The 144,179-nt window shown below is 41.3% G+C and overlaps 3 long non-coding RNA genes across 3 annotated transcripts; 2 read left to right on the plus strand and 1 right to left on the minus strand.

The window, feature by feature from the left end:
- Positions 1–47,881: 47,881 nt before the first annotated feature.
- Positions 47,882–98,794, plus strand: LOC142829609 (uncharacterized). Its single transcript, XR_012904183.1, has 3 exons — positions 47,882–48,146; positions 91,065–93,775; positions 95,144–98,794. It is a non-coding gene; the product is annotated as an uncharacterized LOC142829609 (long non-coding RNA).
- LOC142829610 (uncharacterized) lies at positions 66,643–100,375 on the minus strand. Its single transcript, XR_012904184.1, has 4 exons — positions 100,196–100,375; positions 98,781–98,867; positions 68,706–68,757; positions 66,643–67,240 (listed from the first exon to the last, which is right to left on the minus strand). It is a non-coding gene; the product is annotated as an uncharacterized LOC142829610 (long non-coding RNA).
- LOC142829611 (uncharacterized) lies at positions 98,880–114,297 on the plus strand. The gene is made up of 4 exons (XR_012904185.1): positions 98,880–99,490; positions 103,853–103,941; positions 105,482–105,684; positions 112,154–114,297. It is a non-coding gene; the product is annotated as an uncharacterized LOC142829611 (long non-coding RNA).
- Positions 114,298–144,179: the final 29,882 nt, after the last annotated feature.

Raw genomic sequence — 144,179 nt, forward strand, 5'->3', positions numbered from 1 at the left:
TGAACTTCTGATAGATGATTGCATACATTAAATAAATCTGTATTATTGACATGAGAGAAAATGAGTTATTTTATGATTCAATTGAGGCATGTTATTATTATTCATCATGATGAAAGAGAAATAAATCACAGTTTCATTTCTTCATCTTTACCATTCTATATAGGATATATACAATTGTTTTATTGTTATAATTCTTCACTATCCCATATGCTTTCTAAAATAATTGTTCTTCTAAAGAAAATAGATCTGAAGAGATCTGCCACCAAAATGAAATGAGACAGACTGTAGCCATTTGGTTTTATTCATTCTAATAATCTTGTAGCTTTTTGCTTTTAAGACTTACATGACTTCTCTCTGTTTACAGGGCTTCAAAGAGTCTCTTGTTTTCAGCCCTTCTTAAGGCCCTGTCTATATGAGACAGAAGATCAACGCTGCTGTAGTCGATCTTCTGGGATTCGATTTAGCAGGTCTAGTGAAGACCTATTAAATTGAACTCAGAGTGCATCCTCCCTGGGCACTGGTACTCCTGCTCCTCATGAGGAGAAAGGGAAGCCAATGAGAGCGTTTGCTCCCATCAACTTCCTGCTATGTGGATATTGATTTAAGATATGTCGACTCCGGCTACGTATTTAACATAGCTGGAATTGCTTATCTTAAGTCGACCTTCTGCTCTAATGTAGACCAGGCATAAGGGTTCTCGTGATATATGTCTACTGCTACAATCATCTTTCATACTTTTGACTAGTAACTTGTTAACCTCCATTTTTATTCAAATGTATATGGCTATGTGGTAAATGTGGTGATTGTTTAAAGAAAAAAAGCTTGCAGCTTCTTAACTTATAGACAGTTTTATATTCAATTACAAACTTGTACTTAAAGACTCATCACCAAGAGCGCAATCCTATGACTATTATTTGTGTGAATAATCCTTACTCAGAAAAGTAATATTATTGATTTTAATGGGATTACCCAAGTGAATTATTTTCTGGAGTAAGACTTATAGGATACCTGTTCCTGTGTTTGACCAGATCCGTCTATGGTATAAATTAGAGTCGTTCCATTGAGTTCTGTGGAACTATGTATATTTACACCAACACAGGATTTGGTTCACTCAGTATAGTTTTTTAAACTATGCACAAAATATTGTATAACTCCAGTTATCTGAATTTACTCTATCCAAAAAGAGTTGTTGTTCACCATTTAGTCCCGTGTTAGTTAATAGCACTTCCACTTATCTCTGGGGCATTTCAGATAAGTAAGAGGGTACTTTATATGAATTTCACTTTTAAATTGCAGTTTTTAAATATCATAACATTTAAACTAAATGAATTTCCACTCCGTCCTAACATTAGAGTAAAGCCCTGCTTGCCTTACACATAACTGTAGTCTCATTTATTTCAGTGGAATTATTCATGTTAATAAACAAAACAGTAGCTGGCTAAAATGAATACTGTAGTGTCTCAGGTATATCCTTGCCCTGTTACATATGAATATACCTAATGCAGAGGAAAATCATCAGTGTGTTCAGTTAAGCAGATGAACAATGTGGTGAATGAAAATACTGATGCTAATCATAATTCTTAGCCTGTTGGGACATAGACAGATTACTTTAAATAGATGTACTTATTTAAAAATGCAAAAGATTTTGTTTTGGAGATGGAGAAAGAAAGAAAAACACTGTGACTTTAAGAAACAGAGAGACAGATAGTGCTTGCTGCAGAGCTGTTCTTGGCTGATTATACCTTCTAATGATGCCAGCAGTATAAGAAGTTCACCATTTTTATATGTTTTTAATTTTCCAGTATCTTTGCCCTATTTCAAGTGACCATCTGGTGAAAAAGGGAATTATAGTATTTCACGTGTTCTGAGCTTTAGCAGAATTTGAACTGAAATTTAAAAAAAAATTGTCATTTTCCTGCTCTCAGTTAGCTGAGTATAAATGAAAAGTAACTCGATTAAATTGTGTGGCACTATTCCTAATGTACAATGATTTAAGTGATAATAGAGATTGGTGCATGATGTCTTGCTTCTGCTTAATTCATATTCACAGTCACAGTAGAAATATTTCATAAAGGTGCAGGAGTTCTGCATGGGATATCATTTTTGTTTTGAACTCTCTCTAATATATGAATACCTCTATTTTGCTATAAGTCAAAAGGAGGCTTACTCAGAAATACTTATTTGATTACAAACCACCTGACCTATATTACATAAAAAGTATGGGGGGAAATGGAATGTTATGTATTTTCTAACAAAATGACACCACATATGTTTACTTTTTTCTCCTTTGTAAACAATAGCAAGTATTCTCTAAAAGTTGAAAGAAAAGCACTTTTTCCAGGAAAACCAGCCCCCATTGCCTTCCCATTTTCCCAGTTTCAGTGGCTATGGGAAATAAATAGGAGCCTCTAGCAATGGAATAGCTTTTGAAACTGGCAGAGATGCCCTGTGACAGTTGGTAGAGCAATAGTAGAGCAGGGGAGAGATTTTGCTGACTCTCTTACCCTCCAGGATGTTCACAGCTTTCCAGTGGAAGGGATATCGCCTCAGGAAAATTGAACTTAAACATAGTGGGTGTAATCTTGTCCTTGTTTAAATTAGTGGCCAGGATTTCACCATGTTGATCAGTGACGTAGTGGAATTGTATTCACTCTGTTTGCTTTGTTGTGTTGTATGTGATTCTACTGTTCTGTGCTGTAGTAACTCAATGTATGTGCATGCCTCAGTTTCCCTGGGCACTGCAACACTATTTGGATGAGGAGGGGAAGGTTGGGCATGACTCCCTGTGGAAGTATGTGCAGTCTCTCATATTCTGAGGACCAGATGACAACCGATAACATCTTTGGCCCAGGAAGAGATATAAAGTGGTAGGCAGGGTGACTCCAGGCTGGGGACGAGGGCCTGGTGGAATCAGTCAGTCTTGGCAGGCTTAGGATGAGAGAGGTGGTTTGAAGCAGAAGAGGGGAACAGGGCCCATGGCTTCTTCTTCCCAAGATGGATGGTATTGACTGCTCCTCTTTCCTGTGTTAACAACAAACCTGTTCGGCACTTTGCCCCTGTGAATCAATAAACCTTCTGTCCTACTTGCTGGCTGAGAGTCACATCTGGTTACGGATGGGGGTGCAGGGCCTAGCAGCTCTCCCACATTCAGTGGCATGATCCAGTCATCAAAGACTTCTGGTGTGAACGTGTGTGTGTGTGCACATGTGGGATCCTACTTTAGTGTATGGCCCCCATAAAAGCTTCTATAACATCCCCTTCCCAGCCATCAGTAAGGAGTCCCAGTGCATTTCTAGCAGCAGTTCCAGAATCTGTCATTTTTGAACTACTGTATTGCTAAATATAACAATATTATTACAAAACAACATAATTTCCTAATTTTAGTGGCAAAAGCAATATATGAAATATATCCAAGTGACATATCCTTGGCTGCTGGCACAGATGTTAGCAGCTGGGATAAATCTTTAGGCTTGTACTCTCTGGCCCCAAGATAGAACAGTCACTAATAAAGCTAAGAAAATCATTTCACCTCCTTTCACCTTAGATTTTCATTAAACCGCATCCCAGGGATCCAGGGAATGTGGATCTGTATCTTCTAAGCCTTCCTAAAGTATTTATAAATTATATTTTCAATACATTATGTATCATAGAATCTGAGCTGCGTGGTCATATAAAGATTTTATTAGCACTCATTTGGAGTGATCTCATACCTGGCAAAGTCATGTGGTGATCCCAGATTCATGCCAATAAAATTTCATGCCGTACCAAACCCAGGATGACCATTTCTCTCATGGAGAGAGGTACATCTAAATCTAAGCTATTATAAAAGAAGAGGTGTCTGTCACAGAGAACATTTGAGAATACACTGGAAGACTTGAGAAGTTTCTGGAAAATGCCAGAATGAGTGAGATGACTGACATGATAGGCCTTGGTCACGCCCCTTCCAGCAGAGGGGAGCTTCTGCCACGCAGGTGAGTGTGGAGCCAAGATTAGATTTGAGGGGGCACAGGCCAGCTCAGACCCTCTGCTGGATGGGTGGGAAAGGTGGGAGCAGGGTCACGAGGCAGAAGCGGGGCCGCAAGAGCTTGGCGCTGCCAATGGCAGAGGCAGATGGGTGGCCAAAGGAGTGAGGGGCCATAGAGCTGTAGCTCTGGCAATGGGCATTGAGCTGGGAGCGAGTGTGGGCCTGGCAGTGTCACTGGGAGCCACATCACCTTGACCTAGGTGAGGCACACACATGGATGGAGCCCCTGAAGGGCAGGGTAGGCTGTGGCTGGTGGGGCACGTGGCTGCCAGATAGATCAGGGGTGTGGCTGGGCACGGCGAGTGCCCATGTCCTTGTGTCACTGCCCATCTGAGCCAGGCACAGCCGTCCTCTCCTGCTGCTTCATGCGGCCTTGGTGAGTCCCCTCTTCTTGTGCCTTTTTGGGGTGGCTTCATCTTCAGTCTTCTCCTCCTCTGGTGCTGGTTCACCAGCTGTTGGGCTGGAGTTGGAGGGACAGAGTGCCTCTCTTCTTTTGCTTCTTCTTGGTCACCGACTCTGCATGATGTAGGCTCCCGACAGTTGTTCAATGAGAATTATTGCCCCAGGGCCTGGCAGTTCTAAAGGGCCCAAGGTTGATAGCTGCTGCTAGTATTTATAAAATTCACAGTTGTGACTAAGGTGCTAAGCTCAGTACCACACATATTTGTCTTTCTAAATTCTGGAATTACCAAGGAGGCTATGGAAAATGGTTTTGTAGTAAGATGCCATACCACAAGAAAAATAATGGCCTTCTTCTGATTGCATGATGGGAGGATGGAAACTTGAAGGGGATCTAATTTGCCTAACAAAGATTAGATTTCATTATTATCAACCCAAAAAATAGAGCAGATGCTTTTATTACTGTGTATGCAGAACAAAGGAAAAGTAGTGACTGATAAAATATGTATTGGAATATAGGTTCCTCAGTCACTTACATGGTTTTTACCTTAGTTTTTCTTACTCTTCACTCATGCATTTTTCCTCTGAATATTTTGATATATCCTGAATTACCTTTAGCTTTAAAAAAAGACTATTCAGTGAGCTTGATCTGCTTATTTGTGATTTAACCACGTATTTTATTGCAGACATGGCTGCTCTTTCAGCATCCCCTTCAAAGGGTAAAAGATGCTGATCTGAGAGAGTTGTTTTTACATGAAGAAGAAGAGAGGATTAGATCAGAAACTGTTTAGGGGAGTCAGCTGAAATGACAAGATAATTTTCTGTTGATGTTCTGTTCACTTCCATGTGTGATTGTATCTTCTGTTTATCCTAGTTTTCCCTTTTGTTCTGTGGAGAGTTGGGCTCTTTTCTCCTTTTTTTCACTTGCAGGTATTATGTGTGATTTTTCTACCAGTGTAATCTTTCTCATATTTTCTCTGTGCATGAACCAATCTGTGTGAGGAATTATTTTCTGATTAATGGCTTATAGAATACTAATGATGGATTTATACATTAAATTTCATCCAACATCACCAGTTCAATGCAACCAATCTTTGGAATAAGGACAGAAGTCAGGCTACTACTTCAAAACAGTGACAGGAATTTTTAATGTTTGTGAAGAGAAAGCAGGAATCTTAAAATCCCTACACAGTAGACTGCATGGTAGTCATTGTACCTTGGTATAATGATGGTCTGAAGGGCTGAATCAGCCAAAAACTTCTGAGACTATGGTGCCAAGGAGTCTAAGGATGTTACACCAAGCTGCCCCCTTCCTGCTTTTCATTTTCTTTTTTATATAGAGCCTCTTTTAGTTGTACTTACATTTTCCTATCTTTTCCTGCCAATGGTTTTGGCCGACTTCTAGACGATTTTATAGCCAGAGTGATTATATATTTGCTTACTTGTGAATTTGCCGTCTCTGTTTTGATTTCAGTTAAATGATCTGTCTGCCTGATGTTTAGGTCCCTTCTGGTTTCTGCAAAAAGATCTTAAAAAATGAATGCACATAGTGGTTTGTGTATTATGGGTGAAAGTTGTTCCTTAAAACATTATTTGAGTTTTGATTTTTGTCATAAAATACTCTTTTCCCAAAAATATGCAAAAACAATTACTTTCGTTTGACCCATCCTAAACAGTAACACTGTATATATATATATATATATATATATATATATATATATATGTAAAAGACAGGGAAAAAAAGTTACACTGGCCAGCCAACAGCTAAAAAAACTCAGAACTGGACATCAAGAACTCAAAAATAAAGAAAAGGCTTTGTTTGATATGGTCTCAGCATTGCACATAGATAAACCCCCAGATTTCACACCTACCATTCATAGGATTTGTCTAATCTCGTAGATTTAGAGATAGCTAGGACTTTTAGTGAGCAGATGCTAGCACTGGAGGGAAGTTTATGGCAGATCAGCTGGGACTAAAAGGGTTTGTAGGAAAAATGGATGTCACAAAGTGAGAATCAGGATATCACACAATGAAACTGGAAAATTTACTTTTGCTTTAAACATGCCAATATAGCAGACAAGAAGAATATTTCATTTTTTTAATTGCAAATTATTATGTTGTTAAAGGCAGGTGGGGTATAGAAGTGTATTTAAAAATCATTAAAATGCATTTAAAATTAGGACCTGGAACCCAAGATCTTTTTGTATATACTCCCAGGGATGAAGCAATGCTAGACAGGGCTAGCGATTATTGTCAAATTGACCCTCATATAGAACTTAACATATCATGGATGAAATAAATGTAATGGATCAAATTGTGCTCTCTGTTCTGTGATTAGTGCTCTATTGTATGATACAAATATTCTGGGTATCAGTCTGTGCTTCTCCATAGACTTCCAGCATAGCCTTGTGTAAGTGGAAGCCACTTAAGCCCACAAAGGAATTTAAGTGCTTCAATGCCTAATTTTTAGGAAATCATTAGGAACAACAGTGTGAGAATCAGGCACCTAGGCTCCCTGAAATATGAAAAGGAAGAGATAGGCACCTAGGAGTATGATCTACAAAGCCAATATATGAGGCTGTGAGCTACCTAAGCATGCCAATATGAGATAGTGATGAGGGTGTGTATCCTAAGCTCTGCCCCTCTCAGGAAGTTCAGAACCTCAAGGTACAGCTAGAGTACACCTGTTTGTCGGAAAAAGCTACGCAAAGCGCACTCCGTATTTTGCGTAGCTTTTTCCGAACTTTTGTTGGAAGAGGCTTTTCCGACATTTGACCGGTCTACACTGGGCCAAATGTCAGAAAAAAAACCCTCTTCCGAAAGTCCCCTTCTTCCTTGTAGAACAAGAAATACAGGGGCTTCCAAAAGAGCGTGTTTGCTCTTCCACCAAAAAAAAAAAAAAAAAAAAAAAAAAAGCGTAAACGCGTTCCCTGGATGCGGTGGAGTTTTTTTGGGATACCGCCCGCAAACCCCCCACAGTTTAGCTGTACCATAAGTCTGCACTGCAGAGAGGTGTCTAGCACTGTGTATGGTCCACAGCTAGGAAGCCTTCTCCTAAAATCAGGAGCCTGAGGCAACTAAGTTAGGGTATGTCTACACTACCCCGCTAGTTCGAACTAGCGGGGTAATGTATGCATACCAAATGTGCAAATGAAGCCCGGGATTTGAATTTCCCAGGCTTCATTTGCATAAGCCGGCCGGCGCCATTTTTAAATGCCGGCTTGTTCGAACCCCGTGCCGCGTGGCTACCAGCTGCACGGGCTAGATAGTTTGAACTAGCATGCCATTCCGAACTATCTGTACGCCTCGTGGAATGAGGTGTACAGATAGTTCGGAATGGTTTGCTAGTTCGAACTATCTAGCCCGTGCCGCGCGGCCGGCTTATGCAAATGAAGCCCGGGAAATTCAAATCCCAGGCTTCATTTGCACGTTCGGTATGCATACATTACCCCGCTAGTTCGAACTAGCGGGGTAGTGTAGACATACCCTTATTTCTTGTGAGAACAAGTTAGACACCTGCCTCATACCACTGAAACAGCTAGCAGAGAAGATGGTAGGGGTGACAGAGGCCCTGCCTTCTTTAAACCTTTTAACTCAGTGGTTATTGTATTACCCATTGCCCTGGGAAGTTAGACATGAGATTGTGCACAGAGTTTCATAGCAGGGAACATGTTCAGAGTCAGAAAGTTAGGAACCAAGAGAACTTCTACTTTAAGTACCAAGGAAGTTTAGGCACCTACAGGGCGAGGTGGCTATCAAATAAGGGTTTTGGATACTGCAGTGGTAAACCTGCGACTTAGGAGCCTAAACATATATATGGATCTGGGCCTTAAGTGGTTTGTGCCTCAATTTCCCATTTGTAAAATGGCAATAATAGCATGCCCCTACCTCACATGGGTGTTGTATGGATAAAATACAGTAAAAAATTGTGAGGTGCTCAGATAATACAATAAAGACACAATAAGCATCTTAAATATAAACTGATGTAAATCATTTGGCATATGTGGAATCAGACAGGCCACAGTAAATGAGAAGAGAACTGGGTCCAATATCTATTTTTATGCCATGCTATATTGCAGCACTAAGGCCTTGACCCTGAAGTCTATATTTGGTTCTTAATGTCCCAAATTCCTAATGGCTTTAGTACAAGCTTTGCCTACATAAAGGCAGGGATTTATTCACTGAGGTACCTTTTAAACAAGAGAATGGGCATGGGATTACTGAAAATCATTTTTTAATTGTATCCAATAACTTAATTTAGTTCTGTCCATCACGGAAACCAACACTCAGACTATTTCCTCCAAATGCAATTATGGAAACCAAGAAAATATTCTAAATTATAATGCAAGGGAGTGCAGTATAAAGGTATCACTAACAAAGGGCTTGATCCTACTCTCACTGAAATCAATAGCAAAATGCACAATGATTTCAATGGCAAAGAATCAGACTAAATTAAATAACAGAAATGGGTTTTCCACAAATCTCTAAGCTAAATCAGTTACTGAAGATTTGACCTGGAAGACAGATCTGTCTTGAAACAAGGTGATTAGTTCTGAAACTGAGACACCTAACTGGTAAAGAAAAAAACTTACTTGCCTCACTAGCTCAGTCCTGCATGTTTTTACATATGGCACCCAATAATGCAAGCTGTAGAATTCCTTCCACAAGTCATTGAGCAACCTCAGGTATGAATATTAATGGAATCAAAGAGCACTAGGAATTTGTAAGATTAGGATCCATGTGATTAAGGATCAAACCTTTCATTAGGCATTGCAATTTGCAAAATATAAACCTGATAAAGTTTCAACCCTCTAGTAAGTGAAAGGACTTTTTAGGGAACGTCATCAGCCTATGCATATTCCTGAAATTAAAAGTCATTATTATTTCTTACTACTTATATTGTCCTCATTGGATTCAGACAATATGTATATATAATAAGTGGACTTTGCTTTTGAATATCAAACGAGGGCCTTTTTATCTTGTCAACCTATTCTCAATATAAGTTGTCTGACACCAAGTGGATTGCAATCGGACAAGCTTGTAAAGGACGATGACAAGATTCTCTTCAAGAAATAAAAATACATTTTAAAATGTTAAATCTCTTGCTTTTTCCAAGTTGAATCTACATCCCCTCATAGAGTTGGCAGGAGCACGGCCATTGTTTTGCAATTAAAATGAACAGTTTCATATTCAAAATGAAAACCTCTGTTTTTCCTTGATCTGACAAGTTATTGGCAATACACTACTCTGAGGGAACAGACACTTTTTATGTTTCCTATGACCTATCTTCCCCTTTGTTCTTAGAGACTGAAATGGGGTTCACTCTCCTTTCGTGAGTCTTCCGTTGGCCAAGTGCATGTGCCTGAACTCTCTCACTATTTCTTCTTGCTAGAGGGTTGAAACTTTATCAGTTTTATATTTTACAAATTGCAATGCCTAATGAAAGGTTTGATCCTTACTCACGTGAAGCCTAATCTTACAAATTCCTAGTGCTCTTTGATCCCATTAATATTCATACCTGAGGTTGCTCAATGACTTGTGGGAGGAATTCTACAGCTTGCATTATTGGGTAAAAACGTGCAGGACTGAGCTAACAAACAGTCTAACCAATAGTGAGATTAAAGTTTTTAAAAGATACGTTTATAGGAATGGAGCAGACCCCAGATCCTCTTCCTCTGGTGGCTGCTCACTCAGCTGCTCCAGGGATTTCTGTACTGTTTTTTTCTGGGGCAGGATATGGCAGGGCCACAAAGTCTCCAGCAGGGAGTCTCAGGGCTTAGTCCATCCTGTCACAGAGACTGTTAGCATTTTACAGTGATAAACAGTATTATCCGGAAATAGTGTTAATAATAATAGTGTTAATAATTGTGTGCCATATTTTTCCAATATGCACCACCAAAGTATGAATCCCCGTCACTGGGTTTAGTACAAAACATATATGTCTCTCTGAGTTTTCCTTGTTCCAGGAGGCTATGGATAATGTCAGGGCAGTAAGCTAACATGCTAAGAGGAAAATATTGACTTGATATGGCAGGTTGCAAAAGGAAACAGAACAACTCCAACCTAGAGAGCAGGAGAACTGCCCCAAAATGGAGAGTTCACATAAATAAGCATAACTGCCAAGGTCTAAGTGGCAACTGGAGTGACATTTCTGTGGACGTGAGCAAGTTTCTTCTGATTTAGCCTAACTTCCCAACTGAGTTATAATATATTCATGCTAATTCTTCCACCCAAGGATATTAAGGTGCTTCCATCTACTCTGGAAATAGGTCAATATGAGATGATGCCCCCTGTTTTTAAACAGCAGCCGCCAAATGTACAGGAAATAAAAAAAAATCATTAAAACTGACAGATTCTGGGGACATATTTATTAGCTTTTTTCAGGATCTTTGTTTTTTGCACATCTTTTAAAAAGTCCAAGTTACTACATTGCCAAAGGCCAGAAATCTAATCATACTATCCTTTTATTAAGATTTATGACACTTTTTATTTGTAATAGTTCTTCAGCTTTTGTAGTGAAGTTATGTCCCAAGAGGGAAGATAATCACACAAATAAATGAAGGCATTTAGCATCTTTGCTATTTTGGCCATTTTTGTCACAGTATCATAGCAAAACTGGTTTACTGTTACATATGTTTTGGTGTTTAACCATTTGCCCACCTTAAACAGGAAAAACAAAACATATTTCATTTCTGAATATAAACTCAAAGCGTGGACAATAAAGTGAGGGGAATAATCAAGCATAATTGGTACAATTTAGTTAGCGTGCTATAATTTCATTTTAAAGAAAAAAGTGTAAGTAAGAATATAACTGAATCAAAGCTTCTTTAATATTTAACATGTCCTAACTTCTTAGCTCTAGAATAATGAAGGCTTTTCTTAACGCTATCATTTATCACTGGAACTCTTCTGTACATGAGCTTGAATTTCATGGGTATTAGGTGGTGGAAGTTCTTTACTTTTCAGTTTAGGTGCTTATTTTCAAAATATCCAAACCACTTACTATTAAATGTAATATATATATACATTAAACCTTGCCAATAATAAACACTTGCATTGTACAAAATATTTTCTCCAGGAAATAAAAAAAAAATTACAAATGCTAAATTGTATAATCTCCTTATCAGATAGATAACTCTAATTAGATTAATTTTTCAGAGGGTAAGCGGAAGTACACAAAGGTTCATAGAATCAAAGAATCATAGACTAATAGGACTGGAAGGGACCTCAAGAGGTCATCGAGTCCAGCCCCCCGCCCTCAAAGCAGGACCAAGCTCCGTCTACACCATCCCTGACAGATGTCTATCTAACCTGTTCTTAAATATCTCCAGAGAGGGAGATTCCACCACCTCCCTTGGCAATTTATTCCAATATTTGACCATCCTGACAGTTAGGAATTTTTTCCTAATGTCCAATCTAAACCTCCCCTGCTGCACTTTAAGCCCATTACTCCTTGTCCTGTCCTCAGAAACCAAGATGAACAAATTTTCTCCTTCCTCCTTGTGACACCCTTTTAGATATTTGAAAACCGCTATCATGTCTCCCTTAATCTTCTTTTTTCCAAACTAAACAAGACCAGTTCATGAAGCCTGGCTTCATAGATCATGTTCTCTAAACCTTTAATCATTCTTGTCGCTCTTCTCTGTACCCTTTCCAATTTCTCCACATCTTTCTTGAAATGTGGCGCCCAGAACTGGACACAGTACTCCAGCTGAGGCCTAACTAGTGCAGAGTAGAGCGGCAGAATGACTTCACGAGTTTTGCTTACAACACACCTGTTGATACAACCTAGAATCATATTTGCTTTTTTTGCAACAGCATCACACTGTTGACTCATATTCAACTTGTGGTCCACTATGACCCCTAAATCCCTTTCCGTCATGCTCCTTCCTAGACAGTCTCTTCCCATCTTGTATGTATGGAACTGATTGTTCCTTCCTAAGTGGAGCACTTTGCATTTCTCTTTATTAAACCTCATCCTGTTTACCTCTGATCATTTCTCTAACTTGCTAAGGTCATTTTGAATTATGTCCCTATCCTCCAAAGAAGTTGCAACTCCACCCAGTTTGGTATCATCTGCAAACTTAATAAGTGTACTCTCTATCCGAATATCTACGTCATTGATGAAGATATTGAACAGTACGGGTCCCAAAACAGACCCTTGCGGAACTCCACTTGTTATCCCTTTCCAGCAGGATTTAGCACCATTAACAACACCGTTAACAAGGTTATAGGTCTTCTCCATAGTCCTTACAGTGGAGGAAGGCATAGACAATGAAAGGGTGGCAGATTCTCGAAAACTGTGGGAGGATGAAAGTTGTTCTGTTTAGATTCCCATTACTCAACGTGCCATAACTCTACACAAAGATGAAGAGCAATGAAGAGCAATTACTGCTGATTCAAGGGGACAGGTGGATCTTGTTAGTGCAAATCAGGATATAGGGAAGAAGGGAAAATGGAGGCTACTGTATCAGAGGGCTTTGCTGTAGGGCAGCATGTAGGAAAAATACACTAACATGAAATAAGGGAGCAAGTTTAAACTAAAATTTATATATTATTATGATTAGTTCTTTTATCCAACATGTCGAACTTGGGAAGAGGGTAAGTTTGCTTATATTCATTATGTATCCTCTGTTTGGCCAAAACTACTTTTAAAGCCTCAACACTTATGCACTAAAATGTCAATTATAGGTAGTCTATGAAATAATTATAGCTAAGTTGTATCCCAAATTCTGACTGGTTTTTATTATTTTAATGGGTTCATATTTTCCACACCAAAACTCCATGGCTACGTCTACACTGGCATGATTTTGTGCAAGAACTCTTTTGCAGAAGAGTTCTTGTGCAAAAACTCTTCCAGAAGAGAGAGTCTACACTGGCATGTGCCTTTGCACAAGAGATGTGCTTTTGCGCAAGAGCATCCTTGCCAGTGTAGACTCTCTCTTGCGCAAGAAAGCTCTGATGGCCATTTTAGCCATAGGGCTTTCTTGCATGATAAATTCATGTTGCCTGTCTACACTGGCCTCAGAGGGCTTATTCCTGAGTGGGAGCATCATAGTTCTTGCGCAAGAAGCACTGATTTTACACATTAGAACGTCAGTGTTCTTGTGCAAGAACTCCCCGCCAGTGTAGACAGGCAGCAAGTTTTTGCGCAAAAGCAGTCGCTTTTGTGCAAGATTGTGCCAATGTAGACACAGCGCATAAGTCAGGCCATACCGAACTGCTGAGTTGTGTAGGACTTTCTGTATGAAGAGGTCTTGTCTGAGTTCAAAATGTGACTTCTGATGAATTAGCTTAAAACTTTTATTATATAAATTTTATTGTTTATTAGCTCCGGTCCTATAAATGTATCTTTTAAAAACGTTAATCTCCACCATTAGACTTGTGCAGTGGCTACTCGGTTACATCGCCAACCATCATCTTCAACTTCTTCCGTGTGGCATGCTTTGTACTGACCTCTCTTTTTTCTTCCTCCTCCTCTATCTCCCCCCCCCCCCCCAAAAAAAAAACCTTTGCAGAACTCCACATTCTTTTACATGAAAGACTATTCAAGTCCCTGGTTCTCCTAGTGCCCCTTACATCATGACTGCCATTCAAAGAAGGGTGATACTCAGAAGGAGAAGTCTGTCACTCTGCAGGTGAATACTTCAATTGACTGGAGTCTAAAGCAATGCCATAGCCAGGTAAAAACAAGAGTTAATATGTACTTCCCTCCCTGAAAAAAGACAAGAGGCTCGCTACAGCACTACTAATCCTCACTAAATGTTTTTCAATATGTATGACTTCTTTACTTACCAAATAAATTTTATAGGCTGTCTATTGGTTTTGGCACCAATACTGTGCACATGGAAGAGGAAATAGGTGGATCATAATCCTTGTTGGCAGAGGCATGAAAACACTTTATTCTACTACAACTCAAGTTAGTCTTATGTCACTTTGTTTTGTAATCATGATGAGTTTTTAAAGCAACATCACATTTCAGCTAGGAAAACATTATCTGCATTAATGGAAGCTATGCTCTGAACAAGAACTTGCATGCTTGAGCAGAGTAGACAGCACAAGTTTATCAAACAACAGCAAAAGTTCTAGATAACAGCCAGTGATATTTTCAGCAAGGTCACAGCAAAAGCTGCTTATGGGGTTTGGAAATCTCCTCCTTTATTCCCAATACCTATAAGTTAAACTAAGTTTCTTTCTCCTACGAGAACATAAGGCAGGCAATACTGGCTCAGACCAATGGTTCAACTAGCCCACTTCCGACAGTAGCCAATACCAGAGGGAATGAAAAGAATAGGTAAACACCATGTGATCCATCTCCTGTTGCCCATTCCCAGATTCTGACAAACAGAGACTAGGGACACCATCCCTGTCCATCTTGAATAATAGTCATTGATAGATTTAACCTCCGTGGATTTATCTAGCTTTTTAAAAATCCTGTTATAGTCTTGGTCTTCTCAATCTCCTCTGGCAAGGGGTTCCATAGGTGAACTGTGAACTGTGTGAAGTAAAACTTCCCTTTGCTTGTTTTAAACCTGCTACCTATTAATTTCATTTGGTGACTTCTAGTTCTTACGTTGTGTGAAAGATTAAACAACTTTCACTTTTTCCATATCTGTTATGATTTTATAGACCTCTATCATATGCCTCCTGAGTCATCTCTTTTCCAAGCTGAAACATCCTAGTCATGTTAATCTCTTCTCATTTGGCAGCCATTCTATTCCCCTATTTTGTTGCTCTTTTCTAAACTTTTTCCAATACCAAGATACCTTTTTTGACATGAGGCAACCACATCAGCACACAGTATTCAAGATGTGAATTCATGTAGAGGCGATAAGATATTCTGTCTTATTCTCTATCCCTTTCAGAATGATTCTCAACATTCTATTTGCTTTTTTGACTGCCGCTGCACATTGAGTGAATGTTTTCTGAGAACTATCCACAATAACTCCAAGTTCTTCTTTGAGGACTGTCCCCGTGGGTGCTCCATCTTAGGTGCTTCAGTGCCACTGAGCCCAGGACAGAGATCTTTTACAGCAATACCCCTGGCCAGCAGCGTGCACAGGTTTTTGACTGCCACTACACATGGAGTGAATGTTTTCTGAGAACTATCCTCAATGACGGCAAGATTTCTCTCTCGCTCTCTCTTGTAGAAACAGCTAACTTAGTCCCCATCATTTTGTATGTATAGTTGGGATTATGTTTTCCCATCTGCAATACTTTGTGTAAGAGGACTATTGGACCCTTACTAAAACTCAGTGGGTTGGTTAGCTCCCAATATCAAAAGGAAGGAGAAACGTCTTTTGAGAAATCAGAATCCTGAGACTGAGAGCCTCCAGGAACAATGGAAAGAGGCCAGTGCTCCAGATCAGCCTGACTGACAGAATGGGGAGCCCAATAAGGGAATGAGGAGTCTGGAGGAGAGCCCCATCTTCCTATATGAACTGTGTTTTGCCTGGGTCAGACTGAGTGAGGCCAAGCTAAGGAAATAGCATGTGCCTGAGCTAAGGTGGGGAGAACTACAGCCACAGGCCCTAAGCCAAAGCATAGAGGGAAGACCCATGCTGGGAGCAGGGATACAGATACAGAGCCCGAGGGGCCAGAGAAATGGCCCAGGAGCTGGAGGCAGCCTGTCAGAGACAGGAGCTGGGACTGGAGAAGTCTGGAGATGGGTGGAGTGAGCAGCAGGGGGAGAACAAGGGAAACCCTGGGTAGAGGCTCAGCACAGGGGGACTGCACCAACCAAGAAGTCTTGCAGACCTGACTGGGGAGGGATCCTGCCACCCAAAGCACGTTTCTGAGCTGCAGCATCCCTACGTCACAGCCAGAGTCTGAGGAGGCAGCCTGGGATCTATAAGGAACAGATTGGGAACTGTGCTGCCATTGCAGAGACACCGTGCATCTCTGTGCCACAGAACAGAGTGGTGTGTTTTCCTGTAACTTTTTCCATGTTTTCCTTATTCTTTTGTTTTGTTTTACGTGATTGCTGTTTAATAAATTGCATTTGCTTGCACTGCATGTAATCATCAGTGGGTCAGGGAAACATCCAGAGAGAAGAGAGCACCCTGGAGTGGTGACCCCCTAGCCTCTGCCCTAGGAGACCACTACAAGGTTGGGGTCAAGCCCTGGAGCTCCCGGGTCCAGCCTTGTTGGGGTTATGAGGCAGGAGAGTGGAAGGGGATAGAGAGGGCAAGGAGGCAGGTTCTAGTCCTGCCCACCAAGGGGAAGGTGAGATAAAGGGTGCCCTGAAATTAAGGTGTTGGGGCTCTTCCTCAACAAATTACATTCATCTATGTGACTGACAATTCTGTCTTTACTATAGTTTGAATAAATTTGCCCATTACTGAGGTTAGTTTTACTAGTCTGAAATTGCCAGGATCACCTCTAGAGCCCTTTTTAAATATTGGTGTCACATTAGCTATCCTCCAAGCTTTTGGTACAGAAGCCGATTTAAAGGCTAGGTTACAAACCACAGTTAATAGTTCTGCAATTTCCCATTTGAGTTCTTTCAGAACTCTTAGGTGAATGCCATCTGGTCCTGGTGACTTACTACTTTTTAATTTATCAATGTGTTCCAGAACCTCTTCTAATGACACCTCAATCTGGGAGAATTCCTCAGATTTGTCGCCTAAAAAGAATGGGACAGGATTGGGAATCTCCCTCATATTTTCATCTGTGAGGACCAATGCAAAGAATTAATTTAGTTTTCTGCAATAACCGTATCATCTTGTAGTGCTCCTTTAGCATCTCAGAATCCTATGGCCCCAGTGATTGTTTAGCAGGTTTCTTGTTTCTGATGTACTTAAACATTTTTTGCCATCATTATTTGAGTTTTTGGCTAGCTGTTCTTCAAATTCCTCTTTGGCCTTCCATATTATATTTTACATTTCATTTGACAGAGTTTATGCTCTTTTCTTTTTTTTTCACTAGGATTTAGCTTTCACATATTAAGCAATGCCTTTTTATCTCTAACTGCTTCCTTTACTTATTAAAATAATAAAAAGTGCCACCATGGCTCAACAACTATATTTTATTTAAATTTGGAATATACATTTAGGTTGAACCTCAGTTATGGCATCTTTGAAAAGTTTCCATGCAGTGTGCAGGGATTTCACTTTTGGCACTGTACCTTTTAATTTCTGTTTAACTAACCTCCTTATTTTTGTGTAGTTTCCCTTTCTGAAATTAAATGCCATAGCACTGGTCTCCTGTGCTGTTTTCCCTTCCACAGGGATGTTAAATTTCATTATATTATGGTCGCTATTTCCAAGCAGTCTGGCTATATTCACCTCTTGGACCAGATCCTGTGCTCCACTTAAGACTAAATTAATAATTGCCTTTCATCCTGTGGTTTTCAGAACCAGCTGCTTCAAGAAGCAATAATTTTAAGATATCAAGAAACTTTATCTCAGAATCCACTTAAACGAAGTAACGTGTACTCATTTAATATGGGGATAGTTGAAAACCCCCATTTTTTAGGTTTTTTTATTTTTATAGACTCGTTAGAAACAGATTAACACAGAACCTAGTTAATGTAAAGCTTTAAATACTCAAGCTGTCCCTGTGCATTTTACAAATAACAAAATCAATTCTGACCATGACCATGCTACAGAGAGAAAGTGATCATTATAAGCTTGTTTACTACTTCACCACCAAGAACTGCCTTCTGTGTCTCCTGTAGACCTGGCTTTTCAAAGCTTTTTTTTTTCTCTTAAGAGTGAATTACCAGTAATGCACACTACTTGGTTTCCTCTCATTCCTCTATTTTCAATGGCCATGGTTCTGGACTGAGTTTTATATTGCTTAACCTGTGCCTTCAAATAGGAAACTCTTGAGCAAAAATGAAATTTGATGAGCCCAGTTGTTAGGGTAACTAGGATTACTAGGGGCTAGTAGGAAGCATGAAAACATACAACATCCTGATCTTGTCCATTCCCATAAACCAGTACAACCTTTGCCTGCTGTCTTCAAAAGTATACCACCTACATTAGAGTCTTTTCTTTTGCATTTATTAAATCTCTTCTTTTAAAACAAATGACAACCACCATCTTTTTCTAGTCAGCCTCAATGTTGTTCCCAAACTCTATGTGCTATCATTGGAAAGTCCCAAGGAGCTCTATGTGCAGGTGAAAAGTATGTGCTCCTCCCTTCCTGGCCCTTCCCCGTGTTGAGGAGTGAAAGAAAACATCACAGAGATTTAAGAAGCCAAGAGACTGCCAAAGCTTATAGATAAGAGCACTGGTTCTGGCTAGCTTCTGCACTTCCAATACCATATAGAGAAGGGAAGTCCTTAGCTTCTTGTGTTTAAAATACGGTGAGACACTTGGAAAGTAATCTGTTATTTCAGCATGAGCATAAAGCCCTATAAAGGTGGATGAAGTGTACTGATTTCAGTATGAGGCTGCTTATTGCAATGGTCTTATTCTTTCTGCATAGAATGGCAGTGAGTTGTTTGCCCTGTAGTGAGATGAGTGGAAATCATGGTCAGCCAGTGACATAGTTGCCTAGGGAGGCTAGTCCCCAAGGGCGGAGTTTCAGGAGAGCAGGGTGGAGGTGAGGAAGAGGGAGCGGCAGCCATGCACACTGGGATGCGGCTTGCTTTTCATCCCGTTCCCCAGATTATCAGGGAGCAAGGGGAAAGTACTTGCATTCTGTGATTTACTCTTCTGCCCCCTCCCTTCACCAACGGAAAGAGAGACAGGCATGAAATTTCCTATCACTTCCTGATAGTTTAGGGAACAGGAAGAAAAGCAAGCTGCATCCTAGTGCACATAGCTGCTGCCCTCCCAAAACTCTGCCTTTCCTAGCCCCCAGCCTAACCACTTATGCCCCCCCTTCCCTCTCCACTGCAGGAGCCCACAGCACACTCACCATGGCCCATGACCCCAGCACTGCTTGACTGGGAACAAGGAAGCAAGGCCCCAGCCCTGGTGTGGCACAGACGCTGTGTCCACAGTCCCATGGCTTTGGATCCCAAAGCACATGTCCAGCAATGTATCCAACCCCAGTTCTCTGCAGGAAGTGCACCGGCCTGGGGAAGGGGCCACAATAGAATGTTTGGGGATGCTCAGCCTCCCCCTGCCTACATTAGCCAGCACCCATGCTACTCTCCCCATACTGTATTAACCCATAAACGATCCAGACAGATTCCAGTTATGTGTGTGTCAGTGCCCTGCTGGGACACAGAGACCTTGGCATGAGTTGGCAACTTGCCTGCCAACATCACAGCAGCTACTTAAGGAGAGATGTTCAATCTGTATAAATAAGGTAAAACGTTGTATAAGCACACATAGATTCTAAAAACTCCTATGCTGCTCCTTTATGATCTCACTGTATAAGAGCCTTCAAAGCAAGCCAGAGCTAGAGCCAATACGTGTTCAGTATGGAAAGGAGTATGCATACACACACACACACACACACACACACACACACACACACACACATTTTACCTCACATTTCATGTTAGAATGAATCCACAATATCAAATCAAAACAGATGAAAGTTTGAAACTGTCTGGAAATGGGGTGTTTAACTGGGTTCTCGTGGAAAGCCTTAAAACAACTCAGGCTTTCTTGAAAATGCTATGAAACTTTCAGTTTACCTGAGGGCTCTTTCATACCAATGATAACAGCTTGGCAGTGTGGGTCCATAGCGTTGAATGTCCATGACCACATTGCATAGCTTGATTCCAGGCATTTAAAAGCTCCACAAAGGTATTACTGATCTGGTTTAATCATGGATGACCACAAGGCTGCCACCTGTCCATGGCTGGGCAATGTTTCTTCCTGACCTTAAGTCTCTGGACTCAATGTGAAGAGACTTTATCTCTCAGACAAGCTATAGGACCAGAAAGTTCCAGCTGGCAGTGACCAATGAGCACATCAGTCCCCTCAAGGCCAGTTCTCAATAATACATCCCTATTACTTGGAAAGTAATAAAGTGATAGGGAATAGACAGCATGGGTTTGTGAAGAACAAGTCATGCCAAACTAATCTGATAGCTTTCTTTGATAGGATAACGAGCCTTGTGGATAAGGGAGAAGCGGTGGATGTCATATACCTAGACTTTAGTAAGGCATTTGATACGGTCTCGCATGATATTCTTATTGATAAACTAGGCAAATATAACTTAGATAGGGCCACGATAAGGTGGGTGCATAACTGGCTGGATAACCGTAGTCAGAGAGTTGTTGTTAACGGTGCTAAATCCTGCTGGAAAGGGATAACAAGTGGAGTTCCGCAAGGGTCTGTTTTGGGACCCGTACTGTTCAATATCTTCATCAATGATGTAGATATTGGGATAGAGAGTGCGCTTGTTAAGTTTGCAGATGATACCAAACTGGGTGGGGTTGCAACTTCTTTGGAGGATAGGGACATAATTCAAAATGACCTTAGCAAGTTAGAGAAATGGTCAGAGGTAAACAGGATGAGGTTTAATAAAGAGAAATGCAAAGTGCTCCACTTAGGAAGGAACAATCAGTTCCATACATACAAGATGGGAAGAGACTGTCTAGGAAGGAGCATGGCGGAAAGGGATCTAGGGGTCATAGTGGACCACAAGTTGAATATGAGTCAACAGTGTGATGCTGTTGCAAAAAAAGCAAATATGATTCTATGTTGTATCAACAGGTGTGTTGTAAGCAAAACTCGTGAAGTCATTCTGCCGCTCTACTCTGCACTAGTTAGGCCTCAGCTGGAGTACTGTGTCCAGTTCTGGGCGCCACATTTCAAGAAAGATGTGGAGAAATTGGAAAGGGTACAGAGAAGAGCGACAAGAATGATTAAAGGTCTAGAGAACATGACCTATGAAGCCAGGCTTCATGAAGTGGACTTGTTTAGTTTGGAAAAAAGAAGATTAAGGGGGGACATGATAGCGGTTTTCAAATATCTAAAAGGGTGTCACAAGGAGAAAGGAGAAAATTTGTTCGTTTTGGTTTCTGAGGACAGGACAAGGAGTAATGGGCTTAAAGTGCAGCAGGGGAGGTTTAGTTTGGACATTAGGAAAAAATTCCTAACTGTCAGGGTGGTCAAATATTGGAATAAATTGCCAAGGGAGGTGGTGAAATCTCCCTCTCTGGAGATGTTTAAGAACAGGTTAGATAGACATCTGTCAGGGATGGTGTAGACGGAGCTTGGTCCTGCCTTGAGGGCAGGGAGCTGGATTCGATGACCTCTCGAGGTCCCTTCCAGTCCTATAATTCTATGATTATTGATAAATTCCCCATCAGTCACTGTTTACAGTGCATGTGAAATGCCTTCAGTCTCCAGCTGTCTTGTTTAAGCAACTGGGCTAGAGCATGAGGGTAGCTATGAGCCCTGTCCTAAAGCACATTTAACTTAAGCAGAGCAGGTTCAATAGACAATAGAGAAGCAAGCCCCGTGATATTAGAAAACTTGGGTAGGCACAGGGTGGATTCAAGCCCACAGTCAAATCTCTAGGCTACAGAAGAAGTCAGAAGCAGCTCATGGGCTAACCATCACTTTATTAAACAGCTTTCAGGCAAGAGGAAAGCAAGTCCTTGCAGCACCCATGGCACATGCAGGACAATTACGTTAGAAACCCCTCCAAACCCCTTCTTAAGATAGGCAGAGGGAGAATTCTAACCTACAACATCACTAAGCAAAATAAATAGAGATTTGAACAGGGCTCTGCATTCTCTCACATGAGCGTCCCAGTCAGCCACCTAAGGGATAGGCTAAGGTGGGTTGTGCCTTATAATGTTTTGAGGGTGTGCCATTGTTATTTAGTAGCAATGAGGCAAGGTCTAATTGCTGAGTCCCTTTGTGATCCAGTGGTCTGAGCATTTATTGAGCTGAATGGGTGATATGAGGACTTGAGCAGCTGCCTCTGAAGTGAAAATCAGGCTGCTGGACTAAGAGGTGGTATCTGTAGGGTGATCCCAGTAGCTTGGAGTTCAAAGTCTCCCTGTATACTTACTTGTCTCTTACCGCTCAAGTGAATGGCCTAAGTGCTTAATTAGACACTATTCTGACCTGTGGTCTCCCTTGCTCTTTTCTGCTGAAATTGTTCCATTTTCAGTTCATATTTATTGGGCCAAAGACAGTAAGTAGCCCTGTGTAGCTTACTGGTTGGGTGTGTGCCCAGCAGATGGGTGGTGGGGAATTAAATCCTCTTTTTGATCTCTTACTTTTCAAGTGAAGAGCTGGGCTTGAAGGCACGGCAATTTGCTGGTTCCCTCAGTGTTTCCTTTGAGGATGGACCACTGTCATTAAATAATTCAACAGTCATTGAGCTACAGTAACCTTGTGAGTTTCCCTGTAGTCCAGGTGCAAGCACTGATTCAAATCCTGCTTATGCTTCCTGAGAAGGGGTTTGAATATTGATCTCTTAGGCCATGCATCGGAGAAGTAAGTGCTGGCCTAGCAGGTGGGAGGTGGGGGCTCCTTTAGCATCTTCTGTTGATGGCTGGCCACATTCAGTAAATATGAGATGAAAATTAGGCCACTGAGCCCTTGTTACTCCTCTGTAGTCCTGTATGTTGGCTACTTGCCCCACAAGCAAACAGGTCCTGGTTCAAATCTGCTTGCTGAGAAATCAGTGGCTGTGATCTAGCACCATCAAGTGTTCTATGTTAATTATATATTAACCAGGGTATAGGCAGCTTCAAAGCCCTTTGTAGTATGGGGGGCAGGGTGCTCACTTGGGGTGAGAGTATTCCTTGGCTCAAATCCCTGCTCTGCCAGATAGAAAGGGTGTCTAGTGTGAGGCTACATCTAGACTTCACACCTTTCTAGAAACCTACTTTCAAAAAAGCCTCTTTTGGAAAAAAAAAAAAAGCATCTAGATTGCACTGAGCGGATCAAAAAAGCAATCTGCTTTTTCGAAAAAGAGCATCCAGACTGCCTGGATGCTCTGTTGAGAAAAGGGCACCCGGAAACACTTCTGGCAGGACATGGGGGCAGCCTTTACTTCCAAGTCCTGCAGCATGCTCTTTGCAGAGACCTGTGCTTAAAGGGACCACCCCTGGACAGCCATTACGCTGCACCTGGCTTGCCTACCTCCTAGAGGGACAGCAAAGCTTCTGCAGTGCTTGCTTTGGGTGCCCTGCTTTCTGGGACAGCACAGCCGTTTGGATTTTGGTTGGTATTTGTGCTTTAGAATCTTATTTTTGCCATGGAACCGGAGCAGCCCCTGGGCAGGTGATGGCCCCACACTGTCATGCTTCAAGTTCTGCTGCAACTACATAAGGCCATCATGATGCTCTTGTCAGGTCTGGATTCAGAACCCGGCCTTCAGTCTCTTGCTCGGGCGGCAGCAACACTGGCTTTGCCACCAATCTTCTTCCAGGAGAGGGTGATTTTGGAGGCTGGACACAAGTTCAGACTGGTGGGACTGGCTCGTCATGGAGAAGTGGGACGACCAGGCTTGGCTCTGAGACTTCCAGATATGTAAAGCCACATTCCAGGAGCTGCGTACCTGGCTCGCCCCTGCCCTGCAATGACAGGACACCCACCTGTGGCCCGCCATCCCCCTGGAGAAGAGGGTGGCTATAGCCCGCTGGAAGCTGGCTACCCCTGACAGCTACCATTCGGTGGGACACCAGTTTGGCATGGGGAGATCTATTGTTGGTGCGGTGTTGATGGCGGTAAGTCCCTCTGGGGGGATAGTCCATGCGGTGTAGGGGGACTGTAAAAGCGGGACTGTCAGGAAAGGGCAGAGGCAGTGGAAGTGAGGGAGGGCTCCTGGCCTCACCCTGCCCTACTGCTGGGAGGGGCTGCCTGAGGTGGGGATCCTGAGGTTTTGGGGAGGATTGGAGGCACCTCCCAAAGACTTGGGCACCCCCTCTAACTTCCTATTCTGTGTGTTTGTATGTGTCTACTTCTGTTGATGGTGAGGGCCATCAACTCGGAGCTGCTGAACAGGATTGTCCGCCTCGGAGACCTGGACACCATCGTGGCCAGCTTTGCTGGGCTGGGATTCCCAAACTGCTGAGGAGCGCTTTGATGGAACTCACATCCCAATCCGTGCACCGCCCCATCAAGCCAGCTCAGTATATAAACAGAAAGGGCTACTTCTCTATGGTGCTGTAGGCCCTGTTCGACCACCAGGGAAAGTTTACGGACATTTGTGTTGGGTGTTCGGGCCGGGCACATGATACCCAGACCTTCAGAAATGCCTACCTGTACCACAGGCTGCAGGCTGGGACATTCTTCCCACAGTGAAACTTTGCTGTTGGGGATGTAGAGATGCCAATGTGCATGGTGGCCGATGAGGCATATCCCCTTATGCCCTGGCTCATGAAGCCCTACACTGGCCATCTGGATCCAAGCAGGGAACAATTTAATATGCACCTGAAGCTGGCACGCTTGCAGGTGGAATGTGCCTTTGGCCAGCTGAAGGGGAGGTTTAGGTGCCTGCTTACTCACCTCGACATTGGTGAACGCAATATCCCTGAGGTGGTGGCTGCGTGTTGCATGCTCCATAATCTAGTGGAGAACAAAGGGGAGGCCTTCCACCCAGGATGGGGACATGGGCTAATGTTCGAGCAGCCCTGGACAGCTGCCATCTGCTAAGCTCATCAGGTGGGGGTCAGTATCCAGGAGGCCCTTCGGGAGAGATTCTCAGCAGGAGCCCAATTACTCTCCACAGGGCCTCCCCAATGGTGCCTGTGGCATGGCCCCCCCCCCCGGAAGACCTTTCCTCCCACAACCCATCCCTGCACCAGTCTCCAGACAGTTAACACACACACACACACACACACACACACACACACACACACACACACACACACACACACACACACACACACACACACAAGGTTTTCTGACAAAAACATTATGGCTGTGTCTACATTGGCATCCCTTTCCGGAAAAGGGATGCTAATGAGACACATCGCAATTGCAAATCCGCGGGGGATTTAAATATCCCCCGCGGCACTTGCATTTACATGGCTGCCGCTTTTTTCCGGCTTGGGGATAAGCCGGAGAAAAGCGCCAGTTTAGACATGATTCTCTGGAAAATAAACCCTTTTCCGGAGGATCTTTTATTCCTACTTTCAAGAATAAAAGATCCTCCGGAAAAGGGTTTATTTTCCAGAGAATCATGTCTAGACTGGTACTTTTCTCCGGCTTATCCCCAAACCGGAAAAAAGCAGCAGCCATGTAAATGCAAATGCCGCGGGGGATATTTAAATCCCCCGCGGATTTGCAATTGCGATGTGTCTCATTAGCATCCCTTTTCCGGAAAGGGATGCCAATGTAGACACAGCCTGTGTGTATTAAAAAAAAATCAAACAGTGTGCAAAGAATAACATTTACTAACAAAATAAAAGTGTGTTCAAAATGTTATAAAAAATAAACTTTCTTGTAAATATAACAAAGTCTCTTTAACTGGGGAAAAAGGGGGCTGTAAACCTGGAGGGGGGAGGGAGGTTTAGGGCTGGGGTGTCGCCTGGCCTGCAAAAGTCTGCCACCTCCGGTCCGTGGCCCTATATATGCTCGGGGTCGAGTGGGGCATGGGACAGTAGAGGGCTGGGGAGGAGGAGGGGCTGCAGCTGGGTCTGTGATGGCAGGGAGTGGGGGGGCAGGAGTTAAGGGGGGCAGTGGGTAAGGGGGCGGAAGGGGAAGGAGTGGGGGAAGGGGGAGGGTGAAGTGGTCAGTCATGTGTACAAACCCACGTGTGGCCTGGCCAGCAGCCCCAGCCTCACAGGGGCCCCAAGGTGGGTAGGGAAACAACCCCTCCTCCGCCCCCCTGGCAACACCCCCACCATGGCCATGCAGCCCAGGGAAGTGTCTAGCTACAGTGGGTCCCCAGATTTAGGACAGGGGCCTCAAGCAGCTTGGGTCTCCCAGGGCCCCTACCCACCCACCCACCGCCTGCCCATTGCAGCACGGTCTGCGGGAGCAATTGTTGTGTCGCACATGCATACATGGCTGAGTGCTATGTGTGACACTTGCAGTGGTCTATGCAGTGTCGTGTGTGCACCCTTGTGACCAGCCTGCTTCCTACAGTGCCTGGCACGGGGAGGACAGCCCTCCCTGGGGTCAGACATGTGTGGGGCCCTCCCTGAGCTGTGAGCAGCTGCCCATGTGTGCCCTGGGACTAAACATGCTTGCACATTCACAGAGAGGTGCAAGCTGTCCAGGGGGAGCATGACATCTGAAGATTGGCCTGCATCCCCCGTGCTCCCACCTCCCCTATTCTACGTGTGTGGCAACCTGATCACACTCTCCTGATATTCCCTCACCAGGGTCAGAAGATGCCTGCGAGGCCTCCTGGGTCTGGCGGACTGGCTCTAGGGTGAGGCTGACAACAGTCCTGTTGGGGTCCTCCTCCTCGTCCTGGAGCTGCTGGTCTTCTGGGTTGTCCCATCCACCTCCTGGCAGTGCTGGTCGGGTGTGCAAGCTAACCCAGAGCTGTGATGTCAGTGGCTTCTTCTGGCTGACTTCCTGCTACAATGGCTCCCAGGGTGTCTGTGCCTTTAAGACATGGCTACAGACAGGAACAATAGAGGTTTTGCCTGCAGATGGAGTGTCCACCAGGGCTTTTCCCTCGAGGCCTGTTTTATCGAAAAACAAACAAACAAACCTGCATCCTCACACGCCTTTTTTTCGACAAATCTCTGTCGGAAAAGGTGTTCTTCCTCGTAAAATGTGGTTTACTGCTGTCAACAAAACCACCATATTATTTCGCTTTACTTTCGAAGGAATGCAGCGGCAGTCTAGATGCGAGTGAAGTTTTTTAAAAAAAAGGCAACTTTTTTTTGAAAAAACCCTGTAGTCTAGACATACCCTGAGTGGACAGAGCCCTAAAAGCTGAGCAAAGAGTGATTTGCAAACCCTCTTGCCCTTTTTATTAAAAAGACATTACTGCTGGGCAGTAATTGGCCCCCCATTCACGCCCACCATGATCAGGCTACAGGCCCAGCTTGTGGCAGACCCCAGGACATTCTTTTCGGCTTTAGAGGGTTGTGAACTGAGGGTTCCCACTTCTTCGGGAGAGTCACTGGTGAGCAATCCCTGGCCATTAAGAGAAGAAAATGGCCTCTTGAGAGAGAGGAGTTTGGACAAGGATAGCTCACTGCAAAGGGCTACCTAGGAGACAGGAAATCCCTCTACAATCTGGCTGAACAGGCAACTGAGGGATTTGAACCAGCATAGTCTACAACACAGGTAAGTAGCCTAACTATTGAACTAGAGAGTGAGGGTCAATGACAGGTAGGCAAAGCTGCTACGTAGAAAAGCGAGCTCCCCAACCTGTGGCCCCACTTATACTTCACCCTTGCACCACCCAGGCCCTTTTCCTTGGTCTCTCTGCTCACCCATTCCAGACAAATCCATGAACCCAAATGAAGCAAATAACATTTGGAAAAAAAACACACTTCTAAAAGTTTTCCACTGCATGCCCGATTGTGAAGACTTGCTCTGCAGAAGATACCTAATTAAAAGCACTAAATTGGGGAATAACAATGTCAGTCACAGGTTTTTTGATATATCTTGCAGTTTGTCAGAGATTTATTTGCAAAAACTTTATAATAAGGGCAAGTTGGTGGCCCTGCTGAACACATTAAATATTGCGGAACATATGATTCAGCCCTTCTCTGTTTTACATTTTCTATGTTAAATATACTCTTAAGACTTCATAAAGTAATCATGCCAGAGTCCAGATTACTATAGTCAGAAATAAAATGGAAACTCATTTGTCCAGCTAGATGTAAGAAAGGGAATGTTACCCTTTAAGTGCTTGCTTCAACAAGGGGGTGAATAAAGAGTCAGGACTAGATAAAAAGGACAGGATGATTTGGAAGCAAGTTTTTATACCATAGTAATTAAAATTTAAATGTGTATTTTAGGGAAGGGTGTTTTTGTCAGTACATTCAGAGATGGCACATGCCTGTTAAACGGTTTCGTTACTACTTAATGACTCTTTCACAGGTTCAATGTTAGGCTAATAACTTAATAGTGGGATGCTGGAAGGCTTTTCACTTTTAACAGATGTACTTCAGGGGAAGAGTTACCAGTCTGCAAGCAGCAACAGCCTGCTGTGGGAGAGTTCAGGAATGGAATAAATAGGTATAGGAAGAGGGAAGTGGATGAGCACTAAGACCCAGGGAAGGCATTATCTCCACTTGCTCTTATACCCATAGTCCATGATGGAAATAGTACCTTAATATTCTTGAGCTTAAGTTTGCAAAGCTTCCAACATTTATCTGCTACATATCTGCAGAATAGTCATCCTGGTGCATAGTCTCCTCAATTTCCAAATCTCTTCTGACCTATTTGTTTCCCCTGACCCTCTTTTCAAGTTGGTCCAAGCTAATGCTGCAACAATGCCTAGTTTCTTTACCATTCTTGCTGTTTTGTTCAGCTGTTCTGAGCCTCCGCAATCACACTAGCTTTTCTTGGCTCCAGCATACCAACCCTTTGTGGGCCTCTACAGTCATCCAAATGCTTTATTAATGTTTATCTAGGTTAAGCCTGGCAAACATGACAATTTTTAAAGAGAAAAATAAAGGGTAGGTTTGCTGGCCAGACATATTGTTCCAGGCGTATACAGCTTCATTCTGCTCAGGAGGATAGGAAGAATAAAACATTTGTTATCCCTGTCCTATGAAAGCACTGCACTATGAGCAGGTTGCCTAGTAGTTTCCCACAGGAATAATGTTAGTAAGTATTATGATTAATTTCCTTTCCTCTTACATCCTGCACTTTCCAGGACCAACTCCATTGCTATTGAAGTCGCTGGTGTAAATAAGAAAAGAATCAGGTCCATTTATTTTTACTTGAGCTATAAAGATTAGAAACAATGGATGATAGGGAAGGATAGAGAAAAATCTTTGCCAACAGATATCCCTGCAACAAAAGAACACTGTCCCTTTCTTTTCTTTTTTATGGGGTTAATTTTATATGGTCGTTTTTAATAGTGAGTTTTGGTATTTAGTAAGATTTGTTGCCCTCAATAAGTCTCCACTAAAAGAGAAAACAAAGAATGACGTGTACACTTCCTAATCAAAGTCACTTCCTAATCAAAGTCACTTTTGTGTCTGCTTATTGGACTAGACTTTGTTCATCTATGAAATACTTAATTTGTTACACAGCTCATTCCGCCAAACTCAGTGCAACATCTGTGACTGTTTTCAGTAGAAATAAAGTTAACTTCAAAAGTAATTCAAAGTTTCTTTAGTGACTACTTCTACAATTTCTAGTTAAAAGTTTCCTTCAGAAATCTAAGAAATAGGCAAAGCATGGGAGAGGTGTACTGTGTATGAGTGAGTATGTCACACTTGTGAAATACCACAGGAAAAAAAAGTAGTGAGGAAAAAAGTCTCGTCTTTTACTGTGCCCTTTCCAATCTCTTGTTCTTACCATACAGTTTGGATCCAGTTTGAGCCGATGAGGAGTTATGGTCACATTACCACAGTCCCATTAAATAGAGCTTTCCAAAGATATACAAAGTGCTTGATCGTCCCTTCAATCAGTCATTCTGTGGAATTCAGATTTAACTCATACATAGGTGTGGACAGGTGTAGTGAAAGAGGAGTGCATCTGTTGAGTTTGTGAACAAACTACTGAACATAAACGCAAGAATGAGGCCTTAGTCATCACCTGGTGTTAAGGAATTCATTGGAGTCTGGTCTGGGGGTCAAGAGATGGCTTTAGGCAATCCTGATATATTATATCCTAGTGTTGTCCCCTGATGTTTTAAAACCTGGAGTCTACAGATTCAGGGTTGCTTTATGGTGTTAAAAACAGCTGTGTAGATACTTAGGCTATGTCTACACTGCAAGGTTTTTGCGCAAAAATAGGTGTTTTTGTGCAAAAACCCATGGAGCATCCATCCACACCTCAAATGCTCTTTTGTGCAAGCAAATCAACAATAAAACAGCAGAAGGGAGGGCTTTTTCCAGCATAGGTAAACCTCCTTTTTGCGCTACAGATATTACGCAAAATGGCAAGCGTGGACGCTCTAGCGGGGTTTCTTGAACAAGAAACCCCTATGGGAAAAAGCACAGGTGCTCTGATGGCTATTCTGTGAATGGCAATCAGAGCTTTCTCCAACAAGAGCATCCATGCAGTGTGGACACTCCCTTGCGTGAAATGGTGTGGACATGCTCTTGCACACAAAGTTTTTGCGCAAAAACTCTTGCGCAAAAGGCGTCTTGCACAAGAAGCATGTAGTGTAGATGTAGCCTTAAGCTATGAAACCTGAGTGGTAGGGATTGATTTCAAAACCCAAGCCCTAGCCCTAGTTGCCAGATGTATGCACCTATGTCAGCCTCATGTCATCAGAGTCATCATCTGCTTCAGGTGCATCTTCCATTGGACATCTAAATTGGGTTTGAAAATATCTTATGCTGCCTGAGTAAGCACCAGAGTAAGCCTTACATGCTGTGGTTAGTCTTGGCTCTTGCTAAGGCAGAGGGTAGTCATGCATTACATGATAATATGGGCCTTATGTATAATTAGTGTTATTGCCTAATGTTACAACTATAACCATATACTTCTACCATAAGAAGATGGATGGAGCTATAAAATAGAGGGGATTTGGGTCAAAATTATTTTGAGACTTTTTTATTTGTATTATTTTCTGATGTAATGTGGGAGGCTGAGCAGTCTTTATTTTAAGGTATATTACATTTTTTTCAAGGGCACTTTTGGATCACTGCTTTACTATAAATAATATAAATCAAAAGGCGATTAGGCGAGTAGGCTTAAAAGAAGGAACATTTTAAAAAGAAAAAAAAAACCCCGATGCTCCTCATTCTTATAATGTACTGCAAATGAATGCTCCAAATGCATAACTACCTGAGAATGATTAGTATTACAGTATTACTGTTGTACCAGGTTTTACTTGGATTACATTTTCTATATTTGTGGAACTGATTTTTTTAAATAGACCTTGGCTCTGATATGACTTTCTTAAGCCCCCTCCAGTCTTTGGGTACTGATTCTCTGTCAGTTACGTTCAGAATCTCATCTAATATTTTTAGATGATAAGAGGGCTTAGTAAGTGCTATATATCTAGCCACATTCAAACATGAAATAGATATAATTGTATTTCTTGTTGTTCTGGAAACTCTTCCAATTTAGAGTCTGAGTTCGTTACAAAAACTTTGGAATAGTAACACACAAGAGCCAATCTGTAACATGGCTTATTTAAGCTTTCAAAAAGACTTCAAGATCTTGAATTAAATCTTGGCAATATTGTGCTATTCATTTTGACCTAATAGAAATGATATGATAGCAGAGCACTTTAAGAACAGTAGGAATGATCACCAGGTTTAATGAGTGAAATTGGAAGGCTTAATATAAAACAAATCAGTTCTTAACACTATAAAATTGAGTTCCTACCTTTGATTTAATAAATGTTTAGTTTACAAGAGCAGTGCAGATGCAGCTGTGCTGATCGCAGATATTACAGAGACAAGGTGGGTGAGGTAATACTTTTATTGGATTCTCTTAATGGAGGCTGGTCCAATAAAGGCTATTACCCCACTCACCTTGTCTCTATGATTTATAAATTAATTATTTGTATTGCCATACCTCAGAAAAAGGAACTTACTGTGCTAGATTCTGGAGGAGAACTCCTTAAAATACAGCTTGTGACCCAAAAAGCATAGTTTGAAAGCCACCTGAGGACCATGAGAGGAAATGGATGGAAGCATGCTGCACAATTCACAATAAAATATTGCAATAAAATAAGAAATTTTTGTCAGTGCTGTCTCAATTAGAAGCCTTGTTTACTTATCTTTAAGAAACAAGATACATTTATATGATCACATTAACAAATATTCAAACATTCAAAAATTCAAAGATTCAGAATCCAAAAGTATAACTCTTGACATGAAAGTGCTATCTAAAGTAAAGACTGTTCGTGACCATAAAGGAGAAGTCTTGGATTAATCTAATTCCTCCACAAGGGCATCCAGCTTCAGTTTTGAAGCCAAATCATTTTCATATGATAGGAGAATTAAGTTTCTTTCTTTGTTTTATGTATTATGCTCACCTTTGGTGTAACAAAGTTCTTTACCAACAAGAGAAGGAATTTTCTTGAGTTCCAATTGATACTGAAAACAAGAAGACCACTATACACTTTAAAACTTACATTCGTAATTTTAATTCAGTAGAAACATATTAGATACGACATTTCTTATTCTTTGCCATTTCAATCGGTGGTTTAAATATAGCCATTTCAACTTTGACTTGTTTTCATTGAATCAAAAAGCACATCGTGATTTCAGTTTCAAGAAATCTGGAGAGCTGGTGGAATAGAGTGCTGACAAGTTTTATATAAAATTGGAGTTCTCAGAAAATCTCCTTTGAAATTCACAGGTGGCTTCATCAATCAGTTCATAGGAACATGGATGCTCATTTACACTCTAGATTCATAAGGGATAAGTGATGATGGAGCTCCTCAATGTTGATACTTCATCCCATGCATCTTTCAAGTCAGAGTTGCTTGGATAAAATCTCTAGTGGGGGAAGAGGGAATCTTCATAGGTCTTTCTTCTGATGAAGTTCTTCACAGGCAATAGTTTAACTCCTTTTTGCAAGGTGTATCGGTTCATTTAGAACAGTGGCTCTCAAACTTTTTGGCCCAAAGTCCACCCCAATCAATATAGACCTTTCAATAGCCCACCAGCCAATCACCCATGATGACAAAATGAGTGCAGGAGTAGGCTGGGGACATATCTGGCTGGAAGGTAGAGTGCAGGAGCAGGCTGAGGGTGGGAGGTCTAGCCAGAAGGTTGGGTGCAGGAGTGGGCTGAGGGTGGCAGTGGTCTGCAAGGGAGACAGGGTGCAGGAGCAAGGGGTGGAGTTTGGGAGAGAAGGTACAGGAGTGAGGTGGAGGTGGGGTTTGGGCAGAAGGCGTATAGAGGCTCTTACCTGGTTCCCACCACTCAGGCACTGCCCCCTTTGCTCCCATTTGTCATGATTCTAGGCAATGGGAGCAGCAGAGAAAACCTCAAGGCGAGCAGTTTTCTGCAGGGGAAGGGAGAGTGGCAGCATGCTGAGCCCCCTGGCCCACAGCAAGAAACCAGTGCTCGTGGAGGAAGTGGGGGGCATGGGAGTGGAGCCCCAGCACAGGCTTCCTGCTTCAAGGGGGAGAGGAAGCCCTGAGCCTGTGGCCCACTTGCAAGACAGTCTCGGTCCATGGACCACACTTTGAGAACCACTGATTTAGAAGGTAAGTGTTCACAGAAGCAAAAACTTTCTGAATAATTCTCATGATCTCGAGTAAGAATGAGAATTTTTATGATTCTGTAATTTCCATAAGTCCTCTTGCTTCAAGGGTCAGGTCACAATATCTATTCACAAAGTTAGATATAACATGCAGAACCTCTTTGAAATAATCCTCAATGAACTTTGAAGATTTTCAGATGACTAGATTTCTCCAAATCTTTAGAGAGGCTCGTCTTTAAACAGTAATCTCACTTCATGCCTATAGTATTACAATTTAAGAACATATCCACCTCCTACTGAATTCTTCTTAAACTAGCCAATTAGCCCATCAGGTCTTCCCTCCACATCCATCTTCTCTCCTGAGCCTCCGGTCTCTCTCTCTCTGGGTATGTCTACACTACAAAGTTAATTCGAACTAACAGATGCGGAGCGCTTAGTTCGAACTAGGTAAACCTCATTCTACGAGGACTAAGCCTAGTTTGAACTTACTAGTTCGAATTAAGGGGTGTGCAGCCCCTTAATTCGAACTAGTGGGAGGCTAGCCCTCCCCAGCTTTCCCTGGTGGCCACTCTGGCCAACACCAGGGAAACTCTACTGCCCCCCTCCCGGCCCCGGACCCCTTAAAGGAGTACGGGCTGGCTATGATGCCCGTGCCAGGTGAAAGCCTGCCAGCACCCAGCTAGCAGACCCTGCACCTGGCACAGCTCGAGCCAGCCACCCGATGCCCCCCAGCCCTCTCCCTCTTCCTGGGACCAGGCTGGTGGCTCCCGGGAGCTTGCCCAGGACTGCAAGAGGTGGGTACCTGCCTGGTCTAGTGCGGACATCGTGGACCTCATCCATGACCTCTGCACTAGGCACAGGAAAGTGGCCAGCCTGGCCACCCAGGAGTAGGTGTGCATGAAAATCAAGGTGGTCCACTGAGACCCCTGACCCTGAGCCCTGAGCTTACAATGGCTGTACTGGGTCAGAACAAAGGTCCATCTAGCCCAGTAGCCTGTCTGCTGACAGCGGCCAACCCTAGGAACCCTGGAGGGGATGGACCGAAGACAGTGACCAAGCCTTTTGTCTCGTGCCATCCCTCTCCAGCCTTCCACAAACTTTGGGCAGGGACAGCACTCCTACCCCCTGGCTAATACCACTCCATGGACCCAACCTCCATCACTTTATCTCACTTCTCTTTAAACTCTGTTCTAGTTATAAGCCTTCACAGCCGCCTGCAGCAAGGAGTTCCACAGGTTGACTCTTTGCTTTGTGAAGAACAACTTTCTGTTACTAGTTTGGAGCCTGCTACCCATTCCTTTCCTTTGATGTCCTCTAGTCCTTCTATTATGGGAACTAATGAAAAACTTTTCTTGAGGCACCCTCTGCACCCCACTCATGCTTTTATAGACCTCTATCCTATCCCCCCTCAGTCTCCTCTTTTCTAAACTGAAAAGTCCCAGTCTGTTTAGCCTCTCTTCATATGGGACCTGTTCCAAACCCCTCATCATTGTAGTTGCCCTCCCCTCTCCCACCCTCTCTCTTCCCCTCTCCCACCTCCTTTTCCCAGTCTCCCTGAGTTTTGTTCAATAAAGAGAGATTCTATTTTTGACCACACGTTTTCTTTATTTTGTACATCAGGAAGGGGGGCTAGGGAAGGGTAAATGGAAGGAGGTGAGGGAGGAATGGGGTACGAACCCCCGATGGGGAGGACTGGGCTGGCTCTGCGGGCTTCTGGGGATGGAAGCTCTCCTGCAGCCCCCCAATTGCCCCCTCTCCCCAGATGGCAGCCTGTGGCAAGTGCAGCCGGGCTGATGGCCGAGTGCTGTGATGTGCCCAGTGTGGCAAGCGGGGCACCCCTGAGAACTGTCTGTCCGGGGTGGGGGTCGGGTCCCTTTAAGCACAGCCCTCGGCTAGCCTGAGGCAGCAGCTCCACGCTCTAAGTCCTCATCTGATGCCCTGCCGGCACTGCTTCCGGCCATCCTTAACCTCGGTTCAGGGTCCACTTAATGTGGACATGCTAGTTCAAATTAGCAAAATGCTAATTCGAACTAGTTTTTTAGTCTGGATGCGTTAGTTCGAATTAGCTTAGTTCGAATTAGCGCTGTAGTGTAGACATACCCTCAGTCTCTCTCTCTCTCTCTCTCTCTCTCTCTCTCTCTCTCTCTCTCTCCTCCTCCTCCTCCTGCCTTCCCCATTCCACCCCCCCCCCCAGCTCTCCTCCGCCTCCTGCCTCTCTCTCTGTCTCTCTTTCTCTTCTCCTCCCCTCCCCCTCCTGCCTCTCAGTCGGGGGACTGCGGAGCACAAACATCCATTTGGGCTCTGCAGTCCCCGTGCTGCATGGGGACCATGGCACCCAAATGGCTGCTTGCGCTGCTTGCTCCCCCATGGCAGCACAGCTGAGGGGTGCAGAAGTCAGCCGAGCGCCACAGCGGGAGGCGAAGGACATGACTTGGGCAATAGTGCCGCCCCAAGGGAACAGCCAGGGAGGCAACAGCGCTGCCCAGAGGGAACAGTCAGCATTTCAGCGTTACAGAGTCACAAACATTGTGCTACTATCTATATGATGTATTACTATACACCAAATGTAATCGGTGTTTCAAGCTTTTTCAAGGTATTTGCTTTTTAAAATTTTTACTTCCTTTGTCCTTTGACATAACTGTGGCCCTGTCAAAGCAGGAATGTATTTTGAAGGTCAAGACCTAGTTTGTGGAGGTCTTTGAAAACTCATGTAATATCTCCAGAAGTGAAGACATTATAATTAGGTTACTCCAATAAGTCTCTCCTTGGCTTTGCCATCAACAGAGTTGCATGAGACACGGAGAAACATTCTACAGCATCCCTTGTCAAGTTCTTCTGCCTGACACGTGAAGACCACACTACCATCTTCAACAATAACTTCAAACCCATTTTCATACTATCAATTGTTTCATTCTGGAAGTATACCTTTTCATTTTTAATGAGATTTTTAAAAGCATTCTTTCATGTTGGAACGTGATCTGCATTAACCTTCAGTTGTTTGAACAATTCACCAGGAATCAGAATAAAATTTAAGTCTGAGAGTAACCTGATTATTTTGGGTTGGTTTTTGTTTGTTGTTTGGTGTCTGTGCATGTGTGCACACATACACAAAGGACTATCACAAAGGCCTATTTGTCATAATCAGAGTACCCAAGAGGACCATTTGAATTCCTGGAAAGGTTATTTTGATGATAATATGATACTCAGTTGATGAAATCTAAGTATAGAACTCAGAGCCAAGTTGCCTCTTCACAATTTGTCCTGGGGTTGGCGCCCAGGCTCTTGAGTCACTACAGGGCAGCTTGACAGATGCCGTCTCTCTTGTTTGAAGTGGCTGTTTCATTTGTGGACACTACAAAAATAATCTGAATTATAATTAAACATTGTTTAGCAAGTAAGGCTGTGCATCTGCTTTCTGTAGAAAGCCATATAAACCTCCAAGTACGATGGCAAATTCTAATAAATCACAATTGTTTCATATCTGTACTCTCTATTTTCCACGGGCTTCTTTGCCTCAGGAATTTAGAGGGTTTAATATATAGTCTCGTCTATCTAGCTTTTTTCCATAATCCAGTAAAATAAATATTACACAAACACCGTATCTGACATTCATTGAACCAGAAAATGACTCTTGAGTCATCTGAAAAAAGTGCAACATTAAAACATATAAAGACTTAAACCCCCAAATAGGGGGGAGGGGGAGAGAGAGCCTCTTCTCTCCAACTGTCTAACTGTTAAATGTTATTTGAAAATCTTTCCTCTTTCTTTAACTCTCCATTTGATTCTAGGAGAAACATGCATTATGAGGATCAGGTTTGCAGCAGCTTCACAAAAAGAACCTCTGCTTGCCAATGATTCCCTTCAGTGAAGTTAAAACAGTGTCCAGGAACAAAAGAGAGTTTGTTTATAAAACCATCAAGAAATTGTCTCAGTGGGAGCCTGTATTTTCTGAATTATCACAGGATGTAAGTGATTGCTGGAAATGGATACATATTTCAGTAGAAGCACATTATATACAGTTCCAATAGATATGAAACATCACTACGCTCAAAAGTCATATGTTCAAAGAAAATAATATATTTTTTTTATTTTTCTCAGTGTTTACCTGTACTTTCTATGAGGCCCACCTCCAAAGTTGCATCTTCAGGGTTTTACTGTCACAGTCAATGCAAGGCTTTTTGCAGTAAAGTTCCCACAAAGCCTGGTCTTGGGCTGCTCCAACATTGTAGAGCACAGTTTTTATATAATATCTTATTCATTGTTAGAATCTCCACTAAAGTTTTCATAATCCTTTGTCATCTGTCTGTTGCTGTGGAAACTGGTGATGCGGTTGCAAATTCAGTCTTAAGACTTCACTTCTGAATCAATTCAGAAGGGAAGGTGGTCTGGGAAGGAACATGCTCTTGCTGGAAACTAAATCTTCAAAAACTAGACAATGAAGACCAAGTCAGTTTAAAAATGGAAAGATGAATAGATATTTTTGAACGTTGTGCATTTTCAGATGCATCACATTGTGAAAGTTCTACATTAACCCTTTTGATAATGGCCACGCATTATGACACTGCAAGTCAATACCCAATGGTTTTTGGAGGAGGTGCTCTCCTGTACAGACTACTCTTCTTTTTATGACTGTTGGAAAATTACAAAGAACAAATCAAACCCATGACCAGACTTGCCATTAAAAACACTGCTACTGGGCCAGGAATCAGCAAAAGGAAACATGTTACATCAGGTGATGAGACTATTTTCTTCTCACCTTTCTATCCAGATGGAAGCATGCTGTGTGAAAAGGCAAGCAGGGAATGTCAGATTAGCATTTCAGACATGGAGAGGGTATCTAGCAGAAGTGGGTTGCCAGGGGCTGTCACAATAGCAGGAGAACCTTCACTTGTGGATAGATCAAGACAGGTAGGAAGCTGGTATTCACTTTTTCACTGCTCCATCCCAGAAAGAGACTAGAGAGGGGTTTGTGATGAACTCATCTCTTGGGAAAGTGTGCTCACTCTTGGTACTCCAAGACTGAAAGTCAGGAGTGAAGGTGAGGTAATGGGAAATAAGGAAAGAGCTAGAGGGAGAATTCCTCCTATACTAATAACATGAATAGAATCTTGCTCTTCCTGAACTTGGGGGAGCAATGCTCCCCAAAAGCTGATCCATCTATGTTTATGTGGTGAGAGTTCTCCCTCAAATTCAAAATAACTTAATGGTGGGTGGTTTAGATGTCTGAACTGAGTATATTTCTTTTTTGGGGGAGGGATCTGATCGGTCATGAAATAGTTTCACTAGAGGGACTGTTGTTCTGTTGTTTAAAGGTGCCAGAGTGCTCCCACCTCCATTGAGAGAAAGGAGGTAATTTGTGTCTGGGGCAAAAGATGCTTGAAAAGTTACTTTAATTGTCTCTCTTCTACTATTTCACTGTTTAAACAGATTGAGAAAAAGCAACAGCCTTCTCTTTACCAAACTCATCAATGCCCAGCTAACAGAAATGCAGATCAAGTTTGTCTTTACCTTAGAACAAAGTCAATAACTGAAATCACTTTTGGTTATTGATGAGCTGTCTTACCCACCTGCATCCTGATGACTTTCATACTTTGAACAGTCATCTTTTCCCATGATCTAACACTTCATCTGACAGCTACCTGAAACTGATCACCCTAGGAAAACAACTGCTGATGTAAGGTGCCATGATGTGGATGCTTTCAGGATCAACTTAATCATTTATCAGATAAATTTCTCACAAAAAAGCCATTTCCATGGTAAAGGGTAAGACCTTTTGTCAGCCAGTTGCTAAGGATTTGTTCTTGTTTCCGTGACAACCGGAAGACTAAAGTCCATGTGTATTTAAAAGGTCTGACTAAAGAATCAACTAAAACCTGGCACATGATAAAACAGAATTTCTGTTTTGTGTAAGATATATCCCCTGCCTTCATCATTGGTTCAGTGCTCCTTAGGGTGGTTCATCCCTTTGTTAAACTGTAGAAAAATGTTTATGTATTAAAAGGCTTGCTTAAATTGGAATTGTTTGTTGGCATGCTGGAATTCATTGAAAAAACTGTTTCATTGGCATTAAGTTTCACTAACTGGAGTTAACTATAAAATTGCTCAACTGTATGTGGTAGAATTTTAGCAATAAGTCTAAAAAAAATCCTCATCCAGTGATCTTAAGTCAACTGCACATTTTTTTCCTGGTACATCTTAACTACCAGCCACAAAGCACAATTGTACCCGATAGTATATATCTTTATGTGGAGAATTTTAGAGCCAAATTTTGAGCTATAATCCACCCCATGCAGTTCCATTGACTTCCGTAAAGCTTCATCAGATGTACCGCATATGAGAACTTAGCATGAAAATACTATTCAATGGGGGAAACTATGACCTTAATATCTAAAAATAAAAAAGGAGTCATATAAAAAATGGAATGTAGGACAAATTACAAAGGATGAATATAGGCAAACAGCACAGGAATGCAGGGGCAAGATTAGAAAGGCAAAGGTACAAAATGAGCTCAGACTAGCTACCAGAATAAAGGGAAACAAGAAGACTTTTTATAAATACATTAGAAGCAAGAGGAAGACCAAGGAGAGGGTAGGCCCACTGGTCAGTGAGGAGGGAGAAACAGTAACAGGAAACTTGGAAATGACAGAGATGCTCAATGACTTCTTTGTTTCAGTATTCATGGAGAAGTCTGAAGGAACGCCTAACATAGTGAATGCTAGTGGGAAGGGGGTAGTTTTAGAAGGTAAAATAAAAATAGAACAAGTTAAAAATCACCTAGAAAAGTTAGATGCCTGCAAGTCACCAGGGCCTGATGAAATGCATCCTAGAATAGAGGAGGTATCTGAGCCTCTAGTTATCATCTTTGGAAAATCATGGGAGGCAGGAGAGATTCCAGAGGACTAGAAAAGGGCAAATATAGTGCTCATCTATAAAAAGGGAAATAAGAACAACCCAGGAAACTACAGACCAGTTAGTTTAACTTCTGTGCCAGGGAAGATAATGGAGCAATTAATTAAGGAAATCGTCTGTAAACACTTGGAAAGGGTCATAATTCAAAATTACCTGGACAAATTGGAGAAATGGTCTGAGGTAAATAGGATGAAGTTTAATAAGACAAATGCAAAGTGCTCCACTTAGGAAGGAACAATCAGTTTCATACATACAGAATGGGAAGCGACTGTCCGGGAAGGAGTACGGCAGAAAGGGATTCAGGGGTTATAGTGGACCACAAGTTGAATATGAGTCAGCAGTGTGATGCTGTTGCAAAGAAAGCAAACATGATTCTGGGATGCATTAACAGGTGTGTTGTGAGTAAGACATGAGAAGTCATTCTTCCGCTCTACTCTGCGCTGGTTAGGCCTCAATTGTGTTCAGTTCTGGGCACCACATTTCAAGAAAGATGTGGCGAAATTGGGGATGGTCCAGAGAAGAGCAACGAGAATGATTAAAGGTCTAGAGAACGTGACCTGTGAAGGAAGAATAGGCCCCCCCCTCTAGGCCCCAGTGCCCCTGCTGTTGGGAGGAGACTTCGCGTGCTCCCCCAGATCAATCAGGGCCTGGAGACAGGGGAAGCACGGGAAGTCTCTCGCTCCCTGCCCCTGCCCTGAAAGAGGGTGCTGTGCTTAGAATCAATCCTGGTGATTGACTCTAAGTATTGCACGCTGCTAGTGGGGTGGAGACTTCATGCACTCTGCCGTCCCCAAGACCTGATTGGTTTGGGAGCAGAGAAGTGGCAGGGTATCTGTGGGCCAGATAGACCCATTTGGTGGGCCAGATCTGGCCCACAGAGGTCCTTTTGCCCACTCCTGATACAGTGGCCTATCATATCTAATCTTACTGAAGAGCCCCAGGATCTGTACAGATCCAAACATGGGTGATCATCAGGAGCACTCACTCACAGCTTGCTCTGTAAGAGAGGGGACAGGTGATCTCCTGCAGATGGAATTTATTCAGAAGTCCCTTTACTTTCTTCATGTGGGCATTCATTGAATAATTATTTTCAAATATATGTTTCCTGGTGAATATCAAATAGTCTAATGTATAATAATGCTAATCCTGACCCTGATTCTCCTCTCATCTATGCTTGTATAAATTGGCTCCAGTGGCATCACTTCTGATTTACAAGGGTGGAACTGAGAGGCCATTTAAAAAAATTATTCAACATTCCTGTTACTAATAAGGTCTTTTTTAACACCATATGTTTCCCATAAAGGCCTTGGCTGCATTGAGTGCTATACGATAGGTTGTCTGGAAGCTGAAGACAAGGTGCATGTACTTTGCTTGAAAGACTTTCTGAATGACCTACATACAGTAGCTAAAGTTACCGCATACTGCCACATGACTGGATGTGGTCACATTTACAAAGTTCACACTGTAACATTCACAGGGAAAGCCCTTTCATGATGAAAGAGCTTCAATAAATACAGCATGATGTATTTTTACATCTATAAAAGATCTGAGAAGAGGAAAAAATCTAAAAGGCAATGCAGGACAATGCAGTACTGTGCTCTTTTGGGAAGGGAAAATATTCCAAAACATACCAAACAAATACAGTGAAGCATATAAAAAAGTTCCTCAGTCCAAGACTGTTTTCTTCTAATTCTCAATCTTCATCTCTGCTACAAAAAATAAATCTAACTTTTTCTTTCTGAGTAGAGTGGCAGCTTGTCTTATAGATGTAACAATTATGCATCTGACAAAGTGGGTCTTTGCCCACGAAAGCTTATGCTCCGACACTTCAGTTAGTCTATAAGGTGCCACAGGACTCCTCGTTGCTTTTGCAGATTCAGACTAACACGGCTACCCCTCTGATAATTATAAAGTATTCATCATTAATAAGCCAACATTTAATGGCCATTAACATGCTGTCAAAAATATTGCCTTATTTCTCTACATTTTGAAATGCAAAATACTGAGTCACAACATTCAGATTTTAGTTAATGTTGGCTATCTAATTCTCTAACCAAGTCACATTCTTCTGGCAAATCTTTGTTGATCAAATTACACTTCCACACAAGATAGATTTTTTTAAAAAAATTGTGGATTGGGTGTAGTTGTTTTTGTTAAATTATGACCCAAATTATGGCACATTTTACTTATGTTAGTCAAAACTTCATTTGACACCAGTGAGAATAAGATTTAGTTTTTAGACCCAAATCATCTTCCACTTGTCCAGTGAGGAGGGCCTCTGATCTATCACAGCTGCTGTGGTTCTGCTGCATAGTGGAGGAAAATGAGTACTAAGGCATTGGCTTAGGATTTCCATGGTCACTAAGCTCTTTGAAATTTCTCATGTAATTGAGCCAATGCACTATAATCTTGGCCTACAACTATCCTACTATTCTAATCCCATTCCTTTTTTGTTAAGCAAAAGATGCCACATGTAATGTGGCAGTTCTGGGGCTGTATACAATTAATAAGAAATTGACTAAGACTATTCATTTTCACTAGTTACTAAAAATGAGATTTGAATTTAAGAAGCTAAATTCACTTTTTCTTTCTGAGTAGAGTGGCAGACTCAGATGGGGGACTTCAACTATCCAGACATATGTTGGGAAACTAACACAGCGAGGCACAGGCTATCCAATAAGTTTCTGGACTGCATTGGAGACAACTTTCTGTTTCAGAAGGTTGAAAAAGCTACCAGAGGAGAAGCTGTTCTGGATTTGGTTTTAACAAATAGAGAGGAACTAGTTGAGAACTTGAAAGTGGAAGACAGTATAGGGGACAGTGATCACGAAATAATAGAGTTCATGATCTTAAGGAAAGGTAGAAGGGAGACCAGCACAATTGAGGTAATGGATTTCAGGAAGGCAGATTTTGATAAGCTCAGAGAACTTGTAGGTAAGGTCCCATGGGAAGCAAGACTGAAGGGAAAAACAACTGAGGAGAGTTGGAAGTATTTCAAAGGGACGTTGTTAAGGGCCCAAAAGCAAACAATTCCGCTGTGTAGGAAAGATAGAAAATATGGCAAAAGACCAGCTTGGCTTAACAAGGAGATCTTGCACGATCTCAAAATAAAAAAGGAGTCATATAAAAAATGGAAACTAGGACAACTAACAAAGGACGAATATAGGCAAGCAACAAGGGAATGCAGGGGCAAGATTAGAAAGGCAAAGGCACAAAATGAGATCAAACTAGCTACAGGCATAAAGGGAAACAAGAAGACCTTTTATAAATACATTAAAAGCAAGAGGAAGACCAAGGACAGGGTAGGCCCACTGCTTAGTGAGGAGGGAGAAGCAGTAACAGGAAACTTGGAAATGGCGGAGATGCTCAATGACTTCTTTGTTTCAGTCTTCACCGAGAAGTCTGGAGGTGTGCCTAATGTAGTGAATACAAGCAGAGAGAGGGTAAGTTTAGAAGATAGGATACACAAAGAACAAGTTAAAAATCACTTAGGAAAGTTAGATGTCAGCAAGTCACCAGGTCCTGATGAAATGCATCCCAGGATACTCAAGGAGCTGATAGAGGAGGTATCTGAGCCTTTAGCTATGATCTTTGAAAAATCATGGCAGACGGGAGATTCCAGAAGACTGGAAAAGGGCAAATATTGTGCCCATCTATAAAAAGGGGAATAAGAACAACCCAGGAAACTATAGACCAGTCAGTTTAACGTCTGTCCCAGGGAAGATAATGGAGCAGGTAATTAAGGAAATCATATGCAAACACTTGGAAGGTAATAAAGTGATAGGGAATAGCCAGCATGGGTTTGTGAAGAACAAGTCATGCCAAACTAATCTGATAGCTTTCTTTGATAAGATAACGAGCCTTGTGGATAAGGGAGAAGCGGTGGATGTCATATACCTAGACTTTAGTAAGGCATTTGATACGGTCTCGCATGACATTCTTATTGATAAACTAGGCAAATATAACTTAGATAGGGCCACGATAAGGTGGGTGCATAATTGGCTGGATAACCATAGTCAGAGAGTTGTTGTTAACGGTTCTAAATCCTGCTGGAAAGGGATAACAAGTGGAGTTCCTCAAGGGTCTGTTTTGGGACCCCGTACTGTTCAATATCTTAATCAATGATGTAGATATTGGGATAGAGAGTACGCTTATTAAGTTTGCAGATGATACCAAACTGGGTGGGGTTGCAACTTCTTTGGAGGATAGGGACATAATTCAAAATGACCTTAGCAAGTTAGAGAAATGGTCAGAGGTAAACAGGATGAGGTTTAATAAAGAGAAATGCAAAGTGCTCCACTTAGGAAGGAACAATCAGTTCCATACATACAAGATGGGAAGCGACTGTCTAGGAAGGAGCATGGCGGAAAGGGATCTAGGGGTCATAGTGGACCACAAGTTGAATATGAGTCAACAGTGTGATGCTGTTGCAAAAAAAGCAAATATGATTCTAGGTTGTATCAACAGGTGTGTTGTAAGCAAAACTCGTGAAGTCATTCTGCCGCTCTACTCTGCACTGGTTAGGCCTCAGCTGAAGTACTGTGTCCAGTTCTGGGCGCCACATTTCAAGAAAGATGTGGAGAAATTGGAAAGGGTACAGAGAAGAGCGACAAGAATGATTAAAGGTCTAGAGAACATGACCTATGAAGCCAGGCTTCGTGAACTGGGCTTGTTTAGTTTGGAAAAAAGAAGATTAAGGGGGGACATGATAGCGGTTTTCAAATATCTAAAAGGGTGTCACAAGGAGGAAGGAGAAAATGTGTTCCTCTTGGTTTCTGAGGACAGGACAAGGAGTAATGGGCTTAAAGTGCAGCAGGGGAGGTTTAGATTGGATATTAGGAAAAAATTCCTAACTGTCAGGGTGGTCAAATATTGGAATAAATTGCCAAGGGAGGTGGTGGAATCTCCCTCTCTGGAGATATTTAAGAACAGGTTAGATAGACATCTGTCAGGGATGGTGTAGACGGAGCTTGGTCCTGCCTTGAGGGCAGGGGGCTGGACTCGATGACCTCTTGAGGTCCCTTCCAGTCCTATGATTCTATGAGCATATATAACTCTTCTGCAAGCTTTCTGGTTCGCCTATGAGGCTTTGTCTACACTGAAGGATTTTTGCACAAGAAGCTTTTTGAGGAAGAGATCTTCTGCAAAACTTCTTGCGCAAAAGCGCATCCACGCTTCAAAAGCGCATTGCAAAAGCAATGTGCTTTTGCACAAAAGAGTGTCCCTGCTGCATGGATGCTCTTGTGCAAGAAAGTTTTGATTGCCATTCACAGAATGGTGATCAGAGCACCTGTGCTTTTTCTGATAGGCTCTTTCTGCGCAAGAAACCCCTGTTGAGCATCCACACACACCTTTTTGCGCAAAAAACTCTTGCACAAAAAGAAGTTATTCCTCACAGAAAGAGGCATACCTACACCACAAAAAGCCTTCTGCTCTGCTGTTTTCCTGTAAATTTTCTTGCACAAAAATGCACTTGAGGTGTGGACCCTCCGTAGGTTTATGCGCAAAAACCCTGTACTGTAGACATAGCCTGAATGAATAAAAATTAAGCTTTTACTATAGTTACAGAAAAAAATCCCTCTGGCCTGGAAAGGGGGTTCCAAATGTGAAGGGTGAGCATGAAATCTTGTATGCATGTTGTATCACTGTTAGAAACACCTGAAATCTATAGACATTTCTGGAGGAAATATGGATAGGACTTTTAATTCTATTTTAAATAGACTAGGATAGTAGCACTTTCTTTGGAAGTATAAAAGGGAAAAGAGGAAATATTTTGCTGAAAATAACACTTGCCCTGCTTAAATAAACACAGTTAGATGGAGACTGCATATAGTAAAACCAACGACAACAAAAAATCTGGCAGAAGGCATAAAACTCCCCTTCAGATGAGCCTTCCCATAACTGTAATTAAAATCCTCAAAGGAGGAAATAAATGTACACCAGCAGGAAGGAAGGAAAGAATGAATAAGTAGTAGAGGAGCAAATTGAACTACATTTAAAAAAAAATCACTCAACCTTTTTATTTTCACTTGTTCTCAAGGCCATCTATGGCTTGTATTTAAAATACGTTAGTGCTTTGATGAAATAGTGATCAGCATCATTTTAAAACCAGATTGAATAGCTTGACTAAACAAAGCTTCCATCCTGACAGTGTATTAATAATTATACCAGTTCCCTATTTTGAATAGTAAGGTCAATATTCTCCTCCTGTTATACTGTATGTGTGCAATGTACCCACATGTGAGAGAAGGCAATATCTGGTAGGTATAGCAAGCGTTTTTTTTAACTAAGCCAATGAACTATAAATATTTACTTCTGAATTAGAAGATATGATAGTCTTCCCTAACATCTGCTACTAGGGTTTTCCAAACTAAATCTAAATCTGAATTTTGCAGCTGCATTCTCTTTATAATGACCGAACTGGAAACTAAATACCTCTAATCTTTGAAGTCTAAGGAGGCATTCCAAAAACTACTCCCAAACTTCAATTTAAATTTTGTAGTTTGGGCTAATCTATAATAATTTTAAATTTTAAGAATTGGAAACAAAGTACTTACTTTGGAGCGCTGTACTTATAAGGGATATGCTAATCCCTGTGAAATGATAGATGTTTGAAATATCTTGTAATTAAAAATGCCATGCATCTATTTTTGCTGTATCTCTAGTTATTCATTCCTATATACTGTCTTTGAATTCCACCACAGATGGATATGTGTATATTCTGGGGGAAGGTTAACTAATGCCCAGTTAGACTTCTCCTATAATTTACTCTGTTCTTATTTTTATCAGTGTAAATCCAGAATAACTGCTGCAATCAGTGGAATTAGCCTAGATTTATACTGAAGTAAATAAATGCAGACTTTATCTTCAGAAACCTTAATCATCTGTGTTTTAATAAATAAGTGTTTTTCTTCAGGTGATGTCCCTGTGGGTGCTCCACTGTTGGTGATGGGTAGTCCCGGCGCCACAGATTGGAGCTTTTTGAGCAGTTGTCAGCAGGCTGTGCATGCATGGAGAGTGCCTCATGCTGCTTGATCTTTGACACCTTGCACGTGTGGCCCAATCCCTCCTTCAGTTCCTGGCTTACTGCCCTCGGTGTCTGACAGAGCTCTTTGTTCTCCTCAAGCCTTTTTCTCCTCACAGAGATAGTTCAAGTTATTCTTACCTTTGCCTCAGGTTTTTATAATTAATATTTATCTCTTACCTCTGTTTAAGAAAAAAAATAATTTTTCTGTCAGCTCTGGACCGAGTTGCCAGTAGTGTCGGCTACAGCTTTTCCAAACCACCGCATAATAGTCTTACCCTACTCTCCCTCCCTTTGTTCTCAGTTTAAAAAACAAAGAGAAAAAGAAAAGAAAAAAAATAAGAAGAGGAGAGGGACAGTCTAGGGACTTGAGACTTTAACGACGCCCACAAGTCTTGCTCAGACTCCCTCCCTCCCTTCTACGCGGAGTCTTAGTCACTCAGGCATAGATGAGAAACAGAAGGTTGGGGGTGGGGGGAGGCCACGCATGCAAGGCGCTAAAGTGCAAGCAGAGTGAGGCGTTCTCCGCACATGTGCAACCTGCTGACAACTGCTCAAAAATCTCCAATCTGCAGCTCCAGGATGACCCGTCACCAATAGTGGAATACCCACAGGGGGACACACCTCCAAGAAGTCTTTATTGCACAGGGTGAGTAACTTCCTTTCACTGCAATTTAAACTTTGTTGAAATAACTGTTTCCATATAGCTAAACTAAGCAACTGGTTTTAAATAAGTGATTTTTATTTTTAGCTGATCAGTTAAAGTATGAGTCAAAGGGAAAGAATGTATAACTAAAATTGTATTTTCATATGAAACATTAAACTGCATAAATCTGTATTTTGGCTAAAGTTGTGTGAGAATTGGGAAGAAATGAGTTTGCTCAGGAAGTCGGTGTGGAAGTGAGAACAAAAATCGCACTGCCAACTGCACTAAAGTAACAGGTTCTCTAGATCTGTATGAGATTTATCATAAAAAGTCTCAGTGGGATAGCCTGTTAGTCTGCAACTTTAAAAACGAGTGAGAAATACTAAGCAATCTGCAAGATCTTGTAGTATTCCAGTGGGAGCATGACAAGATGAGACAACATCTCAGTGACCACTGTACAACAGCAAGGGTTGAAAAACAATAAGGAGTGACAATGTAAGTAGAGAACAACAAGAGATGTGTGACTTAATCTGCTCTGGATATGCTAGAAGGTTTTAATCTAATATATACTAACTAGTGGATTTACCCGGCATTGCCCATCATTGTGGGGGCTTAGTGAAGGTATGGGTGCAAGAGTCAGCAGGGACCTTGGAGATGTGAGTGGGGCACAGGGCAAGTTGTAGGGATTCAGGAGTCAGGGCACAGGGTGAGGGACTCATGGCAGGGGGGCTGGGAGATCTGGGGGGCCTACCAGTGTCACCTGCGGTGGTGAAGGTGGCGCTGCTCTGGAGGTGGGGGGATGATGCTGCACTGCCTGGCCCGATCATCTCCTTGGGAGGCCAGTGGTTTCTACCCCGGCCTCTCCTGCTAGGGGAGGATCAGTGTCTCCTCCAGAAAAGACTGGGCCACTGTTCCTGGTCTCTCCCGGTGAGGGGACAACTTTTCCTGGGGCACAAGCTCCGCCCTGCTGCATGGAACTGTTTGGGTAGGAGGGCCACATACCCAGTCCAGTGGCTGGAAATATGGCAAGCCCCCTCCCCAGCTGGCCACTCTCTTGATGGTATGGCTGCCCCTCTGGGTTCACACAGCAGTATAGCTGTCCTCCATATTCATTGCCTCCAATGGTCACTCTGCCGAATAGCTGTCCCTCCAATCAGCCCCATTGTTATGTAAAACAATCAAATTCCAGGCACATCCAATTTTCCTGGCACAACCAAACCCTGACTTTGCTTTAAGTTACCAAATTTGGTGGTTGTAGCTCTTACCATTTGGGAGGAGTTCTTGAACAAATAGACTCACATACAGACACACACAAAATCCTAATATATATATATATATATATATATATATATATACACACAAGCACACACATATAGATTTCATATTAAGGAAATTAATAATAATAATTTACACTTTTTCTTTCTAAAGGGCCAATATAGTAGGAGAATACACATAAACCACATATTCAGATTAATACATATAGCCAAGAGTAATGGACATGAATATCAGAATTCAGCTATCTTGATTGCAGAAGATGGCTAAGGTGGAGATGAGCAGTGATCTCTGAAATGCTGGACTGGGAACAAAGGAATGTGTGAGTTTTCCAGAGCTAGGTAGGGTTGGGGGAGAAATGAAAGCTTAATGAGAGGATGGTAATCTTTGGGGAGCAGACTACTTCACTTCCTGCAGATGATTCACCTAATCAAACACTATTTTGTGAAAGTACTACCATGCCCCTCATTCTGAAAATTGTGACAATTTTCTTTCACTATTTGATCTGAGGAAGTGGGTCTGGCCCACGAAAGCTCATCACCTAATAAACCATCTTGTTAGTCTTTAAAGTGCTACATATTCCTGTTTTTTGTTTCAGCTACACCAGACTAACACGGCTACATTTCTATCACTATTCTACATGGGAAAAGTGTGTCATGGCCCTAAAAAACAAGGAGAGAGATCTGAGATAGAGAGGAGAGAAAGAATGGACACTGAATTCTAGAAACATAATATATTGGCTTAGTGCAAAAGAATAAAGAGTTAAGAATACCTTTATTTTGTTGAATAGTAATAGAAATGTAGCCGTGTTAGTCTGGTGTAGCTGAAGCAAAATGCAGGACTATGTAGCACTTTATTTTGTTGCTAGGTTACAGGGAGTATACATCTGAATATGTTCTGCAAACAATTTTTGAAGCTATTGGAAATTATTTTGAATAAACCTTAATTTGAAGAATTTGTCTGCAACATCATGCCGTCTTCCTGAAAAAAGATGAGAATCTTTTGTCCTCTCCAAGAGGTGAAACAATGTCTGGAGTCTTTAAATACACTTAAGGTTTCAGTCAAAGGAATAGATTGAGAAATCCATTTCCAGGCAACCAGTTGCCATGGGCTACAAACCAGTGAACATAAAGGATAAAACCAAGGACAAAGAGAAGACATATGTTAGTAGGTGCAGGTGACTATGGATTTTGCTAGGCATGTCTACACTAGGCATGTCTAATTCCTGAGATAACTATTTTGATATTGCAGTTCACACTACAGGGAAGCCTCAAAATTAGTCCAAGAAAGGCTCCTTTAATGTGGGCTCAATACCTTGACTTAGAACACCAATAAGCACTGGGGAGCAATTACTTTGAATGACTTTTTAGAGTAGTTATTTTGAAATAACAGCAGTGAAGCGTCCACCTTATTGCTATTTTGAAATAACGATTTTAAAATAAGCATTTTTCCTCATTGAATGCTGGAGTTGTTATTTCAGAATAATAGGCTTGGTAATGTGGACACTCTGCTTGTTATTTCAAAATAACTCCCTAGTGTAGATCAGGGCTCTGTTACATTCCAAAGAAGTTCTGTAACTGACATGAGATAATAAGAGAGTGTGGTGACAAGGGCTGGCTGGGAATAAGAAGTAGTTTAGTTGGCATTAGTTCTTATAGTCTTGTTTTCAGTGAGTTCAACTCTTAAATTGCATTCACCAATCATAGTGCACTGCCTCAAGGAAGTTGTAGTTTCAGACACCCCTATCCTGCTGTGGGTTGGGCTACTTGGAGAGTCACCTCTATCATGATGCATCATGGCCTCAGCTTGATCAGAAATGCATGGAGCCCCATAGGAGGGTCTACATAGCACCATAACTTGAACTAAAATACACAATTTGAGCTATGCAGATTGTGTATCTTATTTTGATGCTATTTCAAAATAGCTTATTTTGTCATTTGGCGCTGTCTACACAGCATCAGATTTCAAAATAAAGTGCTATTCTGAAACATCCATTACTCCTTGTAGAATGAAGTTTACAGGGACATTGAAATAGAGAGCCTAAAATAACGGGTTTGTTGTGAAGACATGGGATAGATATTTTGGGATACTCCAGTATCCTGAAATAGTGTTGCAGAGTAGATGTACCTGAGAGAACTAGTCCAGCCAAAGAGTCTGGTACCTAGAAGAGAATGGTGTCATCATGCTCCTAAGATTTCTATAAGGAAATAGGCAACCATATGGAAGTGTAATTTCATACTGTACTAAATAAAAAAAGTGTTTCAAAGTAGTTCAACCATCCAAAATGAAACCCTTCATTCCAGGAGTGTCAAAACAAAGCCTAGATACATAGAAATATGCTTGCTTCCAGTGTCTGCTTTACTGTCAGTTCCCAGAACGTGGCAGGAAAGATGCCTGTCTCAAAATTAGGGGTTCTGCTACTAGACCAATATAATACTTAACTCTTTTTTTTAGTGTCTGAAAACTCTAATAATTCCTTTGGATGCTTAGTTGCCACAGACACCCCATTTTGAGCTTACACTTTTATGCAAGCCTTTCCTATCTCTGAAACAAAAGACAGAACTTTGTAGCACTTTAAAGATTAACAAGATGGTTTATTAGGTGATGAGGTTTCGTGGGCCAGACCCACTTCCTCAGATCTCCTATCTCTGTCTCTCTTTTGGCTCTGGTCCATTGAACCTAAGAGATAAACCATGGCATCTGACTTATACCCATGGGTCATCCTTTCCTTCCAGTTAACAGAACAGGATTGAAAACATTCTCTTTGCTTTTTCTTTTCTGTTCCTTTGGAGGCAGCATATTTTTACTGAGATCTAGTGTACCGCACATATCTAGCGGGTGTGGTTCACTGTCTTATGTAGTGCCACTTAGACCACTTACAGTGAGAGATAAGAACAAGTGAGCGCTACAGCCCAAGCTAAAAACCAGCTCTACAGCTCCAGCTGTAGCAACTCCTATACTAAGCTCCAGAGATCCTAGGTTCAAATCTGCCTAGTGGTAGTTACACTACCATAGACAGAGCAGCACCTGAGACCATTCAACAAATATCTGTAATAAATCTCCATATAACAAAATTGTTCCACTGAACAGTGATATCCTTATCGCTCCTATGCCCTCTATTTCCATAGGGTAAAGCATCACCTAGCCTTGTTCAGCACCATATTCCTTCATTCTCCCCTGCTGTGATGTGTGATATATTATTGTTTCCATTATTCTGTCTGTTTCTATATTCCCTGTTCCCTGAACGTGATAGCTTACAGACATAACAAAGTGAAATTATAGGATACTAAATAATATATTTTCTATTAAAAGCAAACTACCTCTCTAGTTCCTTTCTGTGTTAAAATATTAGACATAGATTTCAACTGTAACTTCTACTGATGCTATTTAGAGCTGCTTAACTATTCTGGGCCATGACTGGAATCCTCCCTAACATACTGAAGATGGGCTACTGATTGCTGACATGAGACTTCTCTTTATCATTGTGACCACTGCACCCAGGTGAATGTATTTAGAAAGAAACTGTCCAAAAGTTCCTCTGTTACTAGTTATAGACTTGTATGATGTACTAAATGACAACAGTGAGGTCACTGCCTAAAGAGTCTGCGTAAAAGGCTTAGCAATTCCATTCTCCCAGGTGGCTATACCACACACCTTTTTATTAGTGAAATGGTTTAGCCTCATGTTCCTGTTTTACTTACACTTTTCCAGATTCCACTCTAATGATTAGGATTTGGAAGAGGATCTGAAAACCATCTCTGAGGCACTAAATCCCCCTTCAAGTTCCTTGAAGAGCTTGTCATAATTTAGTATGGAGTGAAATATTCATTCTTCCATTCCAATGCTGCAGGAAATCCATGAAAGAGTTATTATGATTATTGGATTTGTTAACTCATAATTGGAGACCCATCCATACTGTGCACTCACCCCCTTAACTCCCACCTCCCACATACACACACGGTATGAATGAAATATTCCACTAATGCACATTGCCACTATTGGAGTCCAACTAGAGGCTTGATAGTTATGGCAGTTGTGAGAATGTAGGTTAGCATCCAACTCATCTCAAAACATTTCTAAATGGGAGACAGCCAAAGTGAGCAGGGTTGTAGTGTGATGGCACTGTTATTAAATAGGAAAATGTCTAGACTGGTGCCTATAGCATCCTACTGAAGCTATGTCTGGACTTGAATATTTACATTGTCTTTAGTTTAAAAAAACTTGTTATGGAACTGGAAATGCAAAATACATTGAATTCTGAGTTATTTGCTAGGACAGACAGAATCTACCTTTGTTTTATAAGCTATCAAGAATTCATCTTTTCTGGCTTATCATAGAATCATAGAACTGGAAAAGTCCTCAGAAGGTAATCAAGTCCAGCCTCCTGCTCTAGGCAGGACCAATCCCAACTAAATCAACTCAGCCAGGGCTTTGTCATGCTGAGACTTAAACACCTCTAGGGATGGAGACTCCACTACTTCCCTAGGTAACCTATTGCAGTGCTTCACCACTCTCCTAGTGAAATAGTTCCTAATATCCAACCTGGACCTCTCCCACTGCAACTTGAGACCATTGCTCCTTGTTCTGCTATCTGTCACTACTGAGAACAGCCTTTCTCCATCCTCTTTGGAAGCTTCCTTCAGGAAGTTGAAGACTGCTATCAAATCCCCCTCACTCTTCTCTTCGGCAGACTAAACAGATCCAACTCCCTCAGCCGCTTCTCATAGGTCATATGCACCAGCCCCTAATCATTTTGGTTGCCCTCCGCTGGACCCTCTCCAATGTGTCCATATCCTTTTTGTAGTGGGGGCCCCAGAACTGGACACAATACTCCAGATGTGGCCTCACCAGAGCCAAATAAAGGAGAATAATGACATCTCTGGATCTGCTGGCAATGCTCCTCTTAATGCAACCTAATATGCCATTAGCCTTCTTGACTACAAGGGCACACTGTTGACTCATATCCAGCTTCTCATCCAGTGTAACCCTCAGATCCATTTCTGTAGAACTACTACATAGCTGGTTGGTCCTCAGCCTGTAACAATGCTTGGGATTCTTCCATCCCAAATGCAGGACTCTGCACTTGTCCTTGTTGAAACTCCTCAGATTTCTTGTGGCCCAATCCTCCAATTTGTCTAAGTCACTCTGGACCCTATCTCTGCCTTCAACTGTATCTACCTCTCTCCATAGCTTCGTGTCATCTGCAGACTTGCTGAGGGTGCAATCCATCCCCTCATCCAGGTCATTAATAAAGATATTGAACAAAACCGGTCCTAGAACCGAACCTTGGAGCACGCCGCTAGAAACCAACCGCCATCGTGACATCGAGCCGTTGATCACTACCCGCTGAGCCCGGCCTTCTAGCCAGCTTTCTATCCATCTTACCGTTCATTTATCCAATCCATATTCCCTTAGCTTGCTGGAAAGAATATTGTGGGAGACCGTATCAAAAGCCTTGCTAAAGTCATCCACTGACTTTCCCATGTCCACAGAGTCAGATACCTCATCATAGAAGCTAATCAGATTGGTCAGGCATGACTTGCCCTTTGTGAATCCATGCTGACTATTCCTAATCACTTTCCTCTCTTCCAAGTGCCTCAAAATGGATTCCTTAAGGATCCCTTCCATGATTTTTCCAGGAACCGAGGTAAGACTGACCGGCCTATAGTTCCCTGGATCGTCCTTCTTCCCTTTTTTGAAGATGGGCACTACATTTGCCTCTTTCCAATCATCTGGGATCTCTCCCGATCTCCACGACTTTTCAAAGATAATGGCCAAAGGCTCCTCAATGACTTTGCCAATTTCCTCAGTACCCTCGGATGCATTAAGCCCGGACCCATGGATTTGTGTATGTTTAGTTTTTCTGAATAGTTCCTAACCTTTTCTTTACCCACCAAGGGCTATCGATCTTCATCCCTTCTTGCATCACTTAGTGCATTAGTCCGGGAGTCAACCTTGTCCGTGAATACAGAGGCAAAGAAAGCATTGAGTACTTTAGCTTTCCCCACATCATCTGTCACTAAGTTACCTCCTTCATCCAGTAGGGGCTGCACACCCTCTCTGATCATCTTCTTCTTGTTAACATGCCTGTAGAAACCTTTCTTGTTATCCTTCACATCCTTTGCCAGTCGCAATTCCTCTTACACTTTCGCCTTCCTGATAGACCTCCGGTATTCTCAAGCTATACATTTAAACCCATCCCTGGTCATTTGTCCAAGTTTCCACTTTTTGTAAGCTTCCTTTTTGTGCTTAAGTTCACCAAGGATTTCCACTGTAAGCCAATCTGGTTTCCTATCATGTTTGCCTCTCTTGCTATGCATCGGGATGGTATCTTTCTGTGCCTTCAGTAAGGTTTCTTTAAAATACTGCCAGCTGTCCTGGACTCCTTTCCCCTTCCTGTTTGCATCCTAGGAGATTCTATCCATCAGGTCTCTGAGGGAGTCAAAATCTGGTTTTTTGAAGTCCAAGGTGTGTATTTTACTAGTCTCTTTTCTTCCTTTGGTCAGGATCCTGAAATCTACTCTCTCATAATCACTGCTTCCCAGGTTGTCACCTACCGCTACTTCCCCTATTAGTTCCTCCCTGTTTGTGAGCAGAAGGTCAAGCTGAACACGGCCCCTGGTCGGATCCTTCAGCATTTGTACCAAGAAGTTATCCCCAACATTCTCCAAAACTTCCTGGATTGCCTGTGTACTGCCGTATTGGTCTCCCAACAGATGTCAGGGTGATTAAAGTCCCCCACAAGAACCAGGGCCTGCAATCTGGAAGCTTCTCTCAGTTGTCCGAAGAAAGCATCATCTACCTCATCTACCTCATCCACCTGATTCGGTGGCCTGTAGACGACACCAACCACAACATCACTGCTGTTGTTTGCACCTCTACATTTAACCCATAGACTCTCAACAGGTTTTTCTCCCCTATACACTGGAGTTCAGAGCAATCATAGTGCTTTCTTACATATAGTTTAACTCCTCCTCCTTTCCTCCCTTGCCTGTTCTTAGCCTTCCATGACAGCGCTCCAGTCATGTGAGTCATCCCACCAAGTCTCTGTTATCCCAATTAAATCATATTTCTTGGTCTGGGCCAGGGCCGCCAGTTCTTCCTGTTTGTTGCCCAGGCTTCTCGCATTAGTGTACAAACACCTCAGATAACCAGTTGATCGTCCTATCTTCTCCATTCAAATCAGGGTCCTCCTTTCTTGCTCGTTCCTCTTTGCATTTCTTCCCGATATTCAACTTTCCCACTCCCCTCAGGGTTTTGGTCACCGTCCCCCAACGAGCCTAGTTTAAAGCCCTCCTCAGTAGGTATGCACGCCTGCCCGCGAAGATGCTCCTTCGTCTCTTCCTAACAATCCTTGTGCCCAGAACAGAGTCCCATGGTCAAAAAAACCAAAGCCCTCTCTGCAACACTGCCTGTGCAACCACGCATTTACTTCTTCAATACGACAATCCCTGCCCAGTCCTTTCCCTTCTACAGGGAGGATGGACGAGAACACCACTTGCCCTCCAGATTCTTGGATCCTTCTTCCCAGCACTACATAATCCGTGGTAACCCACTCAAGATGATTTTTGCCTGTATCATTAGTTCCCACATAGAGAAGCAGGAAGGGGTAGCAATCCAAAGGATTGATCAGTTTGGTAAGCCTCTCAGTCACATCCTGAATTTGAGCTCCCGGTAAGCAGCACGCCTTTCGAGATTCCAGGTCCAGATGGCAGATGGATGGCTCAGTCCCTCTTAGGAGGGAGTCCCTGACCACCACTAACCATTGTCTTCTTTTGGGGGGGGTGGTTGTGGAACACCCATCCCTAGGACTACGCATCCCATGCCCTTCAGTAGATGGTGTTCCCTTGCGGTTTCTTCCTTGTGAGGTCCCTTCCAAAGCATTCACCACTGCAGAGCCTGTGGAGAGAGCCTGAAAGCGATTACTTACCTCTATAGCATTGGGGGATTCCCATGCTGGCCTTTTTCCCCCTCTAGCAGTTACATGCTGCCAGTTCTCTTCCTAGTCCCATACTGCCCTCTCCGGCTCTTCTGCCTGCCATGCTAGCAAGATTAAACTCTGACTTTTTTCGAGGAAGTCTTCATCCTCTCTGATCGAGTGTAGGGTCGACACTTGGGCCTCCAAAATGGCGACCAGCTTGCACTTTGTGCAGATGAAATCCGTTCTTCCTTCCAGGATTAAGTCAAACATTGCACACGCTTGCAGGTAACAACAGCAGACCTATCTCCATCCATCCCTGCTGTCCTGTTCACGAGCTCCTTGGTCACTTGCCCACTGTATTATAAAGCCCTGGACTGCCTGAAAGTCTCTCCCCCTACCAAGGCTCAGCCAATCAACAGAGGCTTCTGTTTGCAAGCTTTTGAAGAGGGATTATATATTTTTGTATATATTGAGTGATGATACAGTTTTCTTCTGAATTCTAACTTACGAGTACATTCTTTAACCTATGAATGTAGCAAGGCACAAAATAGATGTATAAACATGCCTTATCTCATGAAGACATTTTAAATTTAGGGGCGCAATGCATCTGCAGTACTCCATTCCTTCCCAGCAACCATGAGAGCCCTTGTAAAGATCTTAATGATACTCAATCAGGGAAACAAATAACAATCCTGCATTCAAGTAGTGCTCTTGGCAAAACTACTCAGAAGTTTTTCATAATTGTTTCCTGTTAATAATGAATTTTACAGAAGACAGACTTCAGTTATTGGGGACATGCTGCCCTACTTTTGTGATACAAGCTCTGAAACAGATTTTTTAGAGTCTGTGATAACTATATCTCATTGGTTTGTAGCTATATAACAAGACGTTAAATTTTCTCTGAATATACCACCCTTCACATGGCACCAGGGACTGCATTAAATCCTGACTTCCCAGTAAACAAAAGTATGTTTTCAAAGCTAAGAAGAAATTGTCTGGATTTGCCATCATTCACCATGACAGTAAATATCTTCAGCAAGTCTGACAATTTTGCTTATTGTGGACATCTGTACAGTACGTCAAGGCATCAGGGGAATATTTTTGACATCACAGGAACAGGTATTATCTGTGTGTTCTCTTTATGCATATGTGGTACATTCCTTTAAATAATAGCTCACAAGACTGAGTCAAGAGCTGTTGATCAGTGTGGAACAGATTCACATAGCAGCACTTTGTAGCATTTATGGGAGCTCAGAGTAATGACTGAAATTCTAGAGCTTAGTCTAAGCTAACATGGTACTGGTTCTATATTAAAACAGTATTGCTTTTGTTATAATTAGCAATGATTCTATAAAACAAATATTATATAGTGACTGCTTTAGAGATAACTCATGCTAATTTTTAGCAGCTCTAATTACAGGTATTACTATGTTCTTTGTATTCTGTCCTGATGACTTCTCGATTGCTTTGAATCAAAATACATTTCATTTTTATTATGCAAACCTTATCAGCTTGCTGCTGATTGGAGTGGTCTGTGTCCATCTCAACCTGTACTTTGACTAATATTAATGCTGAGGAGAAGCACTGAAAGAAAGGGGGAGATAAAGTTCTGTGTAGTTAAAGAGCAATGGTGAGGTTTTTAGCATAGGATTTATCACTTCTAGGTTATACACTCCCGGCACGGTGTCTCACACATTAGCTGCCAGGAAAGCCAGAGCTTAAGTCTTATGCATAAACTGGCTCTGTTTATCAATGTACCATTTTTTGTTCATTTATTTTAATTCTGAATTTTCCAGGTTGAATAGTTCTTCAAGTCTTTCCAGAGAGAAATGACCATAAAGCCTAGTTCTTATCATCACCATTCTCACAGACTCTTCCCCCTCATATACTTCTAACAAATTCTAATCCATTAGCCTCTCTCTCAAAATATTTCATAGTCTGTATAGTCTTTAAGAGCTTGTATTCTCACTGGAGCAAGAGGAGTTTGAGAGAGAACTTTAGGATTTCTTTTCTTTTTACACAAAGACTTGAGAAAAGAAGTGGAAAATGTAATCAGCTAAAACAAAGTCCACTAATTAATACTAGAAATCCAAGGAAGGACTGTATTTTATTGGTTAAGCAATATGTTCAATAGAGTATATGAATACAGCTTGGACCTCCCTGGTCCGGCACCCTCAGGACCTGACATGTTCTGGATGAGGGATTTTGCTGGACCAGGGGAGGTCATTTCTGGACCGCTGCCACTGGCGGCCCTGGCTCAGCCCACTGGTTTCCCAGACCTCCTGCTGGTCCTGCTTCCCTGCCTACCTGCTGAGCTGCTATTGCTGCCATGGCTCCAGGACCCTGCAGGCAGCTATGCACACTCTGCTGGAGCTCCTGAACCTCAAAACAGCCACGCTCCACAGATCCATGCTCCACTGAGCTACCACAGCTTCCAGCCCCACCAGGAAGCCATGCACTGGGTCTCCCAATCATGATGGGCAACCCTTCTGCCAGCTCACTGCAGGCAGCCCACTGCCCTGCCCGCCCCCAGGAGATCCTTGCCACTGTCCCTCCACTGGGACTCTCTGGTCCTGTAACAACCGTGCCGGACCATGGATGTTGCCGGACCAGAGAATCCTGGTTAAGAGAGTTTCAACCTGTAGTGAAGATGGATAAAGTCCCAGTCTCAAAGGAATTCTGAGGGCACAAACAGGTACATGTTGTTGCAATAGAGGAACACATTTTCAAATGTACATGCAGGCTTTTTTACAGAGGCCTGACAGTCAATGTACTGAGATCATAGCTTATCATTCTGACCAGCATGTGTCATTTCCTTGTACTGTTCCTTCAGTCTGTATGTAACCTCCCCTCCTCCCCCTTCCCCCCCCCATGACAGAGGCTCCTGGTACAAGTATTATACAAATAATAATCCTTTTCAGAGTCTTTGAAAATTTGTCTCGTGTTTGCTGAAAGGTACTCACACAAATTGATGCAGTCTTGAAAAGAAGAGACCTCCCGGGCCTCTAGGCAAGGTGGGAGGGGACCCCACTCCATGGAGTACACTGCATTGTGCTCCAGCAACAGTTTCAAGGGTACAGAGTTCTTGATGTTGCACAGTGGCAGCAATTGTGGACAGGAGCCCTGGGCCCTTTTAAATTATCAGGCCTCGGGGCAACTGCCTCTGTTGGCTCCTTGCCTCCTCCCCACCTCATTCATGCATCTGAACAGATGGAAAAAGTTATGTCCACTTTTAGTCTCTTGCAACATACAGTTCTTAATTAAGATCTCTTTGTATGCATTGCTTGCTTAGCAAACTGTAGCAACAGCTTAAGTCTGACAGTATATATTTTAATGAATAAAAAATGTCATTCATTAAGAACAGTCTGGTAAGTAGCTGTTCTTAAAGTATGACATTTTTTATTCATTAAAATATATAAATCAGGTCCAAGTACTAAGACCTCCTAGTAAAATGGCATCACCAATCTTAGACAAGGTACAAGCATAGTGCTGAAACAACAAATGCCTCTGAAACATTTATTTCATTCCATTTATCTATTATTGGGAAAAATGTGAATAAAAGAACCCTACATGTGTTACCATAAGCATAAGGGAGTTTACATGGATATTAGCATGTCTATAGAAGTTGCTTAGATCAAGCTTAATTCTATTCTTTATTTGGAATATACAGTAAAAGTATTTCTCAAGTTACAACATACTTGAATATGGGTAGATTTAATTTAAAAATAATAGGATAGCAGCTGTGAGAACATTTTCCATGTGACAACACTGAATTCGTGACTTCCAGGCTACGTCTACATTGGCCCCTTTTCCGGAAGGGGCATGGTAATTTTTGAAATCGCAATAGGGAAATGCGCGGGGGATTTAAATATCCCCCGCGGCATTTAAATAAAAATGTCTGCCGCTTTTTTCCGGCTTTTAGAAAAGCCGGAAAAGAGCGTCTACACTGGCCCCGATCCTCCGGAAAAAGCGCCCTTTTCCGGAGGATCTTATTCCTACTTCAAAGTCTATTGGATTTCAAAAATTACCATGCCTCTTCCGGAAAAGGGGCCAATGTAGACGTAGCCCCACAGAATTCTGTCTTTGTCTCAGAGTCTTCACCATATTTTTAGACTGCTCAAGTCTTAAACTGGAAGTTAAAGAGAAGCTTCAGGCAATTATCCTACAACTGACTCTGTGGGAAGACTCTTACACTTGTGTATAACTCTGTAGGCCAGGTCTATGTGATAAATTTGATTCAAGATATGCAACTCTAGCTCTGAGAATTGCATAGCTGGAGTCAATGTATTGTAAATCAATATTATCTGGAGTTCCCATTGTCGGAGGCTGATGGGAGAAACTCTCCCATTGACTTCCCTTATTCCTTGTGACCCTGTTTAGTACAGGGGTCAAAAGGGACACTATCAGAGTTCAATTTATCGAGTCCTTATTAGATCTGCTAAATTGAACCACAGAAGATCAATCTCTCGTAAGTAGAGACAAGATTTTATATTCAGTGGTATTCTGAATGGCTGGTTCCACCTGAAAAGAACTAATTATATTACAAACATTAATGGGTAGCTGGTGGACTTAGCAACTATTCCACCTAGATGGAATCTTATGTTAAAGATTAGGGAGCACTGCTTAAAAACTTGTCCTTTGCCTATTTTAGCAAAGAGGTTTAGTACTTAATGTACATGAGCTGTTGCTTTGCCTGAAGGGTCAAATAGAGATAAGGTTGAAATTCTGTAATTTTTTCTGAATGTTAAATATATGTACGAGATTTCAGTATGGAGCTTTCTCATGCTACCTCCTGAATATATGCATGCATATCATGCACATAACTTTATCTTATGAAGATAATTTCTCTGTTTCAATGTTTAGTGGGCAGAAAAGGAAAATGGCTTGTTATTTTTTAAGGGATCCCTGAACATGGTGAGTTTATTCATTCTGAAGCATTACATATCTTTTTAATAATGATCATATTAAAGTGTCAGACAAAAGACATTGGCAATTTCCAACCATAACTTAAAGATATTAAGTTAAATCTATTCAGAGATCACAAACTTAAGATTACAATTTAAATGTGTTTTGTATTTCCAGATATTTAACTGTTTTAAATTGGGTTAGGTCTGTAAAGTTAATTGATCTGCTTGTATCTATGGCCTGGTCTACACTAGGGCTTTATTTTGAAAAAAATAAAATTTATGTATTTACCCTTACGTCAACTATATAAGCAGAGTGTCCATGATACCAAGCCCATTACCTCAAAATAAGGTGATGCTTATTTTGAAATAGTTACTCCTGCTTTTCTCAGGGAATAATATTAATTTTGAAATAGTTATTTCAAAATACCGTTGGTGTGGATGCTCTGATGCCACTATTTCAAAATAACTACTCCCTGGAGTAATGCACACTAATTACTCCCTGGTGTTTCCTGGAGCTCTAAGTTGAAGTAACACATCCACATTAATGGAGCATGCTTTGCATTAATTTCGAGGCTTTCCCATAGTGAGGGACACACTATTTCGTTTTTGTAAAATCAAGAGTTATAAAGTTGAATTTAGTTATTTTGAAATCGTTTCCTAATGTAGATATGCCCTGTGTTTATTGTGGTTATTGTTCAAACACCTGTCAGGGATGGTCTAGGCAATACTTAGCCCTCCCATGAGTACAGGGGACTGGACTAGATGACTTCTTGATTCCCTTTCATGTCCTAATAATTACCAGTCTTTCTGTAAGACACTGGACCCAACATTTTTTTCATTGACTTCAGTGGGAGCAACATGAGGCCTAATGCAATAAATTGATTCTTACCAGATTAAATTCATAGCTAATGAAACACATAGCCAGGCAGGTCAAATTCTGGAATAACTCCACTGACTTAAACTCATAAGATTAATGAGAATCTGGCCTAAATAATTGTAACAAGAACTCTGCCCTCACAAATGTAAATTGGGGCAATTCTATTGAAGTCAAGGGAATACCAGGTATAAAAGTGGCATGAGAGAGGAATGAAAACATTAAGAACAAAATTGATTATAGAGATGGTTCATAGGATGTTATTCAATAGGTCAGTAAAAATTAAGCCAGGACATAATTTTCCTCAAAAGGTACTACCAATAGTTTAATTAAAAATGAAACTGTTTTTTTTAATCTCACTCCAAGCTTTGTGATGCTGCATCTCTTTGTACAGAGCAGGTGTACAAATAATAAAGCAGTCTCATGTAATAATACACTGTAGTATTAATAAACTGTATTAGAGTAAGCCATTTCAATTCTGACTGTGCTGCAGGGAACTGTCAATCTCAAGGTTAAACTTGAAAAAAAAATTCATTTATGGATTTTCACTGAGGATTTTGTCAAGCTGTTTCTTAATCAGTTATAAAAAACATTGGTTTGATCATCTTAAGCTTTCAGAATATAAAGAAGCAAGAATCAATAAACCTGCTATGGACTAACTCCAATAAGGAATATGTTATTTGCATCACCATAGTTATTTTCCTTGTGTTTGTTTCTTTTCTGTACAGTCAAAATTGGGGAGGGGAAGAACATCACAGCTGAATTAGGCTCAGAATTCTTCTGTGTTATGTATGAGGCAAAGGTGGTTCTAACCTGTCTGCCTCATCCAAGACCAGAGCCAGAGAAGTAACTGGCCCCAATAAATATAAGAATAGCCTCAGATATGCTCTAGCTTACACGGTCTACTAATGATCACTGCACTGGCTCCAAGCTCTTGACCTTTGCCATCTTATGCCCTCTACACTGGAGGTAAGGTCCTATGTAACAAAGCCAAGATAAGTAAATTTTCAGAGGTCCTTTTGGGACTGGTTTAAGGTCTTCTGTCTTCTATTCCCCTGGTGTAAAGGGACCACAGCTCTCTGCTGTTGTTTTGGCAGTAATATCTTATAAAATTGAAATTTCACTCTAAAATCCATGCTGCTAATACATGTGTGTACAGATTAATGTAATTCTCAGAGAGGGGTATCTTTATTTTTGTAATACCATGTTAAATTGTAAATAAATCCATGGTAGTTCACTTTTTATAACTTAGCCATCATTTTTCAAATCAAGATTGAATAAATGAAAAGCTATGTATATTAATGATCTTGAGTTTTACATCAGTTTGTCAGACTGTTTCATTGAAAAAAAGATTGAAACACATTTTATTTCTCATCAGTTCCAAAATCAACGTGAACAAAATGATTTGTGAGATGTCAAATTGATCAAGCAAGTTTATATATTACCAGACTAAATGATTTTACAAACATAATGTGCAAAATCAATCATTCAAAAATTGGGAAAGAAGACCTTTATTTGGCCACCTTGTGCATATAAAATAACTTGAATAATCATGGTCTTTTGTTCCATGGGACCATTCAGTGCAAGAATGAACCATGCCTAGGAAATAAATCAGGTATATATAATGGATTAGGACTTATCTGGATGACCCCTGCCTCATTTGTTACACTTGTTCGTTGAAAGATGTGTAATGAATGATGCAAGGAATTTCAGGAAGTGTATGAATGGCCTTATGGCTAAGGCAGACAACTAGCATGATGGAGAAATAGATTCTATCCCTGCCTCCACCACAGAATTGCTGATATTGCTGGGCAGTCACTTTCACCAAAACTTTTGTAATTGACCACTGTTTCACTCCTTTTCTGTATCCAGCTTCAGAAACTTGGGGTCTGATTTGCAGATTCACTGAGAACTCACAACTGCAATTCTCGTTAGTTACTTCTGTTCTGAACATCCATGATACTACTTTTGGAAAAATACAGGCCTAGATGCTTTGAATTGTGCAACCAATATCAGTGGATATATCTGATCTTACTCTGAGATTTAGTACCTCAGTTTTTAAAAGTGAGAATACTCAACCTCTGGAACAAATTACCAGGAGAAGTGTGAGATTCTCCACAACCTGATGACTTCAAATCAAGACTAGTTGCCTTTCAGGAAGATTTATTCTAATTAAAGCAAAATACAGGAGTATGTAGCACTTTAAAGACTAACAAGATGGTTTATTAGATGATGAGCTTTCGTGGGCCAGACACACTTCTTCAGATCAAATAGTGGAAGAAAATGGTCACAACCATATATACCAAAGAATTTTCACTGTAGTCAGTATAGTATGTTGATCTTAATGGATTGTTCACTTTCAGTCCTTTGGGTACGATGTCCATCTTCTTGCACTTGCATAGAAAGATGATGTCTGTCTGTATCTGTGCAAGTTTATTCATATGGTTGATGGATTTCCATTCCAAACGGCTAAATGTAGTGCCTTGCATGTAGAATAGTGATAGAAATTCTAGTTAAGTAATTTAGCTCAATAAATAAGATTCGGGCCACGTTTTGAACAATGAGATGAAAGAAACTGAATAGACACCTATGTACTGAATGCCATCCATCCCATGCACTGAATGAGCCAGGGTCCTGTGGTAAAAATGGTATGATTATTAAAATGTCATGGCTTTATTATAACACAGAAGGGGACAATATGAGGGTTGTATGGGTAGATTTAATCTTGGTATCTCCAAACTTCTGAGTATTTAGTTTCTTAGACTTACTATGGTCTATGCTGCTACACTAAAACGTCCATAATTAAAGACCATTTGTCTACCACATGTGATACAAACAGTTATCCAGTATTTTCAATCACTTTTTCAGTCAAGTAAAGAGCGTATATGAATTCCATTCTCATTACCTATGTCTACATATTAGGTGTCTGTAAAACCTTTTAAAATCATCCCTTCCTTAGTGGTTTACATGAAAACTCTCAATGAGGCTACCGGAAGCAGAACTTCCAACCAGTCCTAGATATATTATAATTACTGATAGTGTGAGGGAAGAACCCCTTGCCCACAGGAAAAACTAAGACATCTCTCTGAGAATCCCTTCAATTTGTTCCATTAAGGGAAAGACAAGGAATTGGTTAAGGCATAAAGCAATGGTCCCAGGTCCAAGATCCACACAGAACTCAGGGAATTTTTCCTGGATCAGATATCTTTACTTCCCTTTGTAAATGTAACAATAAACATGTACCTTTTAAAAATGCTGATGCAAAAGAAACTTAGTCTATCACAGATACAAAGTACATGGGACTTAATGGTGCTCAGGCCTTGTTCTGGCCCTTCACACAAGGGTAAATATCTCACAAAATTAACTGAATTAACAATGTCTGACTTTGAACGTCTCTAGTCAAGCTAATCTCCTAGTAATGAAGACCTTAAAGCAGGCTCATTATCAATAATTGGCACATCATGCCAGGATTTGGCCAAGCATTTATGAACATATTCTAAATATGCTCAGACATAGCATGGGATAACTTCATAGCTAGAGCAAAGCTAGAGAGAAACTGTCAGTTGTGGGTTATTTTCATTCTTTGATAGAAGAAAGCAGATTTTATCATAATAGAACATTTTTCTATCTAAAATATAACTGCAATGGACTGGTAGTATACAGGTTTAATTAAACCAAGCTCTGTCTTTAATTTCTTTAAATCAGAGAGGTGAAAATCGTTGCCAGACATTGATTCTTTAGTGTGTTTACACAGGAAAAGCAGATTCTCACTAACCATCAAATGCACAATGCTAGCAACCATGAGTTCCTTCATGTTTTCTGAATAAAGTGCATTATTTCCCTCCTGGAAAATCAGTGGGTGAAATGACGGAAAACTGTACTCAAATCAAGCCTTGGTGGTTTATAATAGTTTCAAATGATGCAGTTGGTTACAGACCAGTGTTTCCATCGCACTCATATGCATTACTAATAAGTCACATCTGAATGACTTTCTTCTGAATGAAGAAGTGGAAGGGAGATCTTCCTTCATAATCCTTTGAACTTGCCCGTAAGCCCAAACTGGTCTATTAGCAATAATTGTTGTAGCAGGTGAGGCTTTGACTTGGCTCTCCATTGTTTCCCTCTGAAAGTAAATGTGTGTGTTTGTTTTAATAATGCCCTTGTCATTAGGCCCAACCTTTAGAAATCAATGCAAATAGAAGGTTAACATTAATTTCCTTACTCTGAAATCAATCTTGGATTAAAAAGAAAAGCTAAAATGAAATGCACTTAAGTTACCCTGACAATTTCTTTTGTTCTTAATTTTAGTCCTTCATCTATCTGTCTCTTAAGAAGGCTTGATTATATAAATATGATTATATTGACCTAATACATGGCCCCAACAAAAAGTTTGACAAAAATATACCACTAAAAAACAAACATGGCAGAATAACAGCAACTCAGGATTTGAGCTCTTCAGTGAAATTGCCAGAGTGAAACCTCTTGAAATAAATAGGGCTCTGCCTACATCAGTGCTGGGCAAATTGCAGCCTGAGGGCCACATGCAATCCACTGAGGCTCCACCTGTAGCCCATGGACTCCCTGTCTGCCCTTTTCCCCCATGTGCCTCCCAAGCACTGGGATCCTGCAATTCCTACTCCTCCCCTTCCCTCCCAGCACTTTTGGAGCACCATTGCTCTCCATACCCACTCCTCCCACTCCCTCACTGAGCTGGAATGCTGTGAACCAGATGTTTGTGGTGTTTCAGCTCTGGGAGGAGGAAGGAGGAGTGGAGATAGAGCGTGAATCAGGCAATTTGTGGTGCTCTGAAAATGCTGTGAGGGAGGGGGAAGAGTAGGAAATGTGGGGCTCTAATGCATGAGAGGCATGTTGAGAAAGGAGTAGGCAGGGGATCTGTGAGCCTAGTGAGCTGTGGGCTGCTACAGCCCCCTGAGATGAAAGAGGACCACTCAAACAGCCCACTCACTGTTCTTGGTTGCCCATTGCTGGCCTATATAGATACAACAGCAGTGTTGTCACTTTGGTGATTCTGATGTTAATATGTTCATGGGAGTTAACATCTTTGATTTTGTGTGTGTAAAAACTCACATGTATACACACACGCACATAGTACTTTATTAGAATCCTTCTGATTTTTAAGGACAGATCAACATCAAATTTTATTTTAAGGCTTGGATCCAGTCCTCGAGGTTCAGGGTTCCCCCCAGCAATGGGGAGACTGTGCTGGTGCTCCAGCCCCCTTACCATCACCCTGCAGGACCACACTATCCACTAGCCTGAGTGGGTCTTCTAAGCTCTGGGGTGCAAAGGGAATGTGTCTTTCTCCTTCTCAATCTAGGGCCATATCAGTGCGGGATATTTTTGCTTTGGTTTGGTTTTTTTTGCTTCTCACTTGTATGCAGCAGTCCTTGACTGAACCCCAAAAAAGTTTCCCCGGCCTTGTTTTAAACCATTAGCTTTCCTCAAAGATTTATTTTGATGGTACTGACTAGATGGGGTCTAGTTAAATGCAAAATTGTAAATATTTACATTAAGTGGGAATGGAACTGGCTCACAGAAGCTAGCGATATAAAAGTTGGAATTCTTACCTCAGCTAGAGGGGACTGTGAGAGACAAGGGTGAGAAGCATCCCTAATAAGCCTGCAAAAGGAAAGGAAAGTTTGTTAAATCATCTGTTTTCATTTTGTACGGTATATAGTACACAGGTTATCTTGAATATGTTTTTCTTTGAATGCAATCTACTGTAGCATCTTTCTCTCTTGTCTTCAGTTTTTTCCCTCCAGAAGTGTTTTATAAATGGACGTATATCTTTCACTGAAACTATATTGTCCAGTTTCCATCTCTTGCTGAAAGGGAGGTCTTTTACCCCAGTCAGTGAAACAGCTATTGGTTTATCGCCATCAGACTACACGAAGTGAGACAGAGCATGCAAAAGATACATGCCTTTTGAGTTTCTAAGAGCACACCTTCACTAGGCTCATGAGTTCTGAAGCTTTTTGTTTAAAAGAAAGTTGTTATCATAAAGCTGTCTTTTTTTTTATTAGTGCCCTACATTTGCCTGTCTTAGCTCCTTTTATTACCTCTGTATAATTGAATCAGAGAATAAGGTCTGGAACTGATGCTGAATTCAGAAGGTGGTCTGCCATGTGCTATTTTCTGCCAGAGAAATTGTAGAGGGAAATGTATGATGACTTTGTCCTTGTCATCAATACGTTATATCCTCCTTTGCCCCATATAAACAGTTTCTTTTTTATTATACACCAACTATGTCCTTAAGACTGTATGGAATAGAGCACATATAAACAAGGACGTCTAATAACCCAAAACACACTCAGGTTGTGGTCAACAGAAATTGTGAGCATGGCCTCTTGCTCTGCTTTGGTATATTTAAGTAATAATTCCTCAAAGTTTTTCACCTATTTTGCAACAAGAACTCATTCTTTTCAGAGCAATATCAATTTACAGTGATCTTTGGAAACACTACTGCTTCCCCATTGGTATTATGTCTCATCATAATCCTAACTATTTTTCCTTTAAATATTCTGCTGTAATCCTAATGATAGGCTAGAGATGTGAACAAGTGAATTTTCTCCATATTTCAGAATTCACCTTCATAAACTAGTTACATGTCTACACTTGCTAAACTAAAATTGAGTAAAATGAACATAAATATTTCCAAATAAGCCTCAAATGAAAAACTGGCTCATTCAATCAGACATACTGCCCATAGAGTTCTCTCTATCAAAAAAAAAAGTTACAGGATTTTCTTTTATATAAAAATCTATTAATTCAAACAATGTGCTGAATAGTGCAGAGATCAACATACCTTTTCATCTCCTGTATTAAAATATGATCTTAAAATATTTCCATTGGTGCTGTGGGTGCTTCTGCACTTCCTGACTTAAAGTGGCTTCCATCATATGCAGAGTTTACAATTTGGTTCAGTAGCTTGTCTCCCTGGTATTTTGGAGTGGTAATTTCCACTCCAATGCATCTGAGGAAGTGGGTTTAACCCAAAAAGGTTATGTCCAAATAAATTATTTCCAATCTGGTGACAAGTTATACCTCCAGATCAGCGGCATAGCCATGGGTACTTGCATGGCCGCACAGTACGCTTACATCTTTATGGCTGACTTAGAACAACATTTCCTCAACTCCCATCCCTTATCAACCCTCCTTTACTTACGCTACATCCATGACATCTTCATCATTTGGATCCAGGGTCAAGAAACACTGGAAGAATTCCACAGAGATTTTAACAACCTACACTCCACCATCAATCTCAGCCTAGACCATTCGACATAAGAGATCCTTTTCCTGGACACTACAGTACAAATCACTGATGGCAAAATCAATACCACTCTCTACAGGAAGCCCACTGACTGCTAAACTTACTTACATGCCTCCAGCTTCCATCCAGGACACACCATATGATCCATTGTCTACAGTCAAGCCCTTAGGTACAACCACATCTGCTCCAATCCCAGTGACAGAGACCAAAACTTCAAGATCTCTACCAAGCATTGATAAAACTCAATTACCCACCAGGGAAAAAAAGACAGATTGAAAGGGCCAGATGAATACCCAGAAACCAGCTACTTCTAGATAGGCCCAAGAAAATCAACATTAGGATACCATTTGTCATCACCTGTAGCCCCCAACTCAAACCCCTCCAAAGCATTATCAATAAGCTTCAACCTATACTTGAACAGGATGCTACACTCCAAGAGACTCTGGGTGACAAAGTTATACTTTCCTATAGACAACCACCTAACCTCAGGAAGATTCTTACCAACAACAACAGGGCATACCACATTAAAACTAACCCTGGAACTTTCCCTTGCAACAAACCCCATTGCCAGCTTTGTCCACATATTTACTCTGGAGACACCATCACTGGACCTAACCATGTCAGTTATACAATCAAGGACTCATATTCCTGTACATCCAGCAATGTGATATGTGCCAGCCATGTCCCTCTGCGAGGTATATTGGACAAACTGGTCAGTCACTTCACCAGAGAATTAATGCTCACAAATCAGGCATCAGACATCTCCACACAGAAAAAAATGTTAGCCAACATTTTAATCAAACTGGCCATTCCCTTAAAGACCTAACAACACGTGTGTTACTACAAAGAGACTTTAACAACAGATTACAGCCGCATTTCTCAGTTGTGGGTCCTGACCCCTCGGGGGGTCGCGAGCAACTTAGAGGGGGGTCACGGTATCACAAAATTTGAGAACCCCTGGATTACAAAGAGAGACTTCAGAACTCTTTTTTATGCTAAAATTCGACACATTGCGAATGGGCCTTAATTGAGATGATAATTACCTTATACATTACAAAGACAGCCTCCCCACCTTTTGATATTTGTAGTAACTCCAGTTAAGCCACTTAATTGATGCTTACAATAAGCAATTTCCTGCTTCCTTGTCACTTCGCCCCTCCTCATCCCCACCTTCTATGCTAAGTATCTGATTCAAAATCATTACTGTATATTTTGTGTACTTTTTCATTGTACTGTTATATAATGGTCATGCCCAGGGCTTGACAAATGGTGGCAAAATCTGCTTGCCAGCCCTGCACTGTGCATGCGCAAGACCTGCATTGCGCATGCGCGCACAGCCAGTGAATGGGGCGACCGGCTGAAATCTACTCGTCACGGGTGAGTAGATTCACTGATTTGTCAAGCCCTGGTCATGCCTATTCACTTTCAGAATATGATCTGAAGAAGCGGGTCTGCCCCACGAAAGCTTGTCACCTAATAAACCATCTTGTTAATTAATCTTTAAAGTGCTACATGACTGGGTTTTTTATGGCTACCTCTCTGAATTATGTCTGTCAATCTCAATAATATGAAATACAGTGTCAAAATGGAAGAAATTTCCACTAATTGTATTTCTCTCAGGACTTCTTAGAAGGTCATTTAGACACTCTGTAAAGTCATTCCAAGCTCAATCACTGTGATGGATGTTTATCAAACATGAAACTGTGACAGTGCAGCATGTTCAAGTACATTAGAAATGGTCCTCTGGACACAGCCTTATGGGTAGAGAGAGGCATCTTTATATTTTATATGTAAAAAACACAACCTACTATAGGACATTCATTGACACCAGCCATCTATCACAGCTGAAGAACAGGATTATAGACATCTGAGGAGGGTTTTTTAGAGAGGAAGGGCAGTGAGAAAAAAATGTTTGCCTTAGTTTAAAAAATTACGGTGTTTTTGTTTTAAAATAACTTCTACCCCTACCTTCTAATAAACTACTTATAGAAAAAAAATCAATAGCACTAGAGAATCATGGCAGAAATTTTACTCTAATCAGTAGAAGCAGCGATGCATGAAAGACTCATCCTTTGTAGCCTTTGTCTGAAAAACATATATTGGGTTGAGTACAAAAAGTATACTTTTTGTATGCACTAGTATTTATCTTATGTACTTATCTTCTAGCACATTTTTTATTATTTCTCTTAACTGAAGACCTACCTTTGAAGCTGAAAGCTGTATGAACAAGTGCTTGATCTTAAAATACTAATAGTCCTATGAATGCATTAGTTATGATTTCAAGGAGGGACTAGGTAACAAAAGTGAAAGTAACCTTCCAAGTAGAGACAAGAAAGGGGGTTTTATTCCTTAACAATCTGAAAGGCACAAGTAATTTCCTAATGAATACAAAGCCTTCTATATAGTATGAACATGAAATATAGTCAAGAAAACTAGGTTAATTTCTATATTTACATATAACCCTCAAAATATAGGGAAGAGAATCACAAAGGGAGTAATAAAGGATGCCAAATATCTGCCAAATATCTTAAGAGATAGATACAGATATTTATCAGATAGTTTTTCTTTTCTTTAATCTTTTAAGTTTAGCCTTCTCAAACCTAATTTTCTCATCAGCACATCATGAAACAGTAGTATACAATACGTTTCTTATATATATATATTTTTTTCCTTGGTCTGGGGAAAAAAATCTTCATTATACATTATTGGTTTAAAAAAGGTCTCAAACACCACAATTTCTTCAGGGCCAATTAATCTTTTAACATTCCACAAAGCTATTTTGTTAGATAGCAAAACCATGAGAAAAATATGGAAAATCATTAATATAATGGTTGAACGTTTATATGATAAGACTAAAGTCAAGCCAATTCTCATGTCTAGTTACAGATAGATCCATGAAGGATATGAACAAATTATTATTGCCGTTAATGCAGGCATTTCTCTGAAACACTACATTTGCAATATAAGGCAAGCTAAATGTGAAATGGTATCATCTGACCAGAAAAGAGTTGGATTAGTAGTAGTTTAAATCTAAGAATTCAATCTTTGTCTCTGCCACTGAATTGCTGTATGACTGGAGACAAGTCATTTCACCAACTTTGCCCCAAATTTTTCATCTTTAAACTGGGAATTCTGTGTTTATTTATAGGATACTACCATTTGTTATGTGTTTGAGAGGCTTAGACAAAGGTGTTATAAGGGTGTGAATAAACGGTATCATAAAAAGAAATGAGTGTGAAACAAGTAATCTTCCATAACACTCCGCATATGCCAAGTACAGTAAACAAAAATAGTGCAATAACATCAGAGAAACAAAGCTAGTGTAGCATGGCAATGGTCATTAACAGCTAAAATGGTAGTTGAAGTACTTAGATGTTTCTGATAAGTTAAGTTGTAGTAGAGACACCTGATTATACACAGCACAAAGTCAGACAGGAAGCTGCAAGTCACTATATATAATCATTTAGATTTGACTTGATTCCTCTACAGTTTGTTTATATTTCCACATAAAGAAAAGGTAATGGTTTATATGATGGTTCAGAAATCAGCTGTGTTTGTAATAACGAGCCTTTCAATAATTCCTGTTTGGCTGACAGGAATCCATGTAACAGTCATCTTCCATAGCTAAATATGATGCATTTTAAATCATACTGTGGCTTAATACAGATCTCTGCAAAAGAATTTGGCAATTAGTATTAACGCTTGCTTGCTGATCATGAATTTAAACTTTTTTTAAGTCAGTAAGAAAACTTACAATGAATCAATTTAAAAGAAAATGTCTATCTTCTGCTGTCACCAGGTGTATTGCATCCATGGAGGGACAAGATTAAAATTAGTGTTACCTTCTGGGAGTTATTTACTTAAAACTCTGGTTATTCTAACATGATGTTCCAAACCCTGAGCTCCATCAGTTGTCAGAAGTTTACATGGCCATGTTTAAAATCCTTCCTCTGTCTTTTCAGTGCTATCTTTGATCTGGCTCCACTATATCTCAAGGATTAGCTCTGTGCATACTTCTAGTCTAACAGCTTTACGTGTCTCTTGGCAATAGCCAGCTTTAAAGTTGATACTGTGAAAGGTCACGCCTTCTGTTGCTATGCTTTTTATTTCGGAAACCCTCCATAAATTATTGAGTCTGCCCTGGCTTTAAATTCTTTATGTATACATTTGGTTGAGCAGCAAGCCCATATGTACAACTTGCTGCCTGACAGCTAGTTTTTGCACTACAAAGCAACTAAGTATAGTTTACTGAGCTTGGCCTCTGTGAATCATTGTATACTATAACATTCTTTTTTAGTTGTGGCTATGGCATAATAATCTATTAATGACCACTACTCCAGAGAAGATTTATAGACAGAGGCAATTTTGCTTATATATTTATATTATAAACACCTTTATTTTAACCTTTATTTTTCTTACTAAGAATATTTACATTCTTCTCTACCAGCTGCTGTTTTCACATACGAAGACTTAGCTCTGATCTTAAGCTATGTCCAAGCTGTGCTGACATGGGGAAGATGCAAAGGTGACTTCAAACCTCCTAGTTGTTGAGTGGAAGCGTGTCCCTACACTAGCAGCAGGGTAGAGCAGTGTTGCAGGGGTCATAAAACATTCTGCCACCCAAAGTATCTCCTTTACACAAGGGAAATCCTGACATTATTGGATCCTCATTGGGGTTTAGCCTACTTTGGGTTACCGCTCATACCTCCCTTTTTCTAAAGCCAGTGCATTTCAAAGCTGACCAGAGAGCATCAAATATTTTAATCAATTTTAAGTGCTCTTCTTCAAGTGCCTGCAATGTTCATATTTTTTCAGGGTTGTTTCCTCACATGGTTTACCATTGTTCAGACACCTCCACAAAAAAGCTTCTAATCTATCTGCTTTCAATTTTTTATCTGAATAACTTGAGGCTGCAAGCCTTTATGCTTTGAATAACATTTCAGGTAAAGTATTTATTGGTGTTTAGTTACTAAGCTGCTTTTAGACATCAGATATATCTTAATTGCTTTTAACTAAACAGTTGCCAGATGTTTTTAGTTCAAAGACATTTCTGAGTTATTAGTGCAGCAAATGTTGAGTCTGCAGATTTAATTTATTTTTCATCCTTATAATTTAGCAGCCAAATGGATTTATTTTTAAAGTAGTATTTTAAAAGGGTGTCATTTTTTATTCTTCACTTTGGAGTAACTGTTTATAGCTGAGTCCTAAATCTAGAAAGTCTATGCACTGGAAATGCTGCCATATATTGAACCATAGCTGCTGTCAAAATGAGGCATAGAGAAAAGAAACAAAACACTCCACACAGGGAATTGTGAAAACATTGTCTATAGCCTCATGCAGCTGTATTAAAGATAGTAAATGTCCCAATTGCATGTTTTGTATAATTTTGAGAGGACTTTCTATACATTCTCTTCTATACATTAAAGAATAACCTATTTAACATCGACAGTAATGTATTTCCAATTAGTGATTACTGTCTTCTAAGTAAACAGAGAGAGAGAGGTGTGAATGGAAAATAGAATGATAGGGAAATATCTTGCTGTTCCTTTTTCTGGCCACCAGGTGTCACTCTAGGAGCACACTTGTCCTAGTGTAGGAGTATTACTATGGCAGCAACTGCTGCCGGTTTTACAGAAAAAAATGAAGGTGCTTTACCCATGTTCAGTGTGTACAATGAAACCACCATGTTCTTTATTTAGAGAGACTGAGTGACTGGAAGGAGGAGCAGAATATTAAAGGAAGTAAAAGGTCTTTGCTCTCTTCCTGTGAATGTTCTGCATAACTCGAACAATCCTTACATCTATCAGTGTGTATTGTACGGCATTAAACAAAGTTTTTCTGAAGTAACTGTGTAGTAAAAATGCTGTCATTTTTACTCACTATCTTGGATTTGAAACCATGTTATTTACCTCTATTTAACATACAGAAAAATTGGGAAAGTACAAAACGCCCTTAATTTTACTATTGTATGCATGAGTTAAGTAGTAGCTTCCAATTGTATAAATGTGTTTGCATTGTTCTCATACCAAATTTACATAATAAGGGATGAGAAATAAGTGTAATATTCCTGTCTTTATATGGCACCCTTTATGACATCATCTGAAGCTCTTGGTCATTAATATATTTAACCTCACAACACTCCTGTGCAGGGGTGGAGGAGGAAGTACTACTATCCCTAATGTTATTCCCAGATGGGGAATTAAGATATAGGAAAATTAAATGATTTGCCCAAAGTCATACAGGACATTTGTGACACAGAAAAGAATTGAAACCACCTCAGGCTTGTTCCTTAAGTACTGTATTATCTGTTCTTCCCATCTAGTCATTTCTTCAAACCCAAAGGAAAACTAGTGGAAGAAAAGAGGATGCTGTAAAAGATTGTACATTATAATATGCATGCTTAGTTTTGTTATAGACACATCACAGTTGCAAAATCAGACAAGTTAATTCCTTTACTGATGACAGTTCATCTTGCCCAAGGTTAATTCAGTGTGAATGCTCCATTTTCAGAAAGCAGAACAGGATGCTGTATCGGATGCCAAAAAGAAAGAACAGCTGGCTTAGACTTTTTCTATACTTACCTGGAGATTGATGCTCCAAAGATTGATTTTCCAGGGTTTGATTTAGCAAGTCTAGTAAGGACCCACTAAATGGACCACTGATGGCACACACTTCCCTGTCCCTATCGACCCTAGTACTGCAGAGTCATGAGCTGTAAAGGAATAAACAGGAGATTTTCTCCCATCGACCTGTTGCAGTGGTGACGCCACAGAAATTCTGCTTAAGGTACGTTGATTCCACCTACACTATTCTTGTAGCTGTTGTCACATATCTTCAGTTAACTTTCTTCCCCAAGTGTAGGCCTGGGTATAGGTCAGTTAGTCTCCTCTCAGTGGGGAGATTCACGCTGCATGTGCATATCATTGCAACTGTAACTTACAATTAAAGCCTCAAGATGCCTAGGTAGTTGCTTTGTCAGACAAGCCAAATCAATCATCAGCCCATGCTGGTATAGCTAGTGGTGAGTAAAGCTTCTTTCCCCTGAAAACTTAGAATCATGTTTTCTTTTTTTTTCTAAAGTGAAATTCTGGGTGGAGGAAAATATTATGGATCTTATCTAGATTTCTTATGTGGGTTTTAATCAGTTTGATCTCATTCTCGTGATCTTCTGCACAAACTAACCAGTGGATTAGTTATAGGTCAGTGCATAGGAAGAAAACAGCCTTTAGCAAGCTCACAATTTCACTCCAGCAAAACATTCATATCATTTTAGTTTGCCTATAACTCTGCCACCTCTCTCAGGTGCAACAGTGCTATCAACTGTTACTTACTTTTTCACATGTCAATAAAATGGGCCCAACTCATGTCAATGAGTTATTTATGCTTGGGAGAGATTATTCATATGAGTAGCCCCACTACTAATGGATATAATTTTGTGGTTATCCACAAAAGTAAATCTGTGTCATGATTCTTCCTACATAGTTGTTGTTAGTATGTGTCTGACACAACAAAAGAAGAAATATGCATACACAAAAGAGACTTTCAAAACCCAGAGAAATAGTTGAGGAGGTCAGGGTTAAAGTATCAACTGAGGAAACAACTTCTGCTCTTGAAAAAAAATGAATTAGATTATCCAGATGCTGTTGTCCTTAAAACTTAATTTGTTGGCAGAGAGAAAAACACACAACTTTTTCAAAGTAAGGCTTATAAGTATATGATAGGAGGAGGGAAGAATGTCATAGTTTAACTAAGAATTGGAGTTGTTTCCATACATGGTTTGGAGCCTCACAATATTAAAATTGCATCTTTTTTGGAAACATACTGCATGTTTGTGTGTGTATGTGTGTGTGTGACTGTTATTTTTTGATTTTACAGTAGGGATAAAACAGTTTCAGGAGGAGGGAATAAATAAAACTGTGAACTGACTATATTGTTGGGTTCTTAATAGGACAGAAAAATTACGTTATATAGAATCAGTAATTACTGAGAGGTCTAAAAATGTATTTGAAAAGGTCTAGCTTACAATGATCAAGCTGCTACAGAATTTACCTTTTAATGTTAGGTTGGGTACATAGTAAAAAGTACATTTGGTTACCAGGGTTACCAAGAGTGATATAACCAGCAGATGCTTTCTTTATAATGTTGAACATTTAAAACTAGGAAGAAAAGCTAGTTTTTTAAAAGAGGTGCAGAGGGGAGCAATGACATTATTATAAGTGAGCAGCTGTGAGGACTATCAAGATTTAAGTCTGCTGTGCTATTTAACCTAAGTGCATCTGAACTAGTTTCACTGCCACCTAGTCCCACCCTACCAGTAGGACTGAGACCTAATGTGGTTGAAGGGAAGACAAAGAATAATATTGCCAGGACATGTGTATGGAAGGGTCATGCTCTATTAATTTCTTCTCTTCACATACCAGCCTGAGAGGCATTAGCTCTTTCCCATATCACTGTCCTCCTCTGTCCAGACCCATGATGTATATTCCCTAGGGACAGAGATCCATACTGTGGGGAGACAAGCAGTACTCCCATGAAGGAGCATAGTATTACACGAGGTAGGTTCACCTCTAAGAACTTCGGTGTATTATTCATTTAAGATAGTAAGCCTATACAAGAGATAGCAGCAACTTTCAAGCCAAAAAGCACACCTGAATTCACCACAGGGCATCAATCCTTACTAGGAAAGAAAAGGTATAAATACCAGTACCAGATGAAGCTTCTCCCTCCATTGGTGCGGACACAGAAGAAACTAACTGAAGGGTAAGAGCTTCAACTTATAGAATTGTTTCCACAACACTGATTTTGATACTTTCCAGGTCACATGAATTATAGCTAAAACCTAAATTCTTTGTACTGTTTATTTGTTTAAAATGCTGTGTTGTATTGTTGGAGAATTCATTTGGGTTATATCCCATGCAATGGACATGGCAATTTTATATATTAGCAAACAAAAATGACAAATAGTGACAATTAATATTCAGCAAGGCTATACCCATATTTGAAAATCATGAAAATAAGAAATTCAGGGAGAAAGACTTGTGTATTTCATTCCAGCCTCATGTTGCTGTCAATAGCACACTCGTACACTCCATAATTCTGTCTCTTCAATCATCAAAAGTGACCCAAAAGCAATACACTCCTCAGCTTAATCAAAACTGCATTCTAACACAAAACCTTTAATAGTATCTTTACCTCAATAAATCATAACGTCTGACTGTTGCACATTCCAAGTATTTGAAAACTTACTTTGCCTTAACACTGCAGAGGTCACTGCACTATCGCTGTGGGGTAGATAGCATTAAAAAGATGAAAAAAGATAAGTGTAGGCACTTTCTAATTGACTTTATCAATCAATACGGCTATCTTCAGGTATCCTTAGTAAAACTGTTTTGGATAAGTACAATTTTCATAAATTCAAAGGTTAATTGAACGTGCTCCTCTTAGAAAATATAAAACTGCTTTTTCTAAACATGCAAATGTATTCTTTTAAGCACAAGTTTTGCCAAAGAATTACAGAATTTAAAAATAGTTCATAGTTTTTTTCCCTCATTTTATCAATCTAGCTTTGTTTTACACACTTTTCATTTGAGATTTTTGTGTTTGACGTGACCTGCTTCACTAACTTATTTTCTAAAACACTTGAAAATTCTCCAACTTTTATAGATTTTGCCAAGCTATGCCGTATTTCTATGGCTCAGCCACAAGGCTAGCTAGAATTCTTTATTGGCAAGTCTAAGGGTACGTCTAGACTACAGGGTTTTGTCGACGGAAGTTTTGTTGACAGATACTGTCGACAAAACTTCTGTCAACATAGAGCGTCTAGACACATTCAGTTCTGTCGACAAAGCAAGCTGCTTTGTCGACAAAACCCTGTAGTCTAGACACAACCCTACAGGCAATAACAGAATTCTGTCGACAGAAGAATTCTGTTATGCCTCGTAAAATGAGGTTTACCAGCGTCGACAAAACTGCTGAGTTCTGTCGACGTTATGTCGACAGAACTCAGCGGTAGTGTAGACGCAGGTATAGTTTTGTCGACAAAAGTCCACTTTTGTCGACAAAACTCAGTAGTCTAGACACACCCTAAAAACATTTCTTTAGTTTGCCCTTATACCTAAGGTTTCAGTTCTGTGGTTTTGGAAACAGGTCATCAGGAGGCTAACATGGCTCACATTCTGTAAGCCTACTGTGGATTTCAGAACAAATGTTTTTTCATACCATTTCAGTGCGCTGCTGACTCACCACTTCAGCAACAAACCTGTCATCCAATTAACAAGGACCCAAACAGAACAGTTCCTCCAAACCTTTCTATAGGAAAAGTAGCCAAGATTGGTGACTTTGTTACTAGTGTAACTAAGCATGCTCAGAGAGAAAACACACAAAGGAGAATGCTACGGAAAGGCTGATTAGCTAGATAAGGGACTCTGTCATTCACAATTAAAAGAATGCAGAGAGAGCTTCAGGCTGAATTTATCTCTACACTGAGTGTAGTCACCCCAAGGTGAATTTGGCCCAGTGAATCTGTTCATTATATCTGCTTTTGCTTTGCCAAGGAAGCTCCTCAAGGCTGTGTCTTCTGATGATTGCAAAAATTCACTGAGTTTACTTGCAGCTGTGCACTGATTGACTAGGAGACTACTTTTATTGCTTCTCTGTTTCATTGATTGCCCCATACTATAGAAAACAGTGAATAATACTGTTTGCTGTCCCTTCTCTGTACATCCATTTGTATACCATCATCGTGTCCTCTTTTATGTGCCTCTCTCAGGTAAATAGTCCCTGTATTTTCACTCTTTTTCTGCATGGAAATTTCTCCATGCCAGTCTCTTCACTTGACATTCTGAATCCCTTAAAATGTCTGCTATTCATTTTCTGAAAAACTTTAAAAAACTGATTCAATAGAAACAATTTGTCATGATATATATTTAACCGGGGGATTTGCTGCCTCATGACTGAGGCCAAGAACTAAGACAAATTTGAAACAAAACAAAAACTGAACAGGTATTATATGGACAGCAAGAACCTTTCCAGTTATACTAAAGCAAAATTCTGGGCAGTTACTTTTAGAAAGGACATAAATCCTCACAAGCTACTCAATGAGAGCTAGATTATTTCTGTAGGTACAGCCCTAAGTATAGGACTGCATAATAAAACAACCACTGCACTCTACAGAAAGCTAAGCTTGAAAATGCCAATAGATTGTTGAATTACCACTACTGTGACCAATATGTGGCTTTCTGAAATGTTTTTATTTTCATCCCAGTAAATCCCCTGTGGAACATGAAGTTTGACAACACCAACTGTAAAAATGTGATTTATGGATGGCAATCTGTTCTTGCAAACTGGATACCAGCTGGCAGCTGTTGAAAATGGTGTAGACACTTGTGTGCACATAGGTAAAAGCATTAGCCATAGTATGGCAATATCTGTGAACTCATTTACAGACATGACAGCAACTAGAAAAGCCAAATTCTCATTAGGTCATGTTGTCCATCTTCCTGCCAGTACAGATACGTTCTCTCTAACAGAGGGGTAGCCGTGTTAGTCTGAACAGTATTCCTGATGATGCCACAGCACAACTGGTGGCTGAACTCTGTGAATTTATCCTCACACACAACTATTTCAGATTTGGTGACAACATATACCTCCAGACCAGTGGCACTGCTATGGGCACCCGCATGGCCCCTCAATACGCCAACATTTTTATGGCTGACCTGGAACAACGCTTCCTCAGCTCTCGTCCACTTACACCCCTTCTCTACCTACGCTACATCGATGACATCTTCATCATCTGGACCCATGGGAAGGAGACTCTGGAAGAATTTCACCATGATTTCAACAGCTTCTACCCCACCATCAACCTCAGCATGGACCAATCTACACGGGAGGTCCATTTCCTGGACACCACGATACAAATAAGTGACGGTCATATCAATACCACCCTATACAGAAAACCTACCGACCGCTATACTTACCTGCATGCCTCCAGTTTCCATCCCGGACACACCACACGATCCATTGTTTACAGCCAAGCACTGAGGTACAACCGCATATGCTCCAACCCCTCAGACAGAGACCTACACCTACAAGACCTTCAACAAGCATTCTGTAAACTGCGATACCCACACGAGGAAGTGAGGAGACAGATTGACAGAGCCAGACGTGTACCCAGAAGCCTCCTGCTACGGGACAAGCCCAAGAAAGAAACCAACAGAACACCACTGGCCATCACCTATAGTCCCCAGCTAAAACCTCTCCAACACATCATTAGTGATCTTCAGCCCATCCTGGACAATGATCCCTCGCTCTCACAGGCCTTGGGAGGTAGGCCGGTCCTTGCCCACAGACAACCCGCCAACCTGAAGCATATTCTCACCAGCAACTACACACCGCACCATAATAACTCGAACTCAGGAACCAATCCTTGCAACAAACCTCAGTGCCAACTCTGCCCACATATATACACCAGCAACACCATCACAGGACCTAACCAGATCAGCCATACTGTCACTGGTACATTCTCCTGCACATCCACCAATGTAATATATGCCATCATGTGCCAACAATGCCCCACTGCTATATACATTGGCCAAACAGGACAGTCCCTACGTAAAAGAATCAATGGACACAAATCTGATATTAGGAATGGCAACATACAAAAACCTGTAGGGGAACACTTCAATCTTCCTGGACACACAATTGCAGATCTAAAAGTAGCCATCCTGCAGCAAAAAAACTTCAGGACCAGACTTCAAAGAGAAACTGCTGAGCTACAGTTCATCTTTAAGTTTGACACAATCAACTCTGGATTAAACAAAGACTGTGAATGGCTTGCTAACTACAAAAGCAGCTTCTATTCTCTTGGAATTCACACCTCCAGATCAGCTGCTAGAAGTGGGCCTCATCCTCCTTGATTGGATCCACCTGGTCATCTCCAGCCTGATCCTGGCCTGCATATTTATTCCTGCCTCTGGAAATTTCCACTACATGCATCTGACGAAGTGGGTCTTTGCCCACGAAAGCTTATGCTCCTACACTTCAGTTAGTCTATAAGGTGCCACAGGACTCCTCGTCGTTCTCTCTAACATAATTCTTTAGTGCTTTGACTGGGGTTTCTAGCACTTCCTTTGGAACACTTTCACAACCAAAAGTGTACCCTGCAGATAGTATTTTCCAAGGGCCTACATTTTCCCTGCTCTGTTTTATCTCATTACTCCTAGTTGATGAACTTCTCTTACAAATGTTCTCTCTCCTGCACCCCACCCTTTAGCACAATTTATAGCTACTATACAACAAATTCCTTGGAAATGCTTACAGACTCATTCAAGAACACACTTCTTGTACTGCATAACAGGATTATTTAATTATTTGCCCCATGATGCTGCTAAAACATTTTTCTAAGAGAGGGAAGAGATATCGGTGGGGGGGAGGGGGGGTTCATTCCATTTTTTTTTTTTTTTTTAGTAAAGTAAAGTTTATCAAGTCACAATATAGCAAAACATTAGGTCTGGACAAGATGCTTTGAGCCAACATTTTGAAAAGTACTCTAATATTTGCAACTGTCTTACAATTATGGTATCTTTGCATTGAAAGAAAGGTGATTTTACAATTAGAAGCATATGCAGTACACCAGAACATTAATTATCTTTCATTAATTGTTTTATACTAATTCTTCATTGCAACAAATGAATGTAATGAGTCTGATTGCAAGAGCAAGGTGATCAAATGTTGTCTCCATCTTGGTATGAAGCTATATATTTTAATGTTTCCTCAAGAGTATGTTAAACAGAGCTGGACATGTAGGGATTAGCTCAAATTGATATGAATGCACCGACTCCCTTTAGGAAAGATCCTTCAAAGGAAAATCATGATGTAGTCTGACATTATGAAAACACTGTCAGGAAGCACATTAAGTAATTTACTTTCCAATTAGGAAATATTTATTAGTTACATGCAGAGGCATGTACAAGCTCACACTCGTTTCAGAAGTAGCTGACATCTCAGTATAATCTCATTTGCAGCTTCCATTAATCTTTAGCAATACCTTTCCAGTTATCCAATTAACCCAACCTGTTAAATTCATTTTGTTTTGGTTTCTCCAGAGATGCATACAGATATCTGAAATGGTTGGCTTGGCATTAAATAAAAAGGAACAAAATCAGAATTTGTTTTCACATTCCTTTTAGAATGACAATACAAGGGTAAGGGTTAGAGACAGTCAATATCATAAAATTATAAAAGCATAACTCAGTGACATTTCACTTATTTCTCATTAGGTGAGAAATTAACCTGACTTACTCCTAATAGGGTCGAACAGAGGAATAAGAAATGACAGAAAGAGACTAAGTTAGTGTTTAGCTATTTGGAAATTGCCATTAACAGCCTCTTAAGTATGTGCCTTTGTATTGTAGCTGCAGACATGTCATTACTATACAACTATTTTAGATGAGATAAAGCATTCTGTTGTGTCCATCAGCAGTGCCAAGAAGTCGCAATATGTATAAATCTTACCATGTGAAAACTGTTTCACAGTATATACAAATAGCCATCTATGATCACCAGAACATTTATATATACACACCCACACAATACACTTTATTTAACCAAAATTAAAGTCCAGAAGAGTAAAGGAATTTTAAAAAAAAGACTATGTGGTTGTGATAGGATAATCACCCCTACAGGGGATGAGAGGCACCGGATTATGCTTGATGCTATGTAGTGCCCTACAGTTACGATTATCTGATAGAAACCACAGCCCACTTTATGCATTAGTGCTTACTTACAGAAGTGTATTACTCATAGAATTCTGTTAGTATAAGTATGCAAAGTGAGGTAAGGGAAAATGCTGTGGTTTCTGAAATACTCTGTAATCGTAAAGAGATCCATAGATTTATGTCAGCATGGGCAATACGCGGCCCATTGGCTGGACGCAGTTAGCTGGAGTTACCTCCTGATGAGTTGCCACATGCTTTATTTACCAGTGCAACTGCAGGTACAGCCACTTGCTGCTCCTTTTGGCTGCAGATCACTGTTCCCAGCCAATGGGAGCTGCTGGAAGTGGTTTCCCAGTCTGCATTGCTTCCCACAGCATCCGTTGGCCAGGAATGGCAATCTGCAGCCAATGGGAGCTGTGATCTAAGTATCTGACAGCCCGCCAAGAGCAAACCACGCCCAGCTCATGAGCCACTTATTGCCACCCCTGATGTACGTGATACCTTTTATCTTATGCCAGTTAGAAATTGAAATAAGATTAAGCTAGTGTCATTTTCACTCATATTCATGGATTACAAACACCAATAACTAGTTCAGTGCTTAGTTATGTCTTGATAAGTCACTCCATAAAACATTATGAAGAAATCTTAATATTTAAGCCCTGATCCAACAGGGCAAATTTTACATAATAATGCTGTAGGTTAAATAGTTTTAGTTAAAGCATCACAAAATCCTTGGTGGACACTCTTACTTCAGTTTGAAAGGTTTAGTTCAGTTTAATTTAAGCCATTTCCTAAAGTGAAGCTAAGCCAAAATAAATTTAGTGTAAACTAAATAGGACTCTATAAAGCCATTAGCACCAGTTGATTTTTAACAAAATTTAATCACACCCTACAGCGTGCATCTATCCACCAACAGGAAGCCTAAAGAAGTCTTATTGAAAACACAGAACAAGCCATCCTGATGCATAATAAGAAAAGCAAATATGGTAGGTGATCAGCATGGCTTAGCACTGAAATCCTTGGTGAGCTTAACACAAAAAGGAAGCTTATAAGATGTGGAAACTTGGACAGATGACCAGGGAGGAATATAAATACATTGCTTGAGCATGCCGAGGTGTAATCAGGAAAAACAAAGCACATTTGGAATTGCAGCTAGCAAAGGAAGTGAAGGGTAACAAGAAAGGTTTCTATAGGCATGTTAGCAATAAGAGGGTGGTCAGGAGAGGTGTGGGAACCTTATTGGATGAGGCAGATAAGCTATTGACAGATGATGTGGGAAAAGCTAAAGTACTCAATGCTTTTTTTCCCCTCTGTCTTCACAGACAAGATTAGCTCCCAGATTACTGCACTAGGCAACACAGGATGGGAAGGAGGTGGGCAGCCCTCGGTGAAGAAAGAACAGGTTAGGAACTATTTAGAAAAAGACCTGGGGATTATAGTGCATAAGAAGCTAGATATGAGTCAACAGTGTGCCCTTGTAGCCAAGAAGGCTAGTAGCATATTAAGGTGCATTAGGAAGAGTATTGCCAGTAGATCTAGAGAAGTGATTATTCCCCTTTATTCACCTGGTGAGGCCACATCTGGGCTATGTCTACACTGGTGGGTTCTTGTGCAAGGTTTCTTGTGCAAGAGCATCCATGAAAGTGTGGATGCTCTCTTGCTCAAGAAAGCCCTGCCACGCATCCACACTGCCCTCTTGTGTAAAAGAGTTTACACTTGTTAGAAAAGAGCATCGCTCTTGAGCAAGAAGCCCTCTCTTACCGTGCTTTACTGTAAATCTTCTTGTGCAAGAGTGGGTGGGCAGTGTGGACGCTCTGCGGAAGAACGGCTGTTCTTCCACAAGAACCTGCCAGTGTAGACATAGAGTTTTGCTTCCAGCTTTTAACCTGCCATTACAGAAAGGATGTGGACACATTGGAGAAAGTCTTGCGGAGGACAACCAAAATGATTAGGGAACTGGAACACTTAACTTACGAGGAGAGGCAGAGGGATTTGGGCTTATTTAGTCTGAAGAAGAGAAGAGTGAGGGGAGATTTGATAGCAGCTTTCAACTTCCTGAAGGGAGGGAGGTTCCAAAGAGGATGGAGAGAGTCTGTTCTCAGTAGTGATGGATGACAGAACAAGGAGCAATGGTCTCAAGTTGCAGTGTGGGAGGTCTAGGTTGGAGATTAGGAAAAATTATTTTACCAGGAGGGTGGGAAAGCACTTGAATGGGTTGCATAGGGAGGTGGTGGAATCTCAATCCCTAAAGATTTTTATGTCCCAGCTTGACAAAGTCCTGGTGGAGATGATTTATTTGTGGTTGGACCTGCTTTCGGCAGGGGGCTGGACTTTATGACCTCCTGAGGTCTCTTCCAACACTAAAATTAGGAGTACAGGATCTTTCAAAAAAAGCCTGCTGTTTTCGAAAGAACCACATCTAGACTGCAGTTTTACTTTCGAAATGACACTTGTTCGAAAGAGCGCCATGACGCAATTATGCAAATGAAGCACGGGATATTTAAATCCCCACTTCATTTGCACTTTCAAAGTGTCTCATTTACACCCCTCTGCCGACAGAGGGATGTAGTTTAGACGTAGCCTAGAATTCCACCAATTCTAGGATGACATTTTCATAAACACCTATTCCCATTGGCTTTCTTTGAGTGCTAGTCAACTAACTCCCTTAGGGTATGTCTACACTACCCCGCTAGTTCGAACTAGCAGGGTAATGTAGGCATACCGCACTTGCAAATAAAGCCTGGGATTTGAATTTCCCGGGCTTCATTTGCATAAGACGGGCGCCGCCATTTTTAAATCCCAGCTAGTTCGAACCCCGTGCCGCGCGGCTACACGCGGCACAGAGTAGCTAGTTCGGATTAGGCTTCCTAATCCGAACTAGCTGTACTCCTCATTCCACAAGGAGTACAGCTAGTTTGAATTAGAAGCCTAATCCGAACTAGCTACTCTGTTCACTCTTCTTTGAGTGATGTCCCCATGGGTGTTCCGCCATAGGTGACTGAGTAGCAGTACCCACCCATGGAAAGGAAGGTGGGATTCGGAGGCCCCTATCTGTTCATGGATGAAAGCACTGCAGATGCTATGGAAGTATGTGGAAGCCATCTGCTCTGAATAGCGTAGTGCTTGGCAAATGTGTGATAAGAGGCCCAGGTGGCTGCCCTACAGATATCGGAAAGGGGAACACCTTTTAGGAAGGCAGTGGAAGTTGCTACGGCTCTTGTAGAGTGAGCTCTAGGGTGTTGTGGAAGTGGCACATTTTGTATAGCATAGCACTGGGTTATGCAGGAAACAATAATGTTAGCTATTCTCTGGAATGATATAGGCTCTCCTTCAGAACACTCAGCAAGAAAGACTAATAACCTGTCTGTTTTTCTAAAGGTCTAAGGGTATGTCTACACTACCACCCTAGTTCGAACTAGGGTGGTTAATGTAGTCAATCGAAGTTGCAAATGAAGCCCGAGATTTAAATATCCCGGGCTTCATTTGCATCTTGCCGGGTGCTGCCATTTTTAAATCCCCCGTAGTTCGGACTCCGTGCCCACAGCTACACGCGGCACAGAGTAGGTAGTTCGAATTAGGCTTTCTCTTCCATTATGAGTAATGGTAGTTTGAATTAGAAAGCCTAATTCGAACTACCTACTCCGTGTCGGGTGTAGCCGTGGGCACGGAGTCCGAACTACCGGGATTTAAAAATGGCGGCACCTGGCAAGATTCAAATGAAGCCCGGGATATTTAAATCCTGGGCTTCATTTGCAACTTCGATTGACTACATTAACCACCCTAGTTCGAACTAGGGTGGTAGTGTAGACCTACCCTTAGTGCGCTCTATATAAAAAGCTAGAGCTCTGCGCATGTCTAGTGTGTGGAGAGCTGCCTCATGCGATGAGGCATGAGGTTTTGGGTAAAAAGTGGGTAGCACCACTGGTTTGTTAAGGTGGAAATCCGAGCAGACCTTAGCGATAAAGTCTGTATGGTATCTCAGGATCACGCTGTCCTTGTTAAAAATGGTATACGGGAGGTACCGCCATAAGTGCTGAAATCTCACTAGCTTTTCACACAGAAGTGATGGCGATGAGAAAGACCAACTTCGTCGTCAGGGTCTGGAGAGGAATTGTAGCTAGTGGCTCAAAGAGTGGTGCTCCGAGAGTTCCAAGTACCAAGTCCAGGCTCCACAATGGGGAGAGAGTACGTATAGGAGGGTTTAGATTTATTAGTCCCTTGAGAAACCTCTTTGTGAGAGGATGGGCGAATAAAGAAACGCCAGGTATTGGATGCTGAAAGGCTGTCATTGCCACAAGATGGACTCTTAGGGTGTGTCTAAACTACACACCTCTGCTGACAGAGGGTATGTCTACACTACCCTCCTAGTTCGAACTAGGAGGGTAATGTAGGCATACCGCACTTGCAAATGAAGCCCGGGATTTGAATTTCCCGGGCTTCATTTGCATAAGCGGGGAGCCGCCATTTTTAAAACCCCGCTGGTTCGAACCCCGTGCAGCGCGGCTACACGGGGCTCAAACTAGGTAGTTCGGACTAGACTTCCTATTCCAAACTACCGGTACACCACGAGTACCTAGGAAGCCTAGTCCGAACTACATAGTTCGAGACCCGTGTAGCCGCGCTGCACAGGGTTCGAACCAGCGGGGTTTTAAAAATGGTGGCTCCCCGCTTCTGCAAATGAAGCCCGGGAAATTCAAATCCCGGGCTTCATTTGCAAGTGCAGTATGCCTACATTACCCTGCTAGTTCGAACTAGCGGGGTAGTGTAGACATACCCAGAGGGATGTAGATTAGGCACATCACTATTGCAAATGAATTGGGGATTTAAATATCCCGTGCTTCATTTGAATAGAAATGGCTGCCGCGTTTTGCTGCCGTGGCACTTTGCCGGCAAAAAGCAGCAGTCTAGATGGGGATCGGTCAACAAGGAAAGCCTTTTCCGACCGTTCCCTTACGCCTCATGCAACGAGGTTTACAGGATGGGACCATTCCAATTGAGGAGAAAAGCATCCCCTAAGTAACTGAGGCCCTCTCTGGAACAATAACGATGACATTTCTTGTCGTTGGTGGCGAATAGGTCTATCTGAGGAGTGCTGGGTGCTGTGGCAAGGCCGAATGGTAGAACTTGATACTGAAAGTCATCTGTACCGATTATGAAGCATAGAAACCTCCTATGTGTGGGATGAATTGTAGCATGAAAGTAAGCATCTTTGAGATTTAGAGCAGCAAACCAGTCACCCTGCTCCAGGGCGGGTAGTGTGGAGGCTAGTGTTACCATTTTGAAGCATTGTTTCCGGAGATATTTGTTTAGTTGCCAGAGGTCTAATATAAGTCTCCATCCTCCGGTTTTCTTTTGTACAAGGAAATAGCGGGAGTAGAACCCTCTCCCTTGGAATTGATGTGGTACTCTTTCTATGTGAAGCATAGTTTTTTGTGAGAGGGGTCCTTGAAGAGGGATGGGGATGGTGGGGTTGTGGGTGGAAGAGAACGGAATTGAATGGTGTATCCGGATCAGATTATCTCCAAAACCCACTTGTTGGTGGTAATGTTGGACCAGTGATGGGCCTTAGATGATGGTGAAAGATGTGGGTGGGGTCTGGAGGGGCTGTCTGCTTGCTCTTGATCAAGGCGTCAAACCTGCTGTTTGTTGCCGGGCTGAGTCTGTGTGCGGTTATTAAGGTTTCAGTGTCTCATTGGTCTGTGATGTTGACTGTGGCGTGACTGGCCAAAGGGACGGTGTTGATGTTGCCATTGCTGCCTAGTATGGAAGTAGTCATAGTGCCTTTGAAATGGTGTGTAGCAACTCCTTCTATATGGTGGGGTGTGCATTCCCAACAATCAAAGGTTTGTTCTAGAATCCTTACTAGAACGGAGGACTGTATCTGTATTCTCACCAAATAATTTGTTCTTCTCAAATGGTAAGTCCTCTACTTTTGTTTGCAGCTCCCTGGGAACTCCTGTGGATTGAAGAAAGGAAGCCCTTCTCATAACTACGGCCGTAGCTGTGGTGCTAGCTGCTGTGTCTGCCACATCCATGGCAATTTGCAAGCTGGCCTGTGTGGATGCATAGCCCTCCTGGATGATGGACTTAAGCAGGGGTCTTTTGGATTTCAGAAGTGCCTCCATCAGAGCCATTAGCTTGGCGTAGTTATCAAAGTTGTGGTTTGATAAATGCACTAAGTAGTTGGCTATTCTGAGAAGTAAGGTTGAGGACGTGTACAACTTTCTCCCGAATAAATCAGGCATCTTTGACTCCCTGTCTGCTGTGTTGTTTTTATATTGTGGTACCTTTGCTCTTTGATGCGCTGCGTTGACTACAAAGGAGTTGGGCTGAGGGTGGGTAAATAAAAACTCAGACCCTTTTGGAGGCACAAAGTACTTTTTGTCTGCCCGTTTCTTAGTTGGAAGGGCAAATGCTGGGGTTTGCCAGAGTTCATTGGCCACTTCTAAAATGGCTTCGTCCAAGGGTATAGCCAGCTTGGCACTCTGGGTCATTTGTAGGTTTTTAATAATGTTGCTTCTCCTTAATCTCCATTAGTTGTATCTCCTGGGAAACTGCCACTCTCTTAAAGAGGTCCTGGAACTGCGGTAGGTTGTCTGGTGGGAAGACGTCCCCAGAGATGACCGCTTCATCTGGCAAGGAAGACTGGTCTGTGGGAGACACCTCAGGTGGTTGTGACTCTGTTGTGGTAAACGGTTCCTCCTCCTGATCAGCAGGAGGAGGGTGGAGCAGCAGTGGGTCTTGGTCCAGGAATGGAGGAGCCAAGAGTGGGGAGTGTCTGGAGGAGGAGTAGCCCGTGGTAGATCTTGGTGGAGATCTGGGTGAATAATAATAACAGCATCAGTGTGGTGAGTATTCCCTGTGGTAATCATGGTGCTCATAATAGTCCCGGTGGTAGTAAAAGGACAGTGAAGGGGAACACCTGTAGGGATGATGTCTCTTACAATCATGCCGAGAAGATGATCTTGGTGACCGCAAGGACGGAGGAGGAGAGTAAGATCTTCTCAGAAGTGGAGATGGAGAAGCAGAGAACTGATGATCAGGGCTCGACAAATAATACCATCTACTCACCCTTGGTGAGTAGATTGCAACCCGGAAGAGCCAGGTTCGGGCGATCTGTGCATGAGCAGAACGATCTGTGCATGCTCAGATCACCAGAGAGCATGGCTGGCAAGTGGGGCTCGCCGCGGTTCGGCGAGCCCTGCTGATGATAGTACCTGCTGGTATCTCTTCAAGGTGTTAGAAAGGGAGATGGCAGTCTATCAGGAAGAGTATACCTTTTAGAAAGCCAGGGTGCTCTCCTCCTGAATGGTGGGGGCGGAGAATGCAATGGCGCTGGAGAGAATGTGAGAGGCAGAGAAGCTGCGGATAGACTACGGCGATGGTACATCTTCACACATGACTTCACAGGTGCCAGTGTTTCTGGTGCTGAGACCAGTGCCACATGCTCTGGTGCTGAAGATGGCTGGTGCCATTTGCTATGGCACCAAGGTCGGTGCCTCTCACCCCCCGTGCCAAGGTCGGTGCCTCTCACCCCTGTGATGAGGTCAGTGCTGCTTAACGAGGTGGTGATCTCTCCGGTACTGAGCCCACCTCGGAGGATGTAGACGTGGCCCGTAACGGTGCCAACTGTGCATGCAGCTCTGCGCCGTAGGTAATGCCGATGGCTTCAGTGTGGAGACCGCCAGTGCCACCATTGTCGAAGTTGCGGCCAAGTGGCGCGAAGTCACTGGTGGATCAACCTTTTTGGTTGTACTTGTAGTTATATGGGCACTCAGACCTGAAGTGCCTGGCTTGGACCCCGTGCTAGTTCTGCCATGAGGAGTTAAAGGCAGCGATCTAGTGGGGAGGGCTTAGACTTTTTCGGAGGTGCCCTAGTTGGTGAGGAGGATCTTCTCTTTTGAGCCTGTTGACTGGCTCCAGGGGTGGGGGTCAGAATATCCTTCAGGCTGGAGAGCCTTATCAAAGAGGATCATCCGGAGCCTCCTTTTTCTATCATGGTGAGCCCTAGCCGTGAGTTTTGAGCAGTGTACACACTTTTGTGGTACATGGCTCTCACCGAGGCAGCGGATACATGCTGCATGGTCATCTGAGGCAAGCATGGTGTCACGGAAAAGGGAGCATTTCTTAAATCCTGGACAACCAGGAATTTTTCTTTTTCTTTTCCTTTTCTTTTTTTTTGAATACATGGGAATGAGGGTGAACTATATACAAGAATAGAAGGGCTATAACAAGAGAAAGAGGGAAGAATGAGAACTTAACTATCTATCTATCTATATACACACATACACACACACTATTAATTTTTTATTTTATTTTATTTAAACTGGAATGTAAGTAGATAAGCGAATAGTAACAGGAAACAAGTATAACTGAAGAAAATAACTGGTTTTATCTCACAAACTATGTCAACAAGAGAGAGAGAATTCGCTCCGTCTGCACCCTGAGGCGGTTGAGAGGAATTGGTTAGAATCAGATCGCGCAGCGTGGGAGAGCATGAACGCCACAAGATGCCCCCATCCATGCATGATCCGGCCAACTACAGCTCTTGAAGATCTCCATCCTGCGGTGCCGGGACAAGCCCAGCACCTATGGTGGAGCACCCACAGGGACATCACTCGAAGAAGAAATAAGTGTTAACCTTCACATTTGGGTAAATTGATGGAACACTATCTATAGCTATGGTAAAGTTGTTGCAAGGGTTGTTTCTAGATGAGTATGTTAGTGCCACACACTGAGACTTAACTCTTTGAGATGCCAAAGTCTCGGCCAAAGTCTATGACTACCAGAGAATTTGCCAGGAAAGCAATATAGTAACTTGCACTTCTCCCCAGCTGAAAGGTGTAATATAATTGCCAAGTAAGAATATTGTTCTGACATCCTATCAGTAATTATACACATTGGGAATATAAACTGTAAAAGGGTATGTCTACACTTCATTCCTCTTTCTTGAGAGGAATGTAAATGCAGCTGAGCGAAATTGCAAATGAAGCACGGATTCGAATTTTCCGCACTTCATTTGCATAATTGCGTCGGGCGCTATTTTGAAAAAAGGAACGCTGTCTTGATGCCGTTATTTCGAAAGAAAACCCTTCTTTCGAAGTTACCCTCAAAACATATTTTATAAGGAGTAAGTGTAATTTCGAAAGAAGATTTTTCTTTCAAAATAACCGCGTCTAGACAGTGTTTCTTTTTTTGAAATAGGGTATTTCGAAATAGTGCTCTGACGCAATTATGCAAATGAAGCACGGGAAATTCAAATCTGTGCTTCATTTGCAATTTCACTCAGCTGCATTTGCATTCCTCTCGAAGAGGAAAATGCCACTAAACTCCATCCTTTTGTGCATATGTATTTCATTATAGTCTTCAATTAAACATCACACACTGCTTTTTCCTTACAGTTGGCTCCCTGTCTCTTATTGCTTAAAGGATAGATTATTTCATATCTTATGGTGCACTGAGGATACGGGATGAGATGAGACAATTGAACAGTGGGTAGTTGTAAACCTTATTTCTGCATAGGACCAGAGACAGGTATAATGCTATGGAGGTTCATAGGTGCTACACATTTAAAACAAATGTAAATTTAAATTACTCACACCACCTACTGCCAGCTACGAATGGGGCAAACCAACAAAGAGCAGAGCCAGGCCCTGGCTGTTGTAGACATGCCCTGAGACATGAGTTTTTGTTTGTAGTGCTATTTGGCCTCCCTATGCATGCAGGGAATGCAAGCAGGTGTATGGGATTAGGGCACAAGACATGAGGGAATAGCTATTCTGCCCCTTTCCTCTTGATGCGTAGAAGCGCAAGGAACCATTATCTGGACCCACATCCAGCAGAACTGTAGCTTTGGCTAGCTATACATTCTCTGCTTATTGCAAACTTCCAGAACAGTGTGTGCTGTATGAAAGACATTTGAATATTATACTGAATACAGAAGGTATATATAAATAAACATCAATAAGAGTACAGTATCTTTCTGATCTTAACTACGCTTCTTTTTCCATTTACTTTCTAGAAACTATCTGAGATGGCAGTTACTACATTCTCAGGCCCTGTCCTGAGGGATATGAATGCCAAGATATGGAACACTGGTGATTTGACGGCATCAAAGGAGCTCTTACTGTGCCAAACTGAGTATATCAGAATTACACTTTTTTCAGTCCTTTTTTGCTCTATTCACTTTCTCATCCTTGATAAAAGAAGCTATAAGTCTAGAAGTGGAGAGACTTGCAGAGAACTGCTTACTGTGTTGCTTTGAAAAACTGCTGTCTCTGGAGAATACACTAGAGTTCTGCCACATCCTATAAAACTTAGAAGACAGTATGAATTTTATTAGACTCTTTATTTAAAGTTGAAGAAAGAAAAAGTAAAGAGTCAGGCTTAGCCCAACAGAGAAAACAGAGCACAATGTGCATTTGTAGCAGTGGTAGGAAGGATTAATGTAACCTTCATGTCTATGACAACTAGGCCCACTGATGCGAGATGGGAGGGGCAAAGAGGGCAACTGCACCAGGGCCCCGTGATTCAAAGGGGCCCCAAGGTTCTCTAGCAGTGATGAGGGCTGGTAGGGGAAGGAATGTGGAACAGTCCAGGTAGCACTGAGGGCTTGCTGCCCAAACTCTGCCCCTTCTGCCTATGGCCCTGACCCTTCAAGGGGGGTAACAGGATTGTTACCCTTGCCTTGTCCAGGCCCCAACAATTCTGTTGGCTCTCACAAGTGTCTATTTGCATTATTTCGGATACAGTTTTCCATTGTTACAAATTGGGTGCTGCATAGTTCACGGTATATTCTTGTAAAAATATCATTAACAATTAGAACTGACTGGAAAAATCTTGACTGGAAAAAAGATGAAAATTCTCAAAAGTTCGCCCACCCCATTTTCCTAAATAGTTCTATTAAACAAATATATTCTGTGCCAGAAATGTAACTGGCCTGTTACAAACACAAGTTGTCATCCTTCCCTTTTGATTAAAATTACATTCTTGCTGAATTATTTGCAGAAACAGGACCACGGAGTATAATCCTATTCATGTCATGTCAATCTTATTTAAATGACTTACACAAATCACAGTAAGAACAGACCCCCCACAGAGCAAAATCCTGTAGTTTTCCCATTGACTTCAGTAGGAATTTTGCCTGCTTAACAGCCATGTACAGATGCCAGAATTTTGTTTCACAGAAAAAGTCCACATTCTTTACCCAGAGAGCTTATGCAGAGGATAGAGTCTCTGTCACTTACATTCAATACCTGTGAGGATGTAATCAGAAAACTCACACTTGACAATGACAAATTTAACATACAGTTATGTATGGAGGCCTGACTGTGAAGTTCTGACTCAAGCATGACTACTCTCATTTGCTTGAATGAGAGTCTTGCTTGAGTCAGAGTGGTAGATTCAGTCCTATAGTATTTGTATATCTTGTACTATTTTTAATCAGAACATGCAATTATCAAAATTAATACGCTTTATAAGAAGACAGTATTATCTGTGACACATAACACCAAACAGCAGTTTGGTCACTCTTGGTTATATGCTTAAATTACATATCAGAGCCAAACTCTATTACGCTGGGGCTAGTTCCTGCAATCTTTTACTTATAATTCAAGAAGCACCCGCTTATCTCTGTAGGAATTTTTATTAATAAAAATTGGGAGATTAGAGTAGCTATCAAAATAAAAAACTCAATAATAGTGGGGGATTTCAACTATCCTCATATTGACTGGGTACACATCACCTCAGGATGGGATACAGAGATAAAATTTCTTGATACCTTAAATGACTGCTTCTCGGAGCAGCTAGTTCTGGAACCCAGAAGGGGAGAGGCAATTCTTGATTTAGTCCTAGGTGGTGTGACTATACAAAAAAGTGCCACCGTGGCTTTACAATCGAGTAAAAGAAGCAGTGAGAAATAAAAAGGCATCGTTTGAAAAGTGGAAGTTAAATCCTCGTGAGAAAAATAGAAAGCATAAACTCTGTCAAATTAACTGGTGTGTTTTGTTTATTTTGGCTTAACTTATTTTGATCTGTTTTCACTTGCAATCACTTAAATCCTACTTTTTATACTTAATAAAACACTTTTGTTTATCAAGCAAGTGTAAACAATTGTTACCTGAGGGAAGCAACCACTTTGTATATCTCTCTTTCATTCATAAAGGGGGCAACGTATTTATGAGCTTTCTCTGGGTAAAACTTATACATGGGGTAAGACTAATATAATTGGGGGTTTGGAATTTTGGGGGAGTTGGTTTCCTGGGTGTTGTCAGCAGCCTCATAGCTCAGTCCTTCCAGAGCTAAGCTGATTCAGTGTTTGAGTTGCTCTGCAAGGAGGAGATATAACCCCAACTCTGTGCCTTGGCTGGGAGAGACCACAGCTTCTGGCCCAGCAGGATAGGGTGGTGAGGAGCCCCAGAGGGCAAGAAGACAGGCATCAGTGGCATGATCAGCTCATCCTGGACAATCCCAAGGGGATTTCTGTAATCAAACCCATCACAAGGGACACCATTGAAATAGGGCATATATAACTATGTCATCCTCCTACAAGTCAATCCAAGCCAGGAGAACCAGAGTCCTGATTTGCTAGTGCATTACTTTGCTGTTACACCTTTTCAGCTCCAAAGGTCTTGTGTGACCATCTCATCTATTAATTTATTTCTGAATTTCTCTTAGTCTCACTAGAACACTAGCCAAGTAGGTCTATATTTTCTAGGTTAACATTATCCAATGATTTTGGCAGAGCCTTGTCTATTCATATCAGTTTTAAAATCCAGAAATACTAATAAGATAACGAGTTAGCTTTAAGGACAGACAAGAACTCCTGCTGCATATAGCAAATGAGAAGATTCTCCATAGGCTTCTGCCAGAGACGTCCATTACCCGTCCCATTCAGCACAACAAACTTTCTGATGCTGGAGTCAGGCAGCTGAGAGATGCAGGAAGTTTCCATCATCTACATTTCAGCTGATTGCAGGGGAGCTGTGAAGTCTTTGTGCTGGTGTAAACTTAGGCTGACTTTGGGGGAAACATCAGCTGAAGGAGACTGACTAAGCCCTAGTGGGAGAAAACTTGTAGGAAAGAGATCTTAGGAGCTGGGCATATAAAGCTTCTTGAATAAAACATTAATTGAAAACTCCTGAGGTTTAAGGTGAAAAGATTGGCTCCTGCTTAGCTGACAACATTTGAATGGGAACAAAACACCCATATGTGAAAAATCTCTTTATTCCTTGAGCAATACTTTATACATATTTTTAGCCTTTTAGAGTGTTTTTTCTTAGGCACAGAAGGGGGTAAGTAGTATGTAAGGTTATGCCTGAATAGCAGCCTGCTCAGCAGCAAGTTTGTGAGTGTAAATTAAGCAAAAGAAGAAGATAGCTCATTAGTGAGTTATCATAAGATAACTTTCAATGAAGCAAAAAAGTGAATTTGAAAATATCCTCTAAGCCTAATTTTTCCAACTGAAAACAAATTCAAGTTTACCTTGCAGAAAGATTCAAACATTTATTATGGGGAAGTTTTTCTGTATGGGAAGAAAATGATGTTTTTATTTGTGTATTAATATAGATTAGTGTTTTAAGATCCCAGAAGCTCAGTTAGTCATTAGAGAGAGTTAGTGGAATCCTAGGTTTAGATTGCACATGTGTACTACCTCATACCTTTGAATGAAGTGAGTTAGATAAACACCACAAGCTCTCCTCTCCCCATCTTGCCAAGAGCCATGTTAATAAGTAACAGACACCCTCCTGAAGGGGAGAGAAAAGGGAAAGATGAGTTATTTGAGTCTAGGAGATAGTGGTGGTCATGATGGTCTACGAATCACCAACTGTTAATTCTGTTACTGATTACTAAGCAAACACAGAAGACAGTCTTTCAACAGAAAGTCCACAACTGTTCTACGAGGGTCACTTGAGGGTGAGATGTGTCTCTGAAGGATAAAAAAATGCAAATGAATAATTATGAGCTCATTAGAGCCTAGAAGTCTTCATAGAATTTTGTCTGATTCAGGCACTGAAATTAATGTGCAAGGTATAAAAGGAATAAATATAGTTCTCCTTTTACAATAATTTTTATTGTATGCTGGAAAAGTCTGATTTTAACTGTAGAGATGCTGCTGTTACCCTTCACAGGAGCCTGAGTGTGCATGGGGAAAGTCAACCTTATCTTCAAAAATTTGGGAATGGAAGAGGATGAAGGTGAGAGATACCGAATGATACAGCATGGCAGCTGGACAATGGCTGTGGCAGACTTCTTTAGACTTCCAAGATGACCTACAGAAAACTCTTCACTTGATAGTATTTGCACATGTGGAGATAATGGTTAGAATATGCCTGCAGAGCAGTACTTGGCAGAGAAATTTTCTGCTTCAGTAAGTAATTTATGGTTGTTTATTGCCAACATGCATGGGGTAACCTCCCAGGCTTAAAAAAACCCAAACAAACTGCATGGCTCTGGCTGCATTAGTACAGGTGGGAACAGCCAAATTAGAAGGGAGGTCGGGAATTCTAATAGGTTATAAGCTGTACATAGGTAGGATACTGATGAAGTACTCTAAGAACATAAGAATGGCCATACTGTGTCAGACCAAAGGTCCATCCAGCCAGGGTTGGCTTTACCATGAGGTGAACTGAGGCAGCTTCCTCAGGTGCCAGACTGTGTGTGTGTGTGTGTCGGGGGGGGGGGGGGGGGAGGCACCACTAGGACCCAGAGTGTAGAAAATTGTGTCTGCTGCTGGTGCATATGTATTCTCTCTGCAGTACCGTGGCGCCCTGTGGCGCCCCCAAGCCGCCTCATGGCGTTTGCCCCGGAGGGCTCACTGCAGTCCTTGAGTCCCAGTCCCTGAGGTCCTTCCTATTCGGACGTTCGTCTACGGTTTCCCCCCCCGCAACAAGGCAGGAGGGGAAGGGGGGCCCGGGCCCGCCCACTCTCACGGGCCCCAGCCCAGGGCCCTAAGGGTTCTGGTCCAAGCGACCCGAACCCGGCTGACGGGGTACGACCCCTTAACACGCCAGCCCACCAGTCATCCCTGACTCTGCCCTGGGCTGCTTCCTTCCCCTTCTGCTCCCGAGCTCACCGACTCGCTGCAGTCCGGTGTATCCGTAAGCCGGACGGTGGGCAGCTGCTGCTGCGTCGCTCCTCTAGCCGGGGGTGCTGTGCTGGGCTGTCTCCGCTCGGCTCCGCTCGCAGTCCGGCTCCCCCCCTTTCCCTGAGGCCGCGGGTCCCTTTTGAAGTTGGCGCCGGGGACGCAGCCCCGGCGTCCTGCGTCGTCCCCGCCCCTCGCGTCGGGGCGTCTGCCCGTTGCCGGGGCCTAGTCTCCGGGGCGCCCAGATGACGTCCTCCGGTGCGCCTGAGGCCGACGCGTTCCTCGCCGCCGCCGACCAGCGTGGGCAGCGGCGGGGTGCGCCCGGCCTCCCGCTGTACAGGGTGGCCGAGACGGGGCTCTCCGCCGCGGGCGGGGCTGCCCCGTCACAAGTACCATGAGAGGAGTAGAACAGGAGGAAGACAGAAATGAGACTTTTAAAAGTTTTGGCCCAAGCCAAAGGGCATGAGGGTGTCATTTGAGCTCCTCGCCTCAGGTGCCAAAATGTTGTGGGCTGGCCCTGCATCCAGCCCAGTATCCTGTCTGCCAACAGTGGCCAATGGCAGGTGTCCCAGAGGGAGTGAACCGATCAGGTAATAATCAAGCGATCTCTCTCCTGCCATCCATCTCCATCCTCTGACAGAGGCTAGGGACACCATTCCTTACCTGTCCTGGCTAATAGCAATTAATGAACTTAACCTCCATTAATTTATCTAGTTCTCTTTTAAACCCTGTTATAGTCCTAGCCTTCACAACCTCCTCCATCCACTACGCGCTGTGTGAAGAAGAACTTCCTTTTATTCATTTTAAACCTGCTGCCCATTAATTTCATTTGATGGACCCTAGTTCTTATATTATGGGAACAAGTAAATAACTTTTCCTTATTCACTTTCTCCACACAGGTCATGATTTTATAGACCTCTATCATATCCCCCCTTAGTCTCCTCTTTTCCAAGCTGAAAAGTCCTAGTCTCTTTAATCTATCCTCATATGGGACCCGTTCCAAATCCCTTATCATTTTAGTTGCCCTTCTATGAACCTTTTCTAATGCCAGTAATTTTAATTTCAAAAAGGGGAATTACACAAAAATGAGGAGGTTAGTTAAACAGAAATTAAAAGGTACAGTGACTAGAGTAAAATCCTTGCAAGCTGCATGGAAACTTTTTAGAGACACCATAATAGAGGCCCAACTTAAATGTATACCTCAAATTAAAAAATATAGTAAGAGACCTAAAAAAGAGCCACCGTGGCTTAACAACCATGTAAAAGAAGCAGTGAGAGATAAAAGGTATCTTTTAAAAAGTGGAAGTCCAATCCTAGTGAGGTAAATAGAAAAGAACATAAACACTGCCAAATTAAGTGTAAAAATATAATAAGAAAAGCCAAAAAAGAGTTTGAGGAAAGCTAGCCAAAAATTCAAAAATAATAGCAAAATATTTTTAAGTACATTAGAAGCAGGAAGCCTGCTAAAAAACCAGTAGGGCCCCTGGACAATCGAGATACAAAAGGAGCAATCAAGGATGATAAAGCCATTGCAGAGAGACTAAATGATTTCTTTGCTTCAATCTTCACAGCTGAGGATGTTAGGGAGATTCCCAAACCTGCATCATCCTTTGTGGGTGATGAATCTGAGGAACTATCCCGGATTGAATTGTCATTAGAGGCAGTTTCGGAACAAATAGAAAAATTTAACAGTAACAAATCACCGGGACTGGATGGCATTTACCCAAGGGTTCTGAAAGAACTCAAATGTGAAATTGCGGAACTATTAACTGTGGTTTGTAACCTATCCTTTAAATCAGCTTCTGTACCCAAGGACTAGAAGACAGCTAACATAATGCCAATATTTAAAAAGGGCTCTAGAGACAACCCTGGCAATTACAGACCAGTAAGTCTAATGTCAGTACTGGGAAAATTAGTTGAAACAATAGTAAAGAATAAAATTGTCAGACACATAGAAGAACATCATTTGTTGGGCAAAAGTCAACATAGTTTCTGTAAAGGGAAATCATGTCTTACAAATCTATTAGAGTGCTTTGAAGGGATTAACAAACATGTGGAAAAAGGGGATCCAGTAGATATCGTATACTAAGATTTCCAGAAAGCCTTTGACAATGTCTCTCACCAAAGGCTCTTGTCTAGATTAGGTTGTCATGGGATAAGAGGGAAGATCCTTTCATGGATTGAGAACTGATTAAAAGACAGGAAACAAAGGGTAGGAATAAATGGTAAATTTTTATAATGCAGAGGTTTAACTAGTGGTGTTCCCCAAGGGTCAGTCCTCGGACCAATCCTATTCAACTTATTCATAAACAATCTAGAGAAAGGGGTAAAGTGAGATGGCAAAATTTGTGGTTGATACTAAACTGTTCAAGATAGTCAAGACCAAAACAGACCGTGAAGAACTTCAAAAAGATCTCACCAAACTGAGTGATTGGGCAACAAAATGGCAAATGAAATTTAATGTGGATAAGTGTAAAGTAATGCACATTGGAAAAAAAAAACCCAACTATACATACAATATGATGGGGGCTAATTTAGCTACAACTAATCAGGAAAGAGATCTTGGAGTTATCGTGACTAGTCCTCTGAAAACTTCCACGCAGTGTGCAGCAACAGTTAAAAAAGCAAATAGGATTCTAGGAATTATTAAAAAAGGGATAGAAAATAAGACAAAGAATATCTTATTGCCCCTATATAAAACTATAGTATGCCCACATCCTGAATACTGCGTACAGATGTGGTCTCCTCACCTCAAAAAATATATTTTGGCATTAGAAAAGGTTAAGAAAAGATCAACTAAACTGATTAGGTGTTTGGAACGGGTCCCATATGAGAGGAGGCTAAAGAGACTTGGACTTCTCAATTACAAAAGAGGAGACTGAGGGGGATATGATAGAGGTATATAAAATCATGAGTGGTATGGAGAGGATGAATAAAGAAAAGTTATTTAATTGTTCCCATAATATAAGAATTAGAGGACACCAAATGAAATTAATGGGTAGCAGGTATAAAACTAATAAAAGAAATTTCTTCTTCACACAGTGCATAGTCAACCTGTGGAACTCCTTGCCAGAGAAGGTTGTGAAGGCTAGGACTATAACAGAGTTTTAAAAAGAGTTAGATAAATTCATGGAGGTTAGGTCCATAAAAGGCTATTAGCCAGGGAGTAAGGAATGGTGCCCCAGCCTGTTTGTCAAAGGCTGCAGAAGGATAGCAGGAGACAAATTGCTTGATCATTGTCTTCAGTCCACTCCCTCTGGGGCACCTAGCACTGGCCACTGTCAGCAGACAGGATACTGAGCTAGATGAACCTTTGGTCTGACCCAGTTTGGCCATTCTTATATTCAGCATATCTTTTTTTTAGATGAGGAGACCACTCTGACCTAATGCATGTAATTGTGGTAATACAGAGCTTATCTCTTTAGCTCACGTGGTAGATATTTTTGGCACTGAAGATCCATGATTGAGTCCCTGCTGATGACAATGGTGTCTATATGTAGCTATATTTCATTACAAAGTAACATTCCAGATGATATTTGATCTCTGATGGACCTCAGACACTTGCTTATAAGAATGTCATGTGGAACTGTCAAGAGCCTTACTAAAATCAAGGTACATTGTGTTTAATACTGCCTCACTATCCACAAGGTCAATATTTCTATCAAAGAGAATTAAGTTGGCTGCAAAATGTGAAATGGAGCCAATAGGAGCTGTGAGACTCCATGGCCATGGTGCAGGTAAGCAAACACACTGGAGCAGCAAGTTAGAAGCGTTCTCAAAGTGATTTCATAGACCATTTTGAAAATCACTGATCTAGGTGCTTACAAAACAATTGGCTAATAATTTGATCTAGTATCTTTCCGGGTATTAAAGGTAAGCCGACTGGTTTTTAGATCCCTGGTTCCTAGTTCTCCTTTTTAAAGATAGTTACAATGATGGCCCTGCTCCAATCTTGTGGTGTCTCATTGAGTTCTGCATGAGTTCTCAAAGCTAATTTCTAAAAGCTCCAAGATTGCTTTAGCTAATTCCTAATTAATTAAGGTTATTAAATACCCTAGGATGAATTTCCTTCAGGACTGCTGACTTGAATACATCTATCAAACCTAAATAATTTTTAACCTATTTTTTCCCTATTTTGATTTGCATTCCTTTCTATAGTGGTTAACATTAAATGTGTGGCATGTCTGGTTATCATAATAACTTTTTTATTGAAGACTGATACAAAATAGGCACGAGGCACGTCAGCTGTCTTGATGTCATCAGTTACTATCTCTTTTTCCCTACTAAGTAAAGGACCGATATTTTCCTTATTCTTTAAATCCATTAGAGGCAAGATAAAGAAACTCTTCTTCTTGCTTTTTCTGTTCCCTGACTGATTCTGTCCCCACGTACATCTGTTGTACTTTTATATTTCTTATCAACTTGATCTTGATTTGACTTTTATGTAGGATTTCCTTTTGATGTTTAGGTCATTAAAGAGCTCCAGATGAAGCCATGCTGGCCTCTTACTATTCTTTCGGTCTCTCCCTTGCATTGAGATACTTAGCAGTTGTGCCTTTAATATTGTCACCTTGAGAAACTGCTAGTTTTCCTGAACTTCTTTCCCCCTTCAGTTTTCTTCCTGTGGCACCTTCCCTACCAAGTCTATTAGTTTTTTAAAAGGCCATTATCCTTAATCTGCTGCTCTCACTTCTTCCTTACATAATGAAATCTTATGTCACAATGGGTTGTTACCCAAATTGCCTTTCACCTTCAGACTTGCTAACCATTCCTCCTTGTTGGTCAGAATAAGGTCTAAAAATGCTGTCACACCCTGGTTACTTCCTCTATTTTCTGGAAAAACAAATGTGTCCCTAACACATTCCAAGACCTTACTGGCAATTTTGACTTTTGCTGTATTAATTTCCCAAGAGATGTCTAAGTAATTAAGGCCTACATTAGTATCAAATTCTATGTTTTGGATTCTTCTGTTGTTGGTTTTAGAAATGCCTCATTCATCTCCTCTTCCTGAGGTCTATAACCCTTTTATCTTTAGCCAGAACTACCACCTAATCTGCTTTCCATTGGACCTCCCATCAAATGTATATATCCTTTATGTATAATACAACCCCATCTCCCTTTTTCCCTGCCTGTCCTTTCTGAATACAGTATACTCTTCTATACCAACATTCCAGTCATGAGACTTATCACACAAAGTTTCTATTATGTCAATTAAATTACAATTTGGATTATATACTAATGCTTCTTTTTATTTTATTCCCCATATGCCTTATGCAGGGCTACTCAACTTTGGAAGACCCAGGGGCCACAGCTATACTCACAGCACATGCCAAGGGCCACAACTTAAGTATGGTTGAATATACATGTAAATGCATATGTAAATATATGCAAATAGCTTCTTTCACACTGACTGGCATGAAGGCAAAGATTAAGGCAAGACTACTCAAGGCAAGACTACTCAACATGCAGGCCCCATTCAAGTAAGTTCTGCTGATATTAATAAAATGCAAAAATTACTCAATTTCTACCCATATGACAGCACTTTTAATGATCAATGACAGTCCAGGAATTTAACTACTAAAATGCGTATCAACAGAAGACCATTATATTGACTACTTTTTTTGGGGGGGGGGGGGAAAGACTTCAGAACTGTCCAGGAATTTAACTACTAAAACACATATCAAAACAAACCACATTGTAAACCCAAACCACACCAAGGGCCGCAAACAAACAGGCAATGGGCCGCTTGCGGCCCACGGGCCATGTTTTGAGTAGCCCTGATCTATAGTGTTCATTATATTTCACCCACTGATTTCTTTCTTGTTGCTCCTTTGACTCAATTGTAATTTTTCATGTCCCCACCCCTGACCTCCAAACATCTAACCTGCTTTCAGAGTCACCTCTTTTATATATACTTGTTTGTGTGCTTTGCTCAGTCACCTCCTTGTGTCTAGTTTGAAAGTATTTTAGTTTAGCATTTTAGAAAAAAAAAGAAAAGCCTTTTATAATCATTTAATGAGCTTAATAAGAATACGTGAAACTGAAAAAAACCAGAAAAATATTGTGGTTTTTCCCCTTAGAAGTTTACAATCTAAAGAGCTATTCCCTATTGAAGTCTGCAAGGGTTATAGAGTTATCTTCACCAAAATCAGGATCAGACTCTAAATCAGCCTTGAGCCCATTAAGGCTTTATTTAAAAAGGTATTTTTTCTGAAGCAGCTGAAAAAATTCTGCCAGTCTAACTTACTCCATATTACCAAGAGAGTGATTAAATGTTCAAAATATGCAGAAGTCAAATGTCCTATTTCTGCTTAAAGTCTTTTCCTTTTATAGGCTGGAGATTATACTCCCTGCTTTGAAAACCTGTGCTGTTTAAGAACAGGAATTTATTTACTGTTTTAAAACCATGCAACAAAGCTTGGATAAATTCTGTAAATTAACCTTTGGCACAGGAGTTGTAATATCTCAAGCCAACACACAACTGTATGGTGCATGAGTCCAGAAGTACTGAGTACTTGGAGGGGTTAAGATGGAAATATTTTCCATGATTTGGGTCTGTTTTAGTTTGAAAAGTCAATAGTTGAATTCCTATGTAGCCAAAGGATTTTGAGTCCAGCATGACTTCCTCTTTGCAAGTTAACTGGGGTCTTGCATGCAGGTCTGGGCATCATGGAGAAGTAATGCATGCTGCCGCTGCATGACTACTTGTGCTATTGGGTTGAACTCAGAATAGTTTGTTTATAGTACAGAACTGGGGCCTATTTTGATTACTCAGGAAAACTTCAGCACTAGCACACGAGAGAGACCAATGTCAGGTTTGGTGCAGAGTTAGGAGCAGAAGGCTGCATAAGCTTCCTACCCCCTCTGGACCTTGCTGCTGTTAGCTACTATTAACTCCTTTCTTTCATGGGTACCTAACTCACTCACCAATGGTAGATACACATGGCAGAGAAGAAAGAATTTCTATTTTCCTATAATTTGAACAGTTAATGGGGAACATAAGAAGAAAAAAAGGCCATGCTATCAGAAATTGGTAGTCCATCCTACAGACAAATCTGTGGGAGACGGGAGTAAGGGGGAGGGAAGAAGGGATTTGAAAATGGTAGGAGTTCAGATTTGCAGCATTCCCTTTACTTTCTCCCTTCTAGGCTTAGTATGTGGTAGCCCTGCCGAAGGAATATGGAGTGTGACCTTCAAGCAGCTAGAGGAAAATCAAATTCTGGATCTTAGGGCTTTAGCTGTTCCTTGAATGATACCTTCATCCAGCACCAAGGTTCATTCTGGATTCTTAGTACCACAAGTTCAGCTTGTATACCTGCATTGCATCAGAAACCTTTCCCCAGCTGTTAGGATATGCACAGCAACAGTTAATGGTGCTCATGGATGTGTTTACCTTAGCTGGCTTTTCAGGTGACATTTGGGTTGCCATACTGTACTAAATGCAGTAGCTTCTCCCAGGCTTTGTCTCATTTTGGCACAACATCTCTCCACACCTGTAAACCCCCATTAAGTCTATGTGTAAAATAGGATAGGAGTAAGACTCATGTCCTCTGTGCCTCAGGCACAGCAGACTATATGTAACACACACTGACCCTCCATTGTACAGGAGCGGGCTTTGTAGGGAGAAAGACTGGCATGTTCTGTTTCCCCTTTTACCTTCTGTTTAAGGGTCTTCCTCTGCATTCTGCACCATATAGCAAGCCCCAAATGCTTTAAAAGAAGGTCAAAATTCTCACACTAGACAGTGATGGAATAACCTGTCTTTAGGTAAGTTTATTTTTCCTTGCCCCCACTATCTTATTAAGAATATAAGTTTATATCCCTTGTACATATTTTATTCTATCCAGTGTAATGGAAGATGTGCTAACTGTCTTTCATTCATCCTAAATAAGGGAGCAATAAAACTAAATGTTGTTCAATTTGAGAAGGTTCACAGAAGAGCCCCAAGAATGATTTAATGGTTAGAAAACCTTATAGTGAAAGGCATAAGGAGCTCACTCTAATTTAGTGGGAAGATTAAGGGGTGACTTGATTATAAGTAAGGTACCTACAAGCAGACACATGTATTTGGCAGAGCATTCTCCAATCAAGAGGAGAATGATATAAAATAGAAATTAGTGCTAGAGAAATTCAGGCTGAAAATAAGGTGCTAGTGTTTAACAATGAGAATAACTAACCCTTAGAACAATTTATTAAGGATGATGGTGGATTCTTCATCATTGATCATTTTAAAATCAAGATTTGAGGTTTTTCTAAATTATATGCTCTCTGAACTATTTTGGGGAAGTTCCAGGGCCTATGTTTTGCAGGAAGTCAGGCTACCTGGTCACAATGGTCTCTTCTGGCCTTAGAATCTATGACAATTTCCTTGTGTTTAGTGATAGCAGAAACAGGAGATTAATTGAATTGCAACTGTTTGTAGGGTCAGAAGCCAAAAGTTAGATGGAAGGCAATCAGAAAAGGTAGGAGACAGCAAGTGAAGCACTTTGGGAATTGTCCTAGGAGGAAGTCAAGAGTGAGAACATTTTGGGTAGAGTGCAGACTGGAGAGAGACTTGGAATTGTGAATAAGGAAACAATCTCCTAGGCTATGTCTACACTGGCAGCTACTTGCGCAAGAGCTCTTTTGCAGAAGAGTTCTTGTGCAAAAACTCTTCCACAAGAGAGTGTCTACACTGGCATGTACTTTTGCTCAAGAGATGTGCTTTTGCGCAAGAGCATCCATGGCAGTGTAGATGCTCTCTTGCGCAAGAAAGCTCTGATGGCCATTTTAACCATAGGGGATGAAAGAAATTCATGTTCCCTGTCTACACTGGTCTCTTCTGGAAGAGCTCTTGTGCAAGAGGGCTTCTTCCTGAGAGGGAGCGTCAGAGTTCTCGTGCAAGAAGCCCTGGTTTTCTACAGTACAATGTCAGTTTACTTGCACAAGAACGCACGGCCAGTATAGACAGGTGGTATGTTTTTGCGCAATTGCGGCCGTTTTCACACAAGAACGGGCCAGGGTAGACACAGCCCTATCTTTTGTTTGTGTGTTCAAGGAAAACAGGTTTTTCTGAATATTCCTTAGTAAATAAACAGGATTGAATCAAAGAGCTATCTAATTCTGTCATGAATCTATTTTCCTAACATAAACAACCTGCAAGGCCCTGAATAGCAGTAGTTAATTGTTTGAGTCAAAAAGGGCAGTTTTTGAAACTTTCTTTTAAAATGTATGGTCTTTTAATTTTGTATCCCTTTTGCTTGTATTTATGAGAAAGGGAAAACAGAAGTGCTTATCTGATCTGGTTTACACAGTTTTCTATAACACATATTGACAAACACAAGTGCAGTTCAGACAGCTTCCTTTGTGATCCGTATATCCAGGCTGATGGTAAACAATAATACAGCACGTAAGCAATTTTTTATGCCTATTTGTGCTAAAGTACTCTTGTTTATGCTTGAGCCCTTTGCAGTTGCTTCAGTAATAAAAGGATTAAAGGTTATTTTCTACCTTATATTTTGAATAAATTAGTTTATTTTTCTTTCAATGTATGGATATTTTAACCTTTTAACATTTCCAAAATTAAACAATTTTACTTCCTTGGTAAAGTGCAGGTAAAAGCAGATTGTGCATACAAATAAAAACTAGGAAGAATTTAAACAGCAAGTGTAATTAATAGATAAGAAGAAAAATGAAGATCTTACCCATTATGCTAAGGATTTCTAAAGATTCTTTTTCTTCTAACCCATAGATCCCATTGCAAAATACTTTTAACCTGAACTAACTCACAACAAAACTATCTGATTTACCCTTCAACTGCAATAATATCTAGTGGAGTTACTCAGGGCTTGATCACAAATAATTTCTACACCATCTGCACAAATAGAAAATTCATCACAAACAGAAGACATTTGTGTCAGTGTTTGGAATCCCTTCAAAGAATAAATGGTTGCAGTTGTAGTGAGCTAATTAACATCTTCACTAGAACAAGCAACATTAGCACATGTTGAGCTGAATCAATGTTAGCAACAGTGGGGGGAACATCTTTGAAAACTTCCCAGTTGTAGGCAGGTTCTTAGAACAAAAATCACTCAGGTTCCATGAGGACAGTAGCTGAAAATGACACCCCAGGAGCATGTGTAACCACCTGCTTGCAGTGCAGAATTTAATGGTGTAAATGAGAAGTAGAGGGGGAGAAGACAATTGATTTGAAGTTCTCTAAATGGTATATGGGTACTAACTATGGGTATGTCTACACTACCACCCTAGTTCGAACTAGAGTGGTAATGTAGGCAACCGGAGTTGCAAATGAAGCCCGGGATTTGAATTTCCCGGGCTTCATTTCCATCTTGCTGGGCGCCGCCATTTTTAAATGTCCGCTAGTGCGGACTCCATGTCGCGTGGCTACACGCGGCACGAACTAGGTAGTTCGGACTAGGCTTCCTATTCCGAACTACTGTTACTCCTCATGAAATGAGGAGTAACGGTAGTTCGGAATAGGAAGCCTAGTCCGAACTACCTAGTCCGTGCTACGTGTAGCCGCGCAGCACGGAGTCCGCACTAGCGGACATTTAAAAATGGCAGTGCCCAGAAAGATGCAAATGAAGCCCAGGAAATTCAAATCCCAGGCTTCATTTGCAACTCCGATTGCCTACATTACCACTCTAGTTCGAACTAGGGTGGTAGTGTAGACATACCCTTAGTCTGGCCGTGAGCTGTTTGAAGTTACTTAGATAATTTTCATTAAGGGCAAGCAGCTTGGCAGAACAGAAATGAGGATAATTTGTTCACTTTTGCATTCTAATCATCACAACCCACAGGGTTGATATAAATGGCCTGAACCTGTAACCATTCTGTACACTCAGGATCTGCATAATTCTAAACCAGTAAGATCTATATTCTAGCCTTCTGTACACATTGCACATTGTGATTGTACAGGGTACAAAGCTGCGGCATGTGGCGCTGAAGTCTCATGTAATACATTGTGCTTATGGTGCAATAGCACAATATTACACTATACAGAATATAGAAGTCAATGGTATAGATTTCCGATGAGAAAGAAGGGCTATAAAATGCATGCCAGTACCCATAAATGCAATTCCTTTCTTCCAAATGAGGTGAGTTTGTTTTGTTTTTAAGGATTTATTGGCTATTGCTGGAGTGGTAAGTAGCTCTTTACACTCCTCCTGATTTCTTTTGTTACTTGCAGTGCTTCTTGTTTAAATGTTTTGTTTTCATGATTAATATGTTGAGCCACTCAAAAGCCTCTAGGTGCAGAATATATAGAAGTTAAAATTGAATTAACACCGATTGCTTGAAAAATCAATTCAACAAAAATTATACATCAAAGGCAGCATGGATCTTTCTGACCAATGAAATGACTCCTACTCTCTTCTTTTTCAGTAGCACATAATCCAAAACAATTGCTGAGAACTGCAGTTATAATTATTTTGCTGGAGTGACTAATATCCAATTTCCATTTTTTGGGAGGCTCACCGCATATGGCAAAAAATATATGAAGTATTCTTTTATGTTTAATGGGACTCCAATCATTCTTTGACAATAGATCAGACACACCAAATGAGATCATTGTGCTAATGTTCAATGTGGTTTATTCAACATCCAGAGTTCTGTTTTCATTTATGCTAAAATGTGTGAATTGAGCCAAAATGCACATGTAGAAAAGCTAGAACTGTGAATTAAGGGAAGACCAGATATGATTAAGATTCTAGTAAATTTAACTTGGAAAGAGCTATTCATCAAATGTACAGAAATGTGGAACTTACCAGACTGGATCTCACCACGTTATTTCACCTAATCCACTGTTTTTCCAGCAGTGGGATAAACTAGACGTAGCCCAGTTGTTTTAGAGTGAGGTGAAAGCAACAGTACTTCGGGCTTGAATATTAGTTTTCATCTTCAAAGTGCTTTACAAATGTTAATTGGTTGTTCCTCTTAACTTTGCTGTAGGTATGGATTTCTCTCTTTAATTTCCTGGAGAAAACTGAAGCAAAGAGGATCAAAGACAATTGCTCAAAACTTCTCAGAAGGACTTACTAACAATATGATTAAAACATCAGCTTTGTACTAATATAACTCTCTCATTATCAGTGCGCCCATCTATTATACATTTGGAAGAGTTTGCGGATTTGTTTGTGCAAACTAAAGTCATACTTTGCGATTATCTACAGATACCAAATTTTGCCACTTAAATTAGCTGATTGCACTACTTTTTACACTGGAATATGCTGGGTGAAAGGTTTAAATAATTATTTTTGTTTTTTTATCAGAAAAGAAATCATGACTATTAGAATTCATAAAAAAATATTTGTGAAAAAATTAAAATTGAGTCACCTATTCAACTGTCATTTTAGTGCAAAGAAAATGTTCACTTGCAAATCACAAAATAATTCAGATTAGTTACAAAAAGAGTAATGGAAGCATCTGATTCAAATTTACTAGGTATGATAATTATTCAGCAAACATGAATAATGTCTGAAGTTGAAATCCCACAAATATAAAATTGTTTTTTACTCCCCTTTTGCAAGCACATTAATAAAAAATTCTATTACCTGTATTTAATTTCTTAAACTTTCCTATGAGTGCAATCTACACAAAATGACTTTCCCTGACCAATAACGGGCCTCACTTGCTAGAATATTATAAATCATCTCATTTGTCTTTATTTTTAGTGAGTGAGAATTGTTAAATATGCAGCACTTCATACATAAGCTTTCTTAAGCATAATTTCTTTTAGGATACTGCATTCATTCACACATTCTAGTTCATTTTTATTAAGCATTTGAATATTGCCTATAACCATCAGCATTGTGGGAAAATAAATTAATATGTAGATTTTTTTTCTGGTCATTAGAGTACATATAGTTAGCTTCTGTAAAGCCCCATCGGGCATTTGAAAACATCAAACCTCTAATATGAAGTGGTAGAATGGCAAAAAGTAGTAGAAAATTACTATACAATCCTAAATGACCAAGCATTATGTGCCTCTAATAACAAATTATCTGCTGAAATATCCACTGTGGAGCTACTCAATGCATGTGTTAATGATAATTATTATTATTGGTTATGTGATCATATAACACTAGGACATAGGGCAAAGCATTGGCTAAATATTTGACAAAGAGATTATCCAAACTCAACCTACAAAAATATTCCATACACTCATTGTAAAGTATGTACATAAATTACTGAGTTATAAAGATTTATTGTCAAATGGAACACATCAAAATGGCTACAGGAAAAGAATTGTTCCTAAATCCTATACTTTAATTTTCTTGGGAATAAAGTTCAGAATCTGACCCAGAAAGTACAAATACAAAGCAGCTGATTTCTTGCATCTCTCCAACTGAAATCAGCCTTGGAGACAGAATTATCAACAATGGAGGCATTGGACAATCCCCTGATGGTACAAAATTGGTGTAGCTACTCCTAGCAGGTGACTGACTGCTGAAAATATAAATATATTGAGCATAGCTGGAGGTCTCCCAAGACCCCCAAACCCATTTGATATTTTGGCACCTTGGAATACTTGACAGCCAGCATAATACAATGTAACTTCCTGACTGCTCTATTTGGTGGGAGGCCACAATGGCACATTACTGGCCAAGGACTGGGAGAGCACTAAGTTGATTTTATGCTTCCTTTTCATTCAGTCAAACACCCCAACCTGTGCCCTGTGCTTCTTCTAGAATACTCCTGAAGATCTGGCAGTCTGATTTGAACTCAAATCTAACCTCCCCAAAGGGATCACTGGAAAATCCATAAAGACTATGTAGGCCAAAAATATATGAAAACCATTTTTTTCCCCAACTAAAACCCTGAAGGTGCAGAATTCAAACTAAATGGCAATTGTTCTATCTGGCCAGAATCTTTAGTTAAAATAACTAATCTCAATCAGTCAATTTGTGTTTCCAGATGCATTTACATCACAGAATAAGCAGTACCTCCCATGAACTTGCTGGTTTGAAAGGAGAAAGGAAACCTGGGTTTTATCTCCCTCTTTAGATTTGGGATAATGGGCTAGATTTTCAAAAGCATTGGTCTAACTCTGAACCTAGTGAGGTCAATGGCAAAACTCCCACTACCTTTGGTGAGAGCAGAATTGGGTTCTGTTAATGACAAGCCCAGCCTTAAGTTACGTCTACACAGAGTGTGATTGCAGTTTGTAAGCATAGCCATGCTAATCTAGCCAACATGGGTAAAAATAGCAATGAAGATGTTGTGGCACAGGCTTCAGCAGGGGCCTGACTCCACTCAGGGAGCAACTACATAGCACCCTAAATGTAAAATAAGATACGCAATTTGTGGTATACAAATTGCATGCCTTATTTCAATTGAATTTTGAAATAGTGTATTTCAAAATTTGGCACATCTATGTGGCACCAAATTTTGAAATAACACACTACTCCTTGTGGAACGAAAGTTACAGGGATGCCAAAATAGGTCTCGAAATAGCAGATGCACTATCTTGAAAAAGTAGGCACATTCAAAAGATGCGGGATAGCTATTTTCCAGTATCCCAAAATAGCCCCACTGTGTAGACATACCCTCGGTGTCCTTATTACATATACTCACCCTACTTTACTATATAATGATAAAATAAATCAATTGGAATATAAATATTATACATACATTTCAGTATAGAGTATATACACTAAAGGAACCAACCAGTGGCCATGTGCAGCTTGACCTGCTGCTCACAAATAGGGAGCAACTAGTAGGGGAAGTAGATGTGGGTGGCAACCTGGGAAGCAGTGATCATGAGATGCTAGAGTTCAGGATCCTGACAAAAGGAAGAAAGGAGAGCAGCAAAATATATATCCTAGACTTCAGAAAAGTAGACTTTGACTCCCTCAGAGAACTGATGGGCAGGATCCCAGGGATGCTAACAGGAAGGGGAGAAGAGTCCAGGAGAGCTGGCAGGATTATTAAAGGCATAGGAAGAAACCATTCCGATGCACAGTAAGAAAAGCAAATATGGTAGGGTACCAGGTTGGCTTAACAGTGAAATCCTTGGTGAACTTAAACACAAAAAGGAAGCTTACAAGAAGTGGAAACGTGGACAGATGACTAGGAAGGAGTATAAATATATTGCTCGAGAATGCAGGGGAGTAATCAGGAAGGCAAAAGTACAATTGAAATTGCAGCTAGCAAGGAATGTGAAGGACAACAAGAAAAGGTCAATACAAGCAATACAAGGGTCATCAGAGATGATGTGGGGCCCTTACTGGATGAGGGAGGTAACCTACTGATAGATGATGTAAGCATTCCAGGGCTGGGAGATAAAGATGTCTGCAACAACGGATAATTTAATTATTCACTAATGGAAAGACAAAAGCCTCTCACAAAGACCAGGCAAATAAAGGAAGAATGTAACAACAGTCCTTTAGAAATCAATAATCATAATAAATTACCAACAGAACTTTTTAAAACTTGCTTTTCTAATACTTTAGTGGTTATTTTTTAACAAGCCTGGCACAAAATAGCACTAAGAAATGGATTGCAGGTAGCTCAGAATTTCAGCATTGCCACTTGAAGGTATAATATTCAGTTATTAAGAAACATTGTTTCCTCATTCCCCCTCCTCCCATTTTCACTAAAACTAAAGGTGTCTTATCAGACATTATCAGATAAATTACAGCTGAATAACCTTTTGCAAAAGCTTGACCATCATCTTCCTCCCTCCCCTCCCCCTCCCCCCCCCCCCCCCGTCACCCGTTGGCCAAAATGAAAAAAGCCATAGAGAAACAACTTTCTACTAGGTAGACAGGTGTCAACACGAATTACTGATATGTTTCTGTTGTTGTGTGTCTCTGTGTCTGCCAATATTTGCATGCAGCCATTTTACACAAAAATGTTCCATTGTCCATTCTCCTCCTCGTTCTTTGCACATTTCCTATCTGTTATTATACCCGCTTCTTGTACCTGGTTTGAAATATAGGCTCTCATCCTGCAAGTCATAGGGACTACCAACAGGATTCTGCATGAGCAGAATACCCTAAGCATGTGCTATCAATTGTAGTGTCAGGGATTTAAGTTCTTCAAAGAAGCAGCAGCCTTTTAACATGGCTCATAGGCTATTTTTGGTCCAGAATAATTCAAGTTGGCATATGATGTTTTTAAGTAGTTATACTTGTGTAGCCCCTTCGAGTGAATGTGACTGTACCACTAACAAGGTGCCATACTGGTGTATCTTATTCCCTTTCCTGCACAGGAATAAGCTATCAGCATTTTTATGCTGATATAATTGCAGCCACACCAGACAGGTTGCATTGCTGTACCAGTATAGTTAAAGTGGTACAACTTGTGTGTGCAGACATGGTTTTACTGTAGGTTTGTACAATGCCTATTACAATAAGGCTCATATTAGATTGGGGCTTCCAGATATGATTGCAGATGAATTGCTAACAATATATAATTTTATACTACAGTGAATTCAGATTTTTTCATGTAACATGATTATTGTAAATCATTAAAGATTAGTTGAAAGAGTAAAAATGTTCCAATAGTGAGTTAGATTATGGACAAATCAAAGTAAAAACAGTACACAGATAATCACATAAAATAGGTAAGAGATGGCAACACTGTGACTCTAAAGATCTTGTGCTGAACATTTGTTGCCACTAAAGATGAGGTGTTTGTTTTTGGTTGGTTGGTTTTTGCCAGTCACATTCACCAAATAAAAACACCTTTCCCCTTCAGCTCTCAGGAGTTCTTTAACAATTTTCATCTTTCTACACTTCCTGTCCCCTTTCTGCCTCACACTCACAGCCTACCCTCATTCTCCCTTTTACTTAAATTCACCCCATCTCTGACTTCTCTTCCATTGTTGCAAATCTCTTCTTGCAAAATTTGAAAACTTCCTCCCTGCTACTGTATTGATCAGGTCTCTTTAAAGGTTACGTCTAGACTGCATCCCTTTTACGACAGAAGGATGCAAATCAAGCACTTTGGAAGTGCAAATGAGCCCAGGATTTAAATATCTCGGGCTTCATTTGCATACTCACACTCGGGTGCTGTGCCGATCACTTGCCCTTTTGAAAGTGAAAGTAAAATGTAGCCGCAGCTCTGCCAACAGCAGGAGCTTTATTTCTCTTTCACTTTTGAAAGGGTACGTGATTGGCACAGCGCCCGAGCGTGAGTAGGCAAACGAAGCCCAGGATATTCAAATCCCGGGTTCATTTGCACTTCTGAAGTGCTTGATTTGCATCCCTCTGTCGGCAGAGGGATGCAGTCTAGACACAGCCTTTGTGGTAGCTACTATATCTATAGTACTGTGAGAGGAAGAACATTGAATAAGAGACACAATCAGAGCATGTACAGTAGCCCTGGAGTGATAAGAAGCCTCATGCCCATATGAACTGAGGGCTCATTAACACAAACACTTTGGGTACATAGGTGGGAGGTGTGATTCCCAGCTCATGCAGATGCACCAATGCTAGCTCTGAGAAGCTAGCATGTTACAAAATAATAGTGTATCTGGAGTAGAGCAGAAAGCAGCTCAGGCTAGCCATGAACGTACGGACGCACTCAGATCCCCTTGCACCTAGGAAATGTTTACTGCCAAAGAGCTGACGGCAAGTGACTTTAGGAGCATGGCAGTTGAGCAAAAGTTTTGTGGATTGCAAGCACTTTGTGGATTCCACCCTATTGAACGATAGAATACAAAGTAAGGAAGTAAATAAATCTGGTGATACAGAAGGAATTGCAAGGGTGTGGGAAAAGCCCAGAAAGTTTTTAGGAAGGAAGGTGTATGGGAAGGGTGTAGTGCCCTGCTCAATGACCTTGACAAGAACAAGCCTTTGATAATGTTCCAGGAAAGCTTCATCATACTCTAGGCCTCATGAATTCTGCTAGATGAAAAGCAACAAAACACATTCTCATTACTCTCAGTGATGTAGAGGAGAGGCTGCCACAAGCTGTCTTCTTTTAAGAAGTTTATAGGGGGAGTTATAAAAACAATGGTAAAGATTTCCTCCCAGTCATTAAATAGCCACATCACTATCTAATTTCTTTCCATATAATAACACTGCATTTCCAGTGATAACTGGTGGAAATGACAAATGGATAGATTATCATGCTTTAGGACAGCTGTGAATCTGAAGAAGTCCAATAATGGCAGATTTCATCCCAGAGAGCTAGTAAAATGAAAATTAAAACTACTGCACAGCACGGGTTCTGACCAAATAAAACAGTGTGAGCAGCCAGTTTGGAAATGAAGGAACAGTTTTCTCCAGCATGCTAACCACACTTTTCTTCTCTTTAGCAAGGAATTTTGTTCTCAGTCATTCTTAGGTGTTGATTTCGTCTCATTAAATAGTATGAATAATAAATATCACTCTTTCTCATACTCTGTAATTATCTAGAAATGTGTTGTTATAGTTCCCCCAGGAAATGTACTGTAGTTTCATCTTTCACTGCTTATCGAGGAAGTTGCTGCATCTTCTGGGGACTATCCAGGATGGTTTTTTTAAAAAAGTAGGAGTAGTTACAGTAAAAAAAATTATGTGAAGTGTCATAAGCACAGATATTCTATACTTGTTTATTGACTGCACAATTTTCTTATAACATTTCATATATATCTTCACATAGCTACTCTGAAGTATTATTTCAATGATGGCATCTGATAAATTGTCTCTCTCATTGCACATTTAAGTCACTATTAAATTGTTTCCAAGGATGATAAAAAGGAGATGATTTATTGGAATCATTCCTGTTACTGTACATGTTTACTGATAGCTATTCCCTTTGGATGGTTTAGAGTTGGATTAATACAGAAGACCCCATAGGCTGACCACATCTACTGTAAGGGAAGCAGGATGACGGCACCGAAAGAGGAAAGCAGCAAGTGGAAACTGTTCTGTGTCAATGAATAATAACAGTAACTTAAAATAAATTTAGAAATATTGGCTAAGCTAGAGAAGTTGGGGGATTCTGTGGGTTTGTGCACACATGTCCTGCTTGGAGTTGTGAAGCATTTTTGGTTTGAGAGACACATGAATATATTGTCTCTTCCGCTAACAAATTTTTAAAAGGGGAACATTTTAAAACCATTCCTCTTTAAATCTTTAAAATTAAATCCTGGAGTGGTGGGAGAATGAGTTATCTTCTAAAAAGAGTTAGTGAAGAATCTCAAATAATTAAAGTGGAATTTTAAGTGCCGTTTAAATGGAGATCTAAGTAGAACATCACTTGTGGGCGCACTCCCAACATCTCCATACTTAGAAAGTTAGCAATCATATACTGCTGACTTTCAACTATAATAATCAGGCCAGGGCCTAATTCATTTCTCACAACAGTGGTAATGAATACAGGTAGATCAACATTGCACCAGTTTTGAAGTGAAATTTTATCTGATTGCTGGCACTACTAATGCTAACCTGATCCTTATCTGCCTAAAGTAAAAGCACTCTTCCTTAACAGCCTGCATAACTCTTTATTACTGCACATACTTTACACAAAATAATAAAAGGTCTGTTGTATCAAATATGCAATGAAAGGGACATATGACATCCCAAAGACATATCTGCAGTTTTTCTTAGTTTCATCAGGATAATCTGTTTTTGGACTTTTTGGAACAAAGTACAATTTAAGATGTATGTTTAATTATAGCATGTGCAAATTCTTTCCATTTTTCCATTCATTCTTGTGCTCAAAAATTGTAACATCCCAGCACTGAGAATATTCTGTGTTCTGCATACCAATGCAACAGTTGCTACACAATCAAACAAATAAGTACTAAACATTTCACAATTTGACATTTCTTTTACTAAGTGTAAGTATAATCTTTGTGTACAATACCATTTTCTGTGGGAGGCCACAACTTTTACTTCCAGGAGGTTTGAACTGGTTGTTGTTCCAATGGTGTTTGAAGAATGCCAATGTTCCCAGTTTTGTAAACTGAAAATTAACCTGTAGTCAGCTCACAGATCAAATGTAGCCCTAGAATTAATGTTTGTAATAATTGTAATAGCAAATAGAAATCTGAGAGGTTTAAATGTCCAGTTGAATTTTTTCTTGCTTATATTTATCATTGCACTTTGCCTATTCAATATGCCACATACTTTCTTTATCTTCTTACAGTAGTAAATACTAAAGATGTGTGATGCATTCTTAAAATAGTGACACATAACTGTAGGACCCTTAGGAGGATTCCATATCAATGCTATGGTGAAACAAACATTGATGTGAAATAGTTGCTAAGGAGGGGTCTTAGCAGGATCTTCTGAAATCCTGAAAAGAGCCACTGAAACAATAAGGAGTCCTGTGTCACATGAAAGACTAACACATTTATTTGGGTATAAGCTTTCATGGACAAAAATTCACCTGATGATATGGGATTTTGCCCACAATAAATAAATCTGTTAGTCAGTAAAGGTATGTCTACACTACAAAGTTACTTCGAACTAACGGACGTTAGTTCGAACTAACTTTCATAGGCGCTACACTAGCGCTCCATTAGTTCGAATTTAATTCGAACTAACGGAGCGCTTAGTTCGAACTAGGTAATCCTCATTCCACGAGGATTAAGCTTAGTTCTAACTAGCTAGTTCGAATTAAGGGGTGTGTAGCCCCTTAATTCGAACTAGTGGGAGGCTAGCCCTCCCCAGGTTTCCCTGGTGGCCACTCTGGCCAACACCAGGGAAACTCTACTGCCCCCCTCCCGGCCCCGGACCTCTTAAAGGGGCACTGGGTAGCTACGGTGCCCGTGCCAGGTGCAAGCCTGCCAGCACCCAGCCAGCAGACCCTGCACCTAGCACGGATCGAGCCACCCACCCGATGCCCCCCAGCTCTCCCCCTCTTCCCGGGACCAGGCTGGCAGCTCCCTGGAGCTTGTCCGGGACCGCAAGAGGCGGGCACCCACCTGGGCTAGTGCGGACATTGTGGACCTCGTCCACGATCTCTGCACTAGGCACAGGAAAGTGGCCGGCTTGGGCAGGATAGCTGCCAGCCTGGCCACCCAGGAGCAGGTGTGCAAGAGAATCAAGGGGGTCCACTGAGACCCCCGACCCTGAGCCCTGAGCTTACAATGGCCGTCCTGGGTCAGACCAAAGGTCCATCTAGCCCAGTAGCATGTCTGCCGACAGCGGCCAACCCTAGGGACCCTGAAGGGGATGGACCAAAGACAGTGACCAAGCCATTTGTCTCGTGCCATCCCTCTCCAGCCTTCCACAAACCTTGGGCAGGGACACCACTCCTACCCCCTGGCTAATACCCCTCCATGGACCCAACCTCGATGACTTGATTTCACTTCCCTTTAAACTCTGTTCCAGTTCTAGCCTTCACAGCCTCCTGCAGCAAGAAGTTCCACAGGTTGACTCTTTGCTTTGTGAAGAAGAACTTTCTGTTACTAGTTTGAAGCCTGCTACCCATTCCTTTCCTTTGGTGTCCTCTAGTCCTTCTTTATGGGAACTAATGAAGAACTTTTCTATATGCACCGTCTCCACCCAACTCCTGCTTTTAGAGACCTCTATCCTGTCCCCCCTCCGTCTCCTCTTTTCTAAGCTGAAAAGTCCCAGTCTGTTTAGCCTCTCTTCAGATGGGACCTGTTCCCAACCCCTGATCATTTTAGTTGCCCTCCCCTCTCCCAGCCTCTCTCTTTCCCTCTCCCACCTCCTTTTCCCAGTCTCCCCCAGTTTTGTTCAATAAAGACAGATTCCATTTTGGAAGATACGTTTTCTTTATTTTGTACATCAAGAAGAGGGGCTAGGGAAGGGTAAGTGGAAGGAGGTGAGGGAGGAATGGGGCACGAGCCCCCGATGGGGAGGACTGGGCTGGCTCTGCGGGCTTCTGGGGGTGGATGCTCTCCTGCAGCCCCCCAATTGCCCCCTCTCCCCAGATGGCAGCCTGTGGCAAGTGCAGCCGGGCTGATGGCTGAGTGCTGTGATGTGCCCAGTGTGGACACTCAGGGCACTCCAAGCCAGGACTGCTTTGCAAGCGGGGCACCCCCGAGAACTGTCTGTCCGGGGTGGGGGTCGGGACCCTTTAAGCACAGCCCTCGGCTAGCCTGAGAAAGCATCTCCATGCTCTAAGTCCTCCTCTGATGCCCTGCCGGCACTGCTTCCGGCCATCCTTAACCCCGCTTCAGGGTCCACTTAATGTGGATGCGCTAGTTCGAATTAGCAAAACGCTAATTCAAACTAGTTTTTAGTTCTAGCTGCGTTAGTTCGAATTAGCTTAGTTCGAATTAACTAACTCGAACTAAGTTAGTTCGAATTAGCGCTGTAGTGTAGACATACCCTAAGGTATCACAGGACTCCTCATTTTTTGCTTTTGTTTTATTCTTGGGGAATGTTTGTTTTTGTTTTTTTGATAGAAACTAACACAACTAACCCTCTAATACCAAAATGATAGTTTCCCACTTCCAAATTATTAGGTTTTGAGACTGCTTTATAACTTGTATATGGGTTTAAAACATCCTGGGTCCTTAATAAGTTTTAAAATAATACTTTGTTTCCCCCCCTCGCCCCCAAAGTATTCTAGTGTCAGTTCATACAGTGGCTTATAAAGAGAGCCTTCTTTAGGTTTTTATAAAGGTCTTTCATTTCTATACAATAGCTAGAAATAATCTTCTTATATATTTAAAAAATGTGTGCCTGTCTGTCTGACCATCCACCTCATTCCATTTGTTCAATAACTCAGTAAGAATTAGAACCACTAAATGTGGATGCAGTTTTCTCTTATCATAAATTAAAGCAAGGTCAGGTCTGGTTGTACCAGGAAAATGGGCTCTGTCTGGACTTAGATTGTTTCTCATAAAATAGAAAGAGAGGAGGGGTCTGGTAGGAGACAATTATACTGTAGAATGACCACAGGGAGGGGGAGGCTACTGAGCCCAGTAAATAGGCTACTTCTACTTGCAATGGGAATAATCTCTGTCTGCAAGAAGGCCATTGGCATCTGTCTCAAATTTTATGCTGTATTATATAAGCAAACAACACACATATGCAGGGGCAAGATAAGAAAGACAAAGGCAGAAAATGAGCTCAATCTAGCTAGAGACATAAAGGGTAACAAAAAGACATTCCATAAATATATTAGAAGCAAGAAGAAGATCAAGAACAGGGTAGGCCCATTGCTCAGTGAGAAGGGAGAAACAGTAACAGGAACCTTGGAAATGGCAGAGGTGCTTTCATTACTTCTTTGTTTTGGTCTTCACCAAGACGTTTGATGAAAGGATGCCTAACATAGTGAATGCTAGTGGAAATACGGTAGGTTTAGAAGTTAAAATAAAAAAAAGAACAAGTTAAAAATTACTCGGAAAAGTTAGTTGTCTGCAAGACACCAGGGCCTGATGAAATGCATCCTAGAATACTCAAGGAGCTGATAGAGAAGATATCTGAGGCTTTAGCTATCATCTTTGAAAAATCATGGAATTTGGGGGAGATTCCAGAACACTAGAAAAGGGCAAAGATAGTGCCCATCTGTAGGGGGATCCCCCTTTGTGTCCAGGGGGTGCACCTCTACTCTATAGCCCTCCCCGCAGTGGGGAGGGCTCCTACCCCTGAGTTTGGGGTTCTCGCAGTATCAATTGTACCCATTATACAATTCCCCCTCCCCTCATATATAGCCGCACCCAAAGAGAGGGCCTTTTGCCTCTCAGGGATTACATTGGGGTAGGGGGATCCAGGCCCGACCTCTCTACCACATCCCGGCCCGGAGCCCTGGGGAGGGATTATGACACTCTCCTCTCCCTATTGGTTGGTGGGGGGACCACCAATAACACACCAACCTGCGGGCCTAACGCCCTGCTCCGAGCCACTTCCTACTCTGTCAACAGTTCTTCTTACCCCCATGATGGGTCCTCAGTCCGTTCGCCCCATTCCCCTTCAAGTCATCCAGATCCTGGCTCAGGCTCACAGTTCTGGGGTCGTTGGGGTTCACAATCTGCTGCGGTGTCTTCCCCACTGTCGGTTCCAAAGCTCTGTTGCTTCAGTCCTACCCCTGAGCCTTCACGGTCAGCTCCCCCGTACTCCTGGGAGCTGCCACCACCAAGACTCACTGCCTCCCTTTTAAAAGTCACAGTGCACCGCTGACGTGGCTGTCAGGCGCCCTGTGCTGTGTCTGACTCCTCCCCCTTCCACCATTCTTCCCCTCGTGGGGTTCCTAGGCCACCCAGAAGGCCCATGTCTGCACCCTCCACGAGATGTAACAGTTAACTCGAACTAAGGACTAAGTTTGAGTTAATGTTTGACTGCCGCGTATAGCCGCGGGCAGTTAGTTCAGACTAAGGGGATTTTAAAATGGCGCCCGGATGGGAAGATGCAAATAAAGTCCAGGATATTTAAATCCGGGCTTCATTTGCAACTTCAAATGCCTACATTAGCCTCCCTAGTTCGAACTAGGGGGCTAGTGTAGACATACCCTCAGAGACTAGTTATTAATGGTCCACAGTCAAGCTGGATGGGTATAACAAGTGGGGCTCTGCAGAGGTCTGTTTAGGGACCAGTGCTGTTCAATATCTTCATCAATTATTTAGATGATGGCATAAAGAGTACTCTTATTAAATTTGCAGATGATACCAAGCTGGGAAGGGTTGCAACTGCTTTGGAGGATAAGGTCATAATTCAAAATGATCTGGACAAATTGGAGAAGTGGTTTGAGGCCAATAGGATGAAGCTTAATAAGGACAAATGCAAAGTACTCCAGTTAGGAAGGAACAATGTGTTTCACACATACAGAATGGGAAGTGACTTTCTAGGAAGGAGTACTGCAGAAAGAAATCTAGGGGTCATAGTGGACCATAGGCTAAATATGAGCCAACAGTGTGATCCTGTTGCAAAAAAAGCAAACATGATTTTGGGATGCATTAACAGGAATGTTGTGAGCAGGACATGAGAAGTCATTCTTCTGCTCTACTCTGAACTGATTAGGCCTCAATTGGAGTATTGTGTCCAGTTCTAGCACCACATTTCAAGAAAGATGTGGAGAATTTGGAAAAGGTCCAGAGAAGAGCAAAAAAACCACAATGATTAAAGTTCTAGAAAACATAATCTATGAGTCAAGGCTTGTTTAGTTTAGAAAACAGAAGACCGAGGGTATGTCTACACTACAGCATTAATTCGAGTAAACTAATTCAAAATAATGCATCTACACACACAAACTATTTCGAAATAGCGTTTTGCTATTTCGAAATAGCACACCCACACTGAGTGGACCCTGAACTGAAGTTAAGGAACCAGTGCCGGCAGGGCATCAGGTTAGGACTTAATATGTGGGGCTGCTGCCTGAGACTAACTGAGCTCCGTACTTAAAGGGACCCTACGACCACCCCGGACAGACAGTTCTCAGGGTTCCCCACTTGCTTGTCTACCTTGATGAGGGACAGCAAAGCAGTCCTGATTTGGAGTGCCCTGAGTGCCCACACTTAGGACACCACAGCACTCAGCCACATGGAGCCAGAGCTGCCTCTGGGCACACCGGTGCATCTCGTGGGGTCGTTGCCATCAGCCCGGCTGCACTTGCTGCAGGCTGCCATACGGGGGGGATCCATCGGGGGGCTGTCAGGATCCAGGAGGCCCTGCGGGAGAGCGTCCGCCCTGAGGAGCTCTCAGAGCCTCCCCGGTCCTCCCCACTGGGGGCTCATGCCCCATTCCTCTCTCACGTCCTTCCACTTACCCCTCCCTAGGCCCCCTTCCTGATCTCAAATAAAAGACACGTATGTTCAAAATTAGAAACACACACTGTCTTTATTTAACGAAACTGGGGAGGGGGAATGAAACTCTGGGGAGACTGGGGAAGGGAGACAGGAGGTGAGAGAGTGGGAGAGGGGAGGAAGAAAACTGGGAAGGAGCTGGAAGGGGGAATCAAGGGGAGGAACGGGGAGGGGAAGCTCAGCACTCAGGGGTGGGAGTCTCGTTGGGCCACATGTCTCCCAGCTCAGCAGGTGTGGGGGCCTCAGCATCCCCAGGGGATTGGGGAAGAGGGTGTGGAGGTTGAGGTGGAGGGTGTGGAGATTGAGGAGGAGGGTGAGGAGGGAGAGGTAGGAGGGAGGCAGGAGTGGGAAGAGGAACAGTAGCTGTGGGTGCAGCAGGCCCATGGCATGGTCCTGGGCAAGCTGCTCCCGGCAAAGCTACAGATCTGGATGGATGGTGTGGTGCAGGGCTTGCAGGGCCCCCAGGTGCTGGTCCCAGAACCCCTGCCATGTGCTGGTGGTCCGGAGGAGCTCTTAGGTGCAGGAGCATGTCCCAGGCGGGGTGGTGCACCCTGCACATTCAGCTGTGGAGAAAGAAGGGGAGTGGTCAGTTCTCCCTGGGGACACAGTGGATGATGCCCAGCACCCCCTGCGAGGTGAGGACGACTGTGCCCTGCACCGTCAGAGCAGACGTGCTTGTACAGAGGCCATGGTTGGGATGTCTGGCTCTCCCCGGGAGTGGGAGCTGCCAGACCTCACTCAGCCCCTGTGCCGTGTATAGTGTGGCTGAGGCGGGGGGAAGATGTCCCCTGCCTCTGTGTTGTGGGGGCCTGTGAAAGGAGGCTGTCCTGCTGAATCCCACTCTGGGGTCGGGAGTGTGTCAGGTCTCTTCACACACGTGTGTGGCTATCGGTCCACAGCCCCTGTGTGACACACAGCTGGTGCCACCTGCCCGCACGTGCACAGGTGGCTGCATGATCCATGGGAGGCATGGCCCACGCGCATGGTCCCTGGTCTCTCCCCCCTGGGTAGGAGACAATAATGGCACTTACTTAGTGTGGCCTCCCCTGATGACCTTGATGACTCCGGTGCCGGGACAGCTCAGGGGTCCCACCGGTGTGCCTGGGTCAGTGTGCCTCTGCCGTGCCTGGGTCAGGGCCCTCTGGTCCCAGCTTGCTGCCCCCCAGGATGGCATGGACCGTCCTGCCCCCCAGGATGTGGTCGAGGGTGGGGAAGTTGGGGCAGGTATCAGCCCCTGCTGCAGCGCCGCCCCTGGTGGCTCTGGCAAACCCCTGCTGCAACTCTTTAATTTTCAGGCGCACCTGCTCCTGGGTGCGCCTGTGCCTTTCTGGGCCATAGTGGACGCGATGCAGCCATAGACAGCCGCGTTCCTCCTCCTGGTGCAGAGATCATGGATATTGGGGGCCTCCCCACAAACCTCTATGAGGTCCATGATCTCCTCACCAGTCCAGGCGGGCACGCGCCATCTATGGCCCCTGGCTGGCCCCTGGGTGCTGGGGGACTGGGCGGGGGATGGTTGGCTGGCACTGGCTGCCTGGCTCATCCTGGGGCCACTGGGTCAGGGACAGAGACTGCTGGCAGGCCTGGCTCTGGCACGTGCCATCTGGACAGAATCTACCCCTTTAAGGGCTCCTGGGCTAGGGGAGAGGAGAGGAGTTTTCCTGGTTTGGCCCAGAGTGGCCACCAGGGGAAACTGGGAAGGACTGGAGGCAAGCTAATTCAAATTAAGTGTCTACACAGCACTTATTTCGAATTAGCTATTTCGAATTTGGTGTTACTCCTCGTAGAATGAGGTTTACCAAATTTGAATTAAGCGCTCCGATATTTCGAATTAAATTCGAAATAGTGGTTTGCCTGTATTGACGCTATTGAAGTTAATTCGAAATAACAGCTGTTATTTCGAATGAACTTTGCAGTGTAGACATACACGGAGAAGTGAACATGATAGCTATTTTCAGGTATCTAAAAGGGTATCCCAGGGAGGAAGGGGGGAAACTTGTTCCACTTGGCCTCTGATGATCGGACAAGAAGCAAGGAAGGTTTAGGTTGGACATTAGGAAAAAGTTCCTAATTGTCCAGGTTAAATACTGGAATAAATTGCCTAGGGAGGTTGTAGAATCTCCATCACTGTAGATATTCAAGAGCTGGTAAGACTGACATCTATCAGGAATGACCTAGGTCGTGCTTGCTCCTGCTGTGAAGGCAGGGGACTGGACTTGATGATCTCTTGAGGTCCCTTCCAGTTTTAGTACTCTATGATTTTAGTACTAAAGTGTCTGCAAGCATCATTTCCATGAAGAGGTCTCTACTCTAAAGTGCAGGGTGAGCTGCTGGTATTAGGCCAGAGTCCGGTCTATAGGATGTAAATGTATATTAATCAGTCATAAGGTTCAAAGCCTACACAGAAAGACTGTAATGGGTCAATAGCTTTTTTTCTAGTGTTTGACGATGAATTCCCTCACTTTGCTCCCCTACACACTGCTTTATCTTAGTTGTATTCAATGAGGCTGAACTTCACCATTTAGAGCCCCTCTTGGTTGTTTGCGTCATTCTGGAAGCGAAAGTAGATGGCAGTTACCAAGACATTCCTTTCATATAAGAGAATCCTTGGTTCCCATGGAATCTCGAGTACAGGTGATATATTGTGGGCATGGCTATTATGTAGTGGTATATGAAAACAGTACTGCCTTCCAATCATCCTCAGCTAGCGTAACAGTCCACGTGGAGTTCTCGCCAGTGGCATAGTTTAGAGTAGCTTCACAGTTGGGGGGTCATCCAGGTAGATTAGACATACATTTCCCATCATATTCCCTACACCTACACAAAGTGGATGTACAGAACAGCTGAGAATCTGTCCCTTAGCATCTATTTTTGAGATTCTACAGATAAACTCAGTGCTATATTTAGGTCAGATAGATTTAGAGAACATTTTAAGCTATTAAACTATTGAAAAGATTGTTGGAGATAATGCTCAACATATTTTCTGTCTTCATTTTTCTGAAGGTGGGTTTATTTCTGGTGGGGGATTTTTTTCGGTTAACGTTTCAGAAGAAATAAAAAGGAAACCTTAGAAGTCTTCAAAGAAAATCTACTCCTACCAAACTTAAAGAAATACAATAAAACAGTCATACCCACATCATTTAAAAGTGGTTTTTCATATAAATGAGATGTTCTACTATAAATATTCTAGGCAGTAGATGTTATAATTGTTCTTTGGCAAGACCTTCTATCTTTACCAATCTAGTCAAATAAAGTATGTAACTAACAGACAGCTATTGACTAAAGTTTACCTTAGAAGTCAAGGAGACTACTTCACTTTGATATAGACAATAAAAATATCAAAGCCATTATAAGGTTTTGCTTTTGAAATAAAGTAGCCACAGCAAATGTGATTCTAATTGTTGAAAGCTCAGCAATTTTCTAGCCAATGCTTCTGAGCCTATGCTGCACTTAACAAATCAAGCAAATTGCCAGTTTGGGCAGATCCCTATGTATCCTAATGCAGTTCTCTCACTAGGGGATTTTATCAGTAAAGCTGATGGGTTTGTCCACAGGCGGGAATAAGGTAAGTTGAAGTTGACAACTCTGGTGGCTAATCAGTGTTTGGAGGCCATCAATTATCCTATAAAGTAAAATGGGCCTTTTTATTTAATGAATAGGCCAAATAATGCATTGACGCAAAGTTAGAGACTGTGAGCTTGGAAAGCATATGTATAGACTCAAATTCAGCCCCTGGTTATAACTGAACAACCAATCCTATGCTCATTGAGTCAAATTCCATTGACCAGTTCACTCTGATTGACTTATTGGAAGGAAGGTTAGTAAGTGGAAGTAATGATACAAGTAAAAACATATAACTCAATCATGTTTTTCATGTTTTCAGTTTAACGAAGCCAGAACAAGGAGCTGAATATTTTTTTAACAGCAAGCCCAAGGTCATATTTATTTTTACTATAGTATGTCTAAAAATAACTGATGGGGTTTCACTATTCAGTTTTTTCCCCACAACACTATTTTCAAATCTACTCCGTCTGTATAAAAGATGAAAGAAGAATGACTACAGTAAAAAAATCTTAATAATTGTGTAGGTCTATTTAATAACAATAACAAAATATTCAGAGGCTGAGGTAATGATTATCTAAACTTTGAGATTCTCTTGGGTGAATATAACTGGACTGGAAATTTCATGAAAACCAACCATCTCTCAAGATTTTCAGTACATCTTGCTTCTGGAAAATACCAGAAATACCAGGAGAATAGCACCCCCCCTCCCCCGCCCCCTGCCCTGGGTCCAATTCTCCTCTAGTACTGGTGTAAATCAGGAACAACCACTGAAATCAATAAAGTTGCAAAGATGAAAATTGATGTAGCAAGGGAGTCAGGTGTCTTGTCTGGATGCAGCCAAGAAATTGGGCATAAAAATAACAAACAATGAAATAGGAGAATTACTTTTTTCTCCAAACCTAAATGTATAGTTCACATATAGTTCATGTTTCAGATAAAGGTTTGTGGGGGAGGGAGAACTACTTTCCCCTATTAGAACAACAGTTCTATCCAATGCTCACAGCTTATTTGCATTAGTTTACATAAATTGTTCATGGAAGGTCATGTCCTGTCTTGTTGAACCATTTGCTCACTAGAGGCATTCACTCAAATACCTGTAAGTGTTATTACTAAAATGAAGTATGGTCTGAAAGAGGAACAACTATTTTTAACTCTAACCCAGGTCATCAAGTTCTGGTTTATAATTTAGCTTCTAAGCCAAACCAGATAAGTGAACTATATTCTAAAATCGCTATTTTGAGTTGTGTGTGAACTCCAGGTATTAATTCTGTAGAGGGACCCGTTATAAACAAAAACCGACAACATAATCTTGACCTCAGCCTTTATGACCACACATGCTTTTCTTGTCAGGGTTGACTCTGAGTTTCAGGCTTGTAAACCTTATCATTTGAGATGGACAGATTTGGAAAAAAGTAAAAAAAAAAAAAAAAAATACAGGCTCCCGCCATGGCATTACAGCTAAAGCCTTCTCTTTTTCAGTAAGTCACATGATAGGTGTTAGCTTCTAAACACAGTTTAAACTATTTCTGTTTCTTTTCCAGCATGAGCCAATCAGCAGTAGGAACCACAAATAGTGCCTGGCATTGGAGAACTGCAGATGCCTGAATACCATGTTTTTCATCTCATTGCAATATCCTTGACTCATGCATCCTGTCTGAGCTAATGTTAGTTTTCTGATTGCAGTGTGTCTGGAGCTTTGGAGACTCACCAAGTGCCTGAGCTGTTCCAGAAGGGTCACTCCTGGCCATTGATAGATCTAGTTCTATGCACCCTTTGCTATCCTCTTGCTGGCTGTGTTTGGTAATAGTCTCGTGGTGCCAAATACTGCTGGCAATTACACCAGTTTATAGGTGGAATTACTCTGGATTTCCACAGGTGCAACAAACTACAGTTTAGTCCATACATTTAAAATAGTTACAGTTATTTTCCATTGAAGAGATGGGACTGTCACCCTATTGTATAAGTCAGTAATTCAGCCCCCAGAAAATACGCTGCAAAGTTAATGAATTATGACTAGACACTAGTCTAGATTCATCCCATAATCCCTATGGCCATGCTATTACCTCTATCATATGTGGTGAACCAAATTAGAAAAAAAAAGGGGGGGTAACAGAATACATCCATCTGCTGCTGTTTTCTTCATGAAATGAAAACAAAACCCAAAAAGATATGTAGAATGGATACAAACCAGTTTGGTATTTTCCATCTTTTGTTTTCAGATTTTTTTGAAGAAAAGTAATTCACTCTATTCAGTATGAATTAGTGATTCATTTTGGTGCTACCAAATGATTTTTATGAGATTACTTCCCCCCCGCTCCTTCCTCCCCAAAAATGCCCAGCTATACTAGGGACCATTATTATAAAGTGACCTCGTACTTTTTTTAAGGTTATGAAAATAAAGGTTCCTTTATGTGCTTGGGGAATGCTCTGAAATGCTGATCATTGAATGTTAGTTAAAATTGGCAAACAGGATACTAGACCACATAGAAGTAAGAAAATTATATAGTAGATTTGTTCTATTTAACATATTTTAGCTATGATTTAGAACTATTTACCAGGGACTGGAAGAAAAGAATAATGTTTTTCAAGGGGACTTATTTTTATAAAAAATATTTAATTGAGTTTAAATTTAAAAAAATATGAAGGGGAAACTCTATTTTGATCGGTTTACCCATTGCTAGCCCTAAGTTCTGTGAAATGTTCACATGCAAAACACATCTGATTAATTCAAAATTCAACATTAGTTTACTGAAATATTCATAGACATGTGGTATATATTTGATTTGTAGACATTACTAATAAATACAGTAGGCATGTATATTGAATAGAGCTGAGCAAGTGCTTTACAATTTCTGTGTCAGAACTTCAAATATATTTGCTTTAACTTTTGTTTAATCTATTCAATCACTTTTCCGTATGTGACCCTTACCCCTTAGCACCTTACAAACTTCTATTTGAGACAGGGAAATGTTCTTATCCCATTTTACAGATGGACCATTGAGACACAAGGCCCAAAGCCACACAGGAAAGCCTGAAGCAGAGCCAGATTCCAGGCCTCCTAAATCCTAGCCAAAGGGATAAATCCCAAGGGTTTAACCACATCACCACCCTTCCTCTCCACACTCCTTTGTGCTTGCTTCCCATGAATAGTCTAACAAATGAGTAAACTAGGAAGAATGTTTGTGGGAACAGCACATTTTAAGAGCAAATACTGAAGAATATTTGAGGAAACCACATTTTGAATTCAGACATGAGCCTTCACACCAGAAACTTGAATCTGGCCCCAATCCAGCAGTGTACATAAACATGCACTTTTAGTGGGACTACTCATGTGCCTTAAGTCACGCACATTCTTAAATACCTTGAAAAATCCAGCTCCATAAGCACTATGTTCATCCAATCAGGGAACAGAAACAGATGGTGGGTCCACTGTGAACTTTAAAAATCCTCTTCTTTACAATGTTTCTTCATAAACAAATAAGAGGCCCTGTTCTTGGCCATAAATGTTCTTAGGAGCTAATCTTGGGTGTCAGTATTACTTGCTTATCTGATCAAGAAGTAGCTGAATGAACAGGTCCTAATCTAAGATATGACAACATAGGGCTAAAAGGAGGGAAAATGAGGATAACAGCTATATGATCATTCAGTACCTCTGATTAGTAATATAGAAATCTTGAGGAGAAGGCGTAATGCCACAGTATCAATACTTGTATGATCTTTATTGTCCATGATCTATTGCCATGCAATTTTCAGTCAGTGCTTCTTTAAGATAGCAAAGCTCTGTGTTGATAACTTGAGCCATCTGGGAAGTCATGATGTCTCTCCCTGATCACCTGGTACATCTTAAGTTCTCTCCTCTTCCTGTGGAATGCAGAACTTCTATTTAGCATTTTTCTGGAAATTCACTCATCTCACTTCTGAACACCTACATTATCTATTTACTCTATCACAGACCTCTGTAAGTGTGAAGCACTCCAGCTGTCTTAACATTGGAGAAGCAAATCGGAGGAAAGTCACATGCAGGAACTGGAACCAAATTGAATGGTCATGCTTGAACTGCTCCTGTCTCTACTGGACCCTGCTCCAGAGCTGCTTGAACCATCCCTATGACATCTAGACGTGACCTACTTTTCCAGCCCTTTTGGTAGCCTTTTCACATTTTGCACAATAGCTTTCTACTGATGCTATCTTGGCAATAACAAAAGTTAACATTGCATCTATCTTTCTTCTGCATTTATAGGCTGGGCCACTTTTCATGTAGTCAATCATTATGGCTTCACTTGCTTTTTGATAAACACATCATATACGCTGTAAGTAAGAAAACTTTCTTCCTGCCTCCAAATTTCTACTTTGCAACATGATGCTTTTTGGGGGGGAAAATGACAATCTATTTGAACAGGGCAAACTGAGCTCAGCAAAGGCCTCTAAACACTATTATAAAAACATAAATAATGGGAAGAAAAGTCTGAATGAACAGTTTAGAAAATAAACCAGAACCTACACTGTAATTTAAAGTATTTAGATGGAGTCTAAAATTGTCTACTTGTTTGATGAGCCCCAAAGGAGGCTGTCAACTCTAGAGATAAAAATCCAATAGATGTTCTCAAATCTTTTTGGCATTCATCTAAATCCAAACTGAAGTGTAGATTTCACTGATATTAGCCCTCAAAATCAGATTATAATGGATATGCAGAGGTTGTACAAGAAGTCTTTTCTCCTAGCATGGCTGAGAAAAGGTTAAGCATAATAGCAGTCCATAAAACCCATAATTCCTGGTTCCATTCCAAAATTTTCATCACTCTACCTAGCAATCTCTCTCAGGATTATGTACAGAAAATAAAAATACACCCTGCCAACACCAAATGGACTGAGTACCAAAAAATAATTATCCCTCCACTGAAAGAGGTGACCTAATACATCTTTTCCAATCTTTCATTTCATTTAATATGCAACTGGTTGATCTAAAGAGAATTCATATAATATATTTTACACCATTTACTATGTGAATCCTGAAATCAGATGTAGTGCATCTTGTATCCTTTTGTGTCAAAAGGGATCCTGGACATTTAGATTCCTCTCAATTAGTCATAATCTTTGAAAAGATTTACATAGTAATTTTGCCCATTGGTAGGGGATTCTTCACACATGTGATATGGAGATTGCTTGCTAAATAGCCTGGTGACATAAGTAGTGTTCTGGAATCGCCAGGAAAAGAAGATGGGGTTGAGAAGAATAAGGGATGCACATAAGGCCTTTGATTAAGAGTATATCGTGGCTCCCAATGGAACATCCATAGCTCATTGTGGGTGTTTTAAACAGTTTGATATGGGATGTCATTATATGTAAATGTCACCAAATAAAAGGTGACTGAATTATTTAAAAAAAAAACCAAATACAGTCCCATGGCCAGAACGTCAGCTGTTGTGAACAGTATAGTTGAAATTGCTCTGACTGTTTCCACCAGCTAAGGATTTGGTGCTCTCTCTCCCCACTGCAAGTATCAAATGGAAGATGAATCTCCAGCAGAACATCTAAAAAGGAAAGGCACCAATATGTGACATTTCATTTTCTATCTGACAGTTACTTCCATTTCCTCTACAAAAGTTCTATGCAATCCATGAACCACACAAGAAACACTGAGAGAAGCCAAGAATCAACCATGCTAGCCAAATGTTCCACCCGCTATGCGAGCTCTGCAGAGCTCCCAAATCAGGTCAGACTGTCAGTAATAGTACAGTAGACTTCTGATAATCCGGCATCTTTGGGACCTAAATGGTGCTGGACCATCAGATATACCAGTGTATCAGGAGGTCCGGTACAGCTGCACGGCTTAACAGCTGGCCGGGACACAATCTCCCTCCCTGTCCCCTCCCCTTTTCTCTTAGCTTTGCCTCCCTGCTGTAACCTGATTCTCCTCTCCCTCTCCTCTCCTTCCTCTTCACTTCTCCTTCTCCCTGCTGTAACCTGATCTCCTCCCCTCTCCTTTCCCCTTTGCTGAAGCAAAACACTCTTCTCCATAGTATAACACGATCTCACTCTCTCCCCCACAACCTTATGCGTGGTCCAGGTACAGCCAGCACATGTGCTGAGTGGCAGGCTTTTTAATCAGCTGGACAGGAGCGATTGACATTTTGATGCCGGAGTAATGGGAGTGCCAAACAATTGGATGCCGGACTATCGGAGTTTTACTGTATTTGACCTGTAGCTAAACAAACCCAAACAATTGGGATGGCTACTGAACAGGAGGTGGTGCTAAATTATGTTTACAGTGTCTATGTGTGTAATTTAATTATTACATGTTAGCTACATTTTCCCTCCCATTCGAGAGTAAAATCATAAGCTTTAGATACATCTCTGGTCAATTGTGTGGAGTTTTTGATTGTGTCTGACCTTGATATAGTTGATAATTATGATGAATAAGAGTAGTGTACTACTGTTGTTGCAGAAGCATTTTATACAGAGTTCTGATTACAGAATTTAAATATTTATACAAATACAGAATGTCCATAGGTCTCAAATTCAGACAGTTTAAGATATTTTTATCCCCTGTGGATACTTGAATGTTTGCCTTTAGTAGCATAGATGATGCAAAATATTATGCTACATTATGCAATATATTGCTAGTAAATGATCCACACAGATAAAAATATTAGAGTGGAGCAATACTACCAGTATACTGAAGGCTGAGAATAGCTTACAGGTCTATATTACATGAGTGCTAAGTAATTGTCTCTTAAACATAAAAGTTGGAATGGGGCCACATACCAACTGTCTTCAAAATCTCAGTCCTCAGGAATGTGAAAAATCTCATCTTAGTAATATTTATGCATCTTTCAAGTCTACAGGGAGCTACTGCTCTAGCAGTCAATAAATCTGAATTCCAAGATTTCTCTCATGTCATCTGTGGATAACTCTTGTCAAATCACAGCACTGATTTTCTAAACCCATTGTTTCTCCTATTCTGCTTTGGATTTCCCCTTTCCTAAAAACTAAAAACAAAACTGAAGAGATTATTAATTTATTAACTGCTTGTATTAAGAATCAATCTGTTGGGGAATGGGAATGCATTTAAGCACATCCCCAATGGTGTAGGGAAGCAGCAATAAAACCTGCTTTCAGAAAAATAAGAAAACTAGCATAATGGAGACACCTTTCAGCACAAGAACTGCAATACTTCAGCAAAATAACCCAGCCAGCACTGTGGAGACTTTTTCCCAAGGGAATGTACATGAATTTACATTTCCCAAGTGAGACTACATGGGAGCAAGTGTCCATATATGTCACTGTTTCCGGGCCATGCCCTTAATCTCTCTCTGAAGGAATGAAGGAAGAAATATGTTTTCTTTCTAGATGCAGCAAACTGGCCACAAATCTTGCAGGTCTGCCACCTTGTTCAGGAAAAAAATGTCCAGGCTCAGTCCCATGGTTGCTTTTAAAATGGGTGAAAAATAGTTAGCCACACCACCATTGTCCAGACATGGAAAGGGAATATGGTGAATGCAAATGTATCATGCATTTTCACATCATACATGCATTGTATAATCACATATTTTGTAAAATTCAATATAGAGCCCTGCTCACAAACACTTCATGGTAACCATGATCTCCAAAAAAGACTAAATCAAAATGCAAGAACTGAATGCTCCAATCTTCAGGTAAATTACAGTATAATTCTGGATTTGAACTTTTCAAATCGGGCTTATATTTAAGAACAGCAAGAAGACAGGACCACACTATTGTCTCAGTGAAGAGGGGAGGGAGAGACTTTTCCTTCACCTTCCTAATATAGCCCTTAAACCTGCAAAGAATTACACATGTGCTTTGTTATATACATTGTGTGTAGTCCCACTGAAGCTAAGGTCAGTTTATTAAATGAAGCACATTTTTACATCTCTACTTTTCTCATTTCAAGAAATGGACATTTTACAACCAGTTTAGTAGACTTTTGCTACTCACAATTGTTAAACTTTGTGGTTGGTTGCAGGTCCCTTTAAATCCTCACAATTAGCCTCAATATAATCCATCTCTGTCATGCATCCTGGATATATCTTAAACTACATCTATTATGATGGATTAGATTGGAGGCAAAATGCCAGTATTCATGATATACCAGACATGTCAGTTTTAGATCAAACCAGAAAACTATGCAAGGTTTAACATATTAACTAGCTGTGATAACTGTCCCATATGTTGTCTACATTTCATGGGGCAGGAGGACCAGAGATTGACACCAACATAACATCAGAGCAGTACACTATGTGGGCACTTCACCACTGCATTTTCATTCTTTCATTTGTTATCCTTTTTAAAAAATGTTTCTACCTTGTAACCCACAAATAGGAGTTTCTTGGGATTTGGATAATTGCTCTTTATACTGTTAAACTTTCTATTAATGTTTGCCCCTCTCAGGCTTCCTTTAAAATTATTGTGTATTAAATCCTTATCATCACTACTTCACTTCAACAGTGCTGTTTTTCTTTGGAACCTGTGTCAACATCACCTCAGTTTGCAAAATATCTATTGTTGTTCACCACTGATCCTTATGACTGCATTGAAATGTCTTTAAGAAAATTCAAGTGACAGGTAACCAACATATTTCTGTTGTGGTTTTTCCTCTCATTTTAGGGAGAAACTGAATGTATTTAGCCCCAGATCTAAGACAGGTAAATTCTACTACAAATATAAATACCATACAGATAAGCAAATTATTATAGTATATAAATGATTTTTCTTGCAATGGTAAAAAGTAGCATTTTCTAATTTTTGAATAAGATTATGCATAGTTTGGGTTAGACCTTTTTAATTAGTTAACTTTATTTCATAAAACTTATTTAGCAATGTTCTTGATTGCCACCAATTGTTCACACTTTTGGCTTTTGAAGTTGAAGTTTTCCTTTTCCCTCACTGTATTTAATAAAGGCCGGCTCCCTCTAAGTGTGTATTTCCAATTTTCACAGCTCAGCCCACATTATGCACAGTATTGCCTATGGTTCATGACTCCAAGCTGGGACTTCCAGTGAGTGTTCTGAATGCCAAGAGAAACTGCATTCATCATTCAGTCATTAGAAGGAAGAGAGCCAGAAGCCTTGAGTTGCAGGGCTGTTCAAAAGAAATCTGCCAGAGAGTTACAACTAGCAAGAGAAAGAGAAAAATATTTCTTCTTAAGTACTGCAAAGCAAAACAAAAAATGAAAACCATAAAAAGATTTCAAAGTCAAGCTTTTTAGCTCTTATGGGAGGCATCTAACAGGTTAAAAAATAAAAGCCATTTCTGAAGTTCAGTAAGTTACAGATCTACAGAGACGAGACTTAGTTCTATATAGCGTTTTAGGAAGCCAGGAATGCTTTCCATCCAGTTCATTTATTTTCTGTACCTACTAGTTCTAAAGAATCAGCATACCCACTCTCTATAGCCATCCTCACCTTACTCCCAAAATTCTAGCAGCACAGTTGTAGCATAACTTGCATACTCCCACAGCCCTTGAGAATCCCAAGCTGAAAAAAATGCCTCAAAGAGAAAAAGTTTCATTCTCTAAAACTAGTGCTAAATAAGTCCTGCCTCCACTTAACAGCATTAAACAAAGATTGAAGAGCAAGTATACAAAAATCCAACAACAAAAAATCCTCTGTCAATACTGGTGCCTTGCCATGCAATCACAACGGTATACAAAAGCTCCATGGAAGTCAAATAGCAGCCCTCCAGCAACCCCCATGGGAGAATTATGAAAGTCTCTTTGATCTAGACGTGCCTTTTCAATCTGAGAAGACTCATTCTCTGCTAGAATGTCTAGCCAAGGATCCAACTGTTCCAAAAGCAGTTGCTCTTCCATTTGAATTAAAAAAAATAAATAAATCTTAGTGCTGTCAGTAGTATCTTCTTCCAGGCCTTTAACTCCTTGAGTGCAAGTCTATTGCTGCTGAGTAACAGGGTTTCTTCTATCCATTAGAAAAATAAATTGTATGTAATGAAAGAGATTTAAGTACACAGTAGAGAATGGAACCCCAGAAGATGCCTTGTCACCAAGTTTAGCACAGTTGTAATGGGGTGGAACACACTCTATTCTTGTTCAGGCAGGGAATTGGTTAATTCTCTTCAAAAAGCAATGAAAACAGAGGACTTTTCATGTCCTGAAGAAGCTGCCTAGCCTACTAATTAGTGATAGTGTCACCAGATCACATGCATTCTTGGAAAAAGACAGCAGCTTGAAATTGGTCAGAGTGAATAAGAGGAGGCCTGCCTCTCTTCTCTCAAGTCTTCCTAGAAGAGATGCAGATTCACAAGTTGTTAGCAGTCTCTTTATCTAAAAAGTCAAGGAGGGAGGTGGAAGACCGAGGGGAAAAAAGCCTTCCGTAACAGACACTTGTTTACTTTGGCCTTTCCCCCCAAAACTCGGTCCAGTGACAGGATACTGCTGCTCTTGGGCCTCCTTCTCAGCATGGTCCTGCTTCTCTCTTTACTTGGCTGACATGTTCCTTTGCTCTGTCAGCTGTTGCTCCAAATGCTGCGAAGATCTGTCACTGGTAAAACTGGTACAACTTGCTTCTCCTCTTGTCACTTGACATGAGTAGTCTAAGCCAGGTATTGCTCTGTCACTTGGTAGCACAATGGTAGTGGTGGGACAAAAGTCAGGATATTTGCCATCAAAGCCAAATCACAACTTTGCACCCAACATAAATATTTTTCTTGCTACCAAGCCATTTCTGTCCCCCATGACATCTCCCTTATGTGAACCAAGCCTTTCCCTGACTCCTTCTTCTGTCTTTGGGATGTGTGTCATATTGGGCCTGTGGTGGAAGAGCAGATTCAACCAGCAGATTCCTTCAGTACCTCTTTAGAATGGGTGTTGCCTTTTTTGTACTGGGTGCCTCTTGTAAATCTTAGCCTTGGCCTTTTTATTGACAACCTGGGTATGAATATGGTGTCTTAATATAACAGGTGTTTTTTTTTTCAAAAGGGTCTAAAGGATATAGATGCCCAACTTCCACTAACTTTCAAGAGCAGGTAGGTACCCATTTCCCTGCAGGGCCTTTCAAAATCCAAACCAATAAACACACATCTCAGCTAACTAAATGAGAAAATAAAGACAGTAAGGGATATAAACAGTCCTGTTCATTTTCATTCTGTGCACATGAGTAACAATCATAATAATTAGACATCTAGTACCATTTGTACTTCATGAATAGCAATTGGGCAATTATCTGGTTTTTCTGTAGTTCTTTTCTCTGAGGAGGCACAGTATTTTAACTAGTGAGATCATTCTGTGAAAAAAAAAATCCCGTTATTGATTAGTTTAGAAAACAATATCCATATCCGTAAGATCTACTTTTAAGTTTTTATACATCGCATTATGGCATTACCTCGCTTCCCTCCAGTTAGGTCTCTTTCCCTTCATGAACCGTCCTACTTTTGAAACCATTAAACATTGCTTCTCACCCCAGAAATAAAAGGCCTTTTCTTTAGATGAGTCCTTTGGTTCCTGTTGTATCACTGAAAAGAAATGGCATCGTAGTAGGTCATCTTTGTGGCTCCCTGATCGTCAAGATGCTGCACTCTGTTCCAGGCCTCAACAAAGAGCAAGTAAGTTAGGAACAACACTTTCCATAGCAGGGGCAGATGACAGTTTTGCAGGGCCCCGGGCAGCGTAATTCCGTGGGCCCCCCCTTTGCCACGGCGCATGCACAGTGACGCCATGCGCATGAGCAGTGACGCCATGCGCATGCGCAGCGGCACCACGGCGCATGCGTGGAGCTTTTTGAAGCGCGGGGCCCTGGGCGGCTGCCCCGTTTGCCCTGCCGTATATCTGCCCCTGTTCCATAGCCACAGGTTAGCGGGCTATGTTGGGGAGAAAAAGAAGAGGAAGTGGCATAGTAGTCTCTCCATTGGCTTTATGCCACTGGAAGTTTCATAAAGGAATACTCAGTTACTTAAACCAGTTGTACCTCTGTTTTTGCTGCATGAGAAGTAAAAACTAGACCTATCAGGTCTGAGGATGTGATCTACAGTATTAAGAGGAGTATCATAGCTGTCCCAAAGACTACTTTTGTAGCACTTATGCATAGGAAATCCCATTAATACAAAGACATCTACTTTCAGTTCCTTTGCACCATGAGAAAATGCTTATGGTTGATCTTTATGCAAATATTTTTCAGGTACCATAGAGCAAAGGATAGTGTACATTTAAATACCGAAGTCCCTAACTTCTTCTGTATATGGTTGTTGCATTGCCATAAATTACCTGCTACAAATCCTTCTTCCCTTCAAACCTGCCAGAAGATATCCATCCCAATAGTGAGCACAGCTCAACTGGAATTCACTCGCTTTGGAATCTTTGTATTGGAATAATGATACATATCCCCGGTTCTGGTTCTGAAAAGTAATACTGCTTTTATACTAAAGTAAATGGCTGTGGGCTGAATACATTCTAGCAATGAGAAAGTGCTCTGTTTCTTCTGCAGATTATTACTTTCTATGTATCCAGTTTGGAGATGACATGCACTGTGATTCATTTGGTTTCCATCCTCTTTTAACCTCCCAAGTTCTTTCTGGTTGCAGAGGCTAAACAATCCATCTCTAACATATTAATCCCAAAAAGTAACAGAGAGGTAGCCATATTAGTCTGATCATGGTAAAACAAAAAAAGCAGTCATGTAGCACTTTAAAGACTAACAAGATGGGGCTTTAGGTGATGAGTTTTTGTGGGGCAGACCCACTTCTTCAGATCATATTCTGAAAGTGAATCGGCTTGACCATTATATAACAAAAGGGTTACAATGAAGGAGTAAACAAATTATATAGTAATGAATCAACTACAGAAGGTGGGGGCAAGGGGATGAGGAAGAGACAAGGAAGGAGGAAATAGCTTATTGTCAGAGTCAATTAAGTGGCTAATCTGGAGTTACTATGAATATCAAGAGGTGGGGAGGCTGTCTTTGTAATGTGTAATCTAAATTATCATCCAGCAATGTGATATATGCCATCATGTGCCAGCAATGTCCCTCTGTGATGTATATTGGATGAACTGGTCAGTCACTTCGCCAGAGAATCTATTCTCACAAATCAGAAATCAGACATCTCCACACAGAAAAACCTGTTAACCAACATTTTAATCAAACTGGTCATTCCCTTAAAGACCTGAAAACATGTGTCTTACTTCAGAGAGATTTTAACACCAGATGACAGAGAGAGACTTCAGAACTTCTATTTATGCTAAAATTTGACATACTGCAAATGGGCCTTAATTTGGTTGATAATTACCTTACTCACCCTAAATACAGTGCCCAACAAATGTAAAATATTCATCTGAAAACCTCTCCAATATGCCAGTTGGCTGAGTTCTCCACTATACATTAGTATGATACCTCAAAATGCCTTACCACTCCAACCATTTTATGCCTGTGGACTTCCTAATGTAAGGGTTCAGAAAAGGGCAACTAAAATGATTAGGGGTTTGGAATGGGTCCCATAAGAGGAGAAGTTAAAACAACTGGGACTTTTCAGTTTAGAAAAGAGGAGACCGAGGGGGGATATGATAGAGGTATATAAAATTATGAGTGGTGTGGAGAGGGCCGATAAAGTAAAGTTATTTATTAGTTCCCTAAATAGAAGAACTAGAGGACACCAAATGAAATTAATGGGGAGCAGGTTTAAAACTAATAAAAGAAAGTTCTTCTTCACACAGTGTGTAGTCAACCTGTGGAACTCCTTGCCAGAGGAGGCTGTGAAGGCTAGGACTATAATAGAGTTTAAAGAGAAGCTAGATAATTTAATGGAGGTTAGGTCCATAAAAGGCTATTAGCCAGGGGATAAAATGGTGTCCTTGGCCTCTGTTTGTCAGAGGCTGGAGAGGGATGGCAGGAGACAAATCGCTTGATCATTGTCTTCGGTCCACCCTCTCTGGGGCACCTGGTGCTGGCCACTGTCGGTAGACAGGATACTGGGCTAGATGGACCTTTGATCTGACCCAGTATGGCGGTTCTTATGTTCTTATTATATAGTTAAAACAAGTATGTATTTCTCTTTAAAGAGCAAGTTTTATTTATTTTTTTAAACGTTCATAGCTGAATGGTAATACTGCAATCCTAATGTCTGACTTGCACACCTTGCTAAGTCCTCTTTCCCACATGCAGCTATTTTTCCAATCTTTCCCTTATTATTATCATTATTTCATCTGCAAGTAAAAAAAAAGACATTCAAAGTTAAAGCTGCTATTCACACCCAAGAATATGAAGCATCAACCTGAATGGCGCTGCACTAATGAACACCAGCAGGGAATTTGTTGTCATTCTTCTAATCCAACCCTATTATAACCAGTGATATTGCAGAGAAACTCAGAGCAGTGCAAACCAGTGTATAAGCATATCTTCAGTAATACTTGATTTGGACTGCAGTTTTGGACACCACATTCTTGCTGTATTGCCAACTACAGGCATTCAAAAATCATAAGTCAGGCCTGCAAAATCATGAGACTAGCCTAAAAATTATGAGTTTTTTTAAAAACTGGCCTTTTAATTTTCATTATTTTTGAATGTGAGTCCACATTTTCCAGCATTTTCTTTGTGATCTTAAGGACCAGAAACTTGCCTTTCCCCCTCTATTGTTTACACACACACAGAGAGATCAAGTAATCACCTTACTAAAGAAGACTGGGCTTTAAGAAAAATACCAAACATTGTGAGAGTTGGCACCACCATCCCAGCAAATGCCGGTTTTTGTTGTTGTTGTTGTTGTTTTTAAAGCAAACCCACCTCCTTCTAGTTT

The sequence above is a fragment of the Pelodiscus sinensis genome, chromosome 5 (assembly GCF_049634645.1).
Source record: "Pelodiscus sinensis isolate JC-2024 chromosome 5, ASM4963464v1, whole genome shotgun sequence".
In the NCBI taxonomy this organism is placed as follows: Eukaryota; Metazoa; Chordata; order Testudines; family Trionychidae; genus Pelodiscus; species Pelodiscus sinensis.